General features: G+C 40.2%; 2 protein-coding genes across 7 annotated transcripts; both read left to right on the plus strand.

The window, feature by feature from the left end:
• The first annotated feature begins 10,148 nt into the window (after positions 1 to 10,148).
• Positions 10,149 to 49,319, plus strand: VPS36 (vacuolar protein sorting 36 homolog). Of its 3 annotated transcripts, XM_070409124.1 has the most exons (14): positions 10,151 to 10,283; positions 21,789 to 21,857; positions 23,969 to 24,039; positions 29,511 to 29,625; positions 30,806 to 30,895; positions 31,618 to 31,704; positions 39,448 to 39,480; positions 39,603 to 39,680; positions 40,223 to 40,357; positions 42,368 to 42,433; positions 44,325 to 44,389; positions 45,169 to 45,253; positions 46,198 to 46,274; positions 46,355 to 49,318. In XM_070409124.1, the coding sequence occupies exons 1-14, from the start codon at positions 10,188 to 10,190 to the stop codon at positions 46,446 to 46,448; spliced, it is 1,161 nt and encodes a 386-aa protein (XP_070265225.1). In that variant the 5' UTR covers positions 10,151 to 10,187; the 3' UTR covers positions 46,449 to 49,318. The 3 variants fall into 3 exon arrangements, with proteins under 3 accessions (XP_070265227.1, XP_070265226.1, XP_070265225.1); XM_070409126.1 differs by lacking the exon at positions 40,223 to 40,357 and having other exon boundaries at positions 10,149 to 10,283; positions 46,355 to 49,319; XM_070409125.1 differs by lacking the exon at positions 42,368 to 42,433 and having other exon boundaries at positions 10,150 to 10,283.
• A 5,642-nt stretch (positions 49,320 to 54,961) lies between these two features.
• On the plus strand, positions 54,962 to 113,038 carry THSD1 (thrombospondin type 1 domain containing 1). 4 transcript variants are annotated; one of them, XM_070409128.1, is made up of 5 exons: positions 54,962 to 55,046; positions 58,734 to 58,886; positions 66,170 to 67,135; positions 102,507 to 102,665; positions 108,811 to 113,038. In XM_070409128.1, the coding sequence occupies exons 2-5, from the start codon at positions 58,829 to 58,831 to the stop codon at positions 110,196 to 110,198; spliced, it is 2,571 nt and encodes an 856-aa protein (XP_070265229.1). In that variant the 5' UTR covers positions 54,962 to 55,046; positions 58,734 to 58,828; the 3' UTR covers positions 110,199 to 113,038. The 4 variants fall into 4 exon arrangements, with proteins under 4 accessions (XP_070265229.1, XP_070265228.1, XP_070265231.1 ...); XM_070409127.1 differs by having other exon boundaries at positions 58,773 to 58,886; XM_070409129.1 differs by lacking the exon at positions 54,962 to 55,046 and adding an exon at positions 55,088 to 55,141 and having other exon boundaries at positions 58,773 to 58,886.
• Positions 113,039 to 144,179: the final 31,141 nt, after the last annotated feature.

Raw genomic sequence — 144,179 nt, forward strand, 5'->3', positions numbered from 1 at the left:
CCGCCTTCCCACGCTGCCCAGAGGCCCGGAGCGACTGGGGTGGTATGGAATGCCTGCGTCCTGCCCCGCCCCCAGCCGCTGGGCACCTGCGTATGCAAATGAACCCAACAAATGTTTTTGTTGGGTTCATTTGCATACACACTCCTGATTGGCTGGTAGGCGGTGCAAAGGTACGGTCAATTTTCATCTTTCTCTTTTATTAGTGTAAATAGGTACTTATTTTTGCCATTCTTATTATTTATGCCTGTGTTCTTCTCTTTATTTCTTCTTCTTACAACAATCCCTTTAGCATTTCTTTTTTTAAAATTTTTTTATTGATTAAGTTATTACATATATATCCTTATCCCCACGTTACTCCCCATCCCCCCCCCCACTCATGCCCTCACCCCCCTGTTGTCTGTGTCCATTGCCCTTAGCATTTCTTGCAGTGCTGGTTTGATGGTAATAAGCCAGTCAGAGAAAGATAAGTATCACATGATCTCACTCATATGTGGAATCTAATGAACAAAATAAACTGATGAACAAAATAAACTGAGCAAAATAGATCCAGAGGCATAGAAGCATGGAACTGACTGTTGAATCTTAGAGGAAAGGCTGGGAAGGATGGGTGGGTGGGTGGAAAGAGATCAACCAAAGAACTTGTATACATATATGCATAACCCATGCATACAGACACTTGGGTGGTGAAGGCCTGGGGTGGGGGGCAGGTTTGGGCTAGAAGAGGTCAATGGGAGTAAAAGGGGGCCATATATAATACTTTCAATAATAAAGATAAAAATAAATAAACAAACAAATAAATAAATAGCTGGAGATCTCAATAGACTGAGATGCCGAGTAGAAAAACCTACAAAACTGCTAGGTTTCCAACATTACAATTCTTATCTTAGCTCTGGGCTCACTTACTACTTCTACAATGGTATCTTTTTAAAGTCATCCTCCCACAATTCCACAATTGTTGGAAGGAGGACAGACTGTTTTCTAAAAGATCCAAAGAGCAGTCTTCCAAACAGGTTTTTGTTAGGTCGGAGAGAGTCCAGGATCGGATACATGCAGACGTGTGATGAGATAATGAACTCCCCCTGGCATTTCTAACAGATCAGTGTGCCAGACACAGATACTGGCTTCTCCCTGAATCAACACGATCCCCACACAGATACTGACTCCTTCATGAATACCTTGCTGACCCCCTGCAGCTGAAACTTCCTCAGCTGAATACCTCAGCTCATGTCCCCGCCCCTCACCCAACCATAGTATAAAAAAAGCGCCCCCCTCCTTGTTGGTGTGAATCCACTTGCCCTGTCTTTGGGGTCCGTGGGTCTCCCGGGGACGCAATAAACCCTTCCCTTCCCTTCCCTTCCCTTCCCTTTTCTGATTCACTTGACTCTTTATTTCTTACGCTACCTCCTGAGCCACCTAACCTAACAGTTTTCACCAATACAGCTGACCATGAAACTGTAGTACTGTAGTCACCTGAAGTATTGATGATCAGCTTAAGTTGTTCCTTCTGTGCTCATGTGAAATAGGGAAAGAACAGGACAGAGTGAACAGGGCAGAGCAATACAAGGGACAGAAGAAAACGGGGACTCAATGAGGACATGAATTCCGTGGAGGAAGGAACCTCAAGAAAGAGGGAATGGCCCAGTGTTGGGTGTTAAATAGATCAGGTAGGACTGGGACTGAAAGGAACCTTTGGATTCAGAAGTTAGGAGGCTCTGACAAAATTATTCTGTGGAAAGTACAAAATACTGCTGAGAGAAATTAAAACCCTAAATAAGTGAAGTAGAGAATATACATATGGATTAGAAGATCCTATATTAAGATATCTATTCTCTCCAGTAGATTTATTCAATCCCATCGAAATAAAACTAGAAGGCTTTTCTATTGAAATTGACGTTGAATTCTAAAATTTAAAAGGAAATGTAAAGAATTTAGAGAGGAACAATTTTGAAACAGAACAAAATTGAAAGATTAACACTACCTGATTTCAAAATGTATTTATAAAGCCACAGTAATTCAAGACAGTGTGGCATTGGTGTTAAGAACAACAAATCAATGAAATACAATAGAGATCCAGAAATTCAGGGTGGGACAAAAGTAGGTCTACAGTTATGAATACTCAAAACACAAGAGTTTATTCTTGTATTCTTATTTATTATTTTCCATAGAACAACTGTAAACCTACTTTTGCCCCACCCTGTATACTCAAGGCACTATGGTCAGTCAGTTTTCTACAAGTTTCAAAGACAACTCAGTGGAGGAGAAGGATAGTCTTTCCAAAAGAATGGTGTTGGGACAATTGGCTATGCACATACTAAAGATTAAGCAGAAAGTAACCAATTCTCCATCAACTGATGAATGGATAAATAGTTAAAGATTTATGTAATTGACTACTACTCAGCAATAACAAGGGACAAAATACTGAGAAATGCAACAACTGGATGAGTCATAAAAACATGGCATTGCATTTAAGCCAGAGACAAAGAACTACAATACCTTATGATTCCATTTACCTGAAATTCTAGAAAAGGCAAAACTATAGTGATAAAATGCAGATTAGTAGTTCTTAGAGACCTAAAACTTGGGGGAGGAAATTGAATACAAAGAGCCAGAGGAAAGTTTTTAAGGTGATTAAAATATTCTATACATGATTGTGGATAAATGATTATAATCAAAACTCATCATGTATATTTAAAAATTTTTATTGGATGTAAATTATATCTAACTACATAAAGCAGCGGTTCTCAACCTGTGGGTTGCGACCCCTTTGGCGGTCGAAGGACCCTTTCACAGGGGTCACCTAAGACCATCCTGCATATCAGATATTTACATTACGATTCATAACAGTAGCAACATTACAGTTATGAAGTAGCAATGAAAATAATTTTATGGTTGGGTCACAACATGAGGAACTGTATTTAAAGGGCCAGAAGGTTGAGTACCACTGTCCTAGAGCAAAGGAAACTAAGGAGAAAATAAACAAATAGGACTACATCAAAATAAAAAGCTTCTGCACAGCAAAAGAAACTATCATCAAAATGAAAAGGGAACCCACTGTAGAGGAGAACATATTTGCCAATGATACGTCTGATGAGGGGTTAGTATCCAAAATATATAAAGTGCTCATACAACTCATCAAAAGGAAGACAAATAATCCAATTAAAAAATGGGGAGAAGACCTGAATAGACATTTCTCCAAAGAGAACATACAAATGGCCAAGAGACATATGAAAAAAAATGTTCAAACTCACTAATCATCATAGAAATGCAAATTAAAACCACAAAGAGATATCACCTCAGCCCTGTTAGAATGGCTATCATCAAAACATCAGAAAACAAGTGTTGGATGTGGAGAAAAGGGAATACTAATTTATTGCTGGTGGGAATGCATATTGGTACAGCCACTATGGAAAACAGTATGGAGTTTCCTCAAAAATTAAAAATGGAACTTCTGGCTAACCCAGCGATCCCACTTCTGGGAATCTATCATAAAAATCCCAAAACAGCAATCAGAATGAATATATGCACCCTATGTTCATAGCGGCATTATTTACAATAGCTAAGATTTGGAAACAGTCCAAGTGCCCATCAGTAGATGAATGAATAAAAAAGTTGTGGGCCCTAACCGGTTTGGCTCAGTGGATAGAGCGTCGGCCTGTGGACTCAAGGGTCCCAAGTTCGATTCCAGTCAAGGGCATGTACCTTGTTTGTGGGCACATACCCATAGGGAGTGTGCAGGAGGCAGCTGATCAATGTTTCTCTCTCATCGATGTTTCTAACTCTCTATCCCTCTCCCTTCCTCTCTGTAAAAAAATCAATAAAATATATTAAAAAAAAAAAAAGCTGTGGGACATTTGTACAGTGGAATACTATGCAGCTATAAAAAAAGAGGGACCTTTTACCCTTTGGGAAAGCCTGGAATATATTATGCTAAGTGAAACAAGACAATCTGAGAAAGACAAATATCACATGATCTCAGTTATTTGTGGAATCTAATAAACAAAATTAATTGACCTGCTCAGCTGGCGTGGCTCAAGGGTCAAGCATTGATCACAGTTTGATTCCTGGTCAGGGCACATGCTTGGGTTGCAGGCTGGATCCCAAGTGTGGGGCATGCAGGAGGCAGCCATTCAGTGATTCTCTCTCATCATTGATGTTCCTCTCTCTCCCCCTCTCCCTTCCTCTCTCTGAAGTCAATAAAAATATATTAAAAAAAATTAATTGACCAACAAAATAAGACCTAAAGCATGGACGCATGGAACAGACTGACATATCTTGATGTGGGGTATGGATGACTAGAAGAGATAAACCAAAGAACTTATATACTTACAAGAGGCCTGGTGCACAAAATTCATGCATGGACGGGGGGGGGGGGAGGGTGTCCCTCAGCCCAGCCTCCTCCCTCTCGCAATCCGGGAGCCCTCAGGGGATATCTGACTGCCCTCTTGCAATCCAGGACCACTGGCTTCTAACTGCTCGCCTGCCTGCCTTATTGCCCCTAACCGCCTCTGCCTTGCCTGCCTGATTGCCCCTAACCATTCTGCCTGCCTGTCTGATCGCCCCAACTGCTTGCCTGCCTGCCTGATTGCCCCTAACCACCTCTGCCTCAGCCCCCGCTGCTGTGGCTTCATCTGGAAGGATGTCCCGAATGACATCCGGAAGGTCGTTTGGCTGTCTGGTCTAATTAGCACTATTATTATTATAGATATGCATAGCCCATGGACATGGGCTATAGGGTAGTGAAGACCTGGGAGGGTGGGTAGGGGCTGGGAGGAGGGGGATGAAGAGGGGGAAAATGAGAGATATCTGTAATACTGTCAACAATAAAAAATATATTAAAAAATAAACTAAAAATTAAATTAAAATAAATAAAAGAACTTCAATAGAAGAATTGGAAAAATGAATGGTCACTGTTGAAAATACAAATTCAGTCTTCAATATTTAGAAATTGAAACCGGACACCCACCAGACCCTAATCATGTTTCTTTTCCTTGGTGATACTGGAAGTTTTTTGAAGTATCTTGCAGAACACAGGAGAGGCTGTGCTCCAACCCTTCTGCAGCATCAACCATAACTGGCTAACATCAGCTGAAAATGGTCTAGCCAATGCAGTTAGCAGCTAAGTTACTCCAATGTGACCTCAAGACCTTGATGAAACCAAAAATTACACTTCCATGGAACTAAAATTCTTAGACCCATTTTCAAAGTGAGGGGTGCCTGAAACTGTTGCCCAGTTGGAAAGAAAACCAAACACCACTAGGAATGCATGACTTCAACCAATCAAACCCTGCCAACTTGGAATTCCTTTGTACTTTATGTTGCTCTTCCCATACCTTACTTCAATTGACTAAGTTCAGAATCACCCAATCAGATCCTCCTAAATTAGAATTTATGAATAACTTCTTCTAATCCTCACCTCCTAAAACTTGTCTCCAGACTTTGTTAGGGGAGACAGACTTGAGCTTTTGTCATGGAACTGAACCAGAGTTCATTTGCCTGTGTGCACAAATGGAAAGAAATGTACGAGCAGGAGTTTACAGTGGTGAAAAGAATTAACTTATTAGGATTGGTGCCAAGCTGGAGAATGGTTGAGTTCCTACTCCAAAATACCCAACTCCCTGATGGCTTACAGATAAGAAAGAGACTTTATAGAGTAAAAATAATCACAAGTCATCCTGAGTAAGGGGCTTGGGATCATGGGTAAAACTGATTCAAGAATGAGGTGAGGGGAAGAGTTCCGGTCAAGATGACAATAGGTAAACTCTGTGCTTGCCTCTTCCCATTACCACATTCTAATTACAAGTAAATTATAGAACAATCAACCTAGAGAACCATCCGAAGACTACCTGAACAGAAGTCCTGTAACTAAGTATATAAAGAAGCAGCCACTTTGAGATGGGTAGGAGTGGGTGGAGACATTAACCAGGCTGGCTTCATAGCCAGGTGTGGCAGTTGAGAATTGGGAGAGATAGTTCAGTGGCAGAGGTCTCCCGCTGAGAAACAAGGGGTCCCAGCCCCACACTTGGCTCCCCATCCCGGAGAAACAATGCCAGGAAGAGGAGCCCCAAACATCTTGCTGTGAAAATCAGTGGGGATTCTCCCGGATGAGATGGAAGGCTGCGGGAAACCCAGGTGTCCTCCTAAAAGGCCCTCACACAGGCTAACTCTCTCATAGGTACTCACCCTGCACTCCAGGGAGAGACAGGGGCTGGTCTGGGCTGGGGGAGGGAGGACCAGAGACGTACAGGGAAAACTGAGCTGGATGGCTTCAGGGCAAGGGCTGGAGGGACGGCCACCATTGCCTCTGTATTGAGCTCTTCTCTCACACAGCCAAATCTGAATCTGCACTAACCTGGTGAACACCATTCGCCCCACCCTGGTGACTCCCTGAGACCCTGCCTCACCAAACTTGCATACCACCTGGGGCTCTTTCAGTAGCTGAGTCTTATAAGCAGCCAGCAGGTGGCAGCAGACCTCAGCAAGCTCATTTGATGAGTGGCCTGAGGCTGGTACTGGTGGTAGCCAGCCTCAGTTCACAGCATGGCCTCTTCCACACATCTCCAGGCCCAGCACTTTGTAGCCCCTATGAGGTAGTGCCAAGGCTGTCATAGGCTGAATTTGGCCAACACCAGAGCCCCTTCCAAGAGGCCCCAGAAACAGAGGCCACATTTAGTGGCTGGCTTGAGACAACAGAGCACTACCCAATTAGCTACACAAGTGGCACACCAGAAGGGTGCTTTCAGCAGACATCAGAGCCCACTGGGGTGAGTCCTGCTCTGTGGAATCAGCCCTCCACCCCAGCAGCTTGTATGGGGTGGTTGCAGCCAAAACTTACAGCCAGTCAGCCGCAACCCCACCCACTGACATGGCAATAGCAATCAAGGCTCAACTATGACAGGAGGGCACACACAACCCACACAAGGGACACGCCTGGAGCACCCAGCTTAGGTGATCAGGAAGACTGTGCCACTGGCCCCCACAGAAAACCTAATCTATTAGGCCACCCTGTCAAGACTGGAAGATGTAGCAGATCTAACTAATACATAGAAACAAACACAGAGAAGCAGCCAAGATGAGAGACAAAGAAACATGTCCCAGGCCAGCTAGTGTGGTTCAGTGGTTGAGTGTCGACCCATGAACCAAGGGCACATGCTGGGGTTGCAGGCCCAATTCCCAGGAGGGAGCGTGCAGGAGGCAGCTGATTGATAATGTTTCTCGCTCATTGATGTTTCTATCTCTACATCCCTCTCCCTTCCTCTCTCTCTCAAAATCAATAAAAACATATTAAAAAGAAAAAGAAACATGTCCCAAGTGAAAGACCAGGAGAAAACTCCAGAAAAATAACTAAATGGAATGGAGGCAAGCAATCCACCATATACAGAATTCAAAATACTGGTTATAAGGATTCTCAAGAAACTTAGTGAGAAATTCAATAAAGATATAGTAAGCATAAAAAAAGAACATAGTAATAATAAAAAAATGAAGCAGTCAGAAATAAGAATACGATAACTGAAAGAATACACTACACTGTGATAACTATGTGTTTTATGGGGCCAGGTAGGTGCTTGAAGCATCAGGGGAACCACTCTGTAAAGTACATGATTTTCTAACCACTTTGCTGCACATCTGAAACTAATTGTGAATGTAAACTGTAATTGAAAAAATAAATAAAAAATATTTAAAAAAAGAATACACTAGAAGGAATCAACAGATTAAATGAAGCAGAGAATTGAATCAGTGATTTGGAAGACAAGGTGGCAGAAAACACCCAGTATTACAAGAAATGCTAAAGGGACTTCTTTAAGAAAAAGGAGGGGGAAAGAACATAAATATAAGTAATAAAATGACAATAATTACATACCTATTAATAATCACTTTAAATATAAATGGATTAAGTGCTCCATGCAAAAGACATAGGGTAGCTGAATGGGTAAGAAAATAAGACCAATACATATGCTGTTTACAAGAGAGCCACTTCAGAACGAAAGACACACAAAGACTGAGAGTAAAGGGATGGAAAAGATATTTCATGCAAATGAAAATTAAAAATAAGCTGGGGGAGTAATACATATATCAGACAAAATAGAGTTTAAAACAAAGGTTATAATAAGAGACAAAAAAAGGACACTTCATAATGATAAAGGGATCAATCCAATAAAAGGATATAACCCTTTTAAACATTTATGCATCCAACATAGGAGCACCTAAATCTATAAAGAAAATATTGGTGTATATAAAGGAAGGGATCAACAGTAATAAAGTTATAGTAGCAGACTTTAATGTCCCTACATTGTCATCAATGTATTGATCTTCCAGACTGAAAATAAAAAAGGAAATAGTGGTCTTAAATGACACATTAGACCAGATGGATTTAATTGATATTTTTAGAGCATTTCACCCCAAAGCAGCAGAATATACATTCTTTTCAAGTGCACATGGAACCAACATTATTTATAACTAGAGGCCCGTTGCACGAAAAGATTTGTGTAATAGGCCTTCCCTTCCCCTGGCTGCCGGCACCGGTTTTCCTCTGGCACCCGGGACCCAGGCCTTCGCTCTGGCCGGAGCCTTCAGTCTTCGCCACTCCCGCTCCACCGCTTCGTGCCTACATATGCAAATTTACCGCCATCTTCGTTGGGTTAATTTACATACTTTCCTGATTGGCTGGTGAGCGTAGTGGAGGGACGGTCAATTTACATGTTTGTCTATTATTAGGTAAGATAGCTAAGATACGGAAGCAACCTAAGTGACCATCATTGGACAATTAGATAAAGATGTGAGGTACATATCTACAATGGGATATTACTCGGCCATAAAAAGAATAAAATCTTGGGAGTGGCGGGGGAGGGGGAAAAAAGGAGACATATGTAATACTTTAAACAATAATAATAATAAAGAAAGAATGAAATCTTACCATTTGTGATAACAGGCATGGACCTAGATGGCATTATGCTAAGTGAAGTAAGTCAGACAGTGAAAGACAAATACCATATGATTTCACTTACATGTGGAATTTAATGAAAAAAATAAATGAACAAACAAAATAGAAACAAACTTATAGATATAGAGAGCAAACTGATGGTTGCCAGATAAGAGAGGTGGTTGGGGGTTTGGGTGAAAAACTTGAAGGGATTAAGAAGTACAAGTTTACAATTACAAAATAGTCATGAGGCTGTAAAGTACAGCATAGGGCAGTGGTTGGCAAACTGCGGCTCGCGAGCCACATGCGGCTCTTTGGCCCCTTGAGTGTGGCTGTACATGCGCGCCTGCATGTGGTATTTTGTGGAAGAGCCACACTCAAGGGGCCAAAGAGCCACATGTGGCTCGCAAGCCGCAGTTTGCCGACCACTGGCATAGGGAAAATAGTCAATATTATTGTAACAGCTATGTATGGTTACAGGTGGATACTAGACTTACCAATGGGGTCACTTCATAAATTATATGAATGTCTAACCACTATGCTATATACCTGAAACTAGTATCAAATAATATTGAATATCTGTAATTGAAGAAACATTTTAGGACAGTAAATCATTTATTTCAGGTCTTGAGATCACCTTTGTTGTCCTTCAGTTTGGTTTCATGAGGATGTGGCTAGGGGGCCCTTCAGCTTCAGGAGCTGAAATATAACTCAGGTCACGATGTTATCTTTAGCTTAACAAACCCCTATCTTGCATCCATTCATCAAGGGATGGCCATTGCTCTTGCTGCCTCAGGGGACTAATAACTAAGGTAAGGGCTTAACATTTACAAGGCATGCTGTAAAGAAACTGAATAGAGTGCTGGGCTACATATTAAATCAAAATCACGACCCTCGGTTTCCATTGCAGCTGTGTAAAAACAATTCAGGCCATAAATATTCATTTGGGATGCAGGAATAATGCACAATAAGGAAGTCCAAACTGCGGTCCCGGCTCCACCAAAGTCCCTTGTAAGCTCTGGGTTCGTGCCTCTGCGGGACAAAGGATGGGGTGGACAACCCCGCCGGCCATTGGCGGAACGACAGCCAGGGGGCGCTGCAGGCACACTTGCACGTCCCTGGGGACCCTCGGGCCCGCGCACTCCCCAGGGCTCCCGCTGGCCGCTCCCTCCCCGCCCGCCGCCAGGGGGCGGTGCAGGCCACCCGGCGCTCACGAGCTGCCCGAGAGCGGCGGCGCGGGCAAGCAGGTGGGGCGGGCCAGGCGGAAGGCATGGACCGCTTCGTGTGGACCAGCGGCCTTCTGGAGATCCACGAGGCCCTGGTGATCCAGCAGCGCGGGGTGCGCATCTACGACGGCGAGGAGAAGGTAGGGCGGCAGCGCGGCCCGGCCGGGCCTCGCTTTCGGTCCTCGGCGCGCAGTCGGCCCGCCTGCCGGGCTTCCCGGGCCTCCCCCGCGCGTCGGCGCCGCCCGAGCTGCGCACTGGCTCCGACGCGGGGCCGGTGGTTCCCGGCGGGCGCGCACGGTGGCCGATCCCCTGTGCCCCCCGAAATCTTCCTTAGAATGGCACAGCCTGCGCGGGCCGGGAAGGGCGCCGGCCGGGTCGCCCCTCCTCCGCCGCCGGGGCCGGCGTGTGCCCGGCGCTGGTGAGGTCCCCGCCGGGGTCTCGTCCCCTCCCACCGGGAGGGCGGGCCGTGCGGCCTCCCGGCGCCGCGGGGGTTCCGGCCCAGCCCGCGGAGCGGCCGGTAGATTGCTTCAGTGGATTTCTGAAAAGAGGTCTCGTCTCGTTGAGACGCCAAAAAGCTAAAGTTTTCTTTAAAAAAGAAATTCACGTTAGAAAGGGATTTTGAGCGTTTGTTTTGTCGAGTGATGCAGTGTAGCAGGCCGCGCCTCGTAATCCAAGCATAAACCTTCGGAGGTGGGTGTGCAAACTGAGGGGATAAGTGTCGGTTATAAGCAGGCGTTCAGCGGGGACCTATCCGACCAGCCTGCGCTCCTGCTCTGGTTGACGTGTGTGAGCTGGAAAGAGCGCGTCAACACCCACGTTCGTTTCCGGAGTGTCGCCCGCTCTGCCTCCGTCCTCGTTCTGCTGGTGAAACTTCCCTCTGTACCTTTCCTGCCCCCCGGCTGGTCCCGGCTGCTCCCGCGGGGCGGGCTCCCCGCGGCCGGGACCGGGATCGGGACCGGGATCGGGATCCGAGGCTCCGCCGGCCCAGCTCTTCCTCCTCCGGGCATTTTCCATGTGCTGTGTTGTCTCCGTTATGGAGGCAGGTCTTTTTCTTAAGTAATTTGCTTGGACTTAGCCATTTACTTCCTCAGCACTTTTATTAACTTGCACTTTTTGGTTGGAGTGACAGCTAACTCTTTTTGTTTTTCAAACCAAGGTTACACCTTTGGAACCATTTTAGGTGGGAAGCCTGATTAACCCGGGGTCTGATGATGCCCCAGTCTCAGAACTGAAAGCTGACAAGGGTAGATTAGTCTTCAGAGACTCCTCCAAAGCCACACCCTTCTGGAAGTCATGCTTTTGCAAAGCACAACACTAGTCTGTAGAATCCCAGCATGCAAATTAGGGACATCTTGGCTGACACGTAATGTAACTTGAAATGCTGAAAGGTATCCTTTAAGAAGAGGAAGAAGAAGAAAAAGGTAAAGATACAAATTATGAACAACAAACATGCATCTATCAACAAATGAATCTAAGAATCAAGTGAATAAATAACCTGATGTACAGAATGAACTGGTGATTATAATAGAATCAGGGACATAGAAAGGGAATAGACTGACTATTCTTGGGGGGAAAAGGGGTGTGGGAGATGCGGGAAGTGACTGGACAAAAATCATGCACCTATGGATGAACACAGTGGGTGGGGAGTGAGGGTGGAGGGTGGGGTGGGAGCTGGAAGGAGGGGAGTTATGGGGGGAAAAAAGAGGAACAAATGTAATAATCTGAACAATAAAGATTTAATTAAAAAAAATGAATAAAATCACACAGCTGTTCTTTCAAAAAAAAAAAAATCAAAACCATTAATACCTGTATATGAAAAACGATTGTTAAACCAGCAAATTCTGTTTTTCTCTTAAAATTTTTTTGCTTCTTGGTTTAGCAGACAAGTAGATAATAGGTATCTGAGGATTAAGAAAAACTTGGTTGAGTTGAGACCTTTGATCTAGTCAAGAATTCTTAACTGCCCTAATTGGTTTGGCTCAGTGGATTGAGCATCAGCCTGCGGACTCAAAGGTCCCAGGTTCGATTCCGGTCAAGGGCATGTACCTTGGTTGGGGGCACATCCCCAGTAGGGGGTGTGCAGGAGGCAGCTGATCCATGTTTCTCTCTCATCGATGTTTCTAACTCTCTATCCCTCTCCCTTTCTGTAAAAAATCAATAAAATATATTTAAAAAAAAAAAAGAATTCTTAACTGTTCTAAACACTTGGGGTGGTGAAGGAGGGGTGTAGGTGTCTTGAAATGGAAACAGAGCTCTAGGACAAGCCAGCTCACCACTGTGGCCCCTGGGCTGTGAATAGTCACTTGCTGAGGTGTTACTAGTGTGACTGAGGGCCCGACTGAGCCCTGGGGGAAAGTCCTGTGTCCTGGCCTCCTCCATCTGCTGGAAGGCTTCCAGATCTCACACGTCTGAAGACTCTAGGAAGCTGCAAGTCAGCTCCCAGGTCTGATCAAGTTCCCTTTCAAAATCTTTCACTGGCTGCCTTGACTGCTTAGCCTTCAGAGCTTTGTATCCCAACACATTTCCCAGACAAGTGTGCACAAGTGGCTGTCTAATAGACCAGGAGGGCAGGAAATCTGCCTTACTCATCCTTGTTTCTTCTGGCTCATTGTGGGTGTGACATACATTGTTAAATTACTGAATAACTAGAGCACCTATTATATACAGGGCGCTTTATATATAATCTCATTTAGTCCTCAGTGGGTGTATGAGGTTAGTATTTCACTGACTGAGAAAAACTCAGAAAGTGACTTGCCTAAGTAAGATACATAGTTATCAGGAGAGACAGGAGTTAAACCTCTACTGATCAGACATGGGCCCATTATGGATGGATAATTTGTTATTTTCATAATCAGTATAGATAGATTATTTGTTTTCATTCACAGAATCTTCTATAGCCTCAGCTAATTTAAAAAAGAATGTGATTAATAGCATAAAGTGGCAAGTTGGCTGCATATACTAGAAGATTTAGAAAATATTTCTTTGCTTTCATCTAGTTATTTCACTTTTAGGAATTTACCCTTGGGAAATATCTATAATAATAAAAGTATAATATGCTAATTAGACCAGACGTCCTTCTGGATGACCTTCTGGACGAAGCCAGGGCTGCAGGGGAAGCCTGGGTCCCAGGTGCAGGAGGGAAGCCCGGGTCCTGGGTGCCAGAGGGAAGTCTGTGCCAGCAGCTGGGGAAAGGAAGGCCTACTCTTGCATGAATTTTGTGTATAGGGCCTCTAGTGGATGTATAAAAATGTAACAAATGAGGATGCTCATCTCAGCAATATTATATGTTATGTATTATTATGTATAGAGAAACATTGGAAGCAATCTGAATGTCTACCATAGGGATTGGTTAATTAAATATGACAGTCCTGATGAGGAATTGCTAATGATAGGCTGCTAAGTGAAAAAAGCATGTTAAAAAACTAACTATAAATCTCATGAGCTCTTTTTGTTTAAAGATTATACACATGCACATACACATATATATACACATCACATATGTGCACACACATATATGTGTATACGTGTGTGTGTATACATACACTCTGGTAAGATTATGATTGATTTCATTTTCTTTTTTTAGTTTAAAAACTATTTTTCAGATTTTTCAACAGTCTGTTACTTTTATAACAGAAAAAATGTTAAATAAAAAAAAACAAAAGAGGGTAAGAACTTACTCATCAAATGCCTAAGTTAGATCAACCTTTAAGTAGTTAAAATTATTCAAGTGGTAGAAGCAAACCAGTCTAAACTTGTCTATCAGGTTTAGCTCACAATCCCTTGGGATCACTTGAAAGGGAAAGAGAGATAAGAAACATCAATGATGAGAGAGAATCATTGATCGGCTGCCTCTTGCACGCCCCCTACTGGGGATCGAGCCTGCAACCTGGGCATGTGCCCTTAACTGGAATGGAACTCGGGACTCTTCAGTCCACAGGTTGATGCTCTATCCACTGAGCAAAACTGGCTAGGGCAAGATAAATAGCTCCTTAATCAAAACTATTATGCTCCAATGTAGCATCATGTACTACTCTTAAGTTGATAAAATATTTGCTGTTAGAAAAGGGAAACCTTACTTATTGGCAAAAAGATTTAAAAAATATTTTCAATTATTTGGTTTTACATACACAAGATTAACCCAAACCTTTGAAACCAATCAGAATTAAGTGCCACTAGTATGTATGTTTTACTTCTGATTCATAGGAAAACATGGAACTCATAAAGTCTTTTCTCTGTGGTGTTGAATAATTTCTCACAGAGTGTAAAGTAGATGGTTCAGTAGGACTCTGACCATTAAAGTTTATTAACCATATTAGTTAATACTTATTAATATTAAGATATTGGTAATACAGTAATGCCTTACTCTTAGAAAATAAATTTTTAAATTTCAAGTCAAAATGTTGGTTTTTATTATACAAGGACTTTTTGGACAAAAGAATATTTCTGCATGTGCTTGATTTAACAAAAGTTACCTATATAAAAACCCAGCGACCCTTATGGCAGAACGACCAGAACGACTGGTTGCTATGATGTGTACTGACTACCAGGGGGCAGACACTAAATGCAGGAGCTGCCCTCTGGTGGTCAGTGTGCTCCCACAGGGGGAGTGCTCCTCAGCCAGAAACCAGGCTCATGGCTGGCAAGTGCAGCGGCGGAGCCTCTCCCGCCTCCATGGCAGCGCTAAGGAGCAGCGAGGCAAGCGGTAAGGAGTGAGCAGGTGGGCGGTTAGGAGCGAGGGGTCCTGGGGTGAGGAACCCCCCTCCCCCCCCTAAATTCCATGCATTGGGCCTCTAGTTTATATATATTTTAGAGTTATGTGACATTATATATGCCTGTAATAAATTTTCTTAGCTTTTTTATTAGACAAAGTTGTTAAAAGTGGGTAAGCAAAAAGAAGAAACTTGAAATAATCAGTAATCTAACCACTAATAATGACTTTTGGTGTATTGTGTGTGTGTGTGTATGTGTGTGTTTGCATGCACATGTGCGTGCTGTGTGCTTATGTAATCATGCTGTGTATGCTATTTTGAAACCTGCTTTTTATGAGTATCTTGTAATATAAGTGTCAACTACATTATGGTTATTTTTATTTATGTATGCTCTATAATGTTTGAATTGTTTATTTAATTGACAGACATTGCAACCACATTATTTTAAACTCAAAAGGACTATTATTTATAATAAACTGGACCCTCACTAAAATGCTTTTATTGAGTTTGTGTTGTAAGACAGCCTTATAAACAGGATTAACCTTGTAACTTTTGAAATGACAAATTGTTTCTCAAAAAGATATAAGCAAGTCCTACTGAAGGGCAATTTCTACTTTCTAATAATTAGAGTTAATAGAAGCTTCTAATATATTTTTGCTTTTAACCGAAATGAAGTAGTTTGGTTTATTAATCTCTTGGGTTGCAACTGTAAAATTTGCTTATTTAAATAATTTTCAATGCATAGTAACAAATAATGGGGATTAAAAGTTTGGTCCTAAAGATTTAGCTGGCATTTTTTGTGATTGTATTGTACTTAAACATTTTTTTTCCCCATTTTTCATTTACAGTTGATGTACAATATTATATGAATTTCAGTTGTACAACCCAATGATTAGACACTTATATAACTTATGAAGTGATCACCATGATAAATCTAGTACCCATGTGATACCATACATAGTTATTACAGTACTAGAGGCCCTATGAACGAAATTTGTGCAAGAGTAGGCCCGGCTCCCTTGGCCCTCGCAGTCCCGCTCTGCTGTTCGGCTGTTTGGTCGATTTGCATATTACGCTTTTATTACTATAGATTATTGACTATATTCCCTATGCTATACTTTATGTCCTATGGCTAGTCTGTAAGGACTGATTTGTACTTCTTAATCCCTTCACCCTATTTTTTCCATTGATTTTACAGGGAGTGGATGGGAGGGAGGATGGGAGGAAGGGAGGAGAGAGAGATAGAGAAACATCTATGTGAGAGACATATCAATCTATTGCCTCCTGCATGAGCCCTGACCAGGGCTGGGATCAAACCTGCAACCCAGTTACTTTGGTGCGTGGGCTGAAGGTATAATCACTGAGTCATACTGGCCAGGGCAATGCTTTTACCCGTTTTACCCTCCCCCTCTGCCCTCATCCCATCTGGCAACCATAAAAATATTCTCTGTATCTATGAGTCTATTTCTGTTTTGCTTGTTTGTTTATTTTGTTTTTTAGATTCCACATATTAGTGGAATCATGACATTTGTCTTTGTCTGACTTATTTTTTTTTAAATATGTTTTATTGATTTTTTTACAGAGAGGAAGGGAGAGGGATAGAGAGTTAGAAACATCGATGAGAGAGAAACATTGACCAGCTGCCTCCTGCACACCTCCTATTGGGGATGTGCCTGCAACCAAGGTACATGCCCTTGACCGGAATCGAACCTGGGACCCTTCAGTCTGCAGGCCGATGCTCTGTCCACTGAGCCAAACCGGTTAGGGCTGTCTGACTTATTTTAATCAGCACAATACCCTCTGGGTCCACCCATATTGTTGCAGATGGCAAGGTTTCATTTTTTTTTTATGGCTGAATAATATTCCGTTGTAGATATGCACCACTTCTTTATCCATTTATCTATTGATGGGCATGTAGGTTGCTTCCATATCTTTGCTATTGTAAATAATACTGCGGTGCACATATGGATGCATATATCTTTTGATTTAGTGTTTTGGGTTTCTTTGGATAAATACCCAAAAGTGAAATTGCTGGGTCCTTTTTGTCTCTTGTTTTAAAGTCTATTTTGTCTGTTAAAAATATTGCTCCCCTAGCTTTTTTTTTTTTCTTTTTCTTGTTTCCATTTTCATGAAATATCTTCTTCTTTCCCTTTACCTTTACTTTAAGTCGATGTTTTTTAAAAAATATGAAGTAAGTATCTTGTAGGCAGCATATGTAAGAGTCTTGTTTTTATCTGTTGAGACACTCTATATCTTTTGATTGGAGCATTTAATCAATTTACATTTAAAGTAATTGTTGATAGATATTTTTATTGCTATTTTATTATTCCTATTTTTTATCTTTTTCTTCAAAAATTTTTTATTCCTATTTTTGCTCTCTTTTCTCCTTCTGGTACCCCATGATGAGAATGTTGGTATCTTTAATGTTGTCCCAGAGACCCTTTAAACTGTCCTCATTTTTTGGATTTTTTTTTTTGTTTTGATTGCATGTTTTCTTCTAACTTATCTTCTAAACTAGAAGCCTGGTGCACAAATTCGTGCACGGGTGGGGTCCCTCAGCCTGGCCAGTGATCAGGGCCAATCGGGGCTGTCTTGCCCAGTCCTAATCGGGGCTGGCTGGCCAGGCAGATGGACCGCAGGAGTTTGACTGTGGGAGCGCACTGACCACCAGGGGGCAGCTCCTGCATTGAGTGTCTGCTCCCTGGTGGTCAGTGCACATCATAACGACCAGTGGACTGATCATAACGGTTGCTTAGGCTCATATATATATATTGCTGATTTGATCCTCTACTTCATCTAATCTATTGAGTCCCTCTAATGCAGTGATGGCGAACCTATGACACGCATGTCAGAGGTGACACACGAACTCATTTTTTTGGTTGATTTTTCTTTGTTAAATGGCATTTAAGTATATAAAATAAGTATCAAAAATATAAGTCTTTGTTTTACTATGGTTGCAAATATCAAAAAATTTCTATATGTGACACGGCACCAGAGTTAAGTTAGGGTTTTTCAAAATGCTGACACGCCGAGCTCAAAAGGTTCGCCATCACTGCTCTAATGTATTCTTCATTTCTGACTGGTTCTTTTTTTATGTTTTCTATCTTCATTTTTATGTTTCCTATTTCTTTGTTGAAGTTCTCACTGAGATCACTGAGCACCCTATAACTGGTTCTTTGAACTCTTTACCTGGTAGATTTCTTGTCTTCATTTTGTTTAGTTCGTTTTGTGGAGTTTTGATTTGTTCTTTCATTTGGGACATGTTTGTTTTCTCACATTGCCTGCCTTCCTGTGTTTCTTTCTATGTCAGGTACAGCTGCCACACCTCCCTGTCTTGGTGCAGTTGCTCTATAGTAGGTGTCCTGTAGGACCCAGTGGCACAGGGCTCCCAGTCACTCAAGCTGGGTGTTCCAGGTGCGCAGTCCCCTCTCACCACCCCATTTGGGCTCTGAGCACCCTCCTGTTGTAGTTGAGCCTTGATTGCTGTTGACACATCAGTCTGTGGGATTGACCCCCAGGCAGATCAGCTGTGAGGACCGGCCATAACTATAGCGTAGGAACTGCTGTGCAGAGGCTGATTTCATGGAGAACTTGCTTCAGTGGGGCTTTGGTGCCTGTCGAGTCTGCCCCTTGAGTCACTCATGGAGATGGTTGGATGGTACTCTGGTGGGTCTGAAGCTGTCGACTGGTTGTACTTGTTCTGGGGCCTCCCAGGAGGTGCAGGCCAAGGTCAGCTGCTGCCTATGCCCTGCCCGGGACCACCTGATGAGCTACAAAGTGATTTGCAGATGATTGCCACTTGTGCTGAGGTTGGAGGTGCCTGTGAGATGCTAAGCTTCAAATTGAGGCTGGCTGCCACTGGTGCTGGGTTTCGAACTATTTAGCAAGAGGTCTGTGACATGGTGAGGCCAGGTGCTGCTTTTTAAGTGTTTTTGAACCTTTGAGAAATTTTAGGAAGGTCTGCAGCATGAGCCAAGAGAGGCTGGTTGTAAGGAAAAGCCACTGGAAATGGCTTGGGTGGGCCTAAAAGTTGGGTGGGGTGGGTGTCTCAGGTAATCACCAGGCCTGGGAAACTGTGTTAGCCAGGTTAATGGAGACTCAGATATGGCACCCTCCTGTGCTGACAGGAGGAGGGCTCAGCAAAGGAACAGTGGCTTTTCTGCCAGCACTTTTGACTGGGAGAAAGCTGCCCCTCTAGCTCTTGCCCTGAAGCCAGATGATTGACCTCCTCCCCATATGTCCTGGCACCTTTCAAGCTGCCACCCAGTGCTGGAGCTCAGAGTGAGCGAGTCAGTCAGTGAGTAAGTCTGTGTGGGCCCTTTAAGAGGACCTCCTGGGACTCCAGCAGCCCTCCATCCCACTCAGCCACAATCCCTGCTGGTTTTCACAGAAGTTGTGGGGACTTCTTTTCCCAGCACTGGAACCATGGGCTGGGAGGCCTGGAACCCCTTGCTCTTCAGGGGGACTTCCACCTCTCACAGCCAAGATATCCCTTCTGATTTTTAGCCAACACACATGGGTGTGAGACCAGCATTGTCTACCTCTCTATCCTTCTTACCAGTCTGGATGTTGCTTCTTCTGTATGTCCTTAGCTTTAGGACTTCTGTTCAGCTAGACTTCAGGCAGATATCAATGATGGTTATTCTGTAGTTTATTTGTAATTTTGATGTGGTTATGAGAAGATACAAGTATGGTATTTACATGCTTTGCCATCTTGACAAGAAGCTTTGTATTCTAGTTTTAAAAAACACTTTTACATTTGTGTTTTGAGTAGATGACAAAAATTCCATGATAAAAATTAAAAACCCACAGCAAGTATAAAGTAAAAGTCTCCCTCCTACCCTGTCTCTTTGGCATCCAATTCCCCATTAGAGGCCACCAGTGCATCATTCTAGAGCAGTGATGGCGAACCTTTTGAGCTCGCGTGCCAGCATTTTGAAAAACCCTAACTTAACTCTGGTGCCGTGTCACATATAGAAATTTTTTGGTATTTGCAACCATAGTAAAACAAAGACTTATATTTTTGATATTTATTTTATATATTTAAATGCCATTTAACAAAGAAAAATCAACCAAAAAAATGAGTTCGCGTGTCACCTCTGACACGCGTGTCATAGGTTCGCCATCACTGTTCTAGAGAGCTGTGCTACATAGGTATTTGTATGTGGAATACATAGGTATTTGTACTTTTGACAGATATTAATACACTACCCTCCTGGAAGGTTAGCCTCCCAGCTAAGTGTGCAAATGCTTATTTCCCCAACAATTCACCAACACAATATTATGAAACTTTTGGGTCTCATGGACAAAAGGGGTATCTTGATATTGCCTTAATTTGCCTTTTCCTTATCAATGGGGTTGGGCATCTTTATGTACTTATTGTATTTGAAAATTTCTAAGATGCCATTGATTGTAAGATGCATACTTATTAAAAAGTGTGTGTATAAGGGATGGACATTTAACATTGATGAAATAAGGTAAATTCTATTAATGTGCTATTTGTAGTTCCTTTTCTGTGGACTTCCTGTTAATAGCCTTAGCCTGTAATCCATTAGAGAAACAGGCAGTGTTCTCATTGATTTGTAAGAGTTCTTTATATTTTAAGGAAATTAGCCCTTTGTCTCTGGTAGGAGTTACAATTATTTTTCTCAGTCTGCTAACTTTGCCCTTGGTGGGTTTTTTTTTTAAATTTTTTATTTATTTATTTTTAATATATTTTATTGATTTTTTACAGAGAGGAAGAGAGAGGGATAGAGAGTTAGAAACATCGATGAGAGAGAAACATCCATCAGCTGCATCTTGCACACCTCCTACTGGGGATGTGCCCGCAAGCAAGGTACATGCCCTTGGCTGGAATCGAACCTGGGACCTTTCAGTCCGCAGGCCGATGCTCTATCCATTGAGCCAAACCGGTCAGGGCACTTGGTGGGTTTTTCCATGAAGAAATTGTGTGCGTACATGTTTGTATAGTTGAATTTATCGATCTTTTCCTCTAATGCTAATTGGTTTAGTGTTTTTCTTAGAAAGACCTTCTCCACTCTGAGATTATTTTTAAAATTCTCTCATGATTTTTTGGTATTGCTTTTATAATTTTTTTTAAAACTCAGATATCTGATCCATCCTGAACTTATTTTGGTGCAGTATGTTAGGTATAAATCCAACTTTATGTTCATTGTTTTTTCCTACTGGGCAACCCACTTGTCCCAGTGCCACTGGTTGAATCTTCATTCACACTTACTTTTTATGTGTTTGTGTCTATTTCTAGATTTTTTTAGTATTTAAGAATTATTTCTAAAAATTATATGAGTGTTACACACGAATCCAATCTCATGAAAAAATTCAATCAATAGTGAACTTTTAAAAAAGGGCTCTTTGCTTCTCCCTACTCCTTCATACTTTTTTTGAGATAACCATTGTTAATAGACCACCAATTATGCCATGTAGACCTTTTTCTACTACTTTTATGTATATGTCTGTAGTTTGAGGAATGTGGAGATTATGTTTGTCTGTCTGTCTATCTATCTATCTATCTATCTATCTATCTATCATCTATCTATCTATCATGTGTAATATGCTGTAAGTTGCTTTTCAACCCACTAACTCTATGTCTTAAGAGTTCCATGGCAGTCTGTGAAGTTATACCTCATTATTCTTTTTAACCTCTGTATAGAGTCCATGTTATGAATGTTTCATACTTGATTTAACCACTCCCTTATTGTTGCACATCAAGGTTGTTTGCAATTTTTTCCTAATTTTAGCAAGGCTGTATATATAGCTTATAAAGTGTGTAGCATTGCTTCTCTTTAATTTGTGATAAGCCAAATTCTAACTATTTATGTGTGAAAAACTTAACTATTGTGTAATTTGTGCGGAAGAACAACTGGACCACATTGAGTGATACGTTATTAATATGATGTGATGATCTTGTCTTTCCAGATAAAATTTGATGCTGGGACCCTCCTTCTTAGTACACATCGATTAATTTGGAGAGATCAGAGAAATCATGTAAGATACAGTTTTTTACATCTGTTCTAGGTTTTAAATCACTGAAGTTTTTCTTCTTTTTCTTCCTTTTTGGCAAACTATAAATAGATGCAGCAAATTTTTAATTTCAGAACGTTATTAGAGTGTGTGTCCCATATGATCTGTCTGAATGGAGTGCACATAGAGGGGGTATAGTGTTGTCCCTCATTCAGCTCCAGAAAAGTCTGTAGTTACTGAATAGAGAATCATGATGACTCCTGTTTTTAAAATACCAGTCAGATCCTACCTCATACCTGAATGTTCCATGTGTAACAGGAATAATTCTCCCATCAGTTTTTAGGGGTCCTTAAAAAGCCTCATTCATCCTCAAAACAACCCAGCCTTCTGATTGCTGTTGAGAATCAGGAGGATGGGTCTGCTGGGAAGTGCATGCTTTTACCTAGATATTGAGAAAAACAGCCTCTAGTCACTCAGCAAGAGGAGAAACTCCTGTTTTTTCATTTCTAGGAAGGGAGAACAAGTTATGTGTATGCTAGTAGAGCTGATGTCTTTATTCCAAAGAACTTGAAAGTATTTGTGTTTGTGAATAAATTTCAGTGTTGCTGGTACAATAAACAATGTCTTCTACATTATTTTTATAATTGCTGTCTCTCCATCAAATTTTAATTCCACAGGTAAACTGTATACTGTACTGAGGCTCTTTGAAAGGTCACTAACCATTGCAAAATATAAGACTCTTTTTAGTTCCCAAGATCCAATATTGTCCCTTTAGTGGTGATAGTTCTGTTGTTGATAATGCATGCCTTAGAACTATTAATGTTTTCTAACTCTTTTAAAAGAAATATACATTCAAGAAAAAAAAATTTTTTTGGAGGGATAGGTGTCTTTAAACTGTATGTTTATAAGTTAATCTTAGTATAATTTTTTGATTATCATATAAAGAGGCAAATTTAGAAATCTTTAAACCAGCCATTGAATGCCATTCATTTATAATGATTAAAAAATTAAATTTACTAATAAAGGGAAGCTATATTACTATTTTCTGTTTAAAATTTTGGGTGGGTGAGTGAACTATCTATACTAATAAAAGGGTAACATGCTAATTAGACCAGATGTCTTCTGGACGTACTTCCGGCAAAGCTATGGTGGCGGGGGCCAAGGCAGAGATGGTTAGGGGTGATCAGGCTGACAGGGGAGAGCAGTTAGGGCCAATCAGGCTGGCAGGGGAGAGCAGTTAGGGGCAATCAGGCCAGCAGGGGGGAGCAGTTAGGGGCGATCAGGCTGGCAGGGGAGAGCAGTTAGGGGTGATCAGGCTGGTGAGAGCAGGTAGGGGCGATCAGGCAGGCAGGCAGGTGAGCAGTTAGGAGCCAGCAGTCCCAGATTGCGAGAAGGATGTCCGACTGCCAGTTGAGGGGGATGTCCTCGGCAGTCGGACATCCCCTGAGGGGTCTCGGATTTGAGAGGGTGCAGGCCGGGCTGAAGGACCCCCCCCTTCCCCACAAGAATTTTGTGTACCGGGCCTCTAGTAGGAAATTATAAAGGAAAATGAATAACACTCTTTATCTTTGTTTTGATTTACCTGTTTTATTTTTTGTTTTCTATATAAGAATATATTATAGCCTAGCTCTGGTCTGGCTTAGTGATTCAGCATCAACCCATGAACTGAGTCACTGATTTCCAGTCAGGACACATGCCTGGGTTGCGGGCTGGATCCTCGGTGGAGGGCGTGGAGGAGGCAGCCGATCAATGATGTGTCTGTCTCATTGATGTTTCTCTCTCTCTATCCCTGTCCCTTATTCTCTTGAATCAATAAAAACATATTTTAAAAAAGAATATATTATATGTAAAAAGTTGCATATAAATATTATGTTTTAAAAATGTACCTACTGTGAAAACAAAGGTAGTTATAGCTGTTTTTAAAATCTTATGTTTTTCCACATAGTAAAATGCCACCATAGTATTGCTTTCATTCAGTTATTCCTTTAATTTATTTAAGGAATAAAGTAAGATAATTATTATTTATTGTTTTTATTATTAAGTACCTTAAAGGTATTTGACATTCTATTAAGTGCTATAAAACAAGGATTTCTGACTGGTCTTATGAATCATATTTTCTACTGATTTCCTCCTAGGAATGCTGCATGGCTATTCCTCTTTCTCAAATTGTGTTCATTGAAGAACAGGCGGCTGGAATTGGGAAAAGGTAAGGTCTGTATATTGTAGTTTTTATTCACAAAATACATTTTCATTCAAGCTATTATCATTAATTTAGTTAATTTACTGCTGTGCCATGACTACATATGGGGACATGAATCTAATGATTGTGTTTGGGGGCTTTATAAATAACTGTCCTTGGTCAGGAGTTCCCCTAGGAAGGTATTATCCTACCTTAAGCTCATTGATAAATGGAAGTCATTCTTAAAGCATGAATCAAGTACTAAGGTTTGCTATAATATCCTTGGGTCATAATAAATAAATGTGGTCCAGTTGTCATTGTATATATTTCCACAGACATTTACTTTTAAATGTCTGTGTATCTTGTTTAGTACCTAAAATCAGAAATGAAGAAAGGAACTGACTTTGCTCCTATTTCTAGTTGATCATTAAGTTTCTCACTTATATTTTTGATATATCAGTGTTAGGGTATCATAATATTTATTGTCCAAATTGGGACATTTATAAGTAATGGGAGTGCTGTTTATAATTGGACCAGTCAAGCATAAAATGGGACTGTCCCAGGCAAATCAGATGTGTCTGCCCTGGTTTAAAACCACAGGTTAAATGTTTCTGTTTATTCAAGTATATACAGAATTCTGGCTTTATAGTTTAAGTGTATGTAATTGAGGTCAACTTATGAACAGATATTGCTGATGAGGAATTTTTTTCCACATGGGCCCATTTTTAGCTTTAGCATAGTTATATACTTTAATAGATGTTAAATAAGTGCTGAACTTCACTGGAAATGCAATGTATGCCTTAATTATAATGTAGCTAGCCTAAAAGATTGCTTACTTGACATAAAAGAAACTAACCAACATTTTGAAGAGTAATAAGGTATTTATTTTTAGAGTAGGCTATTTCTCTAATTTATGTTTTGCCCCTTGTCACTTCTTTCCATCTTATATGTTCTTTCTTTAAAATTTATTTTATTTTTTTATTGAGGTATAATTAACATACAATATTATATTAGTTTCAGTTGTACAGCATTTGATATTTGTATATGTTGGTTTTCTTTTTAAGTTCTACAAAGTAAAACTTTAAGAGTCTTTTAGATCATTTGAATTTTCCTCTGCTGTGTTATAAGGAAATCTAAACTATAACAAATATATTCAAAATAGTTACCTTCATATTAGTGTCTTATTTTTAAACATCTCCAGTGAGGAGGAATTTAATAATTTGCCAGGTTAACTTTTTTCAAATATTCTCTATAGTTTCTAGCTCCCTCTGCCCCAAATATTTATCGTATCTTATTGATTCAAAGATGTATGCATATTTTCATCCTTTAACAAAGAACCCAAGATGCTTCTTTGATTTGGTGGATTTTAAACTTAATGAAATATGATATTGAATGACTCAAGAAATGAATAGGTAAAAAAATTTGCATGGATCTTTTATGCTAACTTTGGAATTTTTAAACTTCACGTTGTATCATAATATTTTAGCTTTTCATTAGGTTTCATTTGACAAAATCTGATAGCAGGACTCAGGTTTTTTTAGTTTTAAAGATTATATAATGCTTTTGCTCAGTCATCCTATTCCCAATTGTCATAGCTTAGTTGCTCTAGTTGGCAGTTCATTTCAAACAGTCCTGTGGTTCTGCTTGCAGTTTAAAAAAATTTTTTTTTTATTGATTTCAGAGAGGAAGGGAGAGGGAGAGAGGGAGAGAGAGATAGAAACTGAATGATGAGAGAGAATCATTGACTGGCTGCCTCCTGCACCCCTTCTCCCCCACTGGGGATCAAGCCTGCAACCCAGGCATGTTCCCTGACTGGGAATCGAACCGTGACCTTCTGGTTCATAGGTCGACATTCAATCACTGAGCCATGCTGGCCAGGCTGCTTACACAGTTTGTTTGCTTATTGCACTTAAAGATATTCACCACAAAGGAATAGATGAAGAGTCCTTACATATTGGCCCCAGTTCACTAAACAAAACATTTGTTAAATTGAGGAGGCCCCACACATGGTATTTCACAGTGATATTTATGTAACCACCTGGGCCTAACCAAAGTAAAATTGCATAATAGGTGAATCTGTACTGTGGCCATAAAGAAAAAGCTTTAAGCTAGATATCCAAGATATTTTGGCTAAGTCTTTTGATTTTGCTAATCTTTATAGAAGAAGGTTGTTTATTGAGCAGGTTGGGGAAAAAAAAGAAAAAAATACATAAAACTGAACAAATGTAGTGGTATTTTTAATAGTATAGAAGATAATGGTAGTCATAAAGATGATGGTAATTTGTGTTACTAGAGCAGCACTGTTTTGAAAAATGTTTTTGCTGTTGAATATTTTTCTAGGTCATACTGTTGACAAGTGGCATTTTCCAGAAATGACAGTATAGAATGTTAGTTTTGGATGGTGTTTTAATAAAATGTCTGTTGGCCAGTTTTACAGAGATAAGTTTTTAAAAAAATATTTAAAATCATTTTTATTTATCAATTACAGTTGACATATTATATTAGTTTCTGATATATACTCCAGTGATTTAGACGTTATATAACTTACTAAATAATCATCCCAATAAATTTAGTACCCATCTGACACCATACATAATTATTAGAATATTATTGACTATTCTAGAGGCCTGATGCACGAAGATTCGTGCAAGAATGGGCCTTCCTTCCCCTGGCTGCTGGCACTGCCTTAGCTCTGACCCGGAGCCACCTTTCTGCCTTCCCACGCTGCCCAGAGGCCCGGGGGCGGTGTGGAACACCTCACCTCTGGCCACTCAGTGCCTGCGTATGCAAATTAACCTGCCATTTTTGTTGGGTTAATTTGCATACTCACTCCTAACTGGCTGGTGGGCGTTGTGAAGGTATGGTCAATTTGCATCTTTCTCTTTTATTAGTGTAGATTCCCTGTGCTGTACTTTACATCCTGATGACTATTCTGTAACAACCAATTTATACTTCTTAATCCCCTCACTCTTTTCACCCGTCCCTCCAACCCCCTCCCATCTGGCAACCTTCAAAATGTTTTCTTTATCTATGAGTCTGTTTCTGTTCTGCTTGTTTATTTTGTTTTGTTTTTTAGATTAATTTGTTGATAGATACATATTTATTCATATTTTTTTCCTTCTTCTTCTTAAAGGAGACCCTTTAACATTTCATGTCATATAATACTGGTTTGATGGTAATGAACACCTTTAGCTTTTTCTTGTCTGCGAAGCTCTTTATATGTCCTTCAATTCTAAATGATAGCTTTGCTGGGTAGAGTGATATTTGTTATAGGTCTTTGCTTTTCATCACCTTGAATCTTACTTGCCACTCCCTTCTGGTCTGCAAAGTTTCTGTTGAGAAATCAGCTGACAGTCTTATGGGAGCTCCCTTGTAGATATACTAGAGTCCCAGTGCACAAATTTGTGCACTTGGCGGGTTCCCTCAGCCCGGCCTGCCCCCTCTCGCAATCTGGGAGCCCTCACTCCTTACCACCCGCCTGCTTGCTATTCTTTAGCGTTGCTGCAGAGGCAGGAGAGGCTCCGCAACTGCTGCTGCACTCACCAGCTGTGAGCCTGGCTTCTGGCTGAGCGGTGCTCCCCCTGTGGGAGCACACTGAACACCAGGGGGCAGCTCCTCCATTGAGTGTCTGCCCCCTGATGGTTGCACATCATAGCGACTGGTCATTCCACTGTTTGGTCAATTTGCATTTTAGCCTTTTATTATATAGGATAAGTCTGTTCTCTTGCTGTTTTTAAGATTCTCTCTTTGTCTTTAACCTTTTGCATTTCAATTATTTTGTGTCTTGGAGAGGCCTCTTTGGGTTCATCTTATTTGGGACTCTCTTCACTTCCTGGACTTGTATGTCTATTTCCTTCACTAGGTTAGGGAAGTTTTCTGTCATTATATTTTCAAATAGGTTTTCAATTTCTTGCTCTTTCTCTTCTCCTTCTGGCACCCCCATGATGTGAATGTCAATATGCTTGAAGTTGTCCTAGAGCAGCCGTGGGCAAACTACGGCCCGCGGGCCGGATCCGGCCCGTTTGAAATGAATAAAACTAAAAAAAAAAAAAAAAAGACCGTACCCTTTTATGTAATGATGTTTACTTTGAATTTATATTAGTTCACACAAACACTCCATCCATGCTTTTGTTCCGGCCCTCCGGTCCAGTTTAAGAACCCATTGTGGCCCTTGAGTCAAAAAGTTTGCCCACCCCTGTCCTAGAGTCTCCTTACACTATCTTCATATTTTTGGATTCTGTTTTCTTTTTGTTGTTCTGATTGGGTGATTTTTTACATCCTTATATTCCAAATCGCTGATTTGATTCTTGGCTTTGTCTACTCTACTGTTGAGTCCCTTTAAATTATTCTTTATTTCAGTTAGTATATCCTTCATTTCTGACTGGCTCTTTTTTATGGTTTTCATGTACTTTTTTATGCTGTTGAAGTTCTCTCTAAGTTCAACTAGTTTTTCCCTAATTTTTTTAAAAAAAATATATTTTATTGATTTTTTACAGAGAGAAAGGGAGAAGGATAGAGAGTCAGAAACATTGATGGGAGAGAAACATTGATCAGCTGCCTCCTGCACACTCCCTACTGGGTATGTGCCTGCAACCAAGGTACATCCCCTTGACTGGAATCGAACCTGGGACTCATGAGTCCGCAGGCCGATGCTGTATCCACTGAGCCAAACCGGTCAGGGCTTCCCTAAATTTTTTGAGCATCCTTATAACCATTGCTTTGAACTCTTTATCTAGTATTTGCTTGCTTTTAGTTCTTTTTCTGGAGATTTCTTCTGTTCTTTCATTTGGGACATGTTTCTTTGTCTTCTCACTTTGGCATCCTCCCTGTGTTTGTTTCTGTGTATTAGGTAGAGCTGCTATGTCTCTCAGGCTTGGTAGAGTGTCCAGTAGGGTCTAGTGGCACAGCCTCTCTGTTCACCTGAGCTGGGCACTCCAGTTGCGTCCCCTACCCCCAGTGGGATATGTACACCCTCCTGTTGTAGTTGAGCTTTGATTACTGTTGGCACCTCAATGGGAGGGATTTATCCTTCAGGCCAATCTGCTGCAAGGACTGGCTGTGACTATGACCACTGGGAAGGATTCCATAGATAAGTTTTCACATTTTGTTTTCAAATGAATAAAGTACTATGGTTAGGCAGAAATTATAGGCCCTGAGGTTACCTCTGGAGATGACTCTGTAGATGGACAACCCTAATCATAAACCAAAATCATAAACCACCCTAAATTTTGCAAATTTATTTTGAACTTATTTCCTGAAACCACGTTATATTTAATCTATAGACCTAATAACTTGAACTTTTTTGTGCATAGCTTGCAAGTTTTAAGTAGAGATATTTTTGAAAGGTTCATTAATACTGAATTAATACAAACTTCAAAAGGATAGTCTTTGTTTCTATGTGAATTTTAAAAGTGACCTGAAATATATTAAAAGTTATAAAAATAGAATTAGTGATTTTTAAATGGCAATTTAATACATTACATTTGCTTTTTCTTTAGTGCTAAAATAGTGGTTCATCTTCACCCAGCTCCTCCTAACAAAGAGCTTGGTCCATTACAGAGTAGTAAGAACTCCTACATCAAACTCTCCTTCAAAGAACATGGCCAGATTGAGGTAAGTATATGAATAAAATTGGGCCATAAATGTGTGCTTGCATATATTTTTGTTTGTTAATACGATGGGAGGCAGTATTGTTTCCATATTGTCAATATGATGTAGGCAACATAGGTTTCACCACATGTTTATAACATTTTTGATAGCTTACGTCTTATCAGTAAAGAATATGAAGTTTAGGTGACAGTGGGAACAAGAAGCAGGAGTGTGTGGTCACAAGGAAAGAGTGGAAGCTAAGTCATGCCATTAGGCTACTAGTAAAGTTTTCAGTGGTATATGTAGTCCAGTTGAAGGCAGTTTATGAATTCCAACAAATCTAATCACTTGAGTGGTTCTTTTTTTACATATAAGCACTGGTCCCTTTCCATTTCTGAGCTATTCTGTTCCTGTGCCAATACCATATTACATCAACACCACATTGTCATAATTCCTATAGCTTCAGAATTATGAGATTTTCAATTTCTCCACATTAATAATCTCTATTTTTTGTTAGTGTCCTGTCGTTATTAGTCCTTTGTTCTTACATATTAATTTTAGAATATAGTTTATATGTTCTGATTAATAAATTGCTGTATAAATATTTTTAGACATTTATAAGTGTGTGTTTATCTTCCCATTGATGTCATAACTTACTTATGTTCTTTTTCAATGGCTTCGCACCCAGTGCTCTTCACAACAATAGGCACTAAGTAAATATAAGTCACTAACTGAAGTCAATCTCACTGTAAGTGAAAAATATAGTTGATTTTTTTGTGAGCAGAGGCACATTTTAGCCCCAATTTCTGACTACACGTTTTAACTAGACAAATTATTCTTAACTTTCTTCATGGTTAATGGTTATATATTTTTCTTGGCACTGTGTCTGTTTCACTGTAAGTTGAAAACAATCCACATAGGCAGAATTGTTTAAAGCAAGTCTATTTATTTCATTGTCACTCATCTCTTTGTTGAAATAGCTTGCTTTGTATAGAAGGTCAGTTCCTTCTTTTTTTTTCTTTATTCTTTCTGAAGTTGATCCAAGAAGAGAACTTCCTTTGATTTTCTTTGATGTCTCTGAGAACGCTAGGCTTGTTGCAAATGATGGACTAGACCTTTCAACTAAAGAAATGTTAAGTAATTAATTCAATGAGGATGCCACAACCTGACTGACTCATTTAAAGTGTATCTATGTGTATAACAGTTTTATAGGCGTTTATCAGAGGAAATGACACAGAGAAGATGGGAGAATATGCCAGTTTCCCAGTCATTCCAAACAAATAGAGGACCACAGGTATTTTTAAAACTGTTTCTTAATCTAGTGTTTTCAGCTCTGTACTTGGATCTTTATTAAGTAATAAGATATCTGTGATTATAGAACTTTCCAGAAACAAAATAATGATATTTGATTAAAAATTTATTTTCATAGAACCTAACTTAGTGCTCATAGACAGTAAACACTTAGTAAAAAGTAATTACTACTTACCAGAGTAATTTCTGGAGTGGTAGAAGTTAGATTCCACTGACTTCATCCTGTTGTTCATAATCCATGTGGCATCTAAGAGAACTGACAATAAATACTACTGGTGACATTTTCCAGGCCAGTCTAAATTAACCACCAACTGTGAACAGATGCTCATATGTGTAAAAGCAATTTGTACAATAACTATCAAGTACCAAAACTTTTAACTATTTTTTGAGACCCTATTAAGTATCTGATACATACATAATAGGTTGCCAAAGAACAAAAATGGATAGGAAATTTAATTTATATCTGAAATGAAAAGTAAAATATGCCATTTATTGTATCTTTGGTGCTTCTTTAGTATGATTTGAAGATTGTCATATACAGCAAGAAACTGACCAATGTTTTGAAAGGAAACTAGATGGAGTTGTATGCTGTTTTTCTTTGGTTCTTTGTGGTCCTTTCCCGTCATTGAAAACACAGTGTGGTGGGTTACAAAAGATTGTGTCCTTCCTATTGTGTATGTTTTATTTTCTACTTTTGATTTTCAGCCAGGAAGAATAAGGGCTGTAGGAATTGTAGGTATTGAAAGGAAACTGGAAGAAAAAAGAAAAGAAACTGACAAAAACATTTCTGAGGTAATTCTTACACAAGTTCCGGTCATCTGTCTTTTTCAGCCATGTGTGTTTATTCTTTTGGATAAAACTGACTAATTCCATTCTGTATATTGGAATATTTATTGGAATATTCAGTTTGCCTGAAGCTATACAGTATCTTATTCCATTTAACAGGTCCACTTCAGGTTGGCAAAATTTAGCCAAAATGTGTTTTGAAAACTTTTTCCAAAAAGGAATAACAAAGAAATGCAAATCTGATTTTTGTGATGTTAGGAAATATCATGGACTATTGTGTGTAAATTTTAAAATCTAGATGAAATCAATTGGCGGATACTCTTAATGAATTCAAGGTCCACTTTATAATTATTTTGGTTAACTTAATTGAGGGGAAAATGCTATTCTGTGGCCCTTAACCCTGGTCAGACTGTACATAATATAATGCTGATAACCACTCAGGGACCAGACACAGAAACAGTCAGGTATGGATCAAACCAGCCCCTCATCTAACAGTGGTTCTCAACCTTCTGGCCCTTTAAATACAGTTCCTCATGTTGTGACCCAACCATAAAATTATTTTCGTTGCTACTTCATAACTGTAATGTTGCTACAGTTATGAATCGTAATGTAAATATCTGATATGCAGGATGGTCTTAGGCGCCCCTGTGAAAGGGTCGTTCGACCGCCAAAGGGGTCGCAACCCACAGGTTGAGAACTGCTGACTAGGAGAACAACCCTGAGTATTACGTTAGAATGTTTCTGAAACTTTATATGAGAAAATTCAAGCAAAGGGAACAGAACTGTGGTCAAGAAAACCAGTTATGCATCCAGAGGCTTATTTAGACTCATGTTTGATCCTTTTGGTAAGAATAGAGGTCTGCGTTCTTTCATCAGGAGGCACATCATGTCTCTTTTTTAAAAATATGTTTTATTGATTGCAGAGAGTATGGGAGAGGGAGAGAGATAGAAACATCAATCAATGATCAGAGAATCATTGATCAGCTCCCTCCTGCACGCACCCTACTGGGGATCGAGCCTGCAACCCCAGCATGTGCCCTGACTGGAATCAAATCTGACCTTTGGTTAATAGGTCGACACTCAACCACTGAGCTACACTAGCCAGGCAATGTCTCTTTTTATGATGTCAGCAGATGTTAATGTTCAGTGCATAAATCTATCGGTTTATTGGTGGTTGCAAATGGTGATAGTCAATGATTTATTTTTCATTTATTAGTTGGAATACTCTCTAAAGAGATGCTTCCCTTCATTTACTATTTAGCTACTCAGTGATATAGTTCATATAGGGAAGGCAAGGATAAGGGTTTTTTCCTCCCCTTTATTCTCAGGATAATAAATTGGTTCCTTATCCTCCAAAGGTGATTAACTAGGTTATCTTTTTTTTACATATTACTATGAATTCATAAATTTTAACATATTTGATAAATTATAATTATTATTCTATTTAAAGCTCAAATTGTCTCATCTTTGGCCAGTGGTAACCTCTTTAGGTTGGCTCTTGAGTGCTTTTGAGGTGACTTGGTGGACTTTGATAGCTTACTTACAATCTTGTGTGACAAAAGTTCCAGGACCATCTTGAACATAGCCTGCCCCAGATATAGAATCAACCACACCTGAGAAGCTCTGCTTGTCTTTAGTAGGAAATGGCTATTTCAAAACCACAGTCTACCTGTTAAGAATATGCATCTATATTGGAGAGATCTTTATTTCTAGGCCTTTTCAGTGGAAAGAGCTAGTTTTTTTTTTGTGTTTTTTTTTTTTAAATAAAAGTGCTTCATGAGGTCATACTGATAATTCCTATTCAAATTCAGGGCTACACTAGCAAGTACTTATTAAAAAAGTTAAAAAGAATTTTTTTTTGTATGTGTTCTTCCTATGCTTTAAGAATAGGTGTGCTGCATCTACACTGTCTGACCATTCTGCCACTATATATACACTATTTCCCCTCTAGCTCTCATTTCGTCACAGTTTTATAAGTAACTATTTGTGTAATGCTACCAGTCCTTATGCTGATCTTCCTCTATTCATTTGGATTGTCTGAAGTTCATTCTCTAATAGATTTTTCAGGAAGTGTTCATGGGAACAATATTCCCTGAGTTCTGGCATGTTTGTATTCCTTAAACATGAAAGTCAGTTTTGGTGGATTTAAAATCCTTGTCTCATATTTTCTTTCCTTGAGTGCCTTCAGTATGTTACTTTTAATTTATTGTCTGGTGTGAAGTGTTGCTGCTAAAGAGTGATGCTCTTCTAATTTTTTCACCCCTTAAAAGTCACTTGCTGTTTTTCCTAGATACCCAAAGGATTTTTTTTTTTTTTAAATAAAGCCTAGTAATTTTACTAGATTGTGTCTATGTGTTTACTAGAATGTGTTACTCATTCTTGGTTGTTATCCAATACTAGAAGCCTGGTGCACGAATTCATGCATGGGTGGGGTCCCTTGGGGTGGCCTGTGGGGATCCGGCCCCAGCTCGCACCCCTAGGCTTGCAGCCCCACAGTCCCGCCTGGCACCCCACCTTGGCCTGGCGCTGCCCCATCACCTCCACCATCCCACCAGTGGGGCGATTGATCAGGGCTGGCCCCCCTGCCCAGCTCCCTCAGCACCTGGGAGCTGAGTGGGAGCCCCCCCCCCCCTGCCACTGGTCACTGTCTACAGGGTGATTGGTTGGGCAATCGGGCCCCCTCTTGCACCCACCTTGGCCTGGCGCTGCCCACTCAGCTGCTCCACCATCCCTCTGTGGTCCCACTCTCATCAGGGCCTATTGGGGCTGGCAGTGCCTCCACTGCTGCCCACTGCCAGCACCGCATTGCTGACGCCTGCCATGATCTGTGCTGCCCCATGGTGGTCAGCGCACATCATAGCGAGTGGTTGAACGACCGCCCAAGGGGTCAGTTTGCATATTAGGCTTTTATTATATAGGATGCTTTCAATATTTGGTTTCAGAAGTTTTTTCTTTCAATTTCAGGGAAGCTTTTCTATGTTGTAATTTTCTTTCTCTCTATATTTATTTAGTTTTTAAAATTGTGTTTTTTTGTTTTTTTTAATTCTGAGAGTCCTCTTAGCTGTATTTGTAGCTTTATCGCCTATATTTACTTTTTGTGACTTCCAAACCCCTTTTATCTCTTTCTTCATTTCTTTTCTTTTTTTTTAAAATATATTTCATTGATTTTCCACAGAGAGGAAGGGAGAGAGATAGAGAGTCAGAAACATCGATGAGAGAGAAACATCGATCAGCTGCCTCCTGCACATCTCCTACTGGGGATGTGCCCACAACCCAGGTACATGCCCTTGACCGGAATCGAACCTGGGACCCTTTAGTTCGTAGGCCGACGCTCTAGCCACTGAGCCAAACCGGTTTCGGCTTCATTTCTTTTTTATTTAGAAAATGTTCCTTTTTTTCACCTTCTCTTAAGATATCTGTTGTGTCCATTCACTCGTGTTCTGTCTACTGTAGTCTTTATTTCAGAAATGATCAAAAAAATTCTTTCCTGCTGTATCAGCGTAAAAAAAAAAAAATTCTTTCCTGAATCTTGTCACTTCATTTCTGATTTATATTGTCCTTTCATAGCCTGTGTCATTTTTGAAAACATCTTTTAGCTCATCCTATATAATAAAAGTTTAATATGCTAAGTGTCTGGCCGTCCGGTCGTCCGTTCAACCAATCAAACCGTAATATGCTAATGATATGCTAAGGCCACTCAACCACTCGCTATGACATGCACTAACCACCAGGGGGCAGACGATCTGACTAGTAGGTTAGCTTGCTGCTGGGATCTGGCCAGTCGGGACTGAGCGAGATGGGCTGGACACACCCTGGATCCCTCCCGTGGCCCCTCCCCGGCTGGCCAACCTCCCGCATCCCTCCCGGCCTCGATCGTGCACCGGTGGGGTCCTTCGGCCTGGCCTGCACCCTCTCATGATCTGGGGCCCCTTGGGGGATGTCGGAGAGCTGGTTTTGGCCAGATCTTGCTCAACGCAGGAGCTGTCCCCTGGTGGTCACTGCGCTCCCATAGCGGGAGCGCCGCTCAGCCAGAAGCCGGGCTCATGGCTGGTGAGCGCAGTGGCAGGAGCCTCTCCTGCCTCTGCAGCAGCGCTAAGGATGTCCAACTGCCAGCTTAGGCCCACTCCCAGTTGGACATCCCCCGAGGGCTCCTGGACTGTGAGAGGGGGCAGGCCAGGCTGAGGGACCCCTCACCACCAAGTGTACAAATTTTGTGTACCGGGCTTCTAGTTTGAAATAAAAGGTTACATTTCGATCTGATCTGTGAACATGTCTTTCTGGCATGCTTTCAATGTCTGTAATGTTATTCTCCTTATTTTTCTCCTTTTAATTTTGTGTGGGATTTGACCTTGATACTTTGCTATTGCTCGTTTTCATGTGAAATTCATTTTCTTGAACTTTTAGAGCAAGAGCTAATTCAGGATAGCTTTTCTCACTCCACAGAGCTCACTCTCCTGCTGTGTTCATACAGTGTTAAAAAGGTGGTGGCTGCTTTCTGTGATTTCCTGGCCCTGTTTCCATCCTATTTTTATCTGAACCTTTTTTCTCTTTCTCTCTGTTATCCCTACCTTGCTGAATTTTTGAGTCCTCTCTCAATTGTTTCTCCCCAGTGTGGGATCCTGTCCTGGAAGAGAAGCCTGGAGGGTCAGTTTCATGAGTTCATAGGCTGTGTCAGCCATTCCTGAGGACCTCTGTACCCACCCAGTATTGAAGGGGGCAAAGCCCTTCCAGTGTGTTACTGTCCTCAGGGTGGCCCATCTCACTTTCCAGTGACCAGCTGTGGCATCTTCTGGAGTTACATGATTTTAGATCTATCATTTGCCCTGGTGCCTCCCTTTTCTTTCCGCTATCTAGATGCAGATCTTGTGGCTCTTGGTGTTTTTGTGGGTATCTTGTCACTTAGTTTTGTAGTATATTTTGTCTGTGGTTTTGAAATATAGTTGCCCTGTCTGTTTTTATGTTGGGAATTGGAGAGATTAAAAGACTATATTGTCATAGCCATCATCTTCCTGGAATCTTTTATTCCCATAAAATTCCAGCATTTTTGCATTAGAGGGGTTCTTACTATCCAGAGAAGTGATCGTTTCAGAGCTAGTGACTAGATTTGAAACCAGGGTTATGAGAACTCAGGTCTTTTGATTTGTAGGCAAGTATAGTCCACTACATCATGGCCATTCTCTTTGCCACCCAAAAGGTGCTATAGCTGTCCTTTTTCAGTGACTTTTGTTGTCATCTCTTTTGTGTGACACTTTTGGAGATGGCATCAAGCAATGAATTAAATTTGCATTATTAGTATTCATTTTTCTGAACGATAGCATACTGCTTTAGTGTTCAAAATATTGTTATTCTTAATTTATGAAATGTTACTGTGTTTCAATCTAATTTTCACAGTTACATTACTCAGAGTATTCTACACAAGCATTGTGCTCTCTCATGCAGGTCACTGATTTATTCAGTAGATAGTCCCTATTCTCTCCTTTGAGTGAGCCCTGCCTCAGATGGAGGTATTGCAGTGATGTGCCAAGTAGGCAGGCAGACTGGCTTTCTCTACAATGTGAGAAATGTCATGTTAGAAGAAAATAGTGGCTGCAACAGGAAGACATAACGGGCCCTCTTCTGTTGGAGTCAGGGAAGGCTTGTTAGCAGAAGTAATGGAAGTCAAGGCCTGAAAGTTGAGCAGCTGCCAGCAGATGACCAGTATGGATAAGAGGATCCAGGTAGAGGGAAAGGAATATGAAAAGGTACAGAATTAAGAATATTGAAACAGAAAATTAAGGAATATATTAATAGTTACAGAAACTAATGACCAAAGTAATGATTGAAAGTCAGTAAGAAATAATGCTACAAATTGGCTTAAGAGGGTACCTTCAGGCTTTAAGGTAGATGCCATATTTTTTCAAAATTGGAATGGAAATTTAATTGTGGACATGGTAGAGGGATAGTAGGTTCTATAAATTGGCAAATGAAATAAAAGAATGAGCATGTCCATCTATTTTGCATTTTCACCTGTATTGCTTTAAGTTTATTGTAGGTAGTTTTTCCACCCATTTTTTTGGATAGTTGGCTAATTTCAAATTTTAGAATAATAGAAATACAAATGAGGAAGCTTTTGTTTGTGTTTTATAATTATTGAAATTATTTCATAGGAAATTCTTCTGTAAATATAAGATATTTATATTTGTATTTTATGAACCATAAGAAATAAGGACTAATCTACGTATTCTGTGTGAACTCACTATTTTAGCATTTTTAAATGAAAATATAACATAGTAAATAAAGTGATTTACCATAAAAGTTTAAAAGTATTGTCGTCCTAGCTTCTCTTAATTTTCTTTCAATATTCAAAATAAAAACCTAGGTATGTAAAGTGTGAGTGTGTTTTATTTTTGAACACTGGGTTGGTGTGTGATTTGCCCTCCATTTAAGTGTTAGGATTGACTAAGTTTCAGAGCTGGTGCCCACAATTTCCCACAGAAGGTTTCCTGCATCTGCTGGCTGTTGCTGATAAGAATCCAGTGTTTAAGCCTTTTGTTTATCTGAGGAAATTCCTGTTAGGTGTGTGCACATTCCCCTTTGTTTTCAGTATTAGCTTTAGTGAACTGGCCATAAGAATCCTACACAACACTTATTTTAGCAAAGTCCTTTTGCAGATGGGGAATGCTTTCCTGCAAATAATTAACATGGGAATGAGCTAATCAGAACCTATTGATTACTATTCTATGTGAACCAGAAGATTTTCAAATAATGATATATTGCTTAATTGGTTTTTAAAAAATAACATTTGTGTACATTAATTAGACAGAAGGTATTCTACACTAGAAGTATATTTTTGGTAATTTGTAACATTTATTATAAATATGTCTGATTAAATTTGAAGAGACCTTTGAAGTGTATATTCATTGTAATAAATTATTATTATTATTTTTTTTTAATTTTTTTTTAATATATATTTTATTGATTTTTTACAGAGAGGAAAGGAGAGAGATAGAGAGTTAGAAACATCGATGTGAGAGAAACATCGATCAGCTGCCTCCTGCACACCTCCCACTGGGGATGTGCCCGCAACCCAGGTACATGCCCTTGACCGGAATCGAACCTGGGACCCTTCAGTCCGCAGGCTGACGCTCTATCCATTGAGCCAAACCGGTTTCGGCTCATTGTAATAAATTAAACAATCAAAAGTTTTTATTTAGATATGTTTTTGTGGTATTTGAATGTTTTTCTTTTGTGATATTCACTATATCCAAAACCACAGGTATAATATGTTCAGTATTCAGAGGCTGAGATTTATGGTTTCAGTTAAATCACACCTGCTATTAAAGCCAAAATTGTTGTGCCCAAAATATTCCTGCAGCTGCATATTACTGTTTTCAACCAGGAAAGCTTTACAATGCCTCTTATCAGGAAATGGTTTTGGGAAAAGATAGTGACAAATTTTCTTATTTGTGTTAAAGAACAGTAAATAATATTTTCTGAACTATCACTTATGTCACCCTTTGTTTTTTTAATCACCTTTTAACTTTGAAATTTTGAAAAGTTGTTTTTGCAAGTTTGTTTAGGAAAATTTATGGTTTCTTAGCTAATCTGACTTAGAATAAGGTAGATTTATCACGTGTATAAATATTTATATAAAAATTTGAAGAAAATTTTATATATTTTTATCATAGGGAAGAAAATAGAGTGCTTTCATTGCTTTAAAACATTTTGATTCTTTAGACAGATTCCAACAAAACTAATTTCTCATTTCAGGCCTTTGAAGACCTCAGCAAGCTAATGGTCAAGGTATATGTCATTTATATCTATTAAATTCACACCAATTATGATGCAGTTTTGAAAATATATTTTGTTAGCAGACTCTTTGGGGACACTTCTTTCTTTTCACTCTTTTACTGTGCTCTTGACAGGCTAAAGAAATGGTGGAGTTATCAAAATCAATTGCTAATAAGATTAAAGACAAGCAAGGTGACATCACAGAAGATGAGGTAAATAGGTTGCTTTTTAAGGCATGAGAAACTACAGAAATAATGCAGTGATGTTTTAGTGGCTTACTAGATTGCTTTTTTAATGTGTTTTATTTCTTTTAGAACTTGAGGATATATGAAAGTGCTAAAAAAAGTCAGCCATAAAAACTGTTAATTTTAGTGAGATTATAGGATATTTCAATAGCTTTGCTTGCAGTGTATAAGACATATATTGAAATATGTAAGGAGTGTCTATTTTATATATCATAAGTTTCATGTCTGTTTCATTAAATTTGTCTACAGTCTGGTCAAGCCATTTTTCTAAGTTCTCAGTTGTATCATTTGGTTGGCATTAACCATAGCATAGTTATTTAAATCACCTCTCACACCAAACTTGTGAAGTAAAGGGAGTGTGACATAGCAAGATGGAAGGAAGGATAATTAGATTTATGCAGGGAACTATGATAAGTAATTGAGTAGAATTGAATTTATGATGGAAGGATTTCGAATGTTGGGAGAGAATAATTCTGAATTGTCTTTTTGTGCACTTTTTCCTCTTATAGACCATCAGGTTTAAATCCTATTTGCTGAGCATGGGAATAGCTAACCCAGTTACCAGGGAAACCTACGGCTCAGGCACACAGTACCACATGCAGCTGGCTAAACAGCTGGCTGGAATATTACAGGCACCTTTAGAGGTAAAAACAAAACCTACATGGTCTTTTTAATTTGTGTTGTTATTTCTGTGTAATCAGAAATCTTAAAAGAGCATAACTCCTTTCATGATGTGGTTACTGTTTAACCATCATGTTTTTTTTTCTCTCAGGAATATTAAATTAGTTCAGTGTACTTATTAATGGATTCTTTGTCAGTAATCTTCTAAATTGTTTTTAATTTTCACTTAAGATATCTATAACTTTCTAAATCTAGTTGATATGAAGTTTTTCTTATCTCTTATTTTCAAAGGAAATATATGACTTCTATATATTTAGCTTTTTTTGTATATCAGTAGTCAATATACAGGGTGGGGCAAAAGTAGGTTTACAGTTTGTATGGCAAATAATACAATAATTAATAAATAATAATACAGGAATAAACTTTCACATACAGCTACCTACTTTTGCCCCACCCTGTATATGTACTATTAATTTCATAAGATTTCTCTTCTAGTCTAACATTATTCAGGCAATCAAAACTTTACGTATTAAAGCACTTGCATTAAGAAATATTTCAAACATGAACAAATAGACTAGTATAATGAATCCTTATGTGCCTATCATCTAGCTTCTTCTGTAAGCCAACCTCCACTCTGAATTACTATAAAGCAAATCCCTGACATCACAGCACTTTCATCTGTAAATATTTAAGTATGTAATTATGATAATAAACCTTGAAATGTAATTATAATCCCATTTTACACCTGAAAAGTTAAAAATAACTTTTTAATATTATTAAATATCTAGTTACTTTTCACATTTTCTCTTACAAATGGTGTTTCAAATCAGAACACATTGCAATTGGTTGATTTGTCTTTCAAGTTTTTTTTTAATTCCATGGGTTTTCTTTTCTTCTATCCCTCCCCCCATTTATTGATTAGAGAAATTAATAGTTTATCTGATAGAATTTCTCAGTCTGGATTTTGCTGACTTGTATGTTAACATCGTTCCCTGTAAACTGGTAGTTATATCTAGAAGTTCTTTTTTTTCTGATAATATTTCATAGAGGTTGTGTATTTTCATCAGGAGGTACATAATGTCTGATTGTCTTTTCTTTATGATGTTAGCAGCCATTGACAGTCATTATCCTCATTATTACTTTACTAGAGGCCCAGTGCACAAAATTCGTGCACTCAGGGTGGGCAGGGGCTGGGGGTCCCTCAGCCCAGCCTGTGCTCTCTCACAGTCTGGGAGCCCTGCGATCGATTGACCCCACAGAGGGAGGCCCCACCCACCCGCTGCAGTGCTGCCGCCGGGTAGCCTGGGCCTCCCTCTTTGGCGTGATGATCGTGGGGCTCTGCTATCGACTGCCCCAAAGAGGTAGGCCCTGCCCACCCGGCCCGGGTTCTGTTATGGGTCACCCCCACAGAGGGAGGCCCTCCCCACCTGCCACAGCCTGCTGGTTGGTGGCCTGTGCCTCCCTCTTTGGGGAGATCATGGAGCCCCCCCATTGATTGATCTACCCACCGGCTGGTGTCCTGGTACTCCCTCTGCAGGGCGATCATGGGGCGATGGCCAGGCCCCTGACCAATCACATTGCACCTGCCTTGGCTTGCCTGGAGCCAGTGGGTGTCATAGCATGGTTGTCCGGAAAGTCATCTGGATGGTCGTTCTGCTGTTCGGTCATTCGGTCAATTTGCATATTACACTTTTATTATTATAGCCTAAGAGTAGCTAAATGGAGATATTCTTACTCAGTTCTATAGTTTCTTTGTTTATTAGCTAGAATAACTTAAAACACTTTTGAAACATGGTGGAGAGACTCTTTTTTCATTTAAGTAAATGTGAAAAGAGTAATAATGACCTTAAAGTCTAGATATTGAATTTAAATGTCTCATGGTATCTGAGTAAGTTCTCCTGTGTGTAAATAGTATTTTTAAAAGCTTCTTAAGAAATTTTATGATTTCCAAATTCACTCTGATTATGTTTTCTAAGAAATGCTAATGTGCTAATTATAATATAATACTTTTAAAATTTTCATTATTTTAATAGGAACGAGGGGGTATAATGTCACTCACGGAGGTGTACTGTTTAGTAAACCGAGCTCGAGGAATGGAAGTAAGCATAGAATATTTAGATTTCTTTTTTTAAAAACTAAATATAGACTTTCTTAATATAATACAAATTTTCCTACAGTGAATACAATTTGAGGAAGGGTTGTGACTATCAAAACTATTTTGAGAAAAAGTATGGTGCAGTGAAAGAATACCACTCTGTGATCTAGGAGGTAGATTCTGTTCCTGGTTTTGCTGAGTGAACTTGAGTAGCTTACTTAACCGCTCAAACTGTTTTTCTACCCTTTCTACCCTTTGGACTGACTGACAGCTTTCAGCTCTAATAGTCTGTGTTTGTATTGTGATTAATAAGTTGGACATGATGCCCTTTCTCTGGGATAGTTAGCTGTTTGACTTAATTGGGTTGGATACAGAGTGCCTGTAGATAACAGAGGGAAAGCTGCCATGCTCCTTTGGCTGTGAATCAGCTGAGGCTATTTTTCAACTTTCATTGACCCTTCACACCCAGATGTCCTTGGCCTCGAAGGTTCTGTCCATACACTCCTTATGCCTTCACAGTCAAACATAGTTTTGTGGTATCAACAGTTTGCTCTGTCTTTCCAGCGTTCACCCCTGACCCACAAATTAAGCCTATGCTCTTTTTATTTGAATAGTCATAACTGCTATTGGTGAGTGCTTACTCTCCACCAAGCACTCTGCACGTTACCTCATTTATCCTCCCAATAACTCAGTGAGGCAGCTACTTTTATTATCCCAATCTGGTGGTAACCTGGGGTGAGGAAATTGAGGCTTAGAAAGATTAAATAATTTTACATAGGTTGCACCTGGAGACTGATTTGATAGGGATTTGGACCCAGGCTGGGTTGGCTCCATAGCTGTTCTGTGTGACTCAAAGCTGTGCTTGTCAACTACCACACTGGGCTCCACAGTCTGGAAGGGTAGCAACTAGCTAGCTACATGTGATGATTGTGAACTTAAAATGTAGTGAATTTAAATTGATGTAAGTGTAAATTACATACCTCATTTGGAAGACAGTACAGAATAAAGAAATCTTAAATATCTCATTAAAATTTTTTATATTGATTTTACAGGGTGGGGCAGAAGTAGGTTTACAGTTGTGAGTGTGCAAAATGCAGTTTATTCTTATACTAGAGGCCTGGTGCACAAATTCATGCACCAGTGGGGTCCCTCGGCCTAGCCTGTGGGATTGGGCTGAAACTGGCTCTCTGACATCCCCCGAGGGGTCCTGGATTGTGAGAGGGTGCAGGCCAGGCCAAGGGACCCCACCAGTGCATGATCGGGACTGGGGAGGAACTTGGGAGGTTGGCCAGCCGGGGAGGGACTGCAGGAAGGCTCCAGGGCATGTCCGGCCAGTCTCACTCAGTCCCGATCGGCCAGACCTCAGCAGCAAGGTAACCTACCAGTCGGAGTGTCTGCCCCCTGGTGGTCAGTGCACATCATAGTGAGCAGTTGAGCGGCCTTAGCATATCATTAGCATATTATGCTTTGATTGGTTGACCGGATGACCGGACACTTAGCATATTAGGCTTTTATTATATAGGATTATTATTTATTAATTGTATTATTTTCCATTACGAACAACTGTAAACCTTTTGCCCCACTCTGTATACTGAATTTTTGATCTATTGGGTATATATGTGTTAAAATTAAATTCACCTGTTTCTTTTAATATGGCTACTAGAAAATTTAAAATTATATATATGACTTACATTCTGTTTCTATTGGCTAGCACTGCTTTAATGAATAGAAGTTTTTGCTTCTTTGTTAATTTTTTGTTTTGTAGTGATTAAGCCACCTAAAATTCTTGATAAATGATAATTTAAAAAATTTCTCTTCTGTTTTAGTGGTCGTTATAATTATATAGCATCACTCTATTAATTTGCAGTGTAAACTGGATTTTTTCCCCCCATTAGTTGCTCTCACCAGAAGATTTAGTGAATGCATGCAAGATGCTGGAAGCTCTGAAATTACCTCTCAGGTAAAAGAACCTCTGCAGGAAGTTTGCCAACTATAGCCACTATTCTGCACTAATTAGGAAAGCCCTGCCAGGTCTGCCATCCTGTTGGGTGAGCCAACATTTTGCCCCTCTTGAAATTCTATGTTAACAGAATTCACTTGGCACCACAAGCACCTCTGTCATCCTGGCTTCCATTCTGCTCATGGCCCGAGGCGGGTAGTAATCCAACTCTTGTCGTTTTGGCGCAGTGAGATAAGAATGTGGGCTCTTCCCATGAGGTCAGGGTAACTAGCTCCTCTTCCCTTAGACTTTGTGTTTGTCTCTGGAGACCCAGAAGTACAAATGTTAAGCTGTGAATTATGTATTTTCCTTATCTTCATGGTTAGAAAAATTAGCCATTAGAGATGTATTGCGTAGTGAATAATATTGTAATAACTATGTATGGTGCCAGGTGGGTACCAGAATTATCAGGTGATAACTTCATAAATTATATAATTCTCTAATCACTACGTTGTACTTCTGAAACTAATATGAAATAATATTGAATGTCAACTATAATTGGAAAACAAGAAAATTGAAAAAATAAATAGCCAGATATATATTTTTTTAGTATGTAGATGATAGTTTATTCATGAGCTTTATAGTTATGCCATGGTTGCTTGTGATTGTTAAGTTTCAAATGCTGTTTTGTGTTAATATTGCCTCATACCTGGGCATAAAAGGTGAATAATATTTGTGCCTCCTTAGTGGTTGAAGGTCCTAGATATTCACAGCTTTGTTCTCCCGCCTGCTGTTTTTAGGCTCCGAGTTTTTGACAGTGGCGTCATGGTAATTGAGCTTCTGTCCCACAAGGAAGAGGAAATGGTGGCCTCAGCCTTGGAGACAGTATGTGAACCCAGTTTCCTCTAGTCATTAGGGCTTGCTGTGAGGATCCAAATGTCTAGCAACTTGAGAAACAGGATTTCCTTTTGAACTTAACTTTACTAAAAAGTAATGTTCGTTGGCCCAGTTAAAAATGGTTTATCATTAACAATGAATAAATATTAATCATAGTTATTCTCTGAAAGCTTTTTTGAAATGTACTAACACTCAAAACATCTTACAAGAAAGGAGAATTAGAAGTAATGAGGTGTTTTCTTTTTGTTTGAAGCTGTCTTGAGAACAGGTTTTTTAACTTTGTTAATCAGAATGTTATCCACGATAGAACTTTTACTCTTAGTAGCAATTACATAAGTAGCGTTACAAATATCAAAAGCTGTTTTATGAAATAATTGTTTCAAAAATATGAAAAGCAAATGTAGTTTAGGTGGATTTTATGGCCAAACTGCTATTACTCATCAGGGTACTTGAAATATTACTACCTTCATAGTCTCATTGGTGAGCCTGTATAATTTGAATAGCTTACATTTATTATACTTTTCAATTTAAACTAGATGAAAATACCTGAGACTATAGGTATTTTGACCACATACTTTAAACTACACCGATATATGAAGGTTCTTTATTGGATTGTGTAATATGAATTCAATTAGAATTTGTTAAATGTTCCTTTTCAGAATATCAAATTTTTTTTAGACTTTAGTACAGTGCCTTGATCATATTATAGAGGGTTTTATGATATTTTAGCCTCTACTTTATTTGGTCTGAGTCCTTCTGCTTTTGTAGAATTAAACATTAGTGAAGACTTGGTTCTATAGTGGGTATTTTTTGGATTTTAGTAGAAAATTCAGTAAGTTATTTCCTGAGTATAGCTAGTAGAAATTCTTTCTAGGTTAGTAACTAGGTGGTCTAAATTATGACATTTTATTTTGCTGTGTGTTTCTATTAAGGTTTCAGAAAAGGGATCCCTAACATCAGAAGAGTTTGCCAAGCTTGTGGGAATGTCTGTCTTGCTGGCTAAAGAAAGGTAGGTAAGGTCCTTGTTCTTTGTTACAACTTGTGTTTCTGAATGGACAGGTGATTGTGGTTTTCTCCCTTGATTCCTAGGTTGCTTCTTGCAGAGAAGATGGGCCATCTTTGCCGAGACGACTCAGTGGAAGGCTTGCGGTTTTACCCAAATTTATTTATGACACAGAGCTAAGGGTTTTTTGTATTTGAAATACTTCTTATCCATGTACTTGCATCATGTAGAGGTTGTATGATACTGAGCTAAGGGTAAACTCTGATAAACAGGATTCACTGGAACTGTAAAACCCTTTTAATTTCTTCCTAATATTATGGGGTAGGAAGTTGATTTAGGACGAATATAGGAAAATACAGAAAAATGAATGCCAATGGGAATTTAAAATCATGCTACAGTTATATAGAACCCTCATAGTTTAACTTGAAATATGGTGGATTTTAACTTGATCATCAAATCTAACCATTTTTAAGAAAGGAATTTAGTTCATGGGAGAAGAAAAAGAGAAGCTGCATGTTTAGACAGGTTAATTTCTTATTTTGGTGTGACTAAAAGTCACTGAATTATAAATAAGTGAAGTTTTTGTCCAGTCTGGGGGGTTTTTATGAAGCAAGTCCTACATTCAGTGTAGTTTAAGAACCTGACAACATTGGAACAAAATATCAAACTGCGGCGTGCCATAGGAGGCTCCTTCTAAGGGCTTTTATTAGAAACAGTCATAACATGTCTTCAACAGACAAAGCACCTTAAAAAAGGAGAGAATTGTATCTGACTCACATATATATTACCTGACTAGTTTTTTTTTTTAAGTGATGATTTCATGCCTGACATTTAAAGTATGCAACTATATCATTTTGTTTAAAAAATGCTGTGGATCTTGAAACTGAATTAAAGAGCTGTACAGACATGCCCAGAGATATGATTACAAATCTGGGTAGTAGATGGCTCAGGAACATAAAAGTGGAAAAATAATATGTCTCCTTTTCTTTCCCTTTAAGGAGTTTCACACTGAACTTTAAAAATCTTCCAATCATATTCTAGCAATATTTTTTCTTTACCCCACACATAAGTTGTGTGGAGAAACTTTCCTGCTAAAAAGTATTACTGAGGTAACAAAAACTGGATAATGCTGAATTTAGATCGCTTGAGTGTTAAAGTGGACTCCCTGACTTTATATGTTCCTGCTATATAGCATACAATATGCTGGGATTACCTCAAACTCAGGGACCTGCAGGCACAGAGGAGACCCTTTTTCTGAGACTAAGTCAGAAGTGGAAGGCAGTGATGATTTCTGGCCAAGCCTCCAGAGGGGATAGTATCTGTGCTGAGGGAACCATTGAGACCAGGAGGAGGCAATACCCAGGTTCACACTCTCAGATGTTCTCAGTGAGGTAGGTGAGTGTCACTGCCAGAGGCTGCTACAGATGCAGGGATCCTCAGCTGCAGACCCAGGGAATCCCTCCAAGTGCAGTCAGAGTCAGTCCCTGATTCCTCCCAGAAAAGTGGCTGTTGCTGCTTCACATCCTCCAGTGTCTTGGGAATGTTGTGCCTGAGGCATCCTTCCTTACTCTGCATTTTCCAAATCTGTCACTGATTCTAAATTGTGATGACAGACCCCCTAATTCCTTCATTGCTCAGCCTCAGGTTTGTTTTGGGGGAAATTCAGTGTCTGGCTGCCCAAGTCTTTCAGGCCATTGTGTAAGCTTGTTTGTACATAACTCCTCTTTGGACTGCACAGCTAAGATTGAGCTACTGGGATCTCGCTCTAATGCTGTGGATTCATTACAGCAAACTCGCATAATTCAGCATATTTATTTACATTAGTGTGACAACACATTAACAAAAATGGAGCAATCTGAATTGTATACAGTGAACTAAAGAAGCAATAAGGTGACATGAATATACTAGTATTTTGCAAAAAAACAAATGTGATTGCTTTCACTGTTTTCATTATTTTTTTTTTTGTTAATCTTTATATGAGGATATTTTTTCCATTGATTTTTTTTTTTTTTTTTTTTAGAGAGAGTGGAAGGGAAAGAGGGTTGGGGGGCGGGGAGAGAGACAGAGACATTGATTGGTTTTCTCTCACATGTGCCCTGAGCAGTCCGGGGATTGAACCTACGACCCTTTGGTGTGTGGGCCGATGCTCTTAATCACCGAGCCAAACCAGCCAGGGCAACATTGTTTAATTCTTAACATGGGCATTCTTCACATTTTCCAGACCTCAGTATATATATTTTTCTTTTTTCAAATAAGGTGTTATTTTGGTCCTCTATTAGTAGAGGTTATGTTTAAATACAACCAATCAGGTCTTAAGTGCAAAAAAGTTCTGTCTTGGTGCTTATCACTGGTATAATTATTGTTTTTGCTTTCCTAACTTTGCTCTTAGGAGCATTAATCTGTTGGTAGCTTTACGGTAATGGAATATTTCTAGTCACATACTGTCCAAAATTTTTTTACATTGTATAAGTGAAGATTGTTTTTGGGGTTAAATGATTGGTATTAATGTATATAGAATAAAGTTATTGCAAAATTAAAAAAATGATTTTTCTTAACTTAGTATCTTTTAAATACTCTTTGGGAAATAATCTGAAAATCATAAACCTTTAATCAGAATAAGCCAGTATGTTATAATTTGTTCTTCTAGATTTGTAATCAAGAGTTGATTATAAATATTTTTTACCTCAAGCTCTTACTATTTTAGTTGTTTTAAAAGAATGGCAAATGGCTCATGAAGTTTTTTAAAAAAATTCTTGATGTGAATTCCACTGTTGATTGACCAGGTGCATTCATGTGAATGTACTATATCTTGTTCCCTGTCACCAGACTAATTATGGCCAGATGTGGATTCATCATGTCATTATTCTCATGCTCATCTACTTAAAATGATTCTCCTTTGCCCAATAATCTCAGAGTTTTCATCTTGGAGTAGTAGAGTCACATCTTATAGGGTGGTTAGATTTTAAAGACTGTACCTAAGTATGAAATCGAACATGCTCAAAATGATCCTTGAAAATCTCTTAAATGCCAATAAAGTTCTACATATAGTTTTACATTAGAATCCCTGTAGTGATACCTGGGTATGAGTATTTTATGAATATGGTAAGTGTCCTATCTAATAAAAGAGAAACATGGTAATTAGCCGTACAGCCGCTACCCTTCCCATTGGCTAATCAGGGAGATATGCAAAATAACTGCCAGCCAAGATGGCGGCCAGCAGCCAGGCAGCTTAAAGCTAACAGGAGGCTTGCTTGCTTCAGTGACGGAGACTCCAGTGTTCCCCGCCTGCCGCTGCCAGCCTCTGAGCTTGCAGTTTGAAACGTTGTAACAAATATAGAAGCTAAACAAAACCCCAGAAACCTGCTTTCAGTCAGCCGGGATCTCAGAGCTGGAGTCGCAACATTGTTTCGAATACAGAAGGTAAACAAAGGCCAGAAACCTGCTTTCAGCAGCCGAGCCTCAGAGAGAAAGCCGGCTCTCAGCTCCAGTGACAGCCATAGAAGGTAAATAAATGCCAGAATAAAAAGGAAAAGAAAAAAGGAGAGTTTGGAGCTTCAGACGCCCGCCAGCCGGAAAACAGCCCTCAGCCCCTCACCCAGACTGGCCAGGCACCCCAGTGGGCACCCCCACCCTGAAGCAACAAGATGGCAGCTAATTTGCATACTGAAGGCAGGTGGCAGCAGGCAAGGCTGTCTGCGGTCTGGGACCCGGATCTGTGACCCGCCGGGCGGGGGGCAGTGCTTGAGGCTGTCCGTGGTCTGGGACCTGGATCCATGTCCTCGCGGGTGGGGTGGCAGTGCTTGAGGCTGTCCGCAGTCCCAGGACTCAGATCTGTGACCCTGCCGGGCGGGGCAGCAGTGCTTGAGGCTGTCCGCTGTCCCGGGACCCGGATCTGTGACCCTGCCAGGCGGGGGGCAGCACTTGAGGCTGTCTGCGGTCTCGGGACCCAGATCCGTGACCCTGCCGGGCGGAGGGCAGTGCTTGAGGCTGTCCAAGGTCTGGGACCTGGATCCATGTCCTCGAGAGTGGGGCGGCAGTGCTTGAGCTGTCCGCGGTCCCAGGACCTGTATCTGTGACCCTGCCGGGCAGGGGGCACCACGGGAGGCTGTCTGCAGTCCGGGACTCGGATCTGTGACCCTGCCAGGCGGGGGGGGCAGTGCTTGAGGCTGTCCGTGGTCCCGGAACCCGGATCCGTGACCTTGTGGGCAGGGGGGGCAGCATGGGAGGCTGTCTGCAGTCCGGGACCCGAATCTGTGACCCTGCCGGGCGGGGGGCAGCGCTTGAGGCTGTGCACAGTCCCGGGACTCGGATCCGTGACCCTTCACGGCGGGGAGGCAGCCATCAGTGCCCAGGAGTGACTGCGCAAGATCCGCCTCCTGGCCCAGAAGGTGCAGGATCGCAGGGACAGCCACCGTGGTGGGCCAGACTGACGTCCTCCTGGCCGCACCACGGGGGTTTGTGGATCTGCAAAGCCAGAGGCCTCCGGTGTGCACATACCCCCCTGGCGTGCGAACATCCCCCAGCACACTGTCACCCTCCCACGCCTGCAACAGTTGCAAACCAAGGCGTGCACAAGTTCCCCCCGCCTCTCCACCGCACTTCCATCAACCCGGCATGCCTAACACCCCGACAGGATGTGCACACATCCCCTCTGATGCGCTCACGTCCTTTGGAGAGTGTCTGGGTGTTCTGGGTGCTGAGGGTGGGCGCCTGTGAGATGACAGTGAGAGGGTGGAGTGGTGATGCCCTGTTACCACGGAGGCCAGTGCAGCTATGAGATCACTTCTGGGGAGTTAATGCAGGTGCTGAGGCAGGAGCAGGTGCAGACAGACACACCTGGTGGGTGCGGGCGGCCCTGGCTGAGGTGCCTTCGGTCAGCGTTCACGATCAAGAGCCCAGAGGCAGAGAGGAATTCCGTCCTCTCAGTGAAACAGTGGGGTAGTCGGGGCGACTGTAGAGGAGGAATATGCACTTTGGGTGCCAGCACCCATGAGCGAAGGCTGCCCTGACTGAGCCTCGCTTGCTTGGGGCCTAGCGCACTCCTGCTGGGCAACGGGTGACAGGACATGCTTTTCCGAATTAATGAGAGAAAACATTGATTCTCCTGCTGCCCACGAAGGTGGAAAGTGAAGTGAGGAGACATGTGGGGAGTGAGTGAGGTTCCCTGTCTGGGGGTTCCAAATCTGCTGTTGGTTTCTTTCACCACTGACTAGAGATATACAGGGTGTCCCCCCAAAATGTATACACACTTTGAATGCCTACTAATTCCAATGGTTTTAAGCATAAGAAAGGAACAACAATGGAGCTGTTATCTGTTAAAAGTGTGGGCACAAACAGGGAGTTGGACATTCCCTGAGGGGTCTCAGATTGGAGAGGGTGAAGGCCAGACTGAGGGGCCCCTTCTCCTCCCACCCCCCCACCCCAGTGCACGAATTTCATGCACCGGGCTACTAGTAATATATAATAAAAACTACATATCAGCAGTAGACTTTTATAGCACCAATAATTAAACTGTTTAAATGTGTTTGTCTCTTTTTTTTGCTGCTAGGTATGGTTGAATTTATGTAAATTTATTGCTAATCCCATCCCTTATGATAGATCTAGAGTATTAGCTCCACAAGAGCAGAGATTTTGATCTGGTATGTTCATGGACATAGCCTCAGAGCCTAGAACAGGGCCTGGCACACAGTAAGCATTCAATAAATATTTATTAAATGAATGAACTCTGATGCATTTACCTATTAAAATTTGGCTTCACTTTACCCTACTTTATTTCCCACTCAATTCAATTAAGAAAACATTTTTTCATACATACCAACTTAGTGTGAGGAACTTTGTGGGCCACTGGTGGTGGTGGTGGTGGTGGGATACAAAAGTGAGTAGGATAGAGCTCTTGCCCTTAAGAGGGTGGCCTACTTGGGGAAATGGATGTGAGTAAACTTAATTGAGGATGGAAGGGGCACAGGTACCATGCGGTGAAAGACAGAGGAAGGGGCTCTTAGCTCTCATGGAGGAATCTGAGAAGGCCTGTGGGAGAGGAAGAGCTTGGTAAACTAGGCTCACAAGGACCAAATAATCAGCCATGGGTGGAAGGTCAAGGGAACAGCATGAGGTGTGCCCCTTCCTTGTTCTGGGATGCATTTCCCTTGTCTGTCCAAACTTCTTTTATTACTTCTTCTCACTCACTTCCCCACCCCTATTCCCAATCAATCCCATGTGCTCTCTAAAAATTTGTTTCTAGTACACAACTCTACTATTTCTAAATTCCATAAGAGTTGTCTGCCCAATATACTTGACTGTATTTTGTACTGTTCTCTAATTATTTTAATGCCCTAAGAAAATAGAGAAATCGGGTTTCTTTAAGTTCAAAGACTGTCATATAACACTTCTTTTGAATTCCCACTGGTCTAAGTCAGTAATTGTACATGGTATTGTCCTAGTTAAAGTATTAACTGAACTGAGTGATTTTTGGATTATAATGTGTTGACTTGCAAACTTAAATCTTAATCCTTTACCCAATTCCCAAGAGGCTTCTCAACCAGCCTTGTCAGGGCTTAGCCTATCTGAGACACACTCTGTCTTATTCAATTTTTATAATATGGACCATATCCATGATGCAGGAGCCCTCCAGAAAAGTCAGGTTAACACACATGTAAGATCTAGTTATTGCACAGAAAATTGGGTCATTTGTGTTCTTCCTTGTGTCCTGATAACCATGAATTAGTTAAACCTTCTCTCTTAGTATTACCTAGGGCAAGAAAAGACCTCTCTGTATAAATTGATGTTATTGAGACAGTGAATAAATTTTACACAATTTGCACAGATCATTAGAGCAGCTGCAGACCTTGAAAGAGAACTGAAGATATCTTGATAGCCAGCTTGTTTTAGTTCATATCACTGACAAGACCACTGTTCTTTTGAAAGCTTTTTTTTTTCTTTAATGTCTGTGGCGCCTTCTTTTATTTTTGTTAATCCTCACCAGAGGATATTTTTTTCCTTAGATTTTTAGAGAGAGTGGAAGGGAGGGAGTGGGGAGAGAGAAAGAAACATCAATGTGAGAAAGACACATCAATTGGTTGCCCCCCGAACATGCCCCAGCCGAGGGGCCGGGGATTGAACCTGCAACCCAGGTATGTGCCCTTGACTGGGAATTGAACCCATGACCCTTCAGTTCATGGGCCAACACTCTAACCACTGAACTGCACTGGTCAGGGCTATGTTGCCTTCTTTTATAAAAGCTTAAACTATCTTAACTGTCCAATAAAGACAGTAATACAGTTTGGCAAGAATTTTTATTAAGGCAAACATGACGGAAGCACAGTGATTCAGCCATTTGCATCTGGATTTAGGTCCTTCTACCTCTCAAGAGTGGGTCTCTAAGGGAGGGTGTGTGTCTGAAAGATTAATGCAAAGTGCTTTCTACATGTTTCACTCAGTCACCAAGAAACTTCAATGGAACTAATACTGTATGCCTTTTACAGTGGAGGAAAGGAGGGATTGTCATTTGCCCAAGGTTACAGAGGCTAGTCTTTCCATTGAGCTTTTTGCTTTTAAAGCTGAAAATGCCAGGGACCTTGTCATGTAGTTAGTTGAAAAGAAATTCCAACTTGAGTTGAATGGATATTGGACTAGTTAATTTTACTGGGAGTGAAAATGAATGATGGCCTTAAAGCCTTTTTTGAAACTTTGGATTTAGTATTGCTAGAATTAGTTATTTGACAAGATAAGTACTTAACAAATTTGGTATCTCTGACAACCTTTGATAATTCTGATAATTGTGCTACCTTTTAAAGACTAAGTGATGGATTCAAGGATGTATTTTAAGAGTTTTAAAAATTGAGGTAAAATTCACAGTGAAATGCACAGACCTTAAATTGAGTAAGTTTTGATAAATGCATAATCCGTGTAACACACACTCCAACCAGTAGAATTTATCTGTCATTCCCAAAAGTTCCCGGGTGCCTCTTTCCAATCACCTGTTCCCCAGGCCACTAGTATGCTGTGATTTCTATTACCATATTAGTTTTGTCTGTTAAAGAAAACCAAATGATAAACGGTGTTGCACATCATAGTGTACTCAAAAACAACCATAACTGTTGAACAAGGTGGAAGTCTATTCTCTTAAGAAGATCTTAACCTGCAGATCAGAGTTTTTAAAATGTGAATTTAAAATTAATTAAATAACCAACCGTGGCTCCTGAGAAAGAAAAACAAATTCACCTTACCTGAACTGTTTTCTTTTAAAACTCTTCCATAACATTTGAGAAACCAAGTATTTTGGGAAACCATGTTTACAACCCACCAGTTAGTCACTTCAATGGCTTACTTTGTGCTCCCCCAGAAGAAAACGACCCGGGAGAGAAGTGATTAAATTTGAAAAGTCAGGAGACTGCTGGCTCGCCCTTAAAGCCCGGGTCCCACCTGCGGGCTAAGGGTGTGTGTGCATTGGCGGGGTCTGGGCCCCCTCCTGCTGGCCCCGGCGGTCCGCGCGCTTTTCCTGGGGGGTTTCCTGTTCCCAGTGGGGCGCAGGCAGGAAAGGATGCGCCGCCCTGGACACGGGGCGGGCCTCTCCGGCTCGCGCAGGCCCCTGCCCTCGGAGTGCCGCCCACCCCGCGCTGTCGGAGGCGGGTCCGGGTGGGGCTGCGGTCGGCGAGCCGCCGGGCCAGGGCGCGCAGTCTCGGGGCGCAGGATGCTTCGCGCACTACCTCGCGGGCCCTAAGGCTTCTGGCCCGCGCTCTCCTCGCCACCACGCGCCGCTGCTCCCGCCAGTCCCGAGAGGTAAGAGCCTTCCGCGCGTCCCGGCAGGCGCTCCTGTGCCGCGGAGACTTCCCCGACCCTGTCGCCTCCAATCACCCCGCAGCCAGAAAGCACAGGTAGGCAGACGGTGCCAGTCTCTCGACGCACCCAGTCGCCTTCCCTCACTACTTGGTGTTCAGCCTCCGCCCCCGGGCGACAGGCTCTACATGTGTGCGCCCCAGCGCTCCCCAGGCTCAGATATTGCCGAGGGACGGAAGCTGACTGTAGACTGTAAGTCCGAATAGTTGAGACCCTTGAAGAATCCGTCTTAGGTTACTGAGCGTTTGGGAACAAGTTAGCTCTTTTCCCCAAAAGAAATCCTTTTTGGGATATAAGCCTTTCAAAACGGTCCTCATTTTAAGAGAGCTTTCTCTGACGACACAGGCAGGGCTAGATTTGCAAGCATGAACTTGACTTGCGAGCCTTTGGAAAGCTGGGTGGATGTGGGGAGTACACCGCTTCCCAGGGAAGCTGCATGCAAAGGGTGGGAGGGTGGGACCAGGGCAGAGCCACTGGACTGCATATGTAAATAAAGCCAGTTTACACGAGCTGCTTTGGAATTAGGGATTTCCTCCTAATAAATATTATTATTAGATGTATGCAAACACAAACATGTGCAGGTTTATCAGAGGGACAAAATAACTTTGCTTTTTCTTTTCCCCTTTATGTATTTATTTATTTATATATATCTTTATGAATTTCAGAGAGGAAGGGAGAGGGAGAGAGAGATAGAAATATCAATGATTAGAGTGAATCATTGATTGATTGCCTCCTGAACTCCCCCTGCTGAGGATCGAGCCCACAACCCTGGCATGTGCCCTTGACCGGAATCTAACCGGACCCTTCAGTCCTTAGCCTACGCTCTGTCCACTGAACCAAACCAGGCAGCGGTTCTCAACCTGTGGGTCGCGACCCCTTTGGCGGTCGAACGACCCTTTCACAGGGGTCGCCTAAGACCATCCTGCATATCAGATATTTACATTACGATTCATAACAGTAGCAACATTACAGTTATGAAGTAGCAACGAAAATAATTTTATGGTTGGGTCACAACATGAGGAACTGTATTTAAAGGGCCAGAAGGTTGAGAACCACTGAGCTAGGGGGTCTTTTCCCTTTTATTTTTAATAAGCCATTGGTCTCCTCTCCTTTAGCATAATTCATTGTCTTTTCCTGCGATTACGAAGACACTGTGGGAATTATCTTAGCTGGTTTCACCAAAAACATGAAATCTGAGCTTGGTGTGATACCATTAGCCATTGAGAATATTCACAACTTCTTACCTACCCTGTAGTTGATACATTTAGAATTTGTCTGTGAATGCTATATAGAAGTATTTTAAAATGTGTATAAAGTATACTTAAGTTCTTATTTTCTCAAAATGATTCTCAAGTCAAACATTGTAAGTAGCAAGTACTGTATTGGGAACAACATGTTGGGATAAATTGAGCAAGCAAGTTATTAAAAAAAAAGCATGCTATCATTTTTTTTAATGTAGTGCTTTTCCCCCAGCAATTAATTCTGTTTTGGGATGCTCTGTTAAAGTATTCAGATTAGTGGTTGAGCTAGTAAAATTTCAGCATTTATTTTCAGAATCTTGAGAATACAAAAAAAAATAAATCTGTATTATGATTTCAGGTAGGATGGTTTATTTTTTAATTCCATTTCTATTCAGTTCTAAATATAGATTATTACACTATTCTAGGTTTTACTGGTCATTTTCTTAAGGAGCAAAATGTGTTATAATCACAAAATCAGTTGTAATTAGGAGCTTCTTTAAAAAAATAGTTATAACGGGGAAGCAAGCAATTTGGGAAAAGCCATTCAACTTTTGGGAGCTATGGATGCTTGTTTCTCCTGACTTTGGTTACTAAGTATTGCTGACTTAAAGGAAGCTTTTTAATTGCCCCAAATCCTATGCTTGCTGGGGAGATACATGATGTTCACTTGCTGTCTTTGCCCAAGTTTCCCAGTCCATGTTCAAAAAAGGATTAAGGTCAAATCTGTGCCTGATTCTAGCAAAATTGAATTTTTTGTTTTGTTTTGTTTTGTTGGTGGGGTGGAGGGAGTCCTAATCATCTGCATAATTATGCTTTAAATCTCTGCTTTCCTTTTAGGAAGTACAGCACCTATTTCCCTTGTTCAACCAACTCCCACTAAAAGAAAGCTAATAGATACATATCAGTTCTCTTTCTATTGAATTTTTTATTATTCCAATCATTCCCTTTAGTCCATTATTTTTCTATCTTATTTGAATGGATATAGCATACTTATATTTGGAATAAAATATATTTATTAAAATTATTAACTGGATAATGGGAATATGGACATTAAGTAAATATATATTTGGTTATGTTTAGTAGCTCATTTTTACTAGATTCTAGTATGAAAAACAAAGGGCACTTAAATGCCCACTATTCTGTGGTCTAACAGTTGTTTATATTAAAGTGAGTGCCTCCTCCCACAAATCATTCTGAAGCACAGGCCAACAAGATCTTTCCTGCTCTCCTAGGTGGTCTGGGAAGATTGCTGCATGAAATCATCTGTCTCTTGATGTGTAACAGCAGCAACAAGTATTTGAAGACTGACAGATGATGATAATTGTTATTTCTCTGTTTTCTCTTTAGAGCAGTGGTTCTCAACCTTGGCTGCACATTAGAATCACCTGGGAATCTTTTTAAAATCCTGATTTCTGGGCCTCATCCTCCGGAAATTCTGTGTCTTTGTTACTAATGTTGTGGCCCCACCCCATAACAAAGAAACAGAATTTCCGGAGGATGAGGCCCAGAAATCAGGATTTTAGAAAGATTCCCCAGTGATTCTAATGTGCAGCCAAGGTTGAGAACCACTGCTTTAGAGTAATCTAAATAAGGGAAGTCAGAGCCACATGAAGTTCACATTTAATTGACTACTCTGGGTATCTTTTTTAAAGATTTGATAGTTTTGGTATAGTTCCTAGGCATTAAGAAATGAAGCAATTCAGATAACACACCGATTGTGCAAGGAAGATAGTATGTCCGTTTGTGGAAGCAAGGTAGGACTTTTCTACATAGCATAATGCTAAAAGAAAGTTTGACAAACATTTAATGAATTTACTAAAGTTTAGTAAATCAGTGTGAAATACCAAAGCAGATAAATATGTGAAGATGTATTATCAAGACTGGCGCCCTTGCTGGTTTGGCTCAGTTGACAGAGCATTGGTCTGCAGACTGAAGGGTCCCAGGTTCGATTCTGGTCAAGAGCATGTTCCTTGGTTGTAGGCTTGGTCACGTGTGGGAGACAACCAATCAATGTGTCTCTCTCACATTGATATTTCTCTCTCTCTGTCTCCCTTCCACTTTGTCTAAAAATCAGTGGGAAAAATACCTTTGGGTGAGGATTAACAACAAAAAAGATTGGCTATTAGTTTTGATGAAGTTAAGAAAATAATAATAAATTCTCCACTGAAAGATGTGCTACAAAGGTAATCTTGGTGTTGAGCACCCTGAATATTCTTAACAGGTGATCTATAATGGAAGAAAGGGGAAGTGTATAATTACAGATCATTTCCCCAGTGAAAAGGAGTGTCCTTTGTATGCTCTTTTCAGTACTACCTAGGGAGTTTGATTTCTTAGAATGGTTTTTGTAATTTCATGATTACTATTTTAAGAATATCATCATTTTTCTGAGGTTCTAATTTCAGGTGTTTTTGAAAAAAAAAATTCACAGTTTAGATGTGAGAAAGGACATGAGGAGACCAAAGACCTGGGATTTTGCTGATCAGAATGAAACAAATGTTGAAAGACTTTTCAAATCTATTGTTGGTGGTGCTCTGTGACTGTGGTGAGTATTGTGAGTGTACTTAACGCTATTGGAACCAATGAGGAAACATCATTGACAAGTTTATAAATGCATTGATGTTGATGACCTGCATGAGGAGGCAGGGCAGGGTTTACAATGCAGTACCTTTCAAACTGTGATCCTTGTAACCCTGGGTTCTGTTAAGGTTCTGAATTATGGATTCAAATTTCACTTTAAATATATTTTTAAATCTTAAAAAGATAATAAAAACAACTCACTTTCAATTTAATAAATTGGAGACAAGCCTGTTACATGATGTTTTATACATTGGGGTTTGATGTAAGATTGCACTTGACAAGAGAGTTTTGCTGCTATGTTATCATTGGAACCAATTTGAATTTTCAGTCTTTGCCAATTGTATACCTTAGATAAGTTTTTTTTAAAAATATGTTTTTATTGATTACAGAGAGGAAGAGAGAAGGGGAGACAGATAGAAACACCAATGATGAGAGAGAATCATGGATTGGCTGCCTCCTCCACGCCCCCTACTGGGGATTGAGCTCTGGGCATGTGCCCTTGACTGGAATTGAACCCGGGATCCTTTAGTCTGCAAGCTGACGCTCTATCCACTGAGCCAAACTGGCTAGGGCTTTAGATAAATTTTTAAATTCCTTTCAACCTTAGTAATAATATTGACTTCACAGGGTTGTTGCTATGGTAAAATAGTCAAGAATTGGAAACACCTTGAATGGTTGAGCATACAGTGGTATTTAATGTTAGTTTTCTTCATTCAGTTTCAATTAAATATTGAGTTCATTTCTCAGACATGCACCTACTGAACCAATAGAGTCAATAATGCTGGTTTTGATGATTTCCAAATATTTCATAAACATCTAAGCAGTTGATGGTATGAGAGTAGAAGTTGTTTCTATTTTGATGAAAAAATTATGATCCAAGAGAAGGAGAATCCTGGCTCGTGTAATATCGATGGCACAGCCAGTTAAATGGACTAGAGTTCATACTGGTCATTTTGTCCAGTGAATCTTCTCAGTAATTTTTTTAAAGAAGTTTAATTAAACAAGTTTTTCTAGAATGCCAATCTGGGATTCATTTCTTTTAAAGTCATTTATCCCTACTTAAAAACAGATTGCTGTGTATGTAACAGCCTCATACAATAATTTATAAGTGTCCTTGTTTTCATAGTGATAAATAAAGACATAAAATCTTCCATTTATTTTTTTTAATTTTTTAAAAATTTCTTTATTGATTAAGTTATTGCATATGTGTCCTTCCTCCCCATCCTCCCCCCACTAAAATCTTCCATTTAAATAAAGTCTGCAAGGATATTTGTCATTGTCTTTTTAATTTATTATTGATTGATTTTTAAGAGAGAGAGCGAGAGAGATTTGTTCCACTTATTTATGCATTCATTGGTGGATTCTTGTATGATTCCCTGAGTGGGAATCGAACTACCAACTTTTGCGTATCGGAATGATTCTCTACCCAGCCAGGACCATGGATGGATGTTTATCATTGTTGAGCACAAAATATCTTACTGGAATATAAAAATAAAAATTGAATGAGCATAAAATAGAGCCTACAGCATAGAAGCTGAGTGCATAGTCTACTAATGGAAGAACAGGTATATTTATAGGTCTAGGTTTTTATTTCCCCTTCTCTATTTGATGTTGATCAAAATATACCATTACCAATAAGATGGTTTTTGTTTGTTTTTTAATCCTCACCTGAGGATATTTTTTCCATTGATTTTTAGAGAGAGTGGAAGGGAGGGAAAAGACACACAGAGAGAAACATTGATGTGAGAGAGAGATGCCAGGAATCGAGTCTGCAACCGAAGTACGTGCCCTTGACCGGAACCAAACCCATGACCCTTTAGTCTGCTCTATCCACTGAGCCAAACCAGCCAGGGTTAGGTTGTTTTTATTAAGCAACATGTTTATATTGAGGCAACAGTCCTTTAAATACAATAAAGGAATGGGGAGAGAAGAAATGAAATTATAGAGAAAGCTATACTGTAGTAGTATGGCATACAATCAAATTGCAGTTTTCTAAATGAAATGATATTCTTGTCTGAAAAAACAAGAGTTGTAAAGTAGTAAGCTCTCTTTTTAGTACACTATGCTGGAACCCATTGTATCTTTTTTCTCCATTTCCAACTGGGCATGTATGTCTCTTTCATTGATTGGTTGCCCATCAAATCAGAATTTGATCCTCCTCATTGACAGTCCCTGGCATTGACAATAGGCTTTCATTAGTTAACTAAGTGGTGTATGCCTCTTTTTTTTTTATTGTTTAAAGTATTACATATGTCTTGTTTTTCCCCGATTGACACCTTCCCCCACTTTGCCCTCCCCCAGGACAAGCCCCCACCGCCCAGTGTCCGTTGGTTATGCTAATATGCATGCATAAAAGTCCTTTGGTTGATTTCTTACCCTTTCCCCCCCCACACTTTCTCTCTGAGGTTGGACTGTCTGTTCAGTGTTTCTTAGTTTCTGGGTCTATTTTTGTTCATCAGTTTATGTTGTTCATTATATCCCAAATATGAGTGAGATCATGTGATATTTATCTTTCTCCGACTGGCTTATTTCACTTAGCATAATGCTCTCCAGGTCCATCCATGCTGTTAGAATGGTAAAAGTTCCTTCTTTTTTATAGCAGCATAGTATCCCATTACATAGATGTACCACAGTTTTTTAACCCACTCATCAGCTGATGGGCACTTAGGCTATTTCCAAATCTTAGCTATTGTAAATTGTGCTGCTATGAACATAGAGGTGCGTATGTCCTTTCTGATTGGTGTTTCTGGTTTCTTGGGATATATTCCCAGATGTGGGATTACTGGGTTGAATGGGAGTTCAATATTTAATTGTTTGAGGAATCTCCATACTGTTCTCCACAGTGGCTGCACCAGCCTGCATTCCCACCAGCAGTGCAGGAGGGTTCTCTTTCTCCAAATCCTCGCCAGCACTTGTCGTTTGTTGATTTGTTGATGATAGCCATTCTGACAGGTGTGAGATGGTACCTCATTATTGTTTTGATTTGCATTTCACGGATGATTAGTGACTTTGAGCATGTTTTCATACGTCTCTCGGCCTTCTGTATATTCTTGTTGGAAACGTGTCTATTTAGGTACTTTGGCCATTTTTTGATTGGATTGTTTATCTTCCTTTTGTTAAGTTGTATGAGCTCCCTGTAAATTTTGGAGATTAAATTTTTATCTGAGTTAGCATTGACAAATATGTTCTCCCATGCAGTGGGCTTTCTTGTTGTTTTGTTGATGGTTTCTTTTGCTGTGCAGAAGCTTTTTATTTTGATGTAGTCCCATTTGTTTATTTTCTCCTTAGTTTCCAATGCCCTAGGAGCTGTATCAGTAAAGATATTGCTACGACATATGTCTGATATTTTGCTGCCTAAGGAGTCTCCTAAGATTTTTATGGTTTCCCATGTTATGTTTAAGTCCTTTAAGCATTTTGAGTTTATTTTTGTGTGTGGTATAAGTTGGTGATCTAGTTTTATTTTTTTGCATGTTTCTGACCAATTTTCCCAGCAGCATTTATTGAAGAGACTGTCTTGACTCCATTGTATGCTCTTGCCTCCTTTGTCAAATATTAATTGAGCATAATGGCTTGGGTCTATTTCTGGGTTCTCTGTTCTGTTCCATTGGTCTATATATCTGTTCTTGTGCCAGTACCAGGCAGTTTTGAGAACAGTGGCTTTGTAATATAGCTTGATATCTGGTATTGTGATTCTTCCAACTTTGTTCTTCTTTCTCAGGATTACTGTGGCTATTCAGGGTCTTTTTTTTTTTATTCCAGATGAATTTTTGTAGAGTTTGTTCTAGGTCTGTGAAATATGCTGTTGGTATTTTAACGGGAATTGCATTGAATCTATAAATTGTTTTGGGTACTATGGACATTTTAATGATGTTGATTCTACCAATCCATGAACATGGTATATTCTTCCAGTTGTTTATGTCTTCTTCTATCTCTTTTTTTCAATGTCCTGTAGTTTTTTTTTTAATATATTTTATTGATTTTTTACAGAGAGGAAGCGAGAGTTAGAAACATCGATGAGAGAGAAACATCGATCAGCTGCCTCCTGCACACCCCCTAACTGGGGATGTGCCCGCAACCAAGGTACATGCCCTTGACCGGAATCGAACCTGGGACCCTTGAGTCCGCAGGCTGACGCTCTATCCACTGAGCCAAACCGGTTAGGGCTCCTGTAGTTTTCTGAGTACAGGTCTTTTACTTCCTTAGTTAAGTTTATTCCTAGGTATCTTAATTTTTTTGGTGCAATGGTAAGTGGGATTGTTTTTTTTAGTTTCTCTTTCTGTGAGTTCATTATTGGTATATAAAAAAGTCATAGATTTCTGGGTGTTAATGTTATATCCTGCTAAATTGCTGAATTCATTTATTAAGTCTAGTAGTTTTTTGATGGATTCTTTAGGGTTTTCTATGTACAATATCATGTCATCTGTGAATAATGACAGTATTATTTATTCTTTTCCAATTTGGATGCCTTTTATTTCTTCTTCTTGTCTGATTGCTATGGCTAGCACTTTCAGTACTATGTTGAACAGGAGTAGTGAAAGTGGGCGTCCCTGTCTTGTTCCTGTGGGGACATGGTTTTAGTTTTTGCCCATTGAGTATGATGTTGGCTGTAGGTTTGTCATATAAGGTTTTTATTATGTTGAGGTATGATCCCTTTAGTCCCTCTTTGCTGAGAATTTTAATCAAGAAAGGGTGTTAGATTTTTGTCAAATGCTTTTTCTGCATTGATTGATATGATTATGTGATTTTTGTCTCTCAATTTGTTTATGTGATGTATCACATTTATTGACTTGCAGATATTGTACCATCCTTGCATCCCTGGAATAAATTCCACTTGGTCATGGTGTATGATCTTTCTAATGTAATGCTGGATCTGATTTGCTAGAATTTTGTTGAGGATTTTAGCATCTATGTTCATCTAGGATATTGGCCTGTAGTTCTCTTTCTTTGTGCTGTCTTTATCTGGTTTTAGAATTAGGGTAATGGTGGCCTCATAGAAAGAGCTTAGAAGTGTTCCTTCTTCTTGAATTTTTTGGAATAGTCTGAGGAGGGTAGATTTTAGTTCTTTTTTGAATGTTTGGTAGAACTCCCTGTAAAGCTGTCTGGACCAGGGCTTTTGTTTTCTGGAAGATGTTTGATTACTGCTTCAATTTCATCAGTAGTAATCTGCCTATTCAGGTTTTTTGATTCTTCCTGATTGAGTTTTGGAAGCTTGTCTTTTTCTAAGAATATGTTCATTTTGTCGAGGTTGTCCAGTTTGTTGGAGTAGAGTTGTTCGTAGTATTGTAGTGGTGTATGCCTCTTAATCTTAATTCAGTGAGCACTGGAGTCTCTTTAGCCACCTGTACACAAAAAGGTACCAGCTCTGCTATGAACTACCATGCAAACTGCACCAGAATTAGCCACCTTTTTCAACCTTAACCTTGAATTGTTTACATCTGAAAGGAAGTATCCTTCAACTTCTGTTTTGACTAAATAATTTTTTTAAAACCCCACAACTGTATTTTACTAAGGTTTTCAAACAAGTGGTGATCAAGCATTCAGGACTATCCAAGTTTTATATCTTTTCTTTCACCCCATCTTAAATAAGAAATGGAAGCTCTAGCTGATTTGGCTCAGTGGATAGAGCATCAGCCTGCGGACTGAAGGGTCCCAGGTTTGATTCCAGTCAAGGGCACATGCCTGGGTTGTGGGCTTGATCCCCAGTGTGGGGCATGCAGAAGGCAGCCTATCAATGAGTCTCTCTCATCATTGATGTTTCTATCTCTCCCTTTCCCTTTCTCTCTGAAATCAATAAAAATATATTTTAAATAAATAAATAACTAAATTTTTCTTTATTAAAAAAAAAGAAATGGAAGAATTGCTGAGCTAATTAAAAGAAAACCCCAAAATTTCTGTGTGCCAATATATTCATGTGTTGATTCTAAAAATCATTTACTGACTACATGTAAGGGTAGCTTTAAAGACTACCAGCCCAAACAACACATTGAGACCTTTTGGACATATATATGACATAATATATATATATATGTTATATATATATATATGAATATATATAGTAAGGTAAATGAATTCATACTTACACATTGTTTTTCAAACCATAATGGCACTGTAGTCCCTAAAACCTAGAATGGTTTCTTACCCTAGCCATGGCCAGCTGATTGTGGCGTTGCCAAATTCTGTCTTCTTTGATGTGTATTTGGATAGGGTTCAAAATAGAAACAAAGTTCTATGTTTTTTACAGTCTTTACTTAGTTGTTTTTATGGGTCTCTTTTTTAAAAGATATGATTGATCCTAACAGCATACTAGCAGGCTGGTGGTCATTCATCCTATCTGGGGCAATAGCAGTTTTATAATGTCATTAAAATTGCCAAGGACACGCCTAGTTGTTTCATAAAGTTTCACTCTTTCCTTCGATGACCCTTGGAGAACAGAGTGTCAACATTTCTTATTTGTCCAAAATTTTCTGCCTCATATAAACCAGGATCATTGGTTTCTTTACAGTGAAATTGTCCAACAAAATACTTGCCTTGACTACCTGAAAAATAAATTTGAAGTATATTTAGGGTCTGAAATTTTAAGTAACCTAGAGAAGTATATATTATACCATTTAAACCAAGCTTTCTCTGCCTTGGCAGGTGTGGCTCAGTTGGTTGAGTGCCATCCCATGCACCGAAAGGTCACCAGTTCGATTCCCGGTCAGGGCACATGCCCAGGTTGTGGGTCCAGTCCCAGTTGGGGTGTGCATGGGAGTCAACCGATCTATGTTTCTCTCTCTCAGTTTCTCCCTCTTCCTTCCTCTCTAAAATCAATAAAAACACATTAAAAAATAAATAAACCAAGCTTCTCTGACTTCACTGTAAATCCATCTCCCCCAAATACCTGAACACCAGAATATGATTAAAATGAGAAAAGTGAGGTATTAGATTTTTATCTTGAACCTATAAATTGTTACTCTTTCTTTATAGATTTTTTATTGCAGACACATTATACTGTTGGATGTTATGAATTCAGAGTATTACTGTTTATTTTAAACATAACCATAGAAGAGGAAGATAAAGGAACAGATCCATTTTAAAATTGAAACAGTATAGTGCCCACCTCCCTGAATCAGCACTCAGCATCATTTTATATCATTCTTGGCTCAGTTCAAACTTCTCTTGTGTCTATAATGATTTTTTTCTTTGATGTCTCCCGTAGTGCTGCTTAACCATGCCTTTGTAAAACCCATTCTGACCATTTCATTTCAGTTCTTGGAGAAGCTGAATATCTCCTCTTGGGAGAGCCAGGACATGTAGCGCTAAGCAACACCACAGTGTCTGTGGATTTCCAGTATTTTGATGGTGCTAATGGGACCCTGAGGAATGTATCTGTGCTGTTGCTGGAGGCTAACACCAATCAGACTGTGACCACCAAATACCTCCTGACCAACCAGTCCCAGGGGACACTCGAGTTTGAATGCTTCTACTTCAAGGAGGCTGGCGACTACTGGTTCACAATGACTCAGGGAGTGACAGACAGCAGCACTCCAGTACCCTGGTGGGAGAAAAGTGCCTTTCTGAAGGTGGAATGGCCCGTCTTTCAGGTTGATCTGAATAGGACATCCAAAGCAGCAGAAGGCACCTTCCAGGTGGGCCTTTTCACCAATCAACCACTATGCCTGTTCCCTGTGGACAAGCCTGACATCTTGGTGGATGTCATCTTCACCAACAGTCTTCCTGAGGCAAGAACAAGCCAGGAACAACCACTGGAGAAAAAAACCAGCAAGAGGACAGAACTCTCTCAAGGTCAATGGGTTGAGTTTGGCTGTGAACCTGTGGGGCCAGAAGCCTATGTCACCGTGGTGCTGAAGTTGTTTGGCCGAGACTCAGTCATTACCTCCGTAGGACCGATTGACCTGGCCCAGAAATTTGGATACAAATTGGTAATGGTGCCAGAACTCACATGTGCGTCCCGGGTGGAGGTGATGGTGCTGCCCCCACCATGCATCTTCGTCCAAGGAGTGATTGCTGTCTTCAAGGAGGCCCCCAGACGTCCTGGGGAAAAGACCATTCGCCTGGCTGAAAACAGACTGACTTTGGGACAGAGGAGAACAGTGTTCAATTGCACTTTGTTCGACATGGGGAGGAATAAATACTGCTTTGACTTGGGCATTTCAAGCAGAAGCCAGTTTTCCACAACGGAGAAGGAGTGCATGCTAATTCAGAGAAATATAGGTTGGTATTGAGATTTAAATTTTTGAAAATCAAATTAATGCCTTTATGCAGTCAAAATTACTATTTTGAATTTAGGTGAACTTAATTTTCTGTGAACTATATCATCATTTTTATGGATCACTCCTCATAATGGCACTAATAAACATTAGCATTATTACATCATATGGCAAGTCCATGACAGGTGTGATCAGAGTTCAAAGCTAAATCCCAAGCTGTATTTAGTAACTTGCTAGCTTGCTCACTTGAGCATGTCTTTTTCCTCTTAAGTCCTTCATTATAAGAATGAAGCCTCTTTAGTGAGCTTTCAAAGCAAGATTTCTAAAAGCTTCAAATTCTGAATTTTTTGCATAAGCCCTACCTAATCACAAAGAAGGGCTATTACAATCCCATCCATGCCTCATGCCCCTCTTTACATTTCTTTCCCTTTTCCTGGGTGCAAGCCTGGTCTTGGCAAGAGGGTTAACCTGACAGAGATTGTCTGGTTCACTTACATGTGGCTCTGTCATCATCCCCACGGAGCTGCATGTCCCTCGACAGTCAAACCTCTATCCAATCATCTTTGTAACTCCAAGTGTGTCTTCATCCGGGTCCACCCACTTCCTCTCCTTAGAGGAAGTCCCTTTCTTTAGACTGTCATCCCACCCACTGGCCACTTCCCTGCTTGCATTTACCCCTCTATGCAGCCCAGATTACGTAGCCCATCTCATCAATCACTCTCCTACCCACACCCTAAACTCTACCTTGTTGTCCTTCTGATGCACCTGCTAGGCCACAGCCCAGCGCTGCATGGATCCAGCTAACTGCAGGCTACCCATTGCACTGAAGCTGCACAAGAAGATAGCACTAGGCCAGTATGGGGGATCATGCATCCACCCTCAGCTAGGCCCACCAATGTACCCAGCAAGGCACTGTGGTGGGTTCTGCTTCAGTTCTCCACAACTGCTTTTTCGACCTCCTCTCCTCGCTTCCCTCAAACCTCACCTCTGCCCCTAGTTAACTCTCAGAGCTGACTTTGCCTACCATACCAAGCAGCTGGAAGCCTGAGGTGAGAGCTCCCTCACCCTCCCACCAAAATCTCTGTGAGGCTATCAGCCCTATCCTCTCCACATCCTGCTTTCACTGGGGAGAAGTGTCATTCTCCTGTGCAAAGTCAATCCTCCCCTCTACTGTGGAGCCCTGCCTCTCTGCCCATTTCAGGAACCTTCTGTTAATCATTATCCCTTCTCTCTCCTCTGCCTCCAACTGTCCCTTCTTTACTGGTTATTCCCATCAGCTTTGAAATATATTTATCTAAATTTCTAAAGTTTTTAGAAATCTTGCTTTGAAAGCTCACTAAAGGGGTTTCATTCTTATAATGAAAGACTTAAGAGGAAAAAGACATGCTCAGCTGAGCATACCAGCAAGTTACTAAATACAACTTGGGATTTAGCTTTGAACTCTGATCACACCTGTCATGGACTTACCATATCCTCCTATATAATAAAAGCGAAATATGCAAATTGTCCCCTCGACCAGGAGTTTAACAGGAGTTTGATCAGGGGGCAGGGCCCCTCCCCCCAGCTGGCCTGGCCTGATTGGCCCCGATTGGGGTGGGCCGGCCAGACTCCACCTGTGTAGGAATTCATGTACCTGGCCTCTAGTGATGTAATAATGCTAATGTTTATTAGTGCCATTATGAGAAGTGATCCAAAATATACTTAACTCTCTTATCTAAAAACAAAACAAAATCACCCCTCATCACCTGGTTCTTTCTCAGAAATCACACTCTTTGTATATATATTGATTTCAGAGAGATAGGGAGAGAGATAGAAACATCATTGATGAGAATCATTGATTGACTGCCTCCTGCACACCCTCCACTGGGGACTGAGCCCACAACCCCGGCATGTGCCCTCACCAGGAATTGAATCATGGTCCGTGACCTCCTAGTTCATAGGTTGATGCTCAACCTCTGAGCCACACTGGCTGGGCAAGAAATCACACTCTTAATCTCTTCTTCCTTTTATAGTCCAGGTTCTTGAAAAAGCCATCCATACTTTGGGGTTCATTTTCTCACCTCACATTCACTTTTCAACCCACTCCAAACCCATCATCCTACCCTAATGCTCTCATTAAAGTAGCCAGTGGATGATTTCTGGGTCCCAAAATCCCTAGATGTTTTTTAGTTTGTATCTTCATTGACCTTGAGTCTGTGATGTTACACTTGCTTTTTACCTCCTGTTTTCTGGCTGTCCTTCATGGTCTCCTTTGCCTGCGGCTTTCACCACCTCATCTCATCCCTTAAGTGTCAGACTTCTACTTCTTGTAGTAGAGTGTCTGCATTTCTTACTCTTCACACATGGTAGGTGGTTACTATCCTGATGCTGGTGACTCCAGATTGTCATCTCTCCCCTACATTCAGGTGTTTGTGAATAGCTGTCACCCCTCAGATGTCCCTGAGGCACCTCAAAAGAAACATACCTGGAATTAGACTCATCATCCTACCCCCAACCCTGCTCCTCAGTACAGTACTCCACCATGCATCCCTTGTTCAACGCGAAAACCCAGGAGTCTTTCTCTTCACCTTCCTATAAATAATTCACTGTGTCCGGTAGATGTTGCCTCCTCAAAGAACTTCTGAATGTCTGAATCTCTGAGTCTCCCTAGTTTCACTGACACCAGTTGGTTTAAGCCTCCATCATCCCTTATCTGCATTCCTGCAACAGATTTCAAAATGGTTCCCCCCATCCACTTCATTCTCTCACTGTAGCCAGAGGGGTTGTTTAAAATGCAGGTCACTCCATTTCCCTGCTTAAAATCTGTCAGTCGCTGGGCTTGACAGGCTCCTCATGGCCAGACTGCCCACCCTACAGTCACTCTGGGCTGGAGCCTGGGACAACCTCACCCCACCTTAACCTGATTAAATTAACCCATCCCCCAAGTCTCCAGTTGGGTTACTCCTTCTCAACCCAGACTAGTTAAATTGCCGTGCTATACGCTGGCACACCATTCTTGGGATGTTTCTCATAGCATTATCATTTCTGTTATTGCTTGTTCAAGGTCTTTCTTCCTCTGATGCGCTCCCCCTCCCCCCTCCCAATTAGGGATGCTCATTTGGTGGCAAAAGCCAACCTGTGCTGCTATGAAGCTATTTATGATCTTTATTTGGCTCACTTAGTATGCCTGGCACATTAACAGGTGCTTAATACATGTTTCTTAAATAAAAATTGAACTCAGATGTGGCTAGTCTCACATTAGTAGGAAAACAATTGTGTTAAACTCATTAAAAATAACTCAGGATATGCTTGCCTTTTCAGAAGTTACTTGTTAAGAGAAAAAAAATTCTAGTTGACTGAATTTAATGGAAACAAACCAAGGGGAGTAAAGACATTTGGGCCATTTGATGAAAGGCATTGGAAGTCTACCTGGTTGGTTCTCCCAGCTGCTGAGTTTCCCCCAGATTCTTCCACTCAGTGTCTAAAGACTGGGTTTTCCCCCACAGCAAGGTGTGTGTATATGGGTGGGGGGCAGACACTGGGAAGAGGCAGAATAGGAAGTGGTTCTCTTAGCATCCATACTGAGGGTGGTCAGGGGCTCCCCTATGGGGTAGTAGCCACCAGATACAACTGGAAGCAGTACCTGAAGGGGCTAAATGATCCCGGAGACCCCAACAGTGGCTCTGACTCCAGCTGATCAGTGAAACTTATGCTAGTGATAGGAATCTCCATGTCTTCCTATGTTTTTAGTATAAAAATATATGATTGAATCAAGTTCTCTTATAATAATTTTCCATTTCAATTGACAGCTCTCAACAGTAAAGACTGCCTTTTTGTTGTTGTTGTTGATCCTAACTCAAGGATATTTTTCTCTTTTTTTAAAATTTATTTTTTAAATTTTTATTGTTGAAAGTATTACATATATCCCCTCCCCTCCCATTAACCCCCTAATTGCCCTGCCCCAGGCTTTCACCACCTAATTGTCCTTGTCCATGGGTTATGCATATGTACATACAAGGTCTTTGGTTGATTACCTCCCACCCACCCACCCTCCCCTGCCTTCCTCTGACAGTCCGCATTCTGTTCCATGCTTCCATGTCTCTGGATTCTCTGTTCATCAGTTTATTTTGTTACTTAGATTCCACATATGAGTGAGATCATGTGATACTTGTCTTTCTCTGACTGGCTTATTTCCCTTAGCATAATACTCTCTAGGTCACTCCATGCTGACTCAGAGGGTAAGAGAATCTTCTTTTTCATTGCTGCATAGTATTCCATGGTACAAATGTACCACAGCTTTGTTTTCCACTTATCTATTGATGAGCACTTGGGCTGATTCCAGATCTTAGCTATTGTAAGTAGTGCTTCTATGAACATAGGGGTGCATATATTCTTTCTGATTGGTGTTTCAGGTTTCTTAGGATATATTCCTAGAAGTGGGATCACTGGGTCAAATGGCAGTTACATTTTTAATTTTTTTAAAATATATTTTATTGATTTTTTACAGAGAGGAAGGGAGAGAGATAGAGAGTTAGAAACATCGATCAGCTGCCTCCTGCACACCTCCCACTGGGGATGTGCCTGCAACCCAGGTACATGCCCTTGACCAGAATCGAACCTGGGACCCCCCAGTCCACAGGCCGACGCTCTATCCACTGAGCCAAACCGGTTTCAGCAATTTTTAATTTTTTAAGGAAACACCATACTGTTTCCATAGTGGCTGCACCAGTCTGCATTCCCACCAGCAGTGTACCAGGGCTCCCTTTTCTCCATATCCTCGCCAGCACTTATCATTTGTTGATTTGCCGATAGTAGCTATTCTGACACATGTGAGGTGATACCTCATTGTCATTTTAATTTGCATCTCTCTGATGATTAGTGACTTTGAGCATTTTTTCATATATCTCTTTTTTATTTTTATTTTTTTAAACATGTATTTTTATTGATTTCAGAGAGGAAGGGAAAAGGAGAGAGAGATAGAAACATCCGTGATGAGAGAATCAATGATCAGCTGCCTCCTGCACACATCCCACTGGGGATCAAGCCCACAACTTGGTCATGTGCTCTTGGCCAGAATCGAACCTGGGACCCTTTAGTCCGCAGGCCAACTCTCTATCTACCGAGCCAAACCAGCTGGGGCTCTCTTGGCCATCTGTATGTCCACCTTGGAAAAGTGTCTATTTAGGTCTTTTGTCCATTTTTAATTGGATTGTTTGTCTTCCTTTTGTTAAGTTGTATGAGTTCCTTATATATTTTGGAAATTAACCCCTTATCAGATGTATCATTGGCAAATATGTTCTCCCTATAGTGGGCTCCCTTGTTATTTTATTTGATGGTTTCTTTTGCTGTGCAGAATTTTTTTATTTTGATGTAGTCCCATTTGTTTATTTTCTCCTTAGTTTTCTTTGCCCCAGGACAGTGGTCGGCAAACTCATTAGTCAACAGAGCCAAGTATCAACAGTACAACCATTGAAATTTCTTTTGAGAGCCAAATTTTTTAAACTTAAACTATATAGGTAGGTACATTGTTATTAACTTAATTAGGGTACTCCTAGGGCTTAGGAAGAGCCACACTCAAGGGGCCAAAGAGCCGCATGTGGTTTGCGAGCTGCAGTTTGCCGACCACGGCCCTAGGAGATATATTGGCAAACATATTGCTGTGAAAGATATCTGAGATTTTGCTGCCTATGTTTTCTTCTAAGATTTTTATGGTTTCATGACTTATATTTAAGTCTTTTATTCATTTAGAGTGCATTCTTGTGTATGCTGTACATTGGTGGTCTAGTTTCATTGTTTTGCATATATCTGTCCAGTTTTCCCAACACCATTTATTGAAGAGACTGTCTTTACTCCATTATATGCTCTTGCCTCCTTTGTCAAATATTAATTGAGCATAATGGTTTGGGTCGATTTCCGGAGTCTTTGTTCTGTTCCATTGATCTATATGCCTGTTCCTGTGCCAGTACCAGGCTATTTTGATTATAGTGGCTTTGTAGTATAACTTGATATCTGGTATTGTGATCCCTCCCTCTTTATTCTTTTTTCTGAAGATTGCTGCAACTGTTTGGGTTCTTTTTTGGTTTCATATAAATTTTTGGAGTATTTGTTCTAGCTCTGTGAAATATGCCATTGACATTTTAATAGGGATTTCATTGAATCTATAATTGCTTTGGGTAGTATGGCCATTTTAATTCTACCAATCCATGAACACGGTATATTCAGCCATTTGTTTATATCTTCTTCTATCTCTTTTTTAACTTCCTGTAGTTTTCCTAATACAGGTCTTTTTCTTGCTTGGTTAAGTTTATTCCTAAGTATCTTAATTTTTTTGTTGCAATGGTAAATGTGATTTTTAAAAAGTTTTTCTTTCTGAGAGTTCATTATCCTATATAATAAAAGCCTAATATGCAAATTGTTCGACCGGGAGTTTGACCGCTTGCTATGATGTGCGCTGACCACTAGGAGACAGCTCGGAACATGGCAGGCGTCAGCGACATGGCGCTGGCAGCGGGCAGCAGTGGAGGTGCTGCCAGCCCCGATGGGCTCCGATGACAGCGGGACCACGGTGGGATGGTGGAGCAGGTGAGCAGGTGGCACCAGGCCAAGACGGGTGTGAGTGGGGGCCCAATTGCCCCGCCTATTGCCCCGCCGGCAGGATGGTGGAGCAGGTGAGAGGGCAGTGCCAGGCCACGGCAGGGTGCCAGGCGGGGTGGCGGGGCTGTTTGGCTGTGAGGCTGGGGGCACGAACTGGGGCCCGATCCCCGCAGGCTACCCCGAGAGACCCCACCCGTGCACGAATTCTTGCATTGGGCCTCTAGTTGGTGTATAAAAATGCCATCGATTTCTGGGTGTTAATTTTGTATCCTGCTTCATTGCCAAATTCATTTATTAAATCTAGTAGTTTTTTGGTGGAGTCTTTAGGGTTTTCTATGTACAATATCATGTCATCTGTGAATAATGACAGTTTTAGTTCCTCCTTTCCAATTTGGATGCCTTTTATTTATTTTTATTCCTGTCTGATCACTGTGGCTATGACTCTGGAGAATATTTTTTCTATTGATTTTTAGAGAGAGTAGAAAGAAGGGAGGGAGGGAACAAACAAAGGAGGGAGGGAAAGAAAGAGAAAGACCTAAATGTGAGAGAGATACATTGATTGGTTGCCTCCCACATGTGCCCTGAGCAGGGCCAGGGATTGAACCTGCAACCCAAGTATGTGCCCTTGACTGGGAATTGAACCTGTGACCCTTCCATACATGGGCTGACACGCTAACCACTTAACCACACAGGCCATGGCAAGACTGTCTTTTTTGAATAATGGCATTATTCAGGGACCCCGTTGAACTTATGGTGACTTATGTGAGCCACTGACTCTACTGAATTTCTTATTTGTTCCTTATGTAAATGGAATAATAATGTATTTTATATGTATATCTCTTTGTGCAAATATGTCTTAGGACCATAAGATACTATGTAAATAACAATTTACAGCAAATATATAATAGATGTTGCCAAAAATGATTTATTATCTTCATTTATCCTACTTAGTGTGAAAGTTTATATTTTTCTCTGCAGAACTATTAATATGTGTGATTATGAGATGCTGCCCCACGTCCTGCTAGGGGAGTGTTAGTAATATATGACACAGGCACTATAGTAACTTACAAAAATCTAAATTGAGAAGTTCTAAATTCTGAACACATTTGCCTCAAAGTTTTTTGCCAGGGAGTATGGGCCCTGTATCTCAAGGCACAAAATATATTTAGGGCAAAGTTAGAATTAATGAGAAAGGGTATAAATTCATATTTACATAGTATTTTTTGGGGAGGGACTAATAAAAATAATGTATAGTTAACAGTTTCTTGATAATTTGAAATTTTTGGCCATCTTGTGTCTTTGATTAGATGGTATTGCTTTTCCTTCATAATGACTGAACAATAGCTTTTAACCAAGAATAGGAGTAATTATCTCTGTCATTTTGTTCTTGTTTTCAGGTGCTTGCAATAATAGTATTATTTTTACTTCTTTGCCAGAATCTTCTTAAGCCACTTGTCCACCTTGTGAGATAGTTTACCTAAAATTAGAAAATATAATTCAAAAATTTCATATGAGCAGACTGTTGCATGCTTTAATACTCTATAATTCTCTGAAAATGAATGAACCAGTAAACCCTTTCACCTAGTAGAACTCCTACTCTTCCTTCGGGATTCCTTTACGATATCTGACATAGTGTTTGTGACCATCTAGCATTAAAAAAACTCACATTGATATAGTGATTGCTGTCCTAAGTGCTTTATGAATGTTAACCCATTTAATTCACATAACCCTATGAGTTAGGTTTATTATGTTGTCAATTTTATAGGTGAAGAAATGGAGGCACAGAAAGGTTAAATAATTTGCTTAACATCAGTGGTGGCTAAGTGGCTTAACCACCACTTGTGGTTAGACTAGCTTGAGACTTCCCTTTTCCACTATACATACTGCTTCTTATACAATCACCTGTTAATTCAGGTATTTTACAGCATAAAGCTCTTAAATTGATACTTTTTACTTTGCTGGTTCATCTTGTGCTGTTCAGCACTCTTAAAGACATGTAACTCACTTTGGAGTCAATTGGCCCAGGCATAAGCACAATTGATTCAGTATGAGTGATTCTGCATGGAAAGTCTGTGCATGGAAGTTCTGAACTTCTTATCCAGGTACCTTTGCTCCTACTGGTACTTGTAGCTACTCATTTGTCTATAAGCATTCTTTGTTTAGTTACCTTAGTCTCTTGAGCAAAATGTCTTGCAGATGTGAATATTTCAGAGGCTGTATTACTTCAGAGAGTGTTCGGGGTGGAAACAAATCTCCCTTTCCCTATTCCAGACAAATTTTTCTCATTTAGAATTAATATTCTCTAGAGTGGCCAGAAAGACATTTGTCCTGGCCGAACAGGTTTGTTATGTAGTGTGAACACATGTACGGACAAAACACAACTGCCTTTCATTTATGAAGTAAGATTTTTGGAATATTGGTAATCTTGCTTTTTATTTCTAAAACATGAACTACAGTTATCTAATGAGTTTCCATTTTTCCAAGTATTTTCCTCAAAGTTATTAGCAGAAATCTGCAGGGAATAGGTAGAGTTACTTAAGGCATTTTAAAAAATTTGCCTGATGAAATTTGTTAATTGCTTTATTTGAGTGATTTCCTATTTCATGTTTGAGTAATTTGATTTAGAAATAAAAAGGCATAAAACTTAGCTTAACTATTTATTTTTAAATTGTTGATTATCCTCCAAGCCATGATTTTACGTTTCAAGGGAAAAAGACAAGACATTTCAAAATGAGATTTTTAAAAAAAATATATTTTATTGATTTTTTTACAGAGAGGAAGGGAGAGAGATAGAGAGTTAGAAACACCGATGGGAGAGAAACATCGATCAGCTGCCCCCTGCACATCTCCCACTGGGGATGTGCCCGCAACCCAGGTACATGCCCTTGACCGGAATCGAACCTGGGACCCTTGAGTCCGCAGGCCGACGCTCTATCCACTGAGCCAAACCGGTTTTGGCTCAAAATGAGATTTTTGACATTAAGATTCATGCTTTTATCAAAACTTTGTTTTTTCCTGGCCCCCACTAATGAAATTTTTAGTTTGACAAATGACTTTATGTATTTAAATAAGTCATATTTATGTAAAGTATAGAAGAGTTTAAAAAGAATAGCATAAGGACTTAGCTTTTGTTATATCTACCTTTAGTGGTCTTAAATGTGAGCGCAAGAGAAGGATAAATTATACATTGACTTAATTTTCAATTTAGATTTCACAGTAGTGGAATTACCAGTAGATTTTTCAAAAATAAATCACAATACTTTAACTTGAGAGACTTTAATATCATGTTCCCAAAGCTATGGAAGTGCTGGGGGCTTAGTGTCTGAACAGCTCTGAAGCTTGAGGCCAAAGCCGGCTCCTTGTTCTGCCATTTGAGGAGCTGTAGTGTGATTCGGGAGGCACAGAACCAATATTGTGTTCAGTTGAACTTCTGGATGGAACATAATTACCACACCTCAGTTTATGTTGGTCCAGGATACTGGTTTGTAATATTCCTACTCTTGTGTAATCCAAGAGACTTCTAATTGCTGTAAAGAACTCATATTCCATGACTCATTCCAAAGATTGCGCCACTTGGCTCACCTGAGAATGTATCTGTCTTACACACTCTCCTTTTTTTTTTGTAGTGCTTTGTGTTCCTTCGACTGTATTGTGAGACTGCTCATAAAGGATGAAGAGAGATCTTTATGCAGAGAATGCTTTGGAGCCCATTGTTGGCATGACTAGTTCCCTAAGCCCGTGGTTGGCAAACTGCAGCTTGCGAGCCACATGCGGCTCTTTGGCCCCTTGGGTGTGGCTCTTCCTAAGCCTTAGGAGTACCCTAATTAAGTTAATAACAATGTACCTACCTATATAGTTTAAGTTTAAAAAATTTGGCTCTCAAAAGAAATTTCAATCGTTGTACTGTTGATATTTGGCTTTGTTGACTAATGAGTTTGCCGACCACTACAGCCGTTGGGTCTTGGGGTTGGATGGGTGCTGATAGCGAAGGAGCTTAGGATAATCTTTTATAGGGAACTATTCAATTATTCTATCTGGCAGTGATTGCATATGTGCTTGGAAGAGAAGTTTGCATTTATCAGTCAATAATAACTGTTCTGGGAGTGTTTTTTATGTATTTTGAAGCTCTGGTGTTAGGTATATCCCCATTCAGGATTGTTAAAGCTTAAAGCTCTTTGCTGAGTTCACCCTTTTATCATTATGTAATGTCCTTCTTTATCACAGATAATATTCCTTGTTCTGCAATCTACCAGTCTTGTCTGATGTTAATATAGATGCTCCAGTTTTTTTATTTCTTAAAATCTTTTTAAAATTAAATTTATTGGGGAGACATTCGTCAATAAGATTATATAGGTTTCAAGTGTATAACTCTATAATGCATCATCTGTATGTTGCATTGTGTGCCATCCACCCAAAGTCAAATCATCTTCTGTTACCATATATTTGACCCACTTTACCCTTTACTATCCCCCCACTGTTCTTCCCTCAGAAACCATCATACTGTTGTCTGTGTCTATGAGTATGAGTTTCCATTTTATATTCCACATAAAGTGAAATCAGATGGTTCTTATCTTTTTCTGACTGAAGTATTTCACTTAGCATGATATTCTCAAGGTCCATCTATGTTGTTGTAAATGGCAGTATTTTATCTTTTTTTATGGCTGAACAGAATTCCATTGTACATAGGTACCACATCTTTTTCTTAAAAAAAAGTTTTTATTGATTTCAGAGAGAGGAAAAGAGAGGGAGAAATAGAGATAGAAATATCAATGATGAGAGAGAGTCACCGATTGGCTGCCTCCTGCACACCCCCCACCAGGGATGGAGCCCACAGCTTGGGCATGTGCCCTATCCGGGAATCCAGTCGTGACCTCCTGGTTCATGGGTCGATGCTCAACCACTGAGAAACACTGGCCAGGCTTCTTTATCAAATCATTTATCGAAGGGCACTTTGGTTATTTCCATGTCTTGGCCACTATGAATAATTCTACAGTGAACATAGGGGTGCATATGTCTTTGAGAATAAATGTTTTCAAAATTTTTGGTAGATACCCAGAAAAGGGATTGCTGGGTCATATTGTAACTCTATTCTTAATTTTTTAAGGAGTCTTCATACTGTTTTCCGTAGTGGCTGTACCAGTTTACATTCCTACCAACAATGAAGAATTCCTTTTTCTCCACAACCTCTCCAACACTTGTTATTAGTTGTCTTGTAGATAATAGCCATTCTCATAGGTGTAAGGTGGTATCTCATTGTAGTTTTGATTTGCATTTCCTTAATAGCTGTGAAGTCAAGCATTTTTCATGTATCTATTGGCCATTTGTATGTCTTCTTGGGAGAAGTGTCTGTTGTGTACAAATACAGTTTTCTTTTGATTAATGTTCAGAAGGTATAATTTCTTCCATCCTTTTACTTTTAAGCTGTTTATATATTTATATTTAAAGTTTCTTTTAAACAAAATATAGTTGGGTCATACTTTTTTAACCCAATCTCAAAATCTCTCTTTTAATTGATATATTATTATTTATATTTAGTGTAATCATTAAGTGGTTAGATTAAGATCTGTCATCTTGCTAGTTTTATACTTATTTGATCTTTTTTGTTTTTTTAACTTGAATTCTTTATTGTTTAAAGTATTTACATATGTCTCCTTTTCTCTCCATTGACCTCTCCCCAGCCGCTCCCACCCCCCCTGCACATGCCCTCAGCCCCCTAGTGTCTGTGTCCATTGGTTATGCTTATATGCATGCATACAAATCCTATGGTTGATCTCTTACCCCCACCTCCACCGTCCCCTACCTTCCCTCTGAGATTTTGAAGCTCTGTTTGATGCTTCTCTGTCTCTGGATCTATTTTCGTTTATCAGTTTACATTGTTCATTATATTCCACAAATGAATGAAATCATGTGATATTTATCTTTCCCTGACTGGCTTATTTCGCTTAGCATAATGCTCTCCAGTTCCATCCATGCTGTTGCAAATGGTAAGAATTCCTTCTTTTTTACAGGAGCATAATATTCCATTGTGTAGATGTACCACAATTTTCTGATCCACTCATCTGCTGATGGGGACTTAGGCTGTTTCCAGATCTTAGCTATGGTGAATTGTGCTGCTATGAACATAGGGGTGCATATATCCTTTCTGATTGGTGTTCCTGTTTTCTTGGTATATATTCCTAGAAGTGGGATCACTGGGTCAAATGGGAGTTCCATTTTTAATTTTTGGAGGAAACACCATACCATTTCCACAGTGGCTGCACCAGTCTGCATTCTCAACAGCAGTGTAAGAGGGTTCCTTTTTCTCTGCATCCTCACCAGCACTTGTCATTTGTTGATTTGTTGATGATAGCCATTCTAACAGGTGTGAGATGGTACCTCATTGTTGTTTTGATTAGCATCTCTCGGGTGATTAGTGACTTTGAGCATGTTTTCATATGTCTCTGGGCCTTCTGTATGTCCTCTTTCAAAAAGTGTCTATTTAGGTGGGAGACCAAGATGGCGGCGTAGGTAAACACCGGAGACCGCTGCCGCAAACAACCATTTCAAAAATACAACTAAAAGACGGAACGGACATCACCCAGAACCACAGGAAGGCTGGCTGAAGAGAGACTCTACAACTAGAAGGAAAGAGAACAGCAAACCGAGGCTCAGAGGAGGCGCAGTGTGGAAAATACAAAGGTACCGAGGTGCGCGCGCAAAGCGGGCTGGTGGCTGAGGGCGCGGTTGTCGTTTTCGGTCGGGAGTGAGTCTCAGACTCTGGGCTCCAGATCCGGGCGAGTCTCTAGGGACCCAGACTCAAACGGGAGAAGTGGGATTATCCGGCATCAGTTGGAACCTGAGGGCAGCTTTCTCTCCGAGGTTTGCAGTGGCTGCCGGGGTTCTGAGAAGCAGAGCCTCTGGGAACGGGACTGAGAGCGGTCATAACTGCTCCCTCCGCCCACCCTGTTGATCCTGCCCCGCCCAAACCCTGCGCACAGCCATTTGCCGATCGCCTCAGGCAAAGGCTGGATTAGCGCCTCCCCAGAAGGCAGACGTTTTCCATACAGCTGATTCCTACAGCCAGTCGGCCTGGTGGTCAAATCCCTCTAGTGTTAACTACAACAATTAAGGCTTGGCTAGAACAAGACTGCGCACAGAGACCACAAGGGGGTACACCAAGAAAGCATAAAAGATGCAGAGACAAAAAAACATGACAGAAATGGAGGATATGGAGCTAAGAATCGCAATTTTGAGGGCTTGCCATAAATTTGTGCAGAGCCTCACGAAAACTAATGAGACCCTCGATGCTACGATAAAGAAATTAGAAAGTAAGCATACACGGACTGAAATAAAGAATATTATACCCAATAGCAGACCAGAGGAGCACAAGAATCAAACCAAAGATTCGACAAAAAACACCCAATTGGAAAAGCAAAATGAAAAAAGAATCCAAAAGTGTGAAGATAGTGTAAGGAGCCTCTGGGACAGCTTTAAGCGGACTAATATCAGAATTATTGGAGTGCCAGAAGATGAGAGACAGCAAGATATTGAAAACCTATTTCAAGAAATAATGGCAGAAAACTTCCCCCATCTGGAGAAAGAAATGGACTTACAGGTCCAAGAAGTGCAGAGAACCCCAAACAAAAGGAATCCAAAGAGGACCACACCAAGACACATCATCATTAAAATGCCAAGAGCAAAAGACAAAGAGAAAATCTTAAAAGCAGCAAGAGAAAGAGGCTCAATTACCTACAAGGGAATACCCATACGACTGTCAGCTGATTTCTCAACAGAAACTTTGCAGGCCAGAAGGGAATGGCAAGAAATATTCAAAGTGCTGAATACCAAGAACCTACAACCAAGATTACTTTATCCAGCAAAGCTATCATTCAGAATTGAAGGTCAGATAAAGAGCTTCACAGATAAGGAAAAGCTAAAGGAGTTCATCACCGCCAAACCAGTATTATATGAAATGCTGAAAGGTATCCTTTAAGAAGAGGAAGAAGAAGAAAAAGGTAAAGATACAAATTATGAACAACAAACATGCATCTATCAACAAATGAATCTAAGAATCAAGTGAATAAATAACCTGATGTACAGAATGAACTGGTGATTATAATAGAATCAGGGACATAGAAAGGGAATAGACTGACTATTCTTGGGGGGAAAAGGGGTGTGGGAGATGCGGGAAGTGACTGGACAAAAATCATGCACCTATGGATGAACACAGTGGGTGGGGAGTGAGGGTGGAGGGTGGGGTGGGAGCTGGAAGGAGGGGAGTTATGGGGGGAAAAAAGAGGAATAAATGTAATAATCTGAACAATAAAGAAAAAAAAAGAAAAAAAGAAAATAAAAAAGTGTCTATTTAGGTCCTTTACCTATTTTTTGATTGGATTGTTCATCTTCCTTTTGTTAAGTTGTATGAGCTCCTTGTAAATTTTGGAGATTAAATTTTTATCTGAGTTAGCATTGGCAAATATGTTCTCCCATGCAGTGGGCTTTCTTGTTGTTTTGTTGATGGTTTCTTTTGCTGTGCTGAAGCTTTTTTAAAAAAATTTTATTTTATTGTTTAAGGTATTACAAATAGTAGTCTCCTTTTTTTTCCCCCATTGACCTCCCCCTGGCCTCCTCTCCCTCCCTCCCCCTGGCACTTGCCCTCACCCCCCAGTGTTTTGCATCTGTTGGTTGTGCTTATATGCATGCATACAAGTCTTTCGGTTGATCTCTTACCCCCACCTCCACCCTCCCCTACCTTCCCACTGTAATTTGACAGTCTGTTTGATGCTCCTTTGCCTCTATCTATTTTTGTTCAACAGTTTATAATGTTCTTTATATTCCACAAATGAGTGAGGTCATGTGGTATTTGTCTCTCACTGATTGGCTTACTTCACTTAGCATAATGCTCTCCAGTTCCATCCATTTGTTGCAAATGGTAAGAATTCCTTCTTTTTTTTATAGCAGCGTAGTATTCCATTGTGTAGATGTACCAAAATTCTCTAATCCAATCATCTGCTGATAGGCATTTAGGCTGTTTCCAAATCTTAGCTATTGTAAGTTGTGCTGCTATGAAATACGGGTGCACATATCCTTTCTGATTGGTGTTTCTATTTTCTTGGGATATATTCCTAGAAGTGGGATCACTGGGTCAAATGGGAGTTCCATTTTTAGTTTTTTGAGGAAACACCATACTATTTTCCACAGTGGCTGCACCAGTCTGCATTCCCACCAGCAGTGAAGGAGGGTTCCTTTTTCTCCGCATCTTCTCCAGCACTTGTAGTTTCTTGATTTGTTGATGATAGCCATTCTGACAGGTGTAGATGGTACCTCATTGTTGTTTTGATTTGCATCTCTTGGATGATTAGTGACTTTGAGCATGTTTTCATATGTCTTTTGGCTTTCTGAATGTCCTCTTTCAGAAAGTGTCTATTTAGGTCCTTTGCCCACATCTTGCTAGTTTTATATTTATTTGATCATTATTTTTGTTAAAATTGTTTTTTTCTGTATTCTTTTGGATTAATTGAATTTTTAAAATGATTTACTTAAGCTGCACTATTGTTTTATTATTTATAATTGTTTATACCTTAAAATGCTTTTTAGTGATTGTCTTAGAGTTTTCAATATACATCAAATTACTCTCAATCTGCCTTCAAATAATTTAGTTTGCTTCATATGTAGTATAAGGATCTTATACTAATACACTCCCACTTATTCTTCCCATTCTTTTTCTGATTGTTGTCATACACTTTATATAGGCTATAAACACATAATGCATTATTACTATTTTGCTTTAGACCATCAATTATACTTAAAGCATTTAAAAATTTAAAAATGAATTTTATCTTCATAAATGCCATTTCCAGCACACTCTTATTTTTTTTTATATAGATGAAAGTTTTTGTCTGGTATCATATTCCTTCTGTCTGAAGGATTTTCTTTCTTCTTCTTTTTCTTTTTTTGGGGGGCTTGTTAGTTTATTTATTTTTGACAGTTAAACAGAACTTAAATCATCATTCCAATTTAAAGTTAATGATTGCCTTGTATACCAGAGATAGATTATATAATTCCACAAATACTGAATACATTAGAAAAAGATAATAGTTGAAAATACTAGAAGAAGGGGGAGTAATACCTGTGAGGGAAGTCATTTATTTCTAAAACTAGGGAGGAAAGACCACAGTAGACAGCTAAATTACACAATACTCCAAGTGGGTATTCAAGCATCTAAAAAGAGGATATTTAATAGCAGAAGTATAAAATTGCTTTTCTAAGGCTTTTAGCAATTTGATGAGTCAAATATTCATTATATCAAACTTTATATTTTTTAAAATTTTGTATTTGTTTCAGGTGCACAGTATAATGGTTAGACAATTATATAATTCAATAAGCGATCTTCCTGATAATTCTAGTACTCACCTAGCTGACATCATACATAGTTATTACAATATTATTGTCTATAATACCTAAACTGTACTTTACATCTCCATGACTATTTTGTAACTTCTTACTCCCTTCACCTTTTGCATCCATCTCCCCTGCCCCTCTCTCATTTGTTCACTGTATCTATAAATCTGTTTGTTTTGTTTGTTCATTTATTTTGTTCTTTAGATTCCACATATAAGTGAAATCATACAATATTTGTCTTTTTCTGTCTGATTTATTTCAGAAACTTAGCATAATACCCTCATGGTCCATCTATGATAACATTTGTGACAAAATGGTAACATTTTTTTTAAATGACCAATATCCCTTTACATATAATCTACCTTCTTTATCCAATCACCTATTGATGGGCACTTGGGTTGCTTCCATATCTTGGCTATTGCAAATAATGCTGCAATGAACGTAGGGAGGTGTATAACTTTTCAAATTAGTGTTTTGGATTTCTTTGGATATATTCCCCAAAATGGAATTGCTGGGTTATAAGGTAATTCTAGTTTTAGTTTTATGAGTAACCTCCACACTGTTTTCCTTAGTGGCTGCAACCAATTTGCAATCCCACCAACAGAGAACCAGAGTTCCCTCTTCTCCACATCCTTACCAATACTTGCTGTTTGTGGATTTGTTGATCATAGTCATTCTGACAAGTGTGAGGTAATCTCTCATGGCGGTTTTAATTTGCATTTCTCTCTTGATTAGTGATGTTGAACATCTTTTCATATATCTTTTGGCCATTTGTATGTCCTCTTTGGAGAAATGCTTATTTAGATCCTCTATACATTTTTTATTTGGATAGTGTATTTTTCTGTTGTTGAGTTATATAAGTTCTTTATACATTTTAAAATATATATATATATTTTTATTGATATCAGAGAGGAAGGGGGAGGGAGAGAGATAGAAACAACAATGATGAGAGAGAATCATGGTCCTATTCAGGGTCCTTTGTGATTCCATCTAAATTTTAGGATTATTTGTTGTAGATTGGTATTTTGATTGGGATTGCATTGAATTTATAGATTGCTTTGGGTAGTGTGGACATTTTAGCGATTTTTATTCTTTTTATCCATGAGTACAGTATATGCTTCCACTTATTTGTATCTTCTTCATGCTTTCTTAAATATCTTATAATTTTCTGAGGACAGGTCTTTTACCTCCTTGGTTAAATTTATTCCTAGGTATTTTATATTTTTGATGAAATTGTAAATGGTATTGTTTTCTTAATTTCTTTTTCTGATAGTTTATTATTGGTGTATAAAAATGTAATTAACTTCTGAATATTAATTTTGTATCCTGTTACATTACTGAATTCATTTATCACTTTTAATAGTTTTTTTGGTGGAATTTTTGGGGTGCTCTATCAGTAGTATCACGCTGTCTGCAAATAATGATAGTTTTACTTCTTCCTTTCCAATTTGGATGCCTTTTATTTCTTTTTCTTGTCTGATTGCTCTGGCTAGAACTTCCAATACTCTTAAATAAAAGTGGTGAAATTGGACAATCTTGTTTTATTCCTGTACTTAAGGATAACACTTTTAGCTTTTCCCCATTGAGTATGATGTTACCTGTGGGTTTGTCATATATGGCCTTTATTATGTTAAGGTATGTTCCCTTTATTGCCAATTAGCTCGGAGTTTTTATCATAAGTGGATGCTGGATTTTGTCAAATGCTTTTTCTACATCTATTGATATTATATGGTTTTTGTCATTTTGTTTACGTGTATGTTAATAGATTTGTGGATATTGAACCAACTTTGCCAGGGATAAATCACACTCGATCATCGTGTATGATTTTTTTTAAGTGTGTAGAAAAATAAGTCCTTTATTACTCTTTCAGACACCAAAGATACGAGATTAGGAGACTCTATTTTGTTTCTTTCTTTTTTGTATGTATGTGTGTTTTTAAATGTATCTTTATTGTTAAAGTATTACAATTTCCCATTGACCCCCTCCACCCCACACCTGCCCCTCCCAGGCCTTCACCACACTATTGTCTGTGCCCATGGGCTATTCATATAATATGCATGGGCTATGCATATGTATATAAGTTCCCTGGTTAATCTCTTCACCCCTTCCCACCACTCCCCACCCCTGCCTTCCCTCTGCAGTTCATTAGTGTGTCTGTTCCATGTTTCTGTGTCTCTGGATCTATTTTGTTCATTAGATTCCACATGTGACTGACATCATGTGATACTTATCTTTTTATGACTGGCTTGTTTTGCTTAGCATAATACTCTCCAGTCCATCCATGCTGTTATAAATGGTAAGAGTTCCTTCTTTTTTACAGTTGTGTAGTATTCTATTCTGTAAATGTACCACAGCTTTTTTATCCACTCATTTGCTGATGGGCACTTGGGCTGTTTCCAAATCTTAGCGATTGTAAATTGTGCTGCTATGAACATAGGGGTACATATTTTCTTTCTGATTGGTGTTCTGGGTTTACTAGATATATTCTTAGAACTAGGATCACTGGGTCAAATGGGAGTTCCATTTTTAATTTTTTAAGGAAACCCTATACTGTTTTCCACAGTGGCTGCACCAGTCTGCATTCCCACCAGCACTGTACGAGGATTCCCTTTTCTTCACATCCTCGCAAACACTTGTTATTTATTGATTTGGTGATGATAGCCATTCTTCTAAGATTTGTATGGTTTCACGACTTACATTTAAGTTTTTTTTATCCATTTTGAGTTTATTCTTGTGTATGCTGTAAGTTGGTGGTCTAATTTCACTTTTTTTTCATGTATATGTCCAATTTTCCCAACACTATTTATTGAAGAGACTGTCTTTACTCCATTATATGTTCTTGCCTCCTTTGTCAAATATTAATTGGCTTTGGTCGATTTCTGGGATCTCTGTTCTGTTCCATTGATCTATATGCCTGTTCTTGTGCCAGTACCAGGCTGTTTTAATTACAGTGACTTTGTAGTATAACTTGATATCTGGTATTGTGATCCCTCCAACTTTGTTTTTCTTTCTCAAGATTGCTGTGACTATTTGGGGTCTTTTTTGGTTCCGTATGATACCAATTTTTGGTTCAGTTCTGAGTTCGTTGTCTTGCAAAATCAAAGTTTATTGAGAGATAGCAGGGAGGAACCCAAATGGGTTGCTGTGGAAGCTCTCTGTCGCAGCGGTTCTCAACCTGTGGGTCGCGACCCCCGAAAATACATCCTGCATATCAGATATTTACACTATGATTCATAACAATAGCAAAATTACAGTTATGAAGTAGCAACAAAAATAATTTTATGGTTGGGGGTCACCACAACATGAGGAACTGTATTAAAGGGTTGTGGCATTAGGAAGGTGCTGGGAGCCAGTCCATCCTTGCTGCTTGACACAGTCGCTGCAAAGAAGAAACATCTGCACAGCATATGTTTCAAGGGACCTGGCGTATATGGCATACTGTTCTTAATATGTTTGCTCCCTTTAGCACTATGTGTTTTAACCAAGGTCACCTCTCCGAGAAAGGTTGTTTTCCCAGGTAGGGATTTTTCCCTGAAGTTAAGGAGGGGATAAAACCTCTTAATTAAGTGCCAGGCGGGTAGTTAAGCTACATAATCTTTACTCCCTGGAATGGAGATAAGAAATGCCCTAACCTTTGTAATAGAAATTGACAGGATTAAAATCGACTGGTATAAATACAGATGTAACAAGACAATAAAGATCAGATCCTCATCAGATCCTAACCAGAACCTAGCCAGAGAACATGGCAAAAGATCCTGGACAGAACCTGGCTACAGAACTTCACTGGAGAACCTAGACAGAACATGGCAAAAGAACCTGGCTAGAACCTGGCTAAAGAACCTGGCGACCGAACCTGGCTGGAGAACCTGGCTAGAGAACCTTGCAACAGAACCTGACTACAGAACCTAGAGACAGAACCTAGCGAGAGAACATGGACACAGAACTTGGCTAGAGATCCTGGCTAGGCTGCTGATCAACTGAACGCTGTCTCCATGTCATTCCTTCTTCGCCGACTCCGTCCACACCTTTGGGGACCCCTGGACCTGCTGGGGTTGGACCCCAGCAGGAAGGTTGAGAACCACTGGTAGGGGCAGATATATACTCTGTTGTCTTCTGATTGGTTCTTTCAAAGAAATTTGCCTTAGCAGCATTCATATATTTTAAAGCTCACGTTTCCCAGTTGTGCTTCCTTCCCGCCCAGCTGGGTTGCCTTAGCATCCCGCCAGCTGGGTTCAGTTCTAGGTTACTTGGTTTTTCTCTGTGCATTTTTTCTTAGAATGGCACAATCAGCAAGCCGCATCCTGTCCACATCTTCCACGGCCTGATATTATAGGACTTACCCATTTTTCTTCCCTTCACATAGTCCCATCCCTGACTATATAGCCCTCTTATATCTCCTCACATATAAATTTTTGGAGTGTTTGTTCTAGATCTGTGAAATATGCCATTGGTATTTAAATATGGATTGCATTGAATTTATAGATTTGTTGGGTAGTATGGACATTTTAATGATGTTCACTCTACCAATCCATGAACACGGTATATACACCCATTTATTTATATCTTCCTCTCTCTTTCTTTCAATATCCTATAATTTTCTAAGTACAGGTCTTTTACTTCCTTGGTTAAATTTATTCTTAAGTATCTTATTTTTCTGTTGTTGCAATGGTAAATGGGATTGTTTTTATTCCTTTTATTCGTTTCTCTTTCTGAGAGTTCATTATTGGTGTATAAAAATTTCTGGGTGTTAAGTTTGTATCCTGATACGTTGCAAAATTCATTTATTAAATCTAGTAGTTTTTTGGTGGAGTCTTTAGGGTTTTCTATGTACAATATCATGTCATCTGTGAATAATGACAGTTTTACTTCCTCCTTTCCAATTTGGATGCCTTTTATTTCTTCTTCTTGTCTGATTGCTGTGGCTAGGACTTACAGCATTATGTTGAATAAGAGTGGTGAAAGTGAACATTCTTGTCTTCTTCCTGTTCTTAGGGAAAATAGTTTTAGTTTTTTTCCCATCGAGTATGATATTAGCTGTAGGTTTGTCATATATGGCCTTCATTATGTTGATATATGATCCCTGTATTCCCAATTTGCTGAAAGTTTTTATCCAAAAAAAAAGGGTTTGGATTTTGTCAAATGCCTTTTCTGCATCAATTGATATGATCATGTGATTTTTGTCTTCCAATTTGTTTGTGATGTATCACATTTATTGATCTGTGAATATAGTACCAGCCTTGCATCCCTCAAATAAATCCCACTTGATCATGGTGTCTGATCTTTTTAATGTATTGCTGGATTCAATTTGCTAATATTCCATTGAGGATTTTAGCAGCTATGTAATTGAGATATTGGCCTGTAATTCTCTTTTTTTTTTGTAGTGTCTTTATCTGGTTTTGGAATTAGGATAATGCTGGTCATAAAAAGAGCTTGGAACTATTCCTTCCTCTTGGAATTTTTGGAATAGTTTGAGGATGATAGGTTTTAGTTCTTTAACTATTTAGTAAAACTCACCTGTGAAACCATCCGGATCAGGGCTTTTGTTTGCTGGGAGGTTTTTTTAAAAATTATTATTGCTTCAATTTCATCAGTGGTTATTGACCTATTCAGGTTTGCTGATTCTTTCTAATTGAGATTTGGAAAATCATATTTTTCTAGGAATATGTACATTTTGTCCAGGTTGTCCAACTTGTTGGAATATAGTTGTTCATAGTATTTTTTAACTATCCTTTGTTTTTCTGGGAGGTCAGTTATTACTTAACCTCTTTTGTTTAAGATTTTGTTTATTTGCATCCTCTCTTTTTGTTTCTTGATGACTCTTGCTAAAGGTTCATAAATCTTGTTTGTCTTTTCTAAGAACTATCTCTTGGTTTTAATGATCTTTTGTATTTTATTATTATCTGTGTCATTTATTCCCATTCTGATCTTTATTATTTCCTTCCTTCTACTTACTCTGAGCTTTGCTTGTTGTTTACTTTCTAATTCTTTAAGTTGTAGGGTTACTTTATTAGAAGTTTTTCTTGTTTTTTGAGGCAGGTCTGTAATGCTATGAACTTCCTTTGTCAGGACTGCTTTTTCTGTTTCCCATAGAATTTGGGTTGTTGTGTGTTCATTTTCATTTGTTCTCACAAAATCTTTTTAAATTTCTTCCTTGATCTCTTTGGTAATGTATTCATTGTTTAATAACATGCTATTTAGCCTTCATGTGTTTGAATGCTGTTTGAGTGTTTTTATTGTAGTTGATTTCTAATTTCATGCCATTGTGACCTGAGAAGATGCTTGATATGATTTTAATCTTCTTGAACTTGTAGAGACTTAGTTTGTGTCCTAACATGTGGCCTATCTTTGAAAATGTTCCATGTGCACTTGAGAAGAGGGTCTATTCTGTAGCTTTGGGGCAAAATGTTCTGAAGATGTCAATTAGTTCCATCTCATCTAGTGTGTCATTTAGGGTTGCTGTTTCCTTGTTGATTTTTTGTATAGAAGTTCTATCCAGTGATGTCAGTGGTGTGTTAAAGTCCTCTACAATGATTTTATTGTTGTCACTCTCTCCCTTAAAATCCTCCAGAAGTTTTTTTTATATATTGGGTGCTCCTGTACTGGGTACATATAAGTTTACCAGAGTATATCCTCTTGTTTATTGATCCCTTTAGTATTATGTAATGACCTTTGTTGTCTCTTGTGATGGCCTTCATTCATTTGTCAGATATGAGTATTGCTACCCCAGCTTTTTTAAAATTTCCATTTGCCTTGAAAATTTTTTCCCATCCCTTCACTTTCAGTCTGTGTGAGTCTTTTGTTCTGAGGTAGGTCTCTCATAGACAGCAAATATATGGGTCATGTTTTCTTATCCATTCAGCTATCCCATGTCTTTTGATTGGAGCATTTAAGCCATTTACATTTAAAGTTATTATTGATAGTTACTTATTTGTTGCCATTCTTATTCTTTATGCCTGTGTTCTTCTCTTCCTCCCCATTTCTTCTTCTTATAACAGTCCCTTTAGCATTTTTTTGCAGTGCTGGTTTGGTGGTAATATACTCTTTTAGCCTTTTTTGTCTGTGAATCTTTTTAGATTCAAATTTTGAATGATAGCCTTGCTGGATAGAGTAGTCTTGAGTTTAGTCCCTTGGTTTTCATTACTTTGTATACTTCATGCCATTCCCTTCTGGCCTGATAGGTTTCTGTTGAGAAATTCACTGACAGTCTACTGGGAGCAGTAGTCTTACTAGGTAAATTTCTTTCTCTCTCTTGCAGTCTTTAAGATTCTTTCTTTTTCTTTAATGTTTGTCATTTTAATTATTATGTGTCTGGGTGTGGGTCTTTTGTGGTTCACTCTGATTGTGACTCTGTTTCCTGAACTTGAGTAACTCTTTCATTCAACAGGTTAGGGAAACTTTCTGCTGTTATTTCTTCAAACAGGTTCTCTAGTCCTTTTTGAGATTCTTCTACTTCTGGTACCCCTATGATTTGAATTTTGTTACATTTCATGTTCTCCCAAAGCTACCTTAAACTCTCTTCCTCCTTTTTAATTTTTTTTCCATTTGCTACTCTGAATGGGTGTTTTTTTTCCCTATCTTGTCTTCTATTCGCTGATTTGGTCCTCAGCTTCTTCTAGTTTACTGTTGAATCCTTCTAGGGCAGTGGTTCTCAACCTTGGCTGCACATTAGAATCACCTGGGAATCTTTTTAAAATCCTGATTTCGGGCCTCATCCTCCAGAAATTCTGTTTCTTTGTTACTAATGTTGTGGCCCCACCCCATAACAAAGAAACAGAATTTCTGGAGGATGAGGCCCAGAAATCAGGATTTTAAAAAGATTCCCAGGTGATTCTAATGTGCAGCCAAGGTTGAGAACCACTGTTCTAGGGTCGTGGTTGGCAAACCGTGGCTCCCAAGCCACATGTGGCTCTTTGGCCCCTTGAGTGTGGCTCTTCCACAAAATACCACGTGCGGGCCGGCACATACAGTGCGATTGAAACTTCATGGCCCATGCGCAGAAGTCGGTATTTTGTGGAAGAGCCACACTCAAGGGGCCAAAGAGCCGCATGTGGCTCGTGAGCTGCAGTTTGCCAAGCCGCAGTTTGGCGACCACTGTATCTAGGGTGTTCATTATTTCAGCTATGCCATTTTTTCATTTCCAATTAATTCTTATTATTTCACCCTCTCTTTTTATGTTTGTGTAGTTCTCAGTAGTCCCTTATAATTCTTATTAAGTTGCTTGTGGTTCTCACTGAATTGTTTGAGCACCCTTATCACCATTACTTTGAATTCTGTATCTGACAAATTGCTTGCCTCCATTTCATTTAGTACTTTTTCTAGCAATTCCTCATTTTTTTCATTTGGAGGTTGTTTCTCGTCTCCCCAGTTTTGCTGTCCCTTTGTATTCATTTCTATATATGGGATCACACTGCTATGTCTCCCAGACTTTGTGGGGAGTGGTCTTATGTAGTAGGTTTTTTGTGGGACCCAATGGTGCAGTCTCTTAGATCACCTGAGCTGGGTGCTCTAGGAAAGCCCCTTGCTTGAGTTATTTAGTTTCTCCTGTTGTAGTTGAGTCTTGAATGTCATTGTCCCATTTATGGATGGAATCACCTCTCAGTCTGGCTGTGTGGCTCATCCCCAACCATGTCATGTAAGCTATTGTGGAGGTACTGACAGAACAGAACAAAATACAACACCACAAAATACGAAATAAAAGAAACAAAACACACACACAAGATCCCTACAGCAACAATAAAAGCAGCCACTGGAGAAGAGAGAATTCGGAAAGAGGAAATAGAGCAAAGATGATAGAAGAAAAGAAAGAAAGAAAAAATATGAGGAGAATAACAACAAAACAAACAACAAAACACAAACAAAAAAACAGAAAAAAACAAAACAATAAAAAAGGGTGGGTAGAGAAAAGGAAATATGTAGGTGCAGGGCTGAAATAAAGAAAATAAGAGTAAAGAATTAGGGGAATAGGAGAAGGATAACAGTTTAAAATAAAGGAGGAAGAAAAGAAAAGAAAAAAAATTGAAAAGGAAAATAGATAGGAAAACAGAGAGACCCAAAATAAGAAAAGGGAAAAAGATGAGAAAGCAGGAGAAAAGAAAAAGAGAGGAAAAAAGAAAAGATTGAGTAGGAGAAGGGAAGAGGAAAATTAGAGATATGAATGAAACAATAGAGAAAGTATCCAGGTGTTTTCTGTCCTTTTATATGTCTCAGCTGGACCTCAGTTGGTAATTTCAGGTGTTCGTTCCTCATTCCATTTTATTTCCAATCTGTCCCTGGAGGAGGTCTGCCTATTTGGCTGCAATTTTCTCCTCCTCCTTGGTGTATGATTTTTTTTTTTAATGTTTTGTTGAATTTGACTTGCTAATATTTTGTTGTGGATTTTTGCAATTGTGTCTATAGGGGAAATTTGTCTATAATTTTCTTTTTCTGTAATGTATTTGTCTTGTTTTAGAATTCAAGTCATGTTTGCCTTGTAAAATGAGTTTGGGAGCCTTCTCTCCTCTTGAATTTTTTGGAACAGTTTGCAAAGGATAGATGTTACTTTTTTTTTGAATATTTGGTAAAATTCATCTATGAAGCCATTGGATCCAGGACTTTTGTTTTTTGGGGAATTTTTTATTACAGATTTTATTTTGTTGATAGTAATCAGTATGTTCAGATTTTCTGTTTCTTTTTGACTCAGTCAAAAGAAGATTGTGTGTTTCTAGGAATGTGCCCATTTCTTCCAATTTGTTGGCATATTGTTTGTAGCATTTTCTTATAATTCTTTGTATTTCTATTATGTCAGTTGTCACTTCTCCTCTTTTATTTCTGATTTTGTTTATTTGGGTCATCTCTCCTTTTTATTGATGAGTCTAGTTAAAGTTTTATCAATTTCGTTTATTTTTTTCAAAGAATTAGTTCTTGGTTTCATTGATCTTTTGTATTTTTTTTAGACTCTGTTTTTAAAAATTTCTGCTCTGTTCTTTATAATTTTTTCCTTCTACTCATTTTGGGCTTTGCTTATTTTTCTTTTATTTATTTCTTAAGGCCTATATTGCTATGCATTTCCCTCTTAGGACTGCTTTCGCTGTGCCCCATATGTTTTTGGTTGTATTTTCATTTGTCTCAAGGTATATTTTGATTTCTTCCTTGATCTCATTGTTAACCCAGTCATTGTTTAGTAACATATAATTTAGCTTTCATGTGTTTGTGTTTTTCAGTTTTCTTCTTGAAATTGATTTCTAGTTTCATACCATCATGGCTGGAGAATATGCTTGACACGATTTCATCCTTTTTAAATTTATTGAGACCTGGTTTTTGGCCCAACATGTCTAACCTGGAAAATATTCCATGTGCACTTAAAAATAATGTATATTCTGCTGGGTTGGGGTGAAGTGCTCCAAAGATATTAAGTAAATCCATTTGGTCTAATGTGTCATTTAAGGTCACTGTTTTCTTGTTGATTTTCTGTCTTGAAGATCTATCCATTGATGGCAATGGGGGTATTAAAGTTCTCTGCTATTACTGTATTGGTGTCAATCTCTCCCTTTTCATCCATCAGTATTTGCTTTATATATATTCAGGTGCTCCTGTGTTGGGTGCATAAATGTTTACAAAGGTTATATCCCCTTATTGGGTTGATTCCTTTATCATTATGTAGTGACCTTCTTTGTCTCTTATTATAGCCTTATTTTGTCTGATGTAAGTATTGCCATCCTCCCCCAGCTGCCCCTCCCCCCCAATTTCCTGAAATATCTTTTTCTATTCCTTTACTTTCAGTCCGTATGTGTGTCTTTCAATCTGAAGTGGGTCTCTTGTAGACAGCATATGTTTGAGTCTTGTTTTTATTTATTCATCTACCCTATATCTTTTGATTGGAGCATTTAATCCATTTACATTTAAAGTAATTATTGATAGGTCATAATTATTGCCATTTTATTGTTCATATTTATGTTTCCTTTTTTCCCTTCTTTTTGGAAAGAAGTCCCTTTAACATTTTTTTGTAATACTGGCTTGGTTGTGCTGAACGCCTTTGGCTTTGTCTTATCTGTGAAGCTCTTTATATCTCCTTCAGTTTTAAACGATAGCCTTGCTGAGTAGAATAATCTTGGTTGTAGGTCCTTGCTTTTTCCATTTATTTTAATCTTTTGGGGTGTAGGGGGAAATGTGGAGGCTTTGGGAGGGTCCATGTACCAGCTGGATGGGACCTCAGTTGGTCCCCTCATCTCTGGGTCCTGGGGTATGGGCACCCTCTTACCCACAGTGTAGGCCCTTGCTTTTCATCACTTTTAAGATTGTATGCCAATCCTTTCTGGCCTGAAAAGTTTCTGTTGAGAAATCAGCTGACAGTTTTATGGGAGGTCCCTTGTAGGTAACTGTCTTTCTGTTGCTGCTTTTAAAGTACTTTATACTTGTCATTAATCATTGCCATTTATTATTAATATTTTTTATTGAGTTCAGAGAAGAAGAAGAGGGAGAGAGAAATAGAAACATCAATGATGAGAGAAAGTAATTGATTGGCTGCACACCCCCTACTTGGGATTGAGCCTGCAACCCAGGCATGTGCCCTTGACCAGAATCGAACCCAGGACCATTCAGTCTGCAGGCTGATGCTCTATCCACTGAGTCAAACCAGCTAGGGCATCATTGCCATTTTAATTATGATGTGTCTTGTATGGGTCTCTGAGTTCATTTTGGTTGATACTCTCTGTGCCTCCTGGACTTAATATGTTTATTTCCTTCGCCAGGTTAGGAAAATTTTCAGTCATTATTTATTCAAACAGGTTCTCAATCCTTTGCTTTCTGTCTTCTCCTTATAATTCCCCTATAATGTGAATGTTGTTATGCTTGAGGTTGTCCCAGAGGTTCCTTAAACTCTCCTTATTAAAAAAAAAAAAAAAATATATATATATTTTGCTGTTCTGAATGGGTGTTTTTTGCTACCTTGTCTTCTAAATAGCTGATTTGATCCTGTGCTTATCTATTCTGCTGTTGATTCCTTCTAGTGTATTCTTAATTTTAGTTATTGTGTGTGTGTGTTTTTTAATATATTTTATTGGTTTTTTACAGAGAGGAAGGGAGAGGGATAGAGAGTTAGAAACATCCATGAGAGAGAAACATCGATCAGCTGCCTCCTGCACACCCCCTACCGGGGATGTGTCCGCAACCAAGGCACATGCCCCTGACCGAAATCGAACCTGGGACTCTTCAGTCCACAGGCCGACGCTCTAGCCACTGAGCCAAACTGGTCAGGGCAGTTATTGTGTTTTTCATTTGACTTTTTAAAATGTTTTTAATATTTTTATGTTTATTATTTCTTTGTTGCAGTTCTAAGTTTCCTGAGCATTCTTATAACCAGTGTTTCTTTTCCCATGTATCTTTTTTTGTCAATTATAGTTAGTTAGCATTCAGTCTTATTTTTGTATTTTCAGATGTAGAACATAATGGTTAGACAATTATATTCTTTACAAAGTGTTCCCCCTGATATCTCCAGTACCCATCTGGCTTCATACGTAGTTATTAACAGTTTTATTGACTATATTCCCTATGTTGTACTTTATATACTCATAAGTATTTTGTAACTACCAATTTGTATTTAATCTCTTCACCTTTTTTAGCCAATCCCCTGAAACCCCTACCCTATGACAACTATTACTCTGGGTTTTTTTTTCCAGTTTGTAATTGTCCATTTATTTTGTTTATTAGATTCCATATATGAGTGAAATCATATGGTATTTGTCTTTCTCTGACTGACTTATTTCACTTAGCATAATATCATCTAGGTCCATCTATGCTGAAATCTGGTAAGATTTCATTCTTTTTTATGGCTGAGTAGTATTTCATTGTTATATGTACCACTTCTTCATCCAATCATCTATTGATGGGCACTTGTTTGCCTCCATATTTTGGCTATTGTAAATAATGCTGCGATGAACTTAAAGGTGTATATATTCTTTCCATGAGTTTTGGGTATGACCAGTATTTTGATTTCTGTATCTGGTAGATTTCCTGTCTTCATTTCATTTAGTTCTTTCTGGATATTTTTCCTGTTTTCTCATTTGGGACATGTTTATTTTTCTCCTCATTTTGGCTGCTTCTCTGTGTTTATTTCTATGTGTTTCCCAGTCTTGACACTATAGTCTTATGTAGTAGGTGTCCTGTGGTGCCCAGTGACATAGTCTTTCTGGTCACCTTAGCCAGGCACTCCACGAATTTTCCTTGTGCGGGTTATGTGTGACCTTCTGTTTTAGTTGAGCCTTGATTGCTGTTGGTAGGATTGACCCTTAGGTTGACTGGCTGTGAGGACTGGCCACCACCACAGCATACAATTTGCCATGCAGAGGCTAACCCCATGGAACATGTTTCACCCTAGCAGGGTCTGGTACTTGCTGATACCTCCCTTTTGGGTGTGCCACTTGTTGAATAAATTAGGTGGTGTTCTGTTGTGGTCTGAAGCTTGCCACCAGATGTGTTCTGGGGCCTCTTAGGATGGTCTCTGGTGCAGGTCAGTGTCAGATGCTTCCTGTGACTGTCCTGGGGCTACCTGTTAGGCATTATAAAGTGATCACAGTTAGTAGCTGCCTGTACTGGGCCTGGATGCATATGGGAGGGACCACACTGGGAACCAAGGCTGACTAACACCAGTATCAGGCCTGGGGCAGACCAGCAAAAGGTTCAAGGCACCTTGAAACAAGCCTCAGCCTCTCAGCTGCCTATAAGGCTCAGCTGCTGACTGGCGGAACATGAGTTGGGTTAGCCCAGTCTCAAGGAGTCATTGGGGTGGAGCTGGTGGAGTTCACCCGACTAATGCAGAATCAAGTTTTGTAACCAAAACACATGTTCGGCTGCCTGCCATAACGAAAGCCAAACTTGTGAGACAGGTGCTGGTGCAAAAGGAAAGATGTTTATTCAGGTACCATGACTTGGAAGAACAGTGGACTCCTGTCTCAAAGACCATTCCCCTTCCTGTTCAAGCCTGTGGTTCTTACAGGGATAGGGAGAGGATGGATTTTTTTTCTATTCAGTTATCTTTCTAGCTTTTGGCATGCTCAGGCCCTGTCTATTCATCTTTCTAGCTTTTGTGGCAGGCCCTATCCATTCATCTTTCTAGGTTTTGGTGTGCTCAGTGTAAGAACCTCTCCCTGGACCATCTTGGCCAGTGTGGAAGACTCCCCAGCACTCCCGGACTGTCTATGGTATCAGGATCAGTGGGGAGGGTGGGGGCCACAGGACCTGCTATCAGGAAGCCCTCAGGCCATCACCTGGAGCTAGATATGGCACTCTGAACATCTCGGGGAGCAAAGTTGGGGCACCCCTAGGTCCTGGTGTGCCTGCATCCTCTGTGCAGACCCTATGCGGCCTGCCCCTCTGAAGTGGCAAGCCTGGCCCATTCTCACCCTGTCACTAGCTGCCTGCTCTCCAATTGACTGTCTATAGCAGCAGTTCTCAACCTGTGGGTCGCGACCCCTTTGGGGGTCGAACGACCCTTTCACAGGGGTTGCCTAAGACCATCGGAAAACACATATATAATTACATATTGTTTTTGTGATTAATCACTATGCTTTAATTATGTTCAGTTTGTAACAATGAAATTGGGAGTCACTACAACATGAGGAACTGTATTAAAGGGTCGCAGCATTAGGAAGGTTGAGAACCACTGGTCTATAGTAACAATTTGGGTGCGTCAGGGATGCTCAACACAGGAGCAACGGTGGTGTCCCTCCAGCCCCCACCCTGAATCCACACAATTCAGTCTCTCCCTGCTTGTCTCTGGCAACCCCAAGCTTCCCAAGAATTTCTCAAGAGTTTTCAAGGAAAGACTGCCAAGCAGGCTCAGGCTAATTGCCCCCAAAACAGCCTTGGGCAATGGGTGAGTTGGATGGGGCGGGGTCTCAGTGAGTCATCAGGGTAGAGCTAGCAGAGTTCATTAAGCCAATGCTTGTTCAGATTTGCCCAGGGAGGAAGGGCTCAACACAGGAGATATGGCCCCTGTGGGCCATGTGGGAGGAGGGTTCAATACAGGGACAATCACAGAAGTCCCTCCACCCCTTACATGGAAGCCACCCAACTCAGTCTCTCCCTGTATGTCTCTGATGCCCACCAAGCCACTCTCCCTCTGCCAGTGCCCAAGGTGAGTGCCTGCAAGTGAAAATTTGTGTGTTAGCCCCTTAAGAGGACACCTGGGTTTCCAGCAGCCTTTCATCTCACTGGCAAAGATGGAGGAATTCCTGCTGATTTCCACAGATGAGTCCAGATGTGATGTGGTCTCTTCCTCCTGGCTCTGGTGTTTTGGGCTGGGGAGCCCAGCAGGTTGCTGAGACTCCTTGCTCCTCATGGGGGACCTCTGCAGCTGAGATATATCTTTGGACTGTTAACCACTGCACTTGAGTGTGTGGCCAGGCTGTTTTGTGTCTTTACCCTTCCTACCAGTCTTGACACAACTTCTTTTTAAAAAATATATATATTTTATTGATTTTTTACAGAAAGGAAGGGAGAGGGATAGAGAGTTAAAAACATCAATGAGAGAGAAATATCATGAGAGAGAAATATCATGAGAGAGAAACATCGATCAGCTGCCTCCTGCACACCCCCTACTGAGGATGTGCCCGCAACCAAGGTACATGCCCTTGACTGGAATCAAACCTGGGACCCTTCAATCCACAGGCCGACGCTCTATCCATTGAGGCAAACCGGTTAGGGCAACACAGCTTCTTCTTTATATCCTCTAGTTATAGGACTTCTGTTCAGCTAGTTTTAAAATGGTTATCCAAGTTGGTTGTTCTATAATTTGGTTGTAATTTTGGTGTATTCATGGAAGGGGGTAAATACAGCATTCAACTACTCCACCATCTTGACTGGAACCCCTCCTGAAAGATTTTCTAACATTTTTTGTAATGAAGATCTGCTGGTAATTAATTCTAAGTTTTTGTCTGAAAAAGTCTTTATTTTTCCTTTATTTTTGAAAGATATTTTCACTGAATATGAAATTCTGGGTTGCTTAGTTTTTCTTTCAGTATTTAGAGATATCACTCCATTATTTCTGGAGTGCTAGCATGACAAGAAGTCTACTGTTATTCTCATCGTTATTCTTCTGTGTGTGATGTATTTCCACATTTCCCCTTCCCTTCTGCTACAAAGTTTTCTGTTTGTTTTTTTAGCAATTTGGAGATAGCATGTCCAAGCTTTTTGTTTATTTGCTTTTTAAAATTTATATGCTTGGTGTTCTCTGAGTTTATATGCTTGGTTGTACTTTAGTGTCATTAATTAATTTTGAAGAATTCTTGGACATTATTCTATTTTTTTTAATTCTATTTTTTCCCTTCTGGGATTCTAATTGCAAATATAAGAGACTATTTGATATTGTCCCACAGCTTTTAGGTATTCTATTCTGTCTTATTCACTCATTGTTTCCTCTTTGTGTTTTAGTTTGAGTGATTTCTGTTGACCTATATTGAAACTCATTGTTTCTCTCCTCAGCTGTGCTGGTTCTAATGATGAGACTGTAGGAGGCATTCTTCATCTTTGCTACATACTTTTCATTTCTAGCATCCCATTTGACTCTTGTTAGTTTACAACACTCTGATGAAAATTTTCATCTGTTCATGTTTCTTGTTCACCTTTTTCACTCAAATCTTTAATATGTTAATCATAGTTATCTTAACTTTTCTGTCTGATAATTCCAATATTTGGGTCACGTCTGAGTCTGGTTCTCTTAATTACTTTCTTTTTAAAAAATATTTTTTTATTGATTTCAGAGAAGAAGGGAGAGGGAGAAAGAGATAGAAACATCAATGATGAGAGAGAATCTTGATCAGCTGCCCCCTGCATGCCCCCCACTGGGGATTGAGCCCACAACCCAGGCATGTGCCATTAACCAGAATTGAACCTGGGACCCTTCAGTCCACAGGCCGAGGCTCTATCCATTGAACCAAACCAGCGGTTACTTTGTTTCTTGATAGTTTGTTGTTTTTTCTTGCTTCTCTGTGTGTTTCATAATTTTTGGTAGAAAGTTGGACATCTTACTTAAAGCTGTATATATTGATAAATAGTATTTTCCTGGAATTGGGCATACTCTGTTTTTACAGACCTTTAATGTGGGGATTGGGTCAATCTAGTAAGGAATGGCTACCTTCAGTGCATAACAGAGTTCAAAATTTTCTAATGCTACTTTGTGTTCAGGGTAGGATAGGGTGGCCAGAGGGTTTTACTCCATACTTCTGTTGTATCTCAGCTTTAGGCTTGAGTCTGCATATCAGGGAGTTTTCACCTGTTACTCTTGCCCCTGCCACAGTAGTACGTTGTTGTTATTTGATACCTGGTAATCGCTAATACAGTGCCGGGTTGAGGATGGCCTATGGAGGTTGGAGAGCATACTCTTGTGCCAGTCCAGCCTTAGTCTTAGGCAAGTACTGTGCCCCTGAGTCTCAGTGTTGGGGCCTTCTTGATGATCCTGCCCCTCCCTAGTGGTAGAAGACCTCTAACAATCAAGGCCCAGGATATTTTTTGCTGCTATCTAGGAGAGAAGGATTTTCTTCTCTTTTTATTTCCTCGCAACACTGGGTGCTCTTAGAGTGACAGGGTTTTCTGCCTTGTCTCCAGTGGTTGAGGCTTTTGTTGATAGAGCAAATGGGGAGGAGGATCTGGGTGAGGTTTGAGTATTTCCCATAGTGCTGTCCCTTCCCTCCTCAGGCCTCCAGCTAGAGAGGGAGCCTTTTTCTACTCTTGCACCTCCCATCAGTCCTTCTTGTGAACCTCTGGTGAGATCTGTGGCCTGCAAGTGGGTAAAAACCCCTCTTGAGTTCGTGGCTCCCAGGGGTTCTGTGTTTTCATGCTAGCCCCAATTAGGCAGTTCATTACATTCTTAATTAATGACTTCTCTTCACCAGTTTGTATGAAGCCTGGCACCTGCCCCAGAAAGCAATGTTTGCATCCTGTCTTTCCTTAGAGGAGCTGTCTTTCCTTATATTTCAGGCCATTTGGCTGCCCTGTGACTTTAGTTCTCTGAGGGTTCTACAAAGGTTAATATTTTGAAGTTTATTCAGCTTTCATTCGTTTTACAAGCAAGGGCAACACTCTTTCCAGCTTTCTACATCTTTGAGAATGTTTTTTTAGAAAATATATTTTATTGATTTTTTACAGAGAGGAAGGGAGAGAGAGAGTTAGAAACATCGATGAGAGAGAAACATCGATCAGCTGCTTCCTGCACATCTCCTACTGGGGATGTGCCCGCAACCCAGGTACATGCCCTTGACCGGAATCAAACCTGGGACCTTCAGTCCTCAAGCCGACACTCTATCCACTGAGCCAAACCGGTTTCAGTGAGAATGTTTTTATTTACTGACTTTTCAAGGCCCAAGATTTGAGTTTTGCTGCTTCATTTGGGTGCAATTAAATTTTGATTCTCAAATGAACTAGCATTAAAAGCATGGCTAATGTCCTTGCAGAAACTTGGGGACTGTGGCAGCCGTGGAGCCAGTGTAGTGCCACGTGTGGGGATGGTGTCAGAGAGCGTCGCCGCCTGTGCCTGACTTCCTTCCCCTCCAGACCTGGCTGCCCTGGAATGTCCTCGGAGACCTCCCGGTGTTCCCTGGAGGAGTGTGCTGGTAGGTATTCTTCTTCCTTTGGGAGTCTCTCCCAGAGAGATTGTTGAGCCAACGCCTGCCTGAAAATGACCAGTCTGAGTTCAGGAGTGACTCATAAAATTCTGTTATTTCTGTTAACTGTACTAACCCTGTACTCATTAGTGTGTCATTGACTGAGAATAGCTCGTCAGTGAGATGACAGGGCACTTAACACTGCAGAAGATTGGGAAATGACAAATTTATCTAAATGAAAGGTTCAGACATATGAAATTATTTTTTAAAATATAAAAATGGGAGAGGTGATCATTTCCCCCCAAGATTTTTTGTTTTTACTTTTGTTTTATTTCTCCCTCCTTTCCTTCTTATCACCAAAATTGTGGAGAAACATTAAAATTTTATTCTTCCCATCATCCCAGCGAAGCTGCAAGGGACTGCACAGTCCATTGTTTGTCGAAATGGGGAAGACTTATCCCCTAGATGGCCCTATATTTATACTTACCAGCCCTACCCAGGAGAAGGTGGGGAGAGTTCTTCTTGCCATCACCAAGAGATTGGCCTTCTCTTCACCCTCTAAGCATCTTGAAGGCTCAATAAGAATTTGATGCAAATTGACTCTAGATGTGATGCTCACATGGCTCAATTAGTTTGCTTTAGTCCATGGAGCGGAATCCCATTCATTTGCCACAGGTTACAGTAATAAAGAGCCCTTGTTCTTCCTAAACACCATTCCACCTTCTGATATATAACCAGTTGCCCATTTAGTTGGCTAGCCTTTGCTCTGGTCCTGACTCTTAGATAAAATCCTCCTGTCAAGTCCTAACTTTTCCCACTTTCCAATTCCAGGTGAGAAAACCATTCCTACTTCCTTGTCCCTTCTCATCTTGAGAAGTTAGCTGTTTTTCTGTGCTTGGATCTCAGGGTATCTTTTAGCCAAACTACAGGCACCTGGCAACACTTTGGTCCGTGCCCTGGTCTGTGACCTTAGAAAATCATTCTTGCTATCTTGTTTTTCCAGCCAGTGCTACAGTCCTTCTTCCCTTTATTCCAGTATCCTAAGGATGTTCTCGCCTCTGTATTTTTTATATACAGCTTCAGACCCAGGCTCTTTCCTAGCTCTGAGCTTGCCTCTCTTTTTTCATAAGCCTTGGGCCACACCCTGAGTCTGTCCTTTCTCCAGTTACCTCTCATACTGTTTTCTAAGGCTTTCTTATCTGTCTACTCTTTTCTTTATAAGTTTCCTCCACTTTCCACAGTTATTTTCCTTCTGTATAACTTTCTTCAAATACATCTATTCCTTTGAATTCTGAAATGTCATGTTATGTTAACATATTCCATCTAGAGTTCATAATTCTCAAATGAATTTAAAGTTAATTGCCACTGGCTTTAACTGCACCTTGATATTATTGGAGTGACCATTTACTGACCATCTGCTATGTGCCAGCACTTTAAATACATCATCTGGAACAGAATAGATCCAGACATAGAAGCATGAAACAGACGGTCTAATCTCAGAGGGAAGTGGGGGAGGGGGAGTGCAAGGGAAGAAGTTAACCAAAGAACTTATATGCATATATGCATAACCCATGGACACAAGAAAATAGTGTGTGTGGTGAAGGCCTGGGGAAGGGGATCGGGTGTGGGCTAGAAGGTGTCAATAGGGGAAAAAAGGGGCATCTGTAATACTTCCAACAACAATAATAAACAAATACATCATCTCACTTAAAGCTCTCACCTCTGCAAGGTAAGGATTATTATATTGGGCTCAGATCTTGAGAGCGTGCTGCCTACCAAGCATTTTCCTAAGTGCCTTGCATACATGAAGTAAGTACATCGTTATCTTCACATACAGACGAGGACTTTGTGGCATAGAGAGGGTGAGTGACCTGCCCAAGACCATACAGCTGGTAATCAGGGGACTAGATCTGACTCCATAGTAAGCTACCTATCTTGAATACTTTGCCTTTATATACAGGCCACTGTAGCTTTCTAGAAACATCAACAACCTGAAATTAGCAATCATTTTTTAAAAATATATTTTTATTGATTTTTTTACAGAGAGGAAGGGAGAGGGATAGTTAGAAACATCGAGGAGAGAGAAACATTGACCAGCTGCCTCCTGTACACGCCCCACTGGGGATGTGCTCGCAACCAAGGTACATGCCCTTGACTGGAATCGAACCTGGGACCCTTCAGTCCGCAGGCCGACGCTCTATCCACTGAGCCAAACCAGTTAGGGCTAGCAATCATTTTTGAGGATATGTGATATTATTTCATGTTCTGGCATCTTAACTCTTTAATGAGTGGGAATTAGAAATCTGTACATTATAAATTAGCAAAAAGGGTAAGTGATACAGGCATCCCTACTTCTTCTATAGGGGTCCTCAGATAAATGCTTATGTGGATAAATATGATCATTTCTTTCAAGTGTTCTCTGTCTCCTAATCAACCTATCTTCCACTCCTTGGAAATGGAGAGATCTGTTTGCAGGCTACTTAGCATCAGGAAATCTACATTTCAGGTGAAAGAGGAAAGACTAGATGAGGCCGAGATGGACGAGGGTGGCAAATTTTGGGCTTTTCACCTGCTGTGGCTTTGAAGGGATCCAGCCATGTCAGATAACAGCTAAGTGAAGAGCCCTCACTTAGCTGCTATCCCTGAGCTCAGCAGCCACTGAAGATGAAAGAAGTGATAAGTCAGGAAACAAATCTTTTTTATTCAACTATTTTCACTTGGTTGAGGATTGAGAGTTTTGTTTGGCTTTGAAAGGATGTTTTCATGCCAGGGTTTGAGTCTAGTTCTTTGTTAATTTGGTCCATCTTGTTCAACACAAGAGGAGGAGGATCCAATTGCCATTGCACCCACATTCTGTAGGTGGATATTGGTCATTTTGCTATTACCTTTTAAATAATTGATTAATTAATCATTCATTTATTGAGTACCAGTTATGTGCAAGTTACCATGACTGGGGTTGATAATATACAGAGAAGACATGCCTTGTCTAGAAGTGGCTTATGATAGATTGCTCAGCAGATACTTAAACAGGCATAATATGTAGTATAATATAGAGCCTGCACTGGTAAAGGTATCCACAGCTTGCTATGGAAGCTCTCAGGGATGATAACCCATGCTGGGAACACCTCTGTTCTCGGAGGAGGTGATATTTGAGCTGAAGTTGGAGAGCTGAGGAGGTGCTACTGAGGCGAACTTGGTGAGAAGGGAACTTTTAGCAAAGGGAGGAAAGCAAGCATGGAAGAAGATGGTCCAGTGAAGTGGCTAGAGGACAGTGTGCCAGGAGGGAGTGGTAAAAACAAGGCTGGACAAGCTGGCAGGAGCCAGATCCTGAGGGGCCTTACGGTTTGGACATGTGTTTTGGAGGGATCTCTTTGCTGTAGTGCAGAGTACAAATTGGGGTGGGGAGGAGTGGCAGCAGCAAGGTCTGTTAAGAGTTTTCCAGTGACCCAGGTGGAAAATGAAGCACCAGCGTGGAGTTGCAGAGGAGGGAAGGATTCACAGACTCTGGATGTGGCAAATGACAGAGAGGGAAGCATCAGGATGAAATCCAGGATTCTAGGAGTGGCCAGTGCACAGAAAGTGCTGCCATTCCCTTGATATCGAGTATATTGCAGGAGGCACAGGTTCTGGGGAAAGATGGCGAGTCTTGGGCATGTGGAGCTGACAGTGTTGGTGGGACATCGGTGGAGAGAGAAAAGCTAGTGGAGCCAGGATGGGACCTAGACCTCCCTGGCTCCAGAATTCATGTTTTTCTCTCCAAATTAGATAAGTGAGTGTTATCATTGAAACCAAGAGGAGAAAAAGTCACAGAAGTGTCAAACAGTAGCAAGTGCTGCAGGGTTCAAGAAATACCAGGAAGGAACTCCTTTGAATTCAGCCATTAGGTTATTAATGACCTCGACAGAAGCCCTTTAAACCAGCGGTCGCCAACCGGTGGTCTGCGGACCACTGGTGGTCCGCGAGGTCCGAAAGGTTGGTGAGCGCTGCTTTAAACCACTGGAATCCCCAGGAGCCAGAGGTGAGGATGTGGAAGTAGTAAGTCAGCAAAGGTGGACTCCTCTTTCTGTAAGTTTAGCAGGGAAGACAAGGAACAAGCTGTGGCTGTGGCAGTAGTGAGAGGATTCTAGAGATGTCTTTTCGGAGTGAGAAGAGCTTGAGCATGTTTCTGTGGCCCTGCATGGAGGAGATGCAGGAGATAATTGGTACAGAGGGGCAAGCCCCCTGGAGAAGGGCAGCCTAGAGAGCACTTGGTGTACTTGCCTTTATAGGAGGACACTTCTAATTCTGTAGAGAAAGAGGCAAATAGAGGTGCAGTTGCTGTTAAGTTTATGGCGGGGAGAGTATAGCAGAAGCAGCTTGGGTGCTCTCTAGGCCACCCTTGCCTGGTAGCTTCTATTTTTTGTGTGACCTAGCAGACTGCCGAGGAAGAAGATTAGATAGGGGGTTTGAGAAAGTGTTGAACCTTTGAAGCAGTATTGTAGATGTTGGAAGAGAGAGTTGCTTAGGAATCCATGGAAGGATTTGGGTACTGTCAGCAAGTGGAGGCACTGGCTTGCTGAGTGAGTTATTTTCTTCACCAGGGCCTGGCTGCAGCAGCTGGAATTCACATGTCTGAGTTTATCTAGGAATGGGCTTTTGCTGTAGAGCAGGAAAAGGGGTATAACTCAATATTAGAGGTCAGAGAGTGGAGTTGTAGGGAGAGAAGAGAGGCCAGGATGTGGCTGGCAGATTGGGAGAAAATGGAGGGGTTGCAGAATCAGAAATTGCAGTGAGCTTGAACAGCCAGTGTAGTGACAGTGAGTGAGAGGGAAATACAGTCAGAAAGCGGGCTATGAAATGTAAGCCTTCAGAAGAGGAGCAACGGCAGACAGTGGGAAGGTGTGATATGTTGGATGGACACTGAAGTCACCTAGATGGTCCTAGCTTTGGGACGGTGAGGAAGACGGGGACCCAGGTCCTAGCGACTGATGGCTGCCATGAGGTTGGGAGTTTACAGTATTTAGGGAGGAGTAGGGGAGTCATCTAAGTGGATGGCTTCTAATAAAAAGAGTAGAAGTTTTGTATGGAGGTGAACGAATTGGTTGAAAGTGGCAATTGGAAAGGAGAGGGAGGACACACCTGTTGCTGGCCCTGTTTGCTTATAAAGTTGGTGTCCAGCTTCCCCTCAAGAGTGTGGAGAAGAAGCTGTGCCCTGTGGTCATCCAGGCCTCAGGTAAGGCCAGGAGGTGAAGGGAGTGGAAAGATTCTGGATGTTGACGAGCTTGGTTGTCAGGTGTCCCAGAGGGACCATAGGAAGGAGAAAAGAGCAGTGGGAGGACAGGCCCAGGGCTGGTGACAATAAGACTGAGAAAAAAGAGATCAGACAAGTGACTGGAAGGACTTGAATGGTGGACAGTGACCAAGGAGGAAAGAGAGGTGAGGTCTGGTGGCATAAGTTGGTCTCAGGTTCCCAGATATCTCAGTGGCAGTTCAGGCTGCAGCTTCAGATGGCGTCTGAGTATTGGTGAAACATTTTGGTGACTGTGGGGCAAACCAGTTTGAGAGAGCAGGGAAGAAGAAGAAAAAAACCAATGCCACATAGAAGTATGGAATGGGAGTGGAGAGCTGAAAATGGCCAAGTGAGAATGAGGGGGCTTAACAATTAGGAAAGTCAGTTCCTGGATATTAGAAAGGAAAACTGAGTGACATTGTCCAAAGTCTGATTTTCACGTATGAATTTCTCTTACAACCTACTTAAATTATTTTGCATTTTGAGTTTTATACTTGTAAGAATTTCCTGATGTACATCTATCTCAAAGGTACACTTAACTATTGTTGTCCCATGTATCTTAAATGAAAACTTTCATTTTTACCTTAAAACTTTCCTCATGCTGCTTCTATGTAGAAAATTTGAGGCAATTGTCAGTAGGAGCTGTGAGCCCAAGTCACCTTTATTGTGGCTTATCTGGTCACCTCACTTCTATGGGTCTCCGTTTTTTAGTTTGGCTTAAGCTGCCAGCAGAAATACATAGTCAAGACAAATTCTAGTCCTTGGTTAGTTTACTTTTAACTGCTACATAATTAGAGCAAGCCACTTAGAGATCTTAAAACCATGCAGAAAAAACAATTCTAGAGAATACATTTGTTTTTCCTTTTTTTTTTTTTTTTTTTGTAGCTTTCCAGCCATCTAGTCCATCTCCTCTTCAGCCCCAGGGTCCAGTGAAGTCCAACAACATTGTGACGATCACTGGGATATCCCTGTGCTTGTTCATCATCGTTGCCACCATCCTCATCACGCTGTGGAGGAAGTTTGGCCGGCCCCCGAAGTGTGGCACCCCCGCCCGACACAACTCCATCCACTCCCCAAGCTTCCGGAAGAACTCCGACGAGGAGAACATCTGTGAGCTGAGCGAGCAGCGTGGGAGCTTCTCGGATGCAGGTGACGGGCCCTCGGGGAGCCCGGGGGACATGGGCATCCCCCTGACCTACAGGCAGAGTGCGCCAGTGACTCCTGAGGACGAGGCCTCTGGCAGTGAGAGCTTCCAATCCAACGCCCAGAAGATAATCCCCCCTCTATTTAGCTACCGGCTTGCCCAGCAGCAGTTGAAGGAGATGAAGAAGAAAGGCCTGACCGAGACCACCAAAGTGTACCACGTGTCTCAGAGTCCCCTGACAGACACCGCCATCGATGCCGCCACGCTGCCCTCAGACCTGCCCTTAGACCCAGAGAGCCCAGAAGACGCTGCAGCAAACAAGTTCCGGATCAAATCCCCCTTTCTGGAGCAGCCTGCAGTGGGCGCCGGGGAGAGGCCTCCCTCCCGGCTGGATGTGCCTGTCTCTCAGGCCAGTTGTGCTGTAAGCCCCAGCCAGACCCTCATCCGCAAGTCGCAGATGAGGCACGTGGGCAGCCGAGGGGGGCTGTCGGAGAGAAGCTACCCCAGGAGTTTTCATTTCAGGAGGACTGCCAGTTTCCACGAAACCAAGCAGGCCCGGCCGTTCAGGGAGAGGAGCATGTCCACGCTGACGCCCCGGCAGGCCCCGACCTACAGTGCGAGGACGCGGCCCTGGGACCAGGCCGAAGGCAGATTTAGACCTCAGAGTCGAGGTGCTGCCCTATTTCCTGAGAAACGGGACCATTTCCAAGGAGCAAGTGGAACCAGTGCTCCATTAAGCTCTCTCCCTAAATCCTGCACCTTCAGGCAGCCCATGAGGAAACCAGACCTAGGGTTTCGCCAGGCAGGATTGGTGGCGGGAGGTGAGAGAGCAGAGCCTCCCAGAGCTCGGAGGGGCCCGTCCCCCAGTCAAAGGAGTGTCTCAAGGAAGCAGCCTTCACCCACTGCTCCCAAAGATAGCTACCACAGGGTGAGCCCTCTGAGCCCTCCTCAATGTAGAAAAGACAGGTGTCAGAGCTTCCCGGCTCACCCGGAGTTTGCCTTCTATGACAACACGTCATTCGGCCTCACCGAGGCGGAGCAGAGGATGCTAGACCTCCCCGGATATTTTGGGTCAAACGAGGAGGATGAAACCACAAGTACACTCAGCATGGAGAAGCTGGTCATCTAGTCCAAGCTCAGCCTGAGACTTTACACACTGGTGTCCTTTGCCCAGCTTGTGTTATCAGCTGCTCATGTTATTCTGTGGATTGTTTCGTTTAACTGTACAGTAGGACAGAATGTAGGCAGGAAGTAACGTGTGTGTGCATGCATTGTAATTCATAAGAAAGAGGTTATTTATCCTGAATTTTTCCCTTTGTTATCCTATTTCTATTGGTTTATTACTAATAACTACAATAATAAAATTTGAACGAGTGAAATAGGGCTTGGTCTCTCATGTGGATATGAAAGATGACAGAAGGTGATTTGTGAGTGGGACATGCTGTGAACACTTCTTCGACAGTTTCCAACTTGAAACAAATTTGGGAGTCTCAACTGTAAAAAGGGCTTGAACTAAGTGAACTTGCTAACCCAACTCTGACTTCTAATTTATTGTTATAAATACTTAAGAATGTGACACCTACAGGGGCATTATTGAACATGTTTTGCTAATTAAGTCAGTTCTGACTATTATGTAGTCGGCTATCTGGACATGGTAATACTGCGGGATATTCCAGAAGAACTTTCAGGCCAGAATTGGGTGATAGCTTATGTTTTTTTTTATTCAACCAAGAGTTCTGGTGACTTGTCACAAAATTATGAGTTAATTCTGTGTTGGAGAAATAATATAAGAAGCCGATTGTTCAGGTACTGAATCAAATGAAGACCTAGCCATACATCCATCATTGTTCTGAGCAAAAAGTAAACATTTTGGAAAAGGAGGTATTGTGTCCTGAAAGAGCATCAGCGGGAGCATGAGCAGTGGGTGCTGTCCACCACCCTGCCTGCATCAGCCTGGCTGCCAAGACCCCAGGGACTGTCTGAAACTGGATGTGTGTGTTTCTGAAGATAATGCTATCATATTAATCAGAAAGTATGTGAATTAATCTCAGGTATATGGAAAGTAGGTGGACTAGATTATGCTCTTACTGCTTAATCTTTTTTAATTGGAAGATAGAGTAAAGAGGAAAGTCTTTTAGAAATTTAGAATCACTTTTATTTTCTGATTCAATCTGCCTGTCACATTTTACAGATGAAGAATTTGAGGCTCAATGAGGGGAATTCACTCCTGCAGAGTTGGATGAACATGGACTCATTTTTACTCTAATTACTAAACTCTGTGCTCTACCACCACAGCCTTTGCAAGTTTTCTCTAATAGTGGCAACTTCAGGAAAAAGCTGGCCCTTTGGCAGGAGGAGGACACAGAGAGATGCCTTTACTAGTTTTTCCCAAAGAAAGGAAGCTTTCTGCTGCTTGATGTTAGAACTGGTTTTGCAACTTGCTTTGTTTGGAGGTGAGGGCTACACAAAAGAACCTAAAGGTTGGGCTCCTTCATTGGAAGTCTGCCATCAGGTACCATGTGGGCACTCTGCAGTAGGGTGTATTCTGCAAGAGCAATCTCAGCCCTTGAACCTAAAGCCTTATCTGCATACACTTGAGTAGCTGCACTTTCCTTATTGTTCCCCATGACCTCTCTAGCTGCCGCACCCACCCTGCCTGTTAGCCTGTTTTCCTTCTTCCTCTTTGTGTTTATCAGGATGTCAGCCTGCTGGCGAGATTTTGGAGACCATTGGAGAGCGCGGAATTAGATGGGACAAAAAAAATCACAAATGCAAATACTGTATTTTTTAAAGTTTCTCTTCTGTTTGTTGTATTAGTGCTTCATTTGTGCCATTATTATTGAAAATTAAAACATACTTCCTTTTGGCAATGCTTTAATAATAACTATCTACCTTTCAGGAACAGGAGGAGTAGATTATTCAGTGGTGTCTGACAGCTGGTATGTACTGATACAGAAAAGAGGAAACCAAACTTTTTAATTTCCATTTTCTTTGTTTATCATACTAGAACGCTTTGTTCTCTTTCCAAGTTCACAGGTTTGTTGCCATCCTGTGAGGACAGAGGGTACATACTCACTTATTTCAGACCTCAGTGAATTTCTCTACAGTGTCAGACCAAAATATCCACAAGGAATGTGAAGAGTCAAGAAAAACACTATGAACAGAAGGATTTTCTGTTAAATTATGTTCTTCCACAGTATTTATTTGTCTAAGCTAATATCACAGTTGCCTAATACCAGCATATACCACATTCACCATCTATCTAGTCCAGTGTTCTGTGCCTCTTGCTAAGAGTCAGCCTCTACATTTCATAGTTAAGTTAATTTGGCCTCACCTCTGAGAAACAGAAAAGTAGACGCTTCAGCATTGTCTTTGCTGGATAAGTGCTAACCTTCATTAGAAATAATCTTATATTCTGCACCATGTGTCCCTAGGTCCTAACCCCAGTGGCTGCCATTAGGTAGGAGCTCAATAAAGATCTATGGGACAAAAATGAGCTACTCAAAAGCCCTCAAACTATATTTGTGGTTGAACTAGAACAATTCTAATACTTTAAATATTAAACCATTGTGAATAGGATGTGTTCCTATGTGATATTGTGGAATTTTAGTTTCTAGAAGTCCCCCAGAATGAAAGCCTCACCTTTTGGGGATATTACCCTCATTGAAGAAGAAAGTATCTCTGGAGCCTATTGTAGTGTCTGTACACAGTAGTTGCTTAATAAGTATTGGATGTTTGAGAAAGTGGCATCCAAGTGAATGGTGTCCCCTACCTTTCTGGTGAGTCTCTTCCATTCACTCCACTACTCTGGAGTCTGCACCACCTCTTTGAGGCAATTGCTCCCCAATTGTGACTTCTAAAGTGGATTTGATAGTGTCCAGAGCATTCAGTATGCCAAGCCCTTGCCACCACTACCTGAATGCTAATCCAGCCCTTCCTATCAATTTTTTCTCCCCAAGCACTTGTATACTTCATCCTGACCCACAAAATATAAAACTGCTACTACTTTGATGATTTCTCATTTTATTCTAGATATGTAACTTGTAAAGCGACATTGTACAGTTTGTAGTCTGTGCAGTCTCTGAGTCATTTTTATATACAAATGACACTGTTTAGATATTATAGTATTATAGAAACATAGTATTATAATACTATAAATTTATACCATCTGAGTATACACTCAGGTCATACCAGCTGAGTCATGATTTGGACAAAAATAAGTAGTTTGGCACAGTCAAAAGCATACAAGTTGAATCCTGGCCCTTCTCTTTCTAGCTGTGTGATCTTAGGCAAGTCATTTAATCACATGAGCCTCCATTTTTCAGATGTAAAATGGGATAACCACTGCTCCTATTATTGGTTGAGGGTGGGGACTTAAGCATACATAATTATTTCCTCTCCCCCCTAGGACTCAGTTAAAATTATAGAAAAGGTACAAGATCAAAAAGTTTAGAAGACAAAAGGATAAGTGATTTCAATGAATTTCTTTAAAAAAGTATTTTTATTGATTTCAGAGAGGAAGGGAGAGGGAGAGAGAGATAGAAACATCAATGATGAGGCCTAGCTGGTTTGGCTCAGTGGATAGAATGTTGGCCTGCAGACTGAAGGGTCCCAGGTTCGATTCTGGTCAAAGGCACATGCCCAGGTTGCTGGCTCAATCCCCAGTGTGTGTGATTGTGTGGCGGCGGGTGTGTGTGTGTGTGTGTGTGTGTGTGTGTGTGTGTGCAGGAGGCAGCTGATCAATGATTCTCATCATTGATGTTTCTATCTCTCCCTTTCCCTTCCTCTCTGAAATCAATAAAACTATATTAAAAACAAAAGAGAAACATCAATGATGAAAATCATCAATCGGCTGCCTCCTGCACACCCCCTAGTGAGTATCGAGCCCACAACCCAGGCATGTGCCCCTGACCGGAATCAAACCCAGGACCCTTCCATCCACAGGCTGACGCTCTATCCACTGAACCAATGAATTTCTGTAAGACAGAGTGCATGCGAGAACACCAAGTGGAAGAAATTATAGGTCAGGTTATGCTTGGAGGGTCAGAGAAGATGAGGGAGCCTCCCTATGTGGTAGAACCGTGCAGAGGTTGGGGATTCTAGGTTGCTAGAATGAAGAGAAGACAAAGACAGTGAAGATCTGTATATGGAATGGTCACCCTCCATCACTGCTCCTCAACTCTGGTGCCAAGAACTCCCTGCAACTATGTGTTCAACCAAACACAAAAGCAAAACTAACCAACCAACCAGGAAATGACCAGAGGGGACTTTTCTAAAAACAGTGAAGGATCTTTCTGAGGAAACTTGGGCAGTTGGAGTTGTCATTGGTATCCTAGTGCAAAGCCATCTGTACTCTGGCATTTGGAGGCCTTGCAGTGGTTTTCAACCTTCCTAATGCCGCGACCCTTTAATACAGTTCCTCATGTTGTGGTGACCCCCAACCATAAAATTATTTTCGTTGCTAATTCATAACTGTAATTTTGCTACTGTTATGAATTGTAATGTAAATATCTGATATGCTATATGTGTTTTCCGATGGTCGCGACCCACAGGTTGAGAACCGCTGCTAGAGCAATGATCAGATTTCCGACTATTCACCCTAAATGGAAGCCTGCCAATCAGCCAGTTCCAATCATGGTTTAGGGTTCTAGTCGGCCTTTCTCCTGTCTCATTTTTAAGAATAGCCTGACAACTGAGAATCTCCAAACATTTGAGAAAGCCTACAGTATGATGAAGAAAGATAAGTAGAGAAAAACTGACCCCAGAGGAAACATATAATCTAGGAAATTCAAGAAAAATTGTATAAAAACTCTGCAAAACTAATTATAAAGAATGTTCTTATTTATTAAAGAAGAACATGATGCTGTTAAAAAAATTCAGAAAATGGGAAGGAACCCTAGGAAATGAAATATTTAATAGGAGATTGCAAGCTAAATTAGAGGAAATCTCCCCAAACCTGGAGCAAAAATATGTAAAATATGAGAGTATTACACACACACACACACACACACACACACACAGAGAAGATCAATCCAAAGGGGGTCCAGTAAGAGTAATAATTCCAGAAAGAGCTGAGAAACCAAGGGGAAAAGACATTAAAGAAATGATACAATGAAAATTTCCAGAATGAAAGATGTGAACTTTCAATCAAAAAGGGCCTCCTGAGTTATGATTGGGGGCAATGGGAAGGGCCACATATCACTTGGAAGTTTTAGTTTAATAAGCTATACAGAGAAATCCTAAGAGCTATCTTGGGATGGAGGAGTGCAAACTCCTACAAAAAACAAAAATCACGTTGGCATTAGATTGTTATTAGCTATACTAGAAATAATGGTATAATATCTTCGAAATTCAGCGGGAAATAATTTTCAACCTGGGAAACCTATGCTTAGTCAATTACAGTGGGGCCTTGACTTACGAGTGTCCCAACTAACGAGTTTTTTGAGATACCAGCTGATTTTTTGCATTGAGTTGATAGAGTAATTTGAGTTAACGAGCTCCTTAACGAGCTCGGTCTAGGAACGAGTTAAACTCGTAAGTCAAGGCCCCACTGTACTAGTGACAAATTACTAAAGACGTTGTTAGACATGCAAAGACTGAGCTTACTTGCCATATGCTTTTTTCTTGAGAAGTTATTTGAGCACGTACTCCATCAGTAGCATAACAGCAATACCAGGAAGACATGGGATTTTAAAAACAGCAGAATAGGGCTCTAGGAAAGAAAGAAATGTCATAGAACATAGAGTTGGAGGGCTTGGAGATACACTACAGGCAAAAAATGCATGAAAAGAAGAAAAACTGAAAAATTTTTAAAAGACTCAGTACAAGTATGAATCAAATTAGAACTGGATGTCAATGGTTTACAAAAAGAAAAAGGGGGGCAGAATTCTAAGCAATAGATAGAATGGGTAAGATGGTACAGGTTTCCTCTTTCAACAAGCAAAGAAAACACTAGGGGAAAATCAAGCAATCATGATTTTGAGCAGTTGAGCAGCACAGGGCTATGACACAATTACAGAGAAGGAAACACTTCCTGGTTCTGTTGCAAAGGAAAGTTTTCATAAACTTAATGCTGTTTATGGGTTACTGTCTGTTAGGCTCTAACCTAAGGACAAACTCTAAAAGACTTAATTATGGATATAGAATGATGTGTAAATACTCTCAGTCATGGAAACCTAAGAGTAAGAATACAGTTGGCCCCCCATATCCGTGAGTTCTGCACCCGTGGATTCAACCAATCATAAATTTTAAGAAATCCAAAAAAAACAACAGTATTTTCTATCTGAGTTTGAGAATCTGTGGATACAGAGGGCTGACTGTGCACTGTTCTACACCATTTTATTTAAAGAACTTGAGCATCCATGGATGTAGGTATCCGAGGGAGATCCTGGAACCAATCTCCTGCAGGTCTGTAAGAATTACAGTATAGCTTTACAAAAAGTTTGGAAGTAGAAGTAGAGGTGGGTAGTCTAGCAGTAGGAACTCAAATATCCTCCTCTCACAAAATGAAGAGCCAAGAGATGCTCTCTGTATTTGAGAGATTTAAAACCAAAAGTTTAAGGAAATAAACATTGCAAAAGCAAACAATAGAACTACTAGTAAAAATAGTGATGTGTGTGTGTGTGTGTGTGTGTGTGTGTGTGTGTAGGTGACATTAAGTAAGCTGAACCTTCATCATTGCTAGAGTCAACAAGTAATGTTATAAATAACAGCTCAGTCAAATTTGTACAGTGCAAGAGCATCAGCAGGAAAATAAAACCCAGGAAGGTAAAGTGGTTTCACTTGCAAAGCGGGATTGAGGCTGGGAATTGAAAAGCAAGGAACCATTGCTTTTTGTTGTAAATCCTTCTGTGCTATTTGCCTTAAAACACACACACACACACACACACACACACACACACACACACCAAATCAAACCAAACATAACAATGCTACCTTACAGGGTTATGATGCGGCTCAGGGATAATCTATTACTAATTCCTGGAAATGTAATCAGTGAGTCATCTTGAGGCAATAGAATTTGCTCCTGATGTTGCTACCAACTAAACCCCCAAACTGCCCACTCGCTTTGTTTTTCTTCCTTGGGAATCCCGGATGGCTCATTCCCACAGCTGCCCTATCGTGTCTACTGTTACTATTTCTGTGGCATTCCAGTGGTGAAAATTGTCTCTCACTGCCCACCTCTCCTCTGGATGCCACCTCAGCTGCTGGTGTGGGGGTCCCCATCCTTCAGTTATTGATATTGTCAATTTCTCTCACAACTTCTGCCAAAACATATCAAACACCTTATTACTACAAATTGATTGATATAAATTTATTTTATCAATTCAAATACATGCACTTAGAAACTTAATTTTTAGCCTATAATCATAATATTACTCAACTAAAAATATAGTTAATCATAAACAAAACGCTGTATGTTTTTGCTGTTTCTAAGCTTTATAACCATAGAACCACTTTAAAAATATTTTTCTTTAAAAATAAAGCAATATTGCTCATTATGAAGCATTTGAAAAATAGACATAATTGCTCTATTCCACTTCATCAGCTTGGGGTACAGAAAAAAATCATTAAAAAATTTTCTAGCCCTTTATTTCTCTGTGAAAAGAAACAAAGGAATAAAATAAAAACGGCACAATTGATACACACACGAGGGGAAGGAAGAAAGTGAAGTGGAGAAGCAGATGGGGAGGGGATCCCCATTGCAGCAGCAGGAGCCGTGACCCAGATGCCCACTCTCTAGCCCAGCAGCCCCTCCTTCCCAGGGTCTCTGCCCTGTCCCACCTTCTGCCTGTTGGCAGGTGGACAGTGAGAAGCTGGATTTCAGGGCTAAGGAGAGGATGACCATGCTGGGAGAAGGGGACTCCAAGTTCCTAGACCACTTTTTTTTTTTAAAAAAGTGCAGCTGCCTCCTGCACGCCCCCTACTGGGCATCGAGCCCACACCCCGGGCATGTGCCCTGACTGGGAATCCAGCGGGTGAACTCTTGGTTCATGGACTGCTGCTCAACCACTGAGTCACACTGGCTGGGTAATTTCTAAAGAGGTCTCCCTTTCCTTTTTGAATACTTTGTCTTGAAATATCTTACCTCCCTCCCCACTTCCTCCCAAGGGATGTTTATGCCTCCTCTTCCTGAAGTGTCACTCCAGCCAGAAATCAGGAAGTCATCCTAAACTACTCTTTCCTCTTCATTCTTCAGATCTACTAAATATATAAAAGTACAATTGGAGCATTGTGTAAAAAATTCATTCAAAACTCTTGTCTCTGTGTGATTATCTTACCAATTTGATGCACAATTTGTATAATTTGTTTCAGTGTGTTTTTAATGTTTGCTTGTTTTTAAAAAATATGTAAAACATTTACATGGATCACAAATTAAAACTCTATAAAAGATATACTCAGAAAAGTCTCTCTTCCATCTCTGTCCTTTCTAACCCGTTTCTCCACATCCTTGCCAACTCTTGTCGATTGTTGATTTGTTGATGATAGCCATTCTGACAGGTTTGAGGTGGTACCTCATTGTCATTTTGATTTGCATCTCTTGGATGATTAGTGACTTTGAGCATTTTTCATGTGCTTTTTGGCCTTATGTATGCCCACTTTGGAGGTCTTTTGCCTATTTTTTAATTGAAATTACCTTCCTTTTGTAAAATTGTATGAGTTCCCTATACATTTTGGAGATTAACCCTTATCGAAAGCATCTTTGGCAAATATGTTCTTCCATGCAGTGGGCTACCTTGTTATTTTGTTGATGGTTTCTTTTGCTGTGCAGAATCTTTTAATTTTGATGTAGCCCCATTTGTTTATTTTCTCCTTAGTTTCCATTGTCCTAGGAGATGTATTGGTAAACATATTGCTATGAGAGATGTCTGAGATTTTGCTGCCTATGGTTTCTTCTAAGATTTGTATGGTTTCATGTCTTACATTTAAGTCTTTTTTAATGCATTTTTAGTTTATTTTTGTGCATGGTGTAAGTTGGTGGTCTAATTTCTTTTTCTTTTTTTTGCATGTATCTGTCCAATTTTCCCAACACCATTTATTGAAGAGACTGTCTTGACTCTATGCTCTTGCCTCCTTTGTCAAATATTAATTGAGGATAATGTCTTGGGTCGATTTCTGGATTCTCTATTCTGTTCCATTGGTCTATATACCTGTTCTTGTGACAGTACCAGGCTGTTTTGAGTACAGTAGCTTTGTAGTATAGCTTGATATCTGGTATTGTGATTCCTCCAACGTTGTTCTTCTTTCTCAAAATTGCTGAGGCTATTTGGGGTCTTTTTTGATTCCACATAAATTTTTGTAGAGTTTGTTCTAGGTCTATGAAATATGCTGTTGGTATTTTAATATGGATTGCATTGAATCTATAGATTGCTTTGGGTAGGATGGACATTTTAATAATGTTGGTTCTACTAATCCATGAACATGGTATGTTCTTCCACTTGTGTATATCTTCCTCAATCTCTTTTTTCAATGTCCTGTAGTTTTCTAAGTACAGGTCTTTTACCTCCTTGGTTATGTTTATTCCTAAATATCTTAATATTTTTGTTGCAGTGGTAAGTGGGATTTTTTTAATTTTTAGTTTTCTCTTTCTGAGAGTTCATTATTGGTATATAAAAATGCCATCGATTTCTGCGTGTTAATTTTATATCCTGCTATGTTGTCCAATTAATTTATTAAGTCTAATAAGTTTTTGATGGAGTCTTTAGGGTTTTTTATGTATAATATCATGTCATCTGCGAATAATGACAGTTTTACTTCCTCCTTTCCTATTTGCATGCTTTTATTTCTTCATCTTGTCTGATCACTATGGCTAGTACTTCCAGTACTATGTTGAACAGGAGTGGTGAAAGTGGGCATCCCTGTCTTGTTCCTGTTCTAGTTTTAGTTTTTGCCCATTGAGTATGATGGTGGCTGTAGGTTTGTCATATAAGACTTTTATTATGTTGATATATGATCCCTCTATTCCCATTTTGCTGAGAGTTTTTATCAAAAAGAGGGTGTTGGATTTTGTCCAATGCTTTTTCTGCGTCTATTGATATGATTGTGTGATTTTTGTGTTATAATTTGTTAAAGTGCTGTATCACATATATTGATTTGCAGATATTGTACCAGCCTTGCATCCCTGGAATAAATCCCACTTGGTTATGGTGTATGATCTTTTTAATGTATTGCTGGATCCAATTTGCTAAAGTTTGTTGAGGATTTTAGCATATATGTTCATCAGGGATATGGGCCTAGAATTCTTTTTCTTTGTAGTGTCTTTATCTGGTTTTGGAATTAGAATAATGCTGGCCTCATAAAAAGAGCTTGGAACTATTCCTTCCTCTTGGATTTTTTGGAATTGTTTGAGGAGGATATGTGTTAGTTCTTTGAATATTTGGTAAAACTTCCCTGTGAAGCTGTCTGGACAAGGGCTTTTGTTTGCTGGAAGTTTTTTTTTTATTTTTTATTACTGCTTCAATTTCATTAGTAGTTATTGGCCTATACAGGTTTTCTGATGTTTCCTGATTGAGTTTTAGAAGGTTATATTTTTCTAAGAATATGTCCATTTTGTCCAGGTTGTCCAGCTTGTTGGAATGAAGTTGTTCATAGTATTTTTTTACGATCCTTTGTATTTCTGTAGGGTCAGTTGTTACTTCACTTCTTTCATTTCTGATTTTGTTTATTTGGGTCCTCTTTGTTTCTTGGTGAGTCTGGCTAGAGGTTCATCAATTTTGTTTCTCCATTCAAAGAACCAGCTTTTTTTTTTTTTTTTTTGTCTCTTTGTAATTTATTTACCTCTGATTTTTATTTTTTCCTACCTTCTACCTACTCTGGGCTTTTCTTGTTGCTCTCTTTCTAATTCTTTAAATTGTAGGGTTAGATAACGTAATACAAGTTTTTCTTGTTTTTTCGGGTAGGCCTGTAGAGCTATGAGCTTCCCTCTCAGTATTGCTTTCACTGTGACCCATAGATTTTGGATTGTTGTGTTTTCATTGTCATTTGTTTCCAGGATGCCTTTTATTTCTTCTTTGATCTCTTTGGTGACCCATTCATTGTTTAATAGCCTACTATTTATCCTCCATGTATTTGATTTTTTTTATTACTTTTATTATAGTTGACTTCAAATTTCATGCCATTGTGGTCTGAGAGGATGCTTGATATGATTTCAATCTTCTTAAATTTGTAGAGATTTAGATTGTATCCTAAAATGTGGTCTATCTTTGAAAATGTTCCATGTGCACTTGAGAAGAATGTATATTCCATAGCTTAGGGGTGAAATGTTCTGAAGATGTCAGTTAGTTCCATCTAATCTAGTGAGTTGTTTAGGATTGTTGTTTCCTTGTTGATTTTTTTGTCCAGAAGGTTTATCCAGTGATGTCAAGAGGAAATGAAGAATAGCAGAGCTGTAATAAAGAACATCCTGGAAGGTTTCAAAAGTAGAGTAGAAGAAGCTGAGTATTAAAGTTCCTTACTATGATTGCATTGCTGTTGATCTCTCCCTTGACACCTTCCAGAAGTTTTTTTTTATGTAGTTAGGTGCTTCTGTATTGGGTGCATATATGTTTACCAGAGTTATATTCTCTTGTTGTATTGATCCTTTTAGTATTATGAAGTGGCCTTCATTATCTCTTGTTATGGTCTTCACTTTGAGGTCTATTTTGTCAGATAGAAGTACTGCTACCCCAGCTTTTTTCTCATTTCCATTTGCCTGAAGAAATTTTTTCCATCCCTTCACTTTCAGTCTGTGTGAGTCTTTGTTCTGAGATTGGTCTCTTGTAGACAGCAAATATATGGGTCATGTTTTCTTATCCATTAACTTACCTATGTCTTTTGATTGGAGCATTTAATCCATTTACATTTTAGATTGATATTGATAGGTACTTGTTTGTTGCCATTTTTATTTTTTATGCCTGTGTTCCTCCCTCTCTTTCTATTTCTTCTTCTTACAACAGTCCTTTTAGGGTTTCTTGCATTGCTGATTTAGTGGTAATAAACTCCTTTAGCCTTTTTCTTTCTTTCTTTTTTTTTAGCTGCAAAGCTCCTGATTTCACCTTCAATTTTGAATGATAGCCTTGGTGGATAGAGTAGTTTTGAGTTCAGTCCCTTGCTGTTCATTACTTTGTATACTTCATGCCGCTCTCTTCTGGCCTAATGTGTTTCTGTTGAGAAATCAGTTGATAGTCTAATGGGAGATCCCTTGTAGGTAACTTTCTATCTCTCTCATGTAGCTTTTAAGATTCTTTCTTTGTTATTGACATTTGCCATGTTAATTATAATGTGTCTTGGTGTGGGTTTTTTGGTGTTCATCTTGTTTGGAACTCTCTGTGCTTCCTGGACTTGTGTGACTTTTTTCTTCCCCAAGTCAGGGAAGTTTTCTGTAATTATGTCTTCAAACATGTTTTCTATTCCTTGCTTAGCTTCTTCTCCTTCTGGCATAATATGCAGATGTTGTTTCATTTCATGTCCCAAAGCTCACTTAAACTCTCCTCTTGTCTTTTAATTTTTTTTCCCAATTGCTACTCTGATTGGGTGTTTTTTTTCTACCCTGTATTCTAACTTGCTGGTTCGGTCTGAGCTTCTTCTACTCTACTGTTGAAACCTTTCAGGGATTTCTTTATTGCAGCCATATCATTCTTCATTTTCTCTTAATTCTTATTTATGTTGGTGTATTTCTCATTCAGCTCATTATAATTCTCATTGAGTTACTTGTAATTCTCAGTCAGATGTTTGAGCATCCTTATTACCATTACTTTGAATTCTTTATTACTTGCCTCCATTTAATTTAGTTCCTTTTCTGGCGATTCCTCCTTTTCTTTCCTTTGGGGATTGTTTCTTTGTCTCCACATTTTTGCTGTCCCTTTGTATTTGTTTCTATATCTTAGATCAAACTGCTATGCCACCCAGATTTTGGGGGGGTGGTTCTATGTAGTAGGTGTTTTGTGAGACCCAGTGGTACAGTCTCTCAGATCTCCTGAGCTGGGTGTTCTAGGAAAGCCCCCTACTTGAATTATTTGGATTCTCCTGATGTAGTTTGGTCTTTAATGTTATTGTCTCATTCGTGGATAGAGTCTCCTCACAGGTTGTCTGGCTATGTAGTGCAAGCTGTTGTGTATGTACTCTGTGTCCTGGCTCCTGTGGTGAGGGTTGCCTGTGAGGTCCCACTGGTGTGCGACTCTGCGACCTAGAAACCCAGTGGGGGTGGTGTGCGACTCCATGACTCACTGCGTGGGTCCGGGGTGGTGTCCAAGGCCAGTCAAGGTGGTGGTGAGGCTATGCTCCTAGCCACCACTGCTCCCTCCTTCAAGATGGCTTGGTTTCCATGCCAGAGCCGCACCTACATAGGGAGTGCCTGTGGTGGTAGCAAGAGCTCTTTGACCATGAAAGCCTGATCCTCCAGCTCCCCAAAATCCTGCGAGATCTAACTGTCCATCACACACACACACACACACACACACACACACACACACACACACATTATGCATGTCCGCACACTCCCTTACTCACTCACACTCTTTCCTTCACTCCTGTCCTGCCGGCCACCATGATTGATGTCTATATATTTTCATTTTTATTTCCCTCATTCCTTACAAAACATTTAAAAGTTTTGGTATCTTAAAGTATTTTAAATGTATGAGTTTGAAACTCTCTACTTTAAAAATCTGTAATATGGCTCATATTACATATTACATATAAACTTAAGAAATTGCTGCTTCTACAAGCTATAGAAGCAACCCATGGGCCCATAAGTAGATGAGTGGATAAAAAAGCTGTGGTACATTTACACAATGGAATACTACTTAGCCATAAAAATCTTATCCTTTGCAGCAACGTGGATGAACCTGGAGAGCATTATGTTAAGTGAAATAAGCCAGTCAGAAAAAGACAAGTACCATATGATTTTACTTACATGTGAAATCTAATGAGCAAAATAAACTAACAAATAAAATAGAAATAGACTCATAGATACAGAGAACAGACTGACAGTTGTCAGGGGGGAAGGGTTTGGGGCTGGGTAAAAAAAAAGGAAGGGATTAAGCAAAAAAATAAATCATAGACACAGATAACAGTATGGTTATTACTATAGGGAAAAGGGGGTAGGAGGAGGGAGAAGCAGGTAATAGGGGAATATATGATCTTGAAAGGAGACTTGACTTGAAGTAGTGAATACACAATACAATATACAGATGATGTATTATAGAATTATACACCTGGAACCTATATAACCAATATCACCCCAATAAATTCAATAAAAAATTGCTACTTCTAAATGATAAATGTTGGATACATATTTTAAAATAAAGTGGCAGTGAAGGATACCCATTATATCATCATGAGAACTTATTAATGTTTTATCTTTGTCATTCCTGTTCTCCCTCCCTGCTTACCATAAATATTTAGTTGCCTGGGATAATTTGCAAGCCTGTATTCCCACAGTACTTGGTTCATAAAGCAGTTTTGCATCGATCTCATTATTTTATAGTTGTTTATATGCTTTTCCTAAAAAGCATGTGAGAACTGAGAGCAGGGATCTTATATCTGTCTATCCTATTCCTCTCTGTATCTCAGTGTCCCAGTAATCGCTGCAAGCCCCACGGAGAGAAAGCTGTCCTAGGGTTCTGAGCGATGCCAGACAGTCCTGCTTCTCCCGTATGAGTCTGGGTCCCTAGAGACTCACCCGGAACTGGAGCTCAGAGCCTGAGACTCCCTCCCAATTGAAAACGACAACCACGCCCTCAGCCTTCAGCCCGCTCCGCATGCACTCTGCACCTTAGTATTTTACTTCAGCACTGCGCCTTCTCTGAGCCTCGGTATGTTTTTCTCTTTCCTCCTAGTTGTAGAAATTCCACTCAGCCAGCCTTCCTGTGGTTCTGGATGATGTCCGTTCCGTCTTTTAGTTGTATTTTTGAAGTGGTTGTTCGAGGCAGCAAACTCCCATGTTTACCTATGCTGCCATCTTGGTTTCTGGCTCTCTGTATCTCATGCAGCACATTGTCAGGGAAAGTTCACAGTCCCTGGAATCTTGGCTCTTCCACCTCCCAGCTGCATGAGCTTGTCCATGTTACTTAACCCCTGTGGACTTCAGTTTTCTCATGTGTAAGTAAGAATAATCTCTTCTTGCCAGACCATTGATAACATTGAGTGAGATAATATGAGTGAAGGGCACAGTGTATGCCCAACCATCCTCTGAACTCTCAGTGCCATTCAGCCACTATTTTCCTTGTCCTTAGATCCAACTTCCATTTTCATTTTTGACATCAGTTTTTTTAATAAATTTTACACACTGATTTCTTTATTATCTGTGTCCCAACCAGTTGAAACACCTCATGATATCCCTGGGCTCTCTATTGAAAATGAATGTCCTTGCTTCCTAGTTCATAACAAAATTGGAGTTAATGGAGAGGGAGAATTGGAAACACCTTGTTTCATAACTCCAGAGATCAGCATGCTCACAGACCACAAGCCAACAGGGTCCCTAGGGTTGTGCAACTTCACAGCCCCACTTCCTGGCCTCCAACCGACAAACTGTTTCTAAATGCTTCTTAGTCTACTTTTCTCCGTCCCTTCTGCCTGTACTTAAGACCTCATTCCTTCCCTTTATCATCAGGCTTCTTGTAGGAGTTTTTACCTCATTTTCTCCTCTTTCATCAGCTCTTTCCCCCTTCCTTTTCCTCATTCACTAATCAACTCATTGCAATCTGGCTTTTAACTTCACTAGATTAAAAATGATTCCAATAGAACGGAAGCAAGATGGCGGTGATATAGGCAGACGCGTCCCAGGTCTTGTCCCGGAGCAAACGGAGTAAGCAGCTGAAACTAATAACACCCACCCCGAATTGGCAAATTTACTCAGCTGGTGAGACGGTTTGCAGCCGGGAAGGGCAGACCTCCCCTGGAAAGGTTAAAAACCAGGGATCTGGGCAGGAAAGTTTGCCAGACCTGAGCCCAGAGGGTCGGAGGGAGACCGCATGGCAGACAGCCGCGTCTCTTGGGACAGACACAGACCCTGACCAGGGTAAGGAGTTCCGCGGGTTTGCTGGCGCCAGGAGATTTGAGATTTGGATTTTGTGATTGCGGAGAACTGAGACTAAAGGGGGCATCCTGAGGAAGTGACCAGACCATGCAGTGCCCATAAGAGAGGAGCGTTTCCCAGACCATGCAGTGCTGGTAAGAGAGGAGCGTTTCCCAGACCGATCCAAGCAACAGCAGCCCCCTGATCACCGCAGCCTCCTGATCACCACAGCCTCCTGATCACCACACCCTCTGGCTGTGGAACAGCAGCTGTACGTGAAGCCTCCCCCCACCAGCCAGAAGAGCCAACACAGCTGTGAACAACACCCACCAGAGGAGCTGCTGCCAACTGGAAAGCAGCTGCTACCGCAACCGTCTGAGCAGCAACCACAACCCAAGGAGCCCCTGCCACCCAGGGAGCAGCCACTGAACATCTCAACATCTACATATGTCAGCGAGATCAAACATGGGTAGGCAAAGAAACCCCCAAAGGAAAGAAAAGGAGGACTCGCCAGAAAAGCAGCTAAGTGAGACAGAGATATGCAACATGACGGAAAAAGAATTCAGAATAAGGTTCCTAGAGTACATGCACCAGATGTTCAAGAAGCAAGAAGAAACAGATGAAAAACTCAACTACTTATGCAAGAAGCTAGAAGAAACAGATGAAAAAATCATCAACTTAAGTAAGTCCCAAGAAGAAATGAAGAGTGACATAGCTTCAATAAAAAACTCCATTGAAAGTATCAACAGTAGACTGGGAGAAGCGGAGGACCGAATTAGTGAATTAGAAGACAAGGAAGCAAAACACACTCAAACTGTACGGCAAATGGAGAAAAAAATTAAAAGACAGGAGGAGAGCCTAAGGGAGCTTTGGGACAACATGAAACGAAACAACATACGAATAATAGGGGTGCCAGAACAACAGAAAGATGAACATGGATTAGAAAACCTATTCGAAGAAATAATATCAGAAAACTTCCCTGAGGTGGGGAAGAAAAAAGTCACACAAGCCCAGAGAGTCCCAAACAAGGTGAACCCGAAAAGACCCACACCAAGACACATCATAATTACCATGGCAAATGTTCAGGATAAAGAGAGAATCTTACAGGCTGCAAGAGAGAGACGGAAAGTAACATACAAGGGATCTCCCATTAGATTATCAAATGATTTCTCAACAGAAACACATCAGGCCAGAAAAGAATGGACGGAAATCTACAAAGTGATGCAAAGCAAAGGACTGAATCCAAGAATACTCTATCCAGCAAGGCTATCATTCAAAATTGAAGGGGAAATAAGAAGCTTCACAGACAAAAAAGGGCTAAGGGAGTTTATCACCACCAAGCCAGCCATGCAAGAAATGCTAAAGGGACTGGTGTAAAAAGAAGAAATATCAAGCTCAGAAAGAAAACAGCCACACACACACACACAAAAAGAAATGGCTACAAACAAGTACCTGTCAATAATAACTTTAAATGTAAATGGACTAAATGCTCCAACCAAAAGACATCGAGTGGCTGAATGGATAAAAAAACATGACCCATACATCTGCTGTCTACAAGAGACCCACCTCATTAGAAGGGACTCACACAGACTGAAAGTGAAGGGATGGAAAAATATCTTTCACGCAAATGGAAAGGAAAAGAAAGCTGGGGTAGCAATACTTATATCTGACAAAATACATCTCAAAGTGAAGGCCATAACCAGAGATAAGGAAGGCCACTTCATAATACTAAAGGGATCAATACAACAAGAAGATATAACCCTGGTAAACATATATGCACCCAATGCAGGAGCACCCACATACATAAGAAAACTTCTGGAAGATATCAGGGGAGAGATCGACAACAATACAATCATAGTAGGGGACTTTAATACACCACTGACATCACTGGATAAATCCGCTAGACAAAAACTCAGCAAAGAAACAGCAATCCTAAATGACTCACTAGATCAGATGGACTTAATTGACATCTTCAGAACACTTCACCCCACAGCTGCGGAATATACATTCCTCTCAGGTGCTCATGGGACATATTCAAAAATAGACCACATATTGGGTCACAAGCAAAGTCTCCACAAATTCAAGAAGATTGAAATCATAAAAAGCTTCTTTGCAGACCACGATGGCATAATGTTAGAAATAAACTACAATAAAAACAACCCAAAATACTCAAACACTTGGAAGCTGAATAGCATGTTATTAAATATTGATTGGGTTACCGATGACATCAAAGAAGAAATCAAAAACATCCTGGACACTAATGACAATGAAAACACAACAATCCAAAACCTCTGGGACACAATGAAAGCAGTCCTGAGAGGAAAGTTTATAGCTCTACAGGCCTATCTCAAAAAACAAGAAAAAATGGTAGTCAATCATCTAACTCTACAACTCAAAGAATTAGAAAGAGAGCAACAAGAAAACCCCAGAGTGAGCAGAAGGAAGGAGATAATAAAGATTAGAGCAGAAATCAATGAAATAGAGACCAAAAAAACAATACAGAAAATCAATGAAACCAAGAGCTGGTTCTTTGAAAGGATAAACAAGATTGACAAACCCCTAGCCAGGCTCACCAAGAAGCAAAGAGAGAGGTCCCAAATAAACCAAATCAGAAATGATAGAGGCGAAATAACAACAGACCCCACAGAAATACAAATGATTGTTAAACAATACTACGGGCAACTCTACTCCAACAAACTAGACAACCTGGAGGAAATGGACAAATTCCTAGAAAAATACAACATTCCAAAACTCAATCAGGAAGAATCTAAAAACCTCAATAGGCCAATAACTATGGAAGAAATTGAAGCAGTCATCAGAAAGCTTCCAGCAAACAAAAGCCCAGGGCCAGACGGCTTCACAGGGGAGTTCTACCAAACATTCAAGGAAGAACTAAAACCTACCCTCCTCAGACTACTACAAAAAATTCAAGAGGAAGGAACGCTTCCAAGCTCATTCTATGAAGCCAGCATCACCCTAATACCAAAACCAGGTAAAGACATCACAATGAAAGAGAATTACAGGCCAATATCCCTCATGAACATAGATGCCAAAATCCTCAACAAAATCTTAGCAAATCGGATCCAGCAGTACATCAGAAGGATCATATACCATGACCAAGTAGGATTTATCCCAGAGATGCAAGGATGGTACAACATCCGTAAATCAATAAATGTGATACATCACATAAACAAATTGAAAGAAAAAAACCACATGGTCATATCAATTGATGCAGAAAAAGCATTCAACAAAATCCAACACCCATTTTTGATAAATACTCTCAGAAAGGTGGGAATAGAAGGATCATACCTCAACATAATAAAAGCCATATATGACAGGCCCACAGCCAACATCATACTCAATGGACAAAAACTAACACCATTTCCCCTAAGAACAGGAACAAGACAGGGATGCCCACTCTCACCACTCCTGTTCAACATAGTACTGGAAGTATTAGCCATTGCAATTAGGCAAGAAGAAGAAATAAAAGGCATCCAAATTGGAAAAGAGGAAGTAAAACTGTCCTTATTTGCAGATGACATGATATTATACATACAAAACCCTAGAGACTCCATCAAAAAGCTACTAGACTTAATACATGAATTTGGCAATGTAGCAGGATACAAAATTAACCCCAAGAAATATGAGGCATTTCTATACACCAATAGTGAACTTTCAGAAAGGGAGATCAGAAAAACAATCCCATTTACCATCGCACCAAAAAAATTAAGATACCTAGGAATAAACTTAACTAAAGAGGTTAAAGACCTCTACTCAGAAAACTACAGGACGTTGAAAGAAGAGATAGAGGAAGACATAAACAGATGGAAGAACATACCATGTTCTTGGATTGGTAGAATCAACATCATTAAAATGTCCATACTACCCAAAGCAATCTATACATTCAACGCACTTCCCATTAAAATACCAATGGCCTTCTTCAAAGATCTAGAACGAACTCTCCAAAAATTCATCTGGAATAAAAAAAGACCCCGAATAGCTGCAACGATCCTGAGAAAGAACAAAGTAGGTGGGATCTCAATGCCAGATATCAAGCTGTATTACAAAGCCACTGTTCTCAAAACTGCCTGGTACTGGCACAAGAACAGACATATAGATCAGTGGAATAGAATAGAGAGTCCAGAAATTAGCCCGAACCAATATGCTCAATTAATTTTTGACAAAGGAGGCATGAACATACAATGGAGCCAAGATAGTCTCTTCAATAAATGGTGTTGGGAAAATTGGACAGACATATGCAAGAAAATGAAACTAGACCACCAACTTACACCATACACAAGAATAAACTCAAAATGGATAAAGGACTTAAATGTACGACAGGAAACCATAAAAATTCTAGAAGAATACAAAGGCAACAAAATCTCAGACATATGCCAAAACAATTTCTTCACTGATACAGCTCCTAGGGCAGTTGAAACTAAAGAGAAAATGAACAAATGGGACTACATCAAAATAAAAAGCTTCTGCACAGCAAAAGAAACCATCAACAAAACAACAAGAAAACCCACCTCGTGGGAAAACATATTTGCCAACATCATATCTGATAAGGGCTTAATCTCCAAAATTTATAGGGAACTCATACAACTTAACAAAAGGAAGATAAACAATCCAATCAAAAAATGGGGAAAGGATCTAAATAGACACCTTTCAAAAGAGGACATTCAGAAAGCCAAGAGACATATGAAAACATGCTCAAGGTCACTAATCATCCGAGAGATGCAAATCAAAACAACAATGAGGTACCATCTCACACCTGTCAGAATGGCCATCATCAACAAATCAACAAACGACAAGTGCTGGAGAGGATGTGGAGAAAAAGGAACACTTGTGCACTGCTGGTGGGAATGCAGACTGGTGCAGCCACTATGGAAGGCAGTATGGAGGTTCCTCAAAAAATTGGAAATGGAACTCCCATTTGACCCTGTGATCCCACTACTAGGAATATATCCCAAGAAACCAGAAACACCAATCAGAAAGGATATATGCACCCAGATGTTCATAGCAGCACAATTCACCATAGCTTAAGATCTGGAAACAGCCTAAGTGCCCATCAGTAGATGAATGGATTAGAAAACTGTGGTACATCTACACGATGGAATACTATGCTGCTGTTAAAAAGAAGGAACTCCTACCATTTGCAACATCATGGATGGAACTGGAGAGCATTATGCTAAGTGAAACAAGCCAGTCAATGAAGGAAAAATACCACATGATCTCACTCATTCATGGATAATAAAGACCATTACAAACTTTTGAACAATAATAGATACAGAGGCAGAGCTGCCTCAAACTGATTGTCAAACTGCAGTGGGAAGGCCAGAGAGAGTTGGGGGGCAGGAGGGAGGGGAGTAAGAGATCAACCGAAGGACTTGTATGCATGCATATAAGCATAACTAATGGACATAAGACACTGGGGGGTAAGGGAGGGTAGGGGTATGTCAAGGGTGGGGGGGAAAAAAGGACACTTATGTAATACCCTTTGTAATACTTTAAGCGGAAAAAAAAAAAAAAAAGAAATAGTTCAACCAAAAAAAAAAAAAAAAAAAGAAAAAAAAAGAAAAAAAAAAGATTCCAATAAAAATCATACTAATTTCAAGGCCTTTATACTTGCTCACTAAAACCTTTTAATCACTCTATTCTACACTGAATCCATAACTTTCCCAACCCTAACTCTGTATCTCATTACCTACTAGAGGCCCGGTGCACAAAAATTTGTGCACTGGCAGGGGGGTGAGGGGTGGGGGGGTGTCCCTCAGCCCTACTTGTGCCCTCTCACAGTCTGGAGCCCCTCGGGAGATAACCACCTGCTGGCTTAGGCCGCTCCCCAGGTGGCAGATGGCAGGCCCGATCTCTCGGTGCCTGCCCCACCTTCCCGGGTCACGCACACGGCAGGGCTGATCTGGGGGTTGGGGCGCCATCCCAGGTAGGGTCGCACATGGGACTCCTGGGCGGGCCGGCGGATCACTGCTGCCCCACCTGGCCGTCCTGGGTCGGTTTGCACATGGGATGCCTGGATGGAGGCCAGGCAGGCTGGCTGATCGCTGCTGCACCGCCCGGCCGCCCCGGGTTGGGTCGCACACAGATGCCCGCCCCACTGCCCCGGGTTGCAAATAGCAGGCCCAGATGGTGGTGGGGCAGGCAGGATGGCACTGTCCCGCCCTGCCAGCAGTATGCAAATTAGTGGCCATATTTGTTGGCGGTTAATTTGCATATCGTGCTGATTAGCCAATGGGAGGCGTAGCGAAGGTACGGTTAATTACCATGTTTGTCTATTATTAGATAGGATTATATTTTTCCCATAGTATTTATCCAATGCATTAAAATTTTACATATTTAGTTATTTCTGTGTCTCCCACTAGTAGGTAAGCCTAGAGGGCAGAGATTTTTATTTTCTACTAGAGGCCCTGTGCATGAAAATTTATGCACTGGAGGGGGGGGGGTCCCTTAGCCTGGCCTGCCCCCTCTCACAGTCCAGGAGCCCTCAGGGGTGGGAGGTGACCTGGCGATCAGGGAAAGGTGATGCTCCATCACACCTCTGCTGCTGCCACTGCCAGCAGTGCAAGCCTCGGCCAGCCCTGGTTACCTGAGCCTTGGACAGCCCTGGGTTGCTGGGCAGCCACCATCCGAGGCTTGCCTGTGCCTCGGGCCAGCCCTGGGCGGCTGGGCAGCCGACATTTGAGGCTTGCCTGTGCCTCAGGTGTCGTCTGGGCAGCTGCCATCTGAGGCTTGCCTGCACTTTGGGCTGGCCCTGGGTAGCTGGGGAGCTGAGGGGACTGGGGGACTCCAGAGGCAGGTTCGCAGAACTGAGAGGACTGGGCACTGCCATCTTATGGCTATGGGCACCACCATCTTTGAGGGCAGGACAGTCAATTAGCATATTCTCTTCTTATTGGCTGTGGGCACCGCCATATTTGAGGGTGGGGCAGTCAATTACCATATTCTCTCTTATTGGCTGTGGGTGCTGCCATCTTTGGGACAGCGTGAGGGTCAATTAGCATACTTCCTCTTTATTAGGTAGGATTTTGTTCATTATTTATCCCCAGTGCCTTGAACAGAATATGCACTTAATAGGTGCTTAATGCATATTCACTGACTTGAGCAAATAAATGACTATCTGGTTTTCAAATTCATTGTCTCTGTTTCAGATTGTACCCTACTTGGCCTTTTGGTGACATTTGACACTAGCTTCCCTGTTTTTCTGTAACCATATTCTTTCCTAGGTTTCCTTCTATTTTCAGACCACTTTTATTTCCCTTTGTCAGCTTCTTTTCTTCTTCTTACTCTTAAATATTGGCCATCCTGATATTGTTCTTATTACTTTTCTCTTTTTACCCTTCACACTTTTCTAGGCAAGCTTATCCACATTCAGGCTTTCAACTCACATCCACAGGATGAAAATTCTCACACATGTATTTACAGCTCTTGACTGCTCCTTCTGTCTTCAAAATGGTCATCTCAACCTGGAATCCAACACATCTTTTTTTCTCTCTCCAAACTTCTCTGCATTCTGGAAGCACCACCATACAACTGCCTGCCCCCTACCCCCACCCCAATCAGAAACTTAGGAGCAACTTTGAATTTTTTTGTTCTTTTACTAGCTTCTTGCATCTAGTAAGTCCCCCCAAAATGGTGTCAATGTTATTATTCTTGTTTTTTCTAGCCCCATTGCACAGCCTTATCTTTCTGGCTTGTACTATTTCATTAATTTTCTAAAATTCCTCTGCCTCTATTTTGGCCTCCTCTAATTCATTCCACACATTCTTTTTCAAATGTAAATCTGACCATACCACTCCCTTAGGAAGTATCATTTGGTGTCTGCAAAATTCAACCCAACTTCTTAGCATGGTACAGAAGGCACTTCAAGATCTGGCAAATCTCTCATCTATCTATCTATCTATCTATCAAAGCCAAATATGCTAGGCGTCCGACTGATCAGTCGAACGTTCGGTCGACCGCTCAACCAGTTGCTGTCATGCACACTGACCACCAGGGGGAGACTCTCCAACTGGTAGGTTAGCTTGCTGCTGGGGTATAGCCAATCAGGACTGGGCGAGATGGGCCGGACACCCCCTGGAGCCCTCCCATGGCCCCTCCCTGGCCAGCCAACCTCCCATGGTCCATCTCTGGCCAGCTGGCCCCCATTGTCCCCGATCGGGACTGAACAAGATGGTCCCGATGGATCGATCAGCCCCGATTGCTGGCCAGGCCAAGGGACCCCACCCATGCGTGAATTCGTACACCAGGCCTCTAGTTTTCTACCTTGACACAAATATCCTGTATACTGTGTGCAGTTCCTTAAAGAAGACACACGCTTTCTCATTTCCTAGACTTTTCACATACTGTTCTTAATAAACACAGCTGCCTTTCCATGCTTTGTCCATCTGGTGAACTCCTACTTAGGTCATTCCTGATATCCCTGGGCAGAGATGAGGAGCTTCTTCTGTGCCCCTCCCACCATTAAGTACCCACCTTACAGAACTGATTACATTGCAGTAATTGTTTTTCACATTTGTCTTCCTCAAGAAAATCATCTTTGCTCCTAAGGGCTCAGGGAAATGACTGGCATAGAGTTTTCTTTCAGTCAAATTTATTAAATTGAGCAAAAGACTAACCATCATCCTCATCATCATCTCACATTTAACCTGATATTCTAACTTAATATGTTTTGAAACACTGTTTGTGTGGCCCAGCTTTGAGCAATTGCTATTTAGTGCAGAAAGGAGGAAGCCATCTGTATGGCCTGTCAAGTCAGGAGCTTGAATTCTTCTCTCTATGCCTCTATGTGTATATTTGGGGCATTTAACTGGTCAAGCTTCAGTTTCTTCAACTGTGAAATGAGAACAACCTGACTTCTGGGAGCAAACAAAGAATGTAAATGGAACTAAAGTAACAGCCACAACTCTGCTATAACAACCAATTTAGAAAGTTTAGTGTGCTTGAATCAGCTCTGTATTTTGTCTATTTTTGTAGTGCAATTGCAATTACATTTATCTATTTTATGTCTACCAGAGTCACAGGTGGTTATTTTAGATTGCAAATTAGAGAAGGGCAAAATGGCCTTATAACCTTCAGCATATGGTTGAGCCAAATACTTAGGCTTGGATAGTGTTCAGAACAACTTTCAGGCAACCTAAAAAATGGCAATATTAGAAGCAGATTTGCTGTGATTTTACTTATAAGTAATAAGAAAAAAAACGTTCTGCTCCTGACAAATGGAAGGCATTGGTTTATCTAAAGGAATAAGAAAGGAAACTGACGGATGACCTGATTTGCTAACCCCAATCCTGTTAGTGAAATAGGGACTTAAAAATGGAAAAACCTGCCTAGATAGCTTTGGGTTTTGTTTTTTAAGTATGTTTTTGTTGATTTTTAGAGAGAGAAGAAGGAAGAGGGATAGAGAGATAGAAATATCCATGAGAGAGAAACATTGATTGGCTGCCTCCTGCTCACCCCTTACTGGGGATTGAGCCTGAAACCTGGGCATGTGTCCTGACTAGGAATCAAACTGGTGACCTCTTGGTTCATAGGTTTACACCAAACCACTAAACCACATCAGCTGGGCATAGCTTCCTTTGAGATGTTTGGTTCATAGGAGGCACTCTCTAAACACCTGTTAAGTGAATGTTGAATGACTCCAGTTCCTCCACTGCATATAGCTTTAATGAGTTCCTAGGAGCAGCTAGCCATATCCCTTACTAGTGCCTTACTGCTGACAGCTGCACGAAATGTATAGTGTAGCATCATTGCTAGATGATGGAAGAAGAGAAAGAAAAATCTTTGAATAAACATCTAGAAATTCAGCAAGAATAGTTCAGCAAAAACCAGCATAAAACTGCAAACAAAAAGACTATATACCTGTTAATGTCAATCTCCTTCAGTTAGGTATACAATTAAAAAAACAAACAAACAAACAAACAAAAAAACACCTCAAAACAAAAGCTGGTGTCTATTTGCCTGAAGATTGACTTTGGCCTACAAAAAGTTTGAATTTGAATCTTCTTTTGGTGGGCCCTATGGATTCTAGTTTTCCAGTTCCTAAAAATCCCTGTTATCTTGTTTGGTCATTTATATAATGCAGGAGACCCCTGAAGGCAGCAAGCCTTGGTTTAGTGGCAGCAGAAACCAGAGAGAGACCTTTGGGTGCCAAAGTGGCCTAAAACGAGAAGCTAGTCTTCAAAATTGGCTTAACCTATCTTTCAGAACGGATGAGCATTGTTTCTTCATCTGATTTATCTTAAGAGTTTTGTTGATTCCTACAACTTGTGAAAAACTTAAAGAAGGGCTTGTTATGAGTAATTTCCCAGAGGATCTTACAGACATGCATTTTTTTCCAATAATCAAGAACCACTTCTTATATACATTTTAGGTAGCAACCTAGGTGCATAAGTGTATGAAGTCTCATTGCATTTGTGCAGCCATGGGAGGCTCAGAGAGTAAGGACTTGCTCAAGAGTACTCAATAAGCACCATGGCTAAAAAGAATCTCCTAATGCAGGGGTGGGCAACCCCTGGCACGCGTGCCAAACATGGCACACCAGTAACTTTTGCTGGCACGCGAAACCCTCTCTTATAATCTTCCATTTACAAGTTTTTTCTTAATATCGACTTTTTAATTTTTCAGATAAATTCAGTGTAGGTGCATCTTAAATAAATAAATACTTTTACTTAACATGTATACATTAAAAAATAAATGTATTTTTCATCATCATATACTGTGTTTTTGTCGCTCGAATGAATTTTATTATTTCTTCAAGGTTCTTCACAAACATACACCTTAAGAGATATCATGTAGGCGTAACATGTTCTCAAAAAATTAGGGTTGGCACGCAGAAGAATTTTGAGTCAGAGATTTTGCTGGTTTTGGCACGCACTCACCAGCCATGAGCCCAGCTCAGGGCTTCCGGCTGAGCGGTGCTCCCCCTACGGGAGTGCGCAAACCACCAGGGGGCAGATCCTGTGTTGAGTGTCTGCCCCTGGTGGTCAGTGTGCTTCATAGTGACTGGTCTTTCCGCTGTTCAGTCTATTTGCATATTAGCCTTTTATTATATAAGATTGGCTGTGAGGATGGTGGAAGACAGCAAATTAAGCAATAGCCTGCATTCAAAAGCCAATGAAACATTTCTGGTATAAAAACAATGATGTAATCTTTATTGATATTTATATTTTTTAATTTTTTTAATATATATTTTATTGATTTTTTACAGGGAAGAAGGGAGAGAGATAGAGAGTTAGAAACATCGATGAGAGAGAAACATTGATCAGCCGCCCTTGACCGGAATCGAACCTGGGACCTTTCAGTCCACAGGCCGACGCTCTATCCACTGAGCCAAACCGATTTCGGCGATATTTTGATTGACATTCAACATTTTATTACTATGGCATCCTGTGATGCAAATATACAATTTTTTTGTAGAGTTCTAGAACTATAAAATATTTAAAGCTAATTAGGTGGAGCCATCTAAACAATTTCTTTGTTTTCCTGGTTGTTTATTATTATTAGGAAAACAAAGAAAAAAACATGGAATAGGCAACTCTCAACAGAAGAGTCATAGCTCTCTTTCTATGAAGTCAACATCTGTTTCTACTCTAACATTGCTGAGTCCAGATGTTGTTATCCTCCTAGTACAATCCCCACAGTGAATGTTTTCCAATTGGAACTTCATGTTCGAGCAAATCAAAGCAGAACAATGTTTTTTGTAGGTTGACCTTTGGCTGTTTTGAACCATCTATTATTAAAAGACAATTCTGTTGCTTTTGTGCTCTGTTCTCAGTCAATAACACAGCCCCCTCATTCATTACATTAAACTTTGGCTTTTGCATGACAGAAAAATTATTTAAATTTCCAGTCTGAGATATTATAGGAAAAATGTTTTTTTAAGTATGAGAGAAAGCAGAATTTGCTATAGGTTCCTTGTTCACAGTTGTAAAAAAATAACATTATGACAAGGATGTTTGCTTGACCTAACTTTTAAAAAAACAATCAATTCCCAGAATTCATAAGGTGATATTCATAAATAATGATTGTTTGAAAGTTATATGAATCAAAAGAAGAAAGTCATTAATGAGTAATTGTAACCTAATTTCCATATGTTTTAAAACCTGCTTCAAGACCAAAGGAAGCTTTTGCAGAAGAAAAAAAGGTTCTCAGATCCCTAACACTACTTTTCATTTTGGGTGTTTCTTTCCAGCCTATGACATTGGTGAGTAATTAATAGATATAATGCAGGATACATTTATTCTGCTGGGATAAACTACCCAAAGTTCTTTTCCTTAGTTTAAGTTTTATGACCCATCCCATGAAGACACAACTCAAGTGAAAGAGGAAAGGTTTGTTGTTGTTGTTGTTTTTCATTTAAAAACAATTTCTAAATACAAAACTCACTTTCAGGGAATTTGTTTTCTAGAGTTTGAGAGGGTGTGTTGCCTATAAAAACCAACAGCTGTTTGTTGACTTTCTGCAGAAGTTATTTATACAGGCTGGGAAAGCAGAATGTCTGGGAGAATTTAAAAAGCCAATCTGATAACTCAACACAGCAGCAGGATGAGGTCATGGCTGAGCGTGGGCTGGCCTAGAAGCCATACTAAGGCAGGATCTCTGCATGTGGCCCTGATACACCAATGGGAGGAGAGGAGAACAGAGGACAGGAAGGAGGGACTAGATCCAGATGGATTAAACTAGACCCTGAAACTGACATGTGGAATTACATTTCTATGAAGAAGTAGCTGAGAGGCCATATACTCTTTATACTTAAAGTGTCACACCAGGTATACCAGTTAATAATGCGGATTTTTTAAATAGATGGAGTTACACATATGTTGACATATATGCGATTTGATATGTATGCTATTTTGTTGTATTGACAGTAAGCTTCAAAACTTCATATGTCAAATTTTCTGAAGGTGTTAACATCATAGGTATTTTTACGCTTAAAAATGTCGAATTTCGTGCCAAAAAAGAGCATTTGTGGAAAGTTTGAATTCATTACTTTATTTTGAAGAAAAGTGCTGCTGAAAGTTTTCGTATACTTCGGTAAGCTTATGGTGAACATGCTCCATCTCAAGATACTTGTGAATGCTGGTTTAAATGCTTTAAAAGTGATGATTTCGATGTGAAAGACAAAGAATGTCCAGGTCAACCGAAAAAGTTTGAAGACCAACAATTACAAGCATTATTGGATGAAGATGCGTGTCAAACTCAAAAACAACTTGCAGAAAGATTAAACGTTGCTCAGCAAACAATTTCCAATAGTTTACAAGCAATAGGAAATATTTTAAAGGAAGGAAAACCCATATCAACTGAATGAAAGACAAATAGAAAACCGAAAAGTCATCCGTAAAACGTTGCTCCAATTTTTTGCATTGAATTGTGACTGGCGATGAAAAGTGGATTTATTTTGAGAATCCCAAATGCACAAAATCATGGGTTGATCCAGGTCAACCATCAACATTGACTGCAAGGCCAAATTGCTTTGGAAAGAAGACAATGCTCTGCGTTTGATGGGATCAGGAAGGTGTGGTGTACATATTATGAGCTTCTAAAACCAGGTGAAACCATTAATACTGATCACTACCGACAACAAATAATCAATTTGAACCAAGCTTTGATCATAAAATGACCAGAATGTGCCAGAAGACATGGCAAAGTAATTTTACTTCATGATAACCCACCATCACACACTTCAAAACCAGTTAAAGACATGTTAAAAGATCTTGCCTGGGAAGTATTAACCCACCGTTGTATTCACCAGACCTTGCTCCTTCAGATTACCACTTGTTCTGATACATGGCACACGTGCTTTCTGAGCAGCACTTCAAAACATATGAAGAAGTGAAAATTGGGTCTCTGAATGGTTTGCCTCAAAACAAGAAAAGTTCTATTGGGACGGTATCCACAAATTACCTGAAAGATGGGAAAATGGTAGCTAGTGGTGGACATTACTTTGAATAAAGCACTTTTGATGTTTCTCTTGAAATTATCATGTTTTCTTTGATTACAAAATCTGCATTATTAACTGGTACATCTGGATGTTAAAGAAATAGCTTGCCAATATTTTTACCAGAAATCAGGACCACTGTATTTCTAGATATTAGAGAAAAATGGGTGTGATTTGGACACAAAAAGTCCAAAGAGACTAGTCTTGCTAGCATTTGTTGTCAGGGCACCAATGTATGTAATCCCAGATAATATTTGTTGAGATCTTGCTATGTGCGAGCACTGGTGAAGGCACTTGGCTTGCATTAAATCATGTAATATTTATACTAGCTTTGGGAGCCAGCTCTCCCCAGACCAGGATGCTGAGATCCAGGGAGTTAAAGAACTTGTTCAAAGTCACACTGAGAACATGACGGAATCAAGATCATACCCCAGGCAGCTTTCTCCGGAGCTCACACTTATAACCACTGGGTTGTAGCTGCCTCTCTGAGGTGCAGCTTCTAGAGTGCTGTCTGGAGGGCGCTTACCTCCAGAAGGGCTCACAGCAAATTTATTCATGATACTCCCTTCTAACAAGTTCACAATTAATATTAGTATGGTGGGTGGCTCATCACTGAGTGTCCTCTTCAGCCTGAATTTATGTGGGGATACAGTCTGATTTCTACCTGCTCAGTCCTCAGGCGCTGTCTTTGAGCTCCCTGGGATGTCCCAGCCATAAGGATCAGACATACATTGGCTTATCATTTGAATTTGTTTTTTAGTACTTTCTGGTCCTCTTCATTTTTATCCTAGTAAGTCTAGCTTTAAAAAAATAGGCCCTTTGTTGAAGCATATTTTGGTAGTGGCATTTTTAGACATTCTCTACTGGGAAATAGACTTAGAATGTTTACTTCTCAATATTGCCCCACAATTATCTTGTATGCTCTTTTCTAATGTTACTGTGTAGCAGCTTGGACTCCTCAAGACCTACCTACCTCACCCAACAGCAAAAGGAATTCAGGCTAGTAAGGAATGGTGGGTGTTACTGCTTTGGAGAGGCATACATTAACTAGAGCAGTGCTTTTCAAAATGTCTGGGAACCATAATTTTCTGGGGAACTAGTTTGAAGCACAAACCTAATTCCTAGCTTCCTGGAGATTGCAATTTTGTAGGTCTAGGATGGAATCCAGAAATCCACATTTAAAACAATCACCCCCAAGTGCTTTTGATAAAACTGGAAAAGCACATAGCTAGCAGGTTGGGAAAAGCATAGTAATATATAGACAGTGCTATAGAAATTACACTCATGGACTTTGAGAGATGCTATCCTTTGGGAGGCAAATACATGGATTTTAAAAACAGATCAACAGATTTGAACCTCGATCAATAGTAATAACTATCCAAACTTGAGCAAGAGTTGTCAAAATATTTATAGCTCAATGTCTTTACTAGATGGAGCTAAAAATACCTTTCACATAAAGTTGGTGTAAGGGTTAAGTGTGGAAACAGAATAGAGCATCTTATAGACTTTTGGCTAAACATAACTTTTAAACACATGCATATATTTTAATTGATGCTGAAATCCAACCAAAATGATAGTAAAGGAAGCCAAAAAGGCTTACACACCTAAGGACCGGAGAATAGGAAAGGAGACAACACTAAACAAGATATATTACCAAAGTTTTATTACCAAAGAAATTGGATGGAGGCAGAGCAGATATTTAATTGCTACTCACCAGTGCACACTCATATGACCCTATTGGTAATTTATATCAGCAGTGCCCATTCAGTGCTCAAGCTTTCTTTGTGGTTAAGTATTTCCATGGTCACTCTAGCATGGAAGAATGGTAATTGATTGAGCAAGCTGAAATCTAAATCTAAGAAAGAAACACCAATGAGAAAAAGCTGATATGCTCCAGAGAACACTGGGAAAGCTCAGGATTTGGCAGCACCAGACACCAGAGAGAGCAAGATAAGTTTAAGAGCTCAAAACAGGGAGACTGGCTTAAAAAAAGTGTTAGAGCAGATTTAGATTTAGAATCAAACTTCTTAACTGAAACTCTTCAGTCAATAAGACAATGAAGCTCTTTCAAAATGTAGAGAAGGCCTGAGGCAAGGTGAGAGCGTGGGCTAGAAGGGGTCAATGGGTAAAAAGGAGGCATATGTAATGCTTTCAACGAGAAAGATTTAAAAATAAAATAAATAAACAAATAAATAAAATGTAGAGACAAAATGTTTTTCAATGAAGAGTCTATACCAAATCAAACGATCAATCAAGATATTTTCAGATACAAAAGGTCTAAAAATTTTACTTTGTTTTCTTTCTCAAGAGTTACTGGATAACGTGCTTTATGAAAATGGGTGAGTAAACCAGGATAAAGGAAGACACAAAGGGCAGGAAGTGAGGTCTCCAAGTGAGGAGAGAAACAGAAGGAATTCCTAATAGACGGGAAGGGGAGTGCCAGGACAATTCCCCACCAGCCTGGGCTGGAGGACAATGGACACCTCCAGGAAAATGTCCCCAGGAAGTCAGTAAGTACTGTCTAGAATCAAGAAATAGCAGCATAAGAATTTTATTTATAACATTGGATGTAAATATTAGGAGAAAACTAAATGAATTGGGGAATAGGATGGGATTAGAGAAGGGTGAGACAGGGAGCTATTGTTTGCATTAGAAGTCATGTAGTACCATTTGTTTTTTAAACATAATGCAAGTATGACTTTAACAACAATGATTAATTTAATATATAAGTGCTATTTTCATATCTAGATCTACATATACAGTGCCTATTACTATTAAATACTCAGTAGTTGGTTGGTAGTTATTTTTATAGTTTTTGGAGAACTGCAGGTGAAAACTAGGAGGACAGACTCAGAGGCTTCTCCAGAATTTCTATAGGAGAGGCTTAGCCATGGAATAAGATGGTGGGCGAGGTGGGTTGAATTGTGGTTCCAAAAAGATATGCCCAAGTACTAACCCCCAGTATCTGACTGTGACCTTATTTGGAAGTATGTCTTTGCAGATATAATTAAACTAAGGATCTCAAGATGAGATCATCCTGGATTCAGGATGCACCTTAAACCCAATGGTGAATATCCTTATAAGGAACAAAAAAGGAGAAGATGCGGAGAGGCATAGGAGAGAAGGCTCCGTGAAGAGGGAATCAGAGATTGGAGTTATGAGGGAATCAGAGATTGGAGTTATGTCCCTACAAGCCAAGAAACTGCTGGCAGCTACCATCTAGCAGAGATGCATGGCAGTTTCTCCTTCAGAGATTCAGAAGGAACCAACCTTAATTTCAGGTTTCTGGCCTCTGGAACTGTGTGAGAATGAATTGTTGTGGTAAGCCACTCACTTTGTGGTAATTAATTACAGCAGCCCTAGAAAAGTAATTCAGTGGGGTTAGCAGACAGACCTTGAAGCTTTGCTTGTAGAGCCTGTATTTCAATCCTTAGATTATATATTTATTGGGAGTTTTGATGGGGGGGGGGGCGGGGGACTGAAGGAGATCATGAAGGAGATCCTTACATGACCCCTTGGCATTGCTGCTGGCTAGCTCTCAAATTGGATGAGTTCAGTGAAATAAATATATTTTATTTTTCCAACTTTATCAAAAATATAATATTGTGTAAGTTTAAGGTGTACAACACATTGATTTGATACATTATATATTATAAACTGATAACCAGCATAGTGTTAGCTAGAACCTGCATCACCTCACATAATTACCATTTTCTTTAATTGTGACAAGAACATTTAAGATATAGCCTTTAGCAGCTTCCAAGTATATAACACAGTGTTATAAGCTATAATCACTATGCTGTACATTCCATCCCCAGAATTTACTTATCTTAAAACCAGAAGTTTGTACTCTTTTACCAACACCCCTCAGTCCCTGGTAATCACCATTCTAGTCTGTTTATATGAGTTCAGATTTTTTAGATTTCACATATAAGTGATATCATACAAAAGTCTTTCTCTGTCTGACTTATTTTACTGAAATAAATGTGCTTTAAAGTGATTTCAGATGCATAAATTTACGTTATGAAATGTATTTCGGAGACAGCAACATTTCCACACCACTGTTTGCCTATTTCATCAGAGGCAGATATGAGGCAGGAAGATGGGAGTGTTGGCTTGAAATGGTGCAAGGGAACTCCAGGGCTGATGGAAATGCTGTCCAT

Source organism: Myotis yumanensis, unplaced genomic scaffold (assembly GCF_028538775.1).
Source record: "Myotis yumanensis isolate MYYU_CA2020_CCGP unplaced genomic scaffold, mMyoYum1.0.hap1 SCAF_3, whole genome shotgun sequence".
In the NCBI taxonomy this organism is placed as follows: domain Eukaryota; kingdom Metazoa; phylum Chordata; class Mammalia; order Chiroptera; family Vespertilionidae; genus Myotis; species Myotis yumanensis.

Excerpts from the sequence above, each read along its gene's own strand:
- VPS36 (XM_070409124.1), top strand. The coding sequence starts at position 10,188 with ATGGACCGCTTCGTGTGGACCAGCGGCCTTCTGGAGATCCACGAGGCC. Across the intron at positions 31,705-39,447 it reads CTGACAAAAACATTTCTGAG|GCCTTTGAAGACCTCAGCAA; the intron begins GTAATTCTTACA and ends TTCTCATTTCAG. Across the intron at positions 45,254-46,197 it reads TGGCCTCAGCCTTGGAGACA|GTTTCAGAAAAGGGATCCCT; the intron begins GTATGTGAACCC and ends GTTTCTATTAAG.
- THSD1 (XM_070409128.1), top strand. The coding sequence starts at position 58,829 with ATGAAACAAATGTTGAAAGACTTTTCAAATCTATTGTTGGTGGTGCTC. Across the intron at positions 58,887-66,169 it reads GGTGGTGCTCTGTGACTGTG|TTCTTGGAGAAGCTGAATAT; the intron begins GTGAGTATTGTG and ends ATTTCATTTCAG. Across the intron at positions 67,136-102,506 it reads GCTAATTCAGAGAAATATAG|AAACTTGGGGACTGTGGCAG; the intron begins GTTGGTATTGAG and ends ATGTCCTTGCAG.